This window comes from Vigna unguiculata, chromosome 3, assembly GCF_037176805.1.
Source record: "Vigna unguiculata cultivar grain cowpea cultivar isolate G323 ecotype 2 chromosome 3, ASM3717680v1, whole genome shotgun sequence".
NCBI classification, from domain to species: Eukaryota; Viridiplantae; Streptophyta; class Magnoliopsida; order Fabales; family Fabaceae; genus Vigna; species Vigna unguiculata.
In genome coordinates this window covers 60,162,593-60,306,771 of record NC_140794.1, presented here as the reverse complement: position 1 = coordinate 60,306,771, position 144,179 = coordinate 60,162,593, and the positions used below count along the sequence as shown (strand labels likewise).

General features: G+C 31.9%; 10 protein-coding genes and 1 long non-coding RNA gene across 27 annotated transcripts; 2 read left to right on the top strand and 9 right to left on the bottom strand.

The window, feature by feature from the left end:
• The first annotated feature begins 9,997 nt into the window (after nucleotides 1–9,997).
• Nucleotides 9,998–11,853, top strand: LOC114176406 (uncharacterized). Its single transcript, XR_003603000.2, has 3 exons — nucleotides 9,998–10,126; nucleotides 10,228–10,311; nucleotides 11,627–11,853. It is a non-coding gene; the product is annotated as an uncharacterized LOC114176406 (long non-coding RNA).
• A 7,337-nt stretch (nucleotides 11,854–19,190) lies between these two features.
• On the bottom strand, nucleotides 19,191–41,988 carry GRV2 (DNAJ heat shock N-terminal domain-containing protein). Of its 2 annotated transcripts, XM_028062140.2 has the most exons (22): nucleotides 41,073–41,988; nucleotides 37,104–37,340; nucleotides 36,824–36,911; nucleotides 36,514–36,722; nucleotides 35,836–35,937; nucleotides 35,695–35,757; nucleotides 33,250–35,484; nucleotides 32,550–32,912; nucleotides 32,017–32,157; nucleotides 30,697–31,089; nucleotides 30,061–30,555; nucleotides 29,303–29,526; nucleotides 28,807–29,151; nucleotides 27,511–27,805; nucleotides 25,755–26,258; nucleotides 25,330–25,675; nucleotides 24,887–25,230; nucleotides 24,323–24,787; nucleotides 23,500–23,624; nucleotides 21,395–21,518; nucleotides 19,746–19,814; nucleotides 19,191–19,617 (listed from the first exon to the last, which is right to left on the bottom strand). In XM_028062140.2, exons 1-22 carry the CDS (start codon nucleotides 41,499–41,501, stop codon nucleotides 19,411–19,413), a joined length of 7,803 nt encoding a protein of 2,600 aa, XP_027917941.1. In that variant the 5' UTR covers nucleotides 41,502–41,988; the 3' UTR covers nucleotides 19,191–19,410. The 2 variants fall into 2 exon arrangements, with proteins under 2 accessions (XP_027917941.1, XP_027917942.1); XM_028062141.2 differs by lacking the exons at nucleotides 37,104–37,340; nucleotides 41,073–41,988 and having other exon boundaries at nucleotides 35,836–35,947.
• Nucleotides 41,989–47,638: 5,650 nt separating this feature from the next.
• LOC114178920 (uncharacterized) lies at nucleotides 47,639–50,160 on the bottom strand. The gene is made up of 3 exons (XM_028065068.2): nucleotides 49,600–50,160; nucleotides 48,395–48,650; nucleotides 47,639–48,256 (listed from the first exon to the last, which is right to left on the bottom strand). The coding sequence occupies exons 1-3, from the start codon at nucleotides 49,894–49,896 to the stop codon at nucleotides 47,874–47,876; spliced, it is 936 nt and encodes a 311-aa protein (XP_027920869.1). The 5' UTR covers nucleotides 49,897–50,160; the 3' UTR covers nucleotides 47,639–47,873.
• A 10,798-nt stretch (nucleotides 50,161–60,958) lies between these two features.
• On the bottom strand, nucleotides 60,959–64,326 carry LOC114176481 (serine/arginine repetitive matrix protein, putative (DUF936)). The gene is made up of 4 exons (XM_028061530.2): nucleotides 63,148–64,326; nucleotides 62,779–62,997; nucleotides 62,110–62,201; nucleotides 60,959–61,896 (listed from the first exon to the last, which is right to left on the bottom strand). The coding sequence occupies exons 1-4, from the start codon at nucleotides 64,240–64,242 to the stop codon at nucleotides 61,197–61,199; spliced, it is 2,106 nt and encodes a 701-aa protein (XP_027917331.1). The 5' UTR covers nucleotides 64,243–64,326; the 3' UTR covers nucleotides 60,959–61,196.
• Nucleotides 64,327–73,215: 8,889 nt separating this feature from the next.
• Nucleotides 73,216–75,113, bottom strand: LOC114177121 (glucan endo-1,3-beta-glucosidase 8-like). The gene is made up of 2 exons (XM_028062372.2): nucleotides 74,593–75,113; nucleotides 73,216–74,408 (listed from the first exon to the last, which is right to left on the bottom strand). Exons 1-2 carry the CDS (start codon nucleotides 74,943–74,945, stop codon nucleotides 73,289–73,291), a joined length of 1,473 nt encoding a protein of 490 aa, XP_027918173.1. The 5' UTR covers nucleotides 74,946–75,113; the 3' UTR covers nucleotides 73,216–73,288.
• Nucleotides 75,114–79,820: 4,707 nt separating this feature from the next.
• Nucleotides 79,821–86,132, bottom strand: LOC114178658 (S-adenosyl-L-methionine-dependent methyltransferases superfamily protein). 6 transcript variants are annotated; one of them, XM_085671637.1, is made up of 12 exons: nucleotides 86,000–86,132; nucleotides 84,186–84,447; nucleotides 84,014–84,111; nucleotides 83,833–83,937; nucleotides 83,445–83,505; nucleotides 83,168–83,243; nucleotides 81,825–82,356; nucleotides 81,630–81,734; nucleotides 81,272–81,430; nucleotides 80,574–80,680; nucleotides 80,294–80,368; nucleotides 79,821–80,177 (listed from the first exon to the last, which is right to left on the bottom strand). In XM_085671637.1, exons 2-12 carry the CDS (start codon nucleotides 84,428–84,430, stop codon nucleotides 80,118–80,120), a joined length of 1,623 nt encoding a protein of 540 aa, XP_085527763.1. In that variant the 5' UTR covers nucleotides 84,431–84,447; nucleotides 86,000–86,132; the 3' UTR covers nucleotides 79,821–80,117. The 6 variants fall into 6 exon arrangements, with proteins under 6 accessions (XP_085527763.1, XP_085527762.1, XP_085527764.1 ...); XM_085671636.1 differs by lacking the exon at nucleotides 86,000–86,132 and adding an exon at nucleotides 85,645–85,667; XM_085671638.1 differs by lacking the exons at nucleotides 81,630–81,734; nucleotides 86,000–86,132 and adding an exon at nucleotides 85,645–85,667.
• A 5,203-nt stretch (nucleotides 86,133–91,335) lies between these two features.
• Nucleotides 91,336–99,575, top strand: HDA15 (histone deacetylase 15). Of its 5 annotated transcripts, XM_028064269.2 has the most exons (19): nucleotides 91,336–91,432; nucleotides 91,612–91,628; nucleotides 91,839–92,004; nucleotides 92,111–92,308; nucleotides 92,484–92,595; nucleotides 93,634–93,710; nucleotides 94,965–95,040; nucleotides 95,123–95,187; nucleotides 95,635–95,690; nucleotides 96,126–96,249; nucleotides 96,352–96,477; nucleotides 96,599–96,649; nucleotides 96,813–96,881; nucleotides 97,438–97,546; nucleotides 98,041–98,120; nucleotides 98,372–98,454; nucleotides 98,532–98,577; nucleotides 98,802–98,973; nucleotides 99,229–99,575. In XM_028064269.2, exons 3-19 carry the CDS (start codon nucleotides 91,864–91,866, stop codon nucleotides 99,339–99,341), a joined length of 1,698 nt encoding a protein of 565 aa, XP_027920070.1. In that variant the 5' UTR covers nucleotides 91,336–91,432; nucleotides 91,612–91,628; nucleotides 91,839–91,863; the 3' UTR covers nucleotides 99,342–99,575. The 5 variants fall into 5 exon arrangements, with proteins under 5 accessions (XP_027920070.1, XP_027920069.1, XP_027920072.1 ...); XM_028064268.2 differs by having other exon boundaries at nucleotides 91,424–91,628; XM_028064271.2 differs by lacking the exon at nucleotides 91,336–91,432 and having other exon boundaries at nucleotides 91,449–91,628; nucleotides 91,846–92,004.
• Nucleotides 99,576–102,007: 2,432 nt separating this feature from the next.
• LOC114176836 (transcription factor MYBS1-like) lies at nucleotides 102,008–103,570 on the bottom strand. The gene is made up of 2 exons (XM_028062017.2): nucleotides 102,973–103,570; nucleotides 102,008–102,847 (listed from the first exon to the last, which is right to left on the bottom strand). The coding sequence occupies exons 1-2, from the start codon at nucleotides 103,395–103,397 to the stop codon at nucleotides 102,337–102,339; spliced, it is 936 nt and encodes a 311-aa protein (XP_027917818.1). The 5' UTR covers nucleotides 103,398–103,570; the 3' UTR covers nucleotides 102,008–102,336.
• Nucleotides 103,571–106,104: 2,534 nt separating this feature from the next.
• LOC114178214 (uncharacterized) lies at nucleotides 106,105–110,460 on the bottom strand. Of its 5 annotated transcripts, XM_028063994.2 has the most exons (7): nucleotides 110,362–110,460; nucleotides 110,075–110,284; nucleotides 109,789–109,864; nucleotides 107,984–109,693; nucleotides 107,636–107,828; nucleotides 106,543–106,857; nucleotides 106,105–106,468 (listed from the first exon to the last, which is right to left on the bottom strand). In XM_028063994.2, exons 4-6 carry the CDS (start codon nucleotides 109,579–109,581, stop codon nucleotides 106,699–106,701), a joined length of 1,950 nt encoding a protein of 649 aa, XP_027919795.2. In that variant the 5' UTR covers nucleotides 109,582–109,693; nucleotides 109,789–109,864; nucleotides 110,075–110,284; nucleotides 110,362–110,460; the 3' UTR covers nucleotides 106,105–106,468; nucleotides 106,543–106,698. The 5 variants fall into 5 exon arrangements, with proteins under 5 accessions (XP_027919795.2, XP_027919798.2, XP_027919797.2 ...); XM_028063997.2 differs by lacking the exon at nucleotides 110,362–110,460 and having other exon boundaries at nucleotides 107,636–107,788; nucleotides 110,075–110,355; XM_028063996.2 differs by lacking the exon at nucleotides 110,362–110,460 and having other exon boundaries at nucleotides 106,543–106,851; nucleotides 110,075–110,353.
• A 2,130-nt stretch (nucleotides 110,461–112,590) lies between these two features.
• LOC114177192 (Transmembrane Fragile-X-F-associated protein) lies at nucleotides 112,591–120,328 on the bottom strand. Of its 2 annotated transcripts, none has more exons than XM_028062449.2 (14): nucleotides 119,868–120,328; nucleotides 118,517–118,607; nucleotides 118,199–118,283; nucleotides 117,876–117,960; nucleotides 117,474–117,543; nucleotides 116,386–116,476; nucleotides 116,152–116,197; nucleotides 115,796–116,042; nucleotides 115,513–115,718; nucleotides 114,548–114,622; nucleotides 113,904–113,973; nucleotides 113,599–113,679; nucleotides 113,057–113,136; nucleotides 112,591–112,941 (listed from the first exon to the last, which is right to left on the bottom strand). In XM_028062449.2, exons 1-14 carry the CDS (start codon nucleotides 119,981–119,983, stop codon nucleotides 112,863–112,865), a joined length of 1,422 nt encoding a protein of 473 aa, XP_027918250.1. In that variant the 5' UTR covers nucleotides 119,984–120,328; the 3' UTR covers nucleotides 112,591–112,862. The 2 variants fall into 2 exon arrangements, with proteins under 2 accessions (XP_027918250.1, XP_027918251.1); XM_028062450.2 differs by having other exon boundaries at nucleotides 116,407–116,476; nucleotides 119,868–120,326.
• Nucleotides 120,329–123,230: 2,902 nt separating this feature from the next.
• MSH2 (MUTS homolog 2) lies at nucleotides 123,231–132,409 on the bottom strand. 2 transcript variants are annotated; one of them, XM_028062448.2, is made up of 14 exons: nucleotides 132,132–132,409; nucleotides 131,948–131,997; nucleotides 131,353–131,385; nucleotides 129,645–130,715; nucleotides 128,790–129,344; nucleotides 128,482–128,592; nucleotides 128,256–128,345; nucleotides 128,084–128,155; nucleotides 127,786–127,896; nucleotides 127,235–127,361; nucleotides 125,872–126,071; nucleotides 124,858–125,010; nucleotides 124,085–124,298; nucleotides 123,231–123,563 (listed from the first exon to the last, which is right to left on the bottom strand). In XM_028062448.2, exons 1-13 carry the CDS (start codon nucleotides 132,178–132,180, stop codon nucleotides 124,098–124,100), a joined length of 2,823 nt encoding a protein of 940 aa, XP_027918249.2. In that variant the 5' UTR covers nucleotides 132,181–132,409; the 3' UTR covers nucleotides 123,231–123,563; nucleotides 124,085–124,097. The 2 variants fall into 2 exon arrangements, with proteins under 2 accessions (XP_027918249.2, XP_027918248.2); XM_028062447.2 differs by lacking the exon at nucleotides 123,231–123,563 and having other exon boundaries at nucleotides 123,826–124,298.
• Between the last annotated feature and the right edge of the window lie 11,770 nt (nucleotides 132,410–144,179).

Here is a 144,179-nt window from a genome sequence, read left to right as displayed (position 1 = left end):
AAAATTTAGATTCTTACTAGTTTTTAATGAATGAAATTCTTTAAAAATATGATTAAATTTAGTATTTACTTTGTTAAATGGCTGGAAATTCATATTGCAATTGTAGGTATAGAAACACATAAAATAGATATTGCATTAAGAAATCCAACACATGGCATAAAAAACAGTGATGTATTGAGACTCTCATAGATTGATTATGATTTGAACTTGTGTAGAAGAAGGAATATAACATTAGTTTCAAGTAGTATATGTTTTTGAATATTTGAAGGTTCAACTTATTCTTCTCAGTACAATGATCCGCACTAGTTGTACTTTATTTTTATCAAGTTGATAGCAATATAATAAATGTAATTTTTGTACACAGTCAAATGAACAAAAGTTGCTGAATTTCAAATAATTAATAATTTGGTGAAAGTATAATTTTTGAATTGAGTTTGAAAGGTTTGGGTTGGTAAACGGTAAAGCAACGTGTCCGTGTGTGTGGTGGTGCAGTGTTTGACCTTTTGGGTGTCTAGAATGAACCACCGAAATCACAGGAGAATGAAGGAAATAGTTATAGGCTAAAGCATGTGGGAAGTGGGTACATGTTTTCAAATTTTATCATTATCAGTTTAGTTATTAATTACGCTTCATCAACCACACAAAACAGTTGGAAACCATTCACACCCAAGTATTTTCTTCTCTCCTATCTTTATTTTCTATAACTTCTTTTAATTCATTCAAGATTCCCTCAAATAATAAAATCATATTCTTCTATTATATTATAAGGTTCTTTTGTAGTAATAATAAAAATAAAAAGTGAGACATAATGTTGGAATCCATCCATGAGCGCAAAAATAATTAATAGAATTTTTGAAAATACGAGAGATATGAAACATGTAACATATATATGAAATATATTGTAGGAAAAGATTTATTGTTGTATTTTATTGATATTGATATACCCTATATACAAAAAAAAAAAAAAGATATAACAGAATATCAACTATAAAATACTTCCAATATCTTCATTTTAATCTAAAATAATAATTAATTTTTAAAATTGAAACATATTTCTAAAACTGAAATATTTCCTAAAAATTAACTAAATACAAAAAATTTTGTCAAGTGTGGATTTCATGGTAGTGACATGAGACCCTTATCAATGTTAAAATTTGGACCTTCATCTACTTTCTTTACTTGGACATCAAACTTCTTCCAGAGATATTTTGTTAATCTACATATCTAATGGGTCTTATATCTTATAAGATTTAACTTTGTCTTTTCTAACTAATCTGGGACTTTGACTTATACTTAGATTATTCTCAACATATTGGTAATTAATGTTTATCTATAACTATATATATATATATATATATATATATATATGATATACTTTCTTTGTCCTCTTTCATTTTTTAATTTTATTATCTTAATTATATTTTTTAAATTTAAATAATTATTTAAAATAAATAAAAAAATTATTTTTTCAATTTTATCATCTTAGTAATATTTTAAATTCAAATAATTACGTAATAATTTAAAATATTTATAAAAGAATTATTTAGTCATTTATTATTTTAGTGACTATTTTTTCAAATTTAAATAATTACTCATAATAGTATTTAAATAATATTATTTATAACTTTTTACGTCAATAACTAAAATTTATTTTATTTATATCTATATTTATAATTATATATCTATAACTATATACACTTTTTTTTCGATTTTACTCTTTTAATTACTACTTTTAAAATTAAAATAAATTTAAGATATTTAAAAAATACATAAATGCAGGTGTGATAGTTCATATGTTTACTCTAATAATAATAATAATAATAATAATAATAATAATAATAATAATAATAATAATAATAATAATAATAATAATAATAATAATAATAATCTATACCTATAAAAAGATTTTTAATTTTTTACACAATTGTTTCTTAATTTTACTTTTAAATAACAATTCCTTTAAATTAAAATTTGTCATATATTTATATTTGTACTTTTAAATGACTATTGTGAGTACCTAGAAAATAATATATTTAAGAGTGATATTGTTTTAAAATAATGATATCCTATTATTTTAATAATAAAACGTTTAATTATAAATTGAAATTTTATAGAGGAATCTCATTACTTAAATACATTTCATCTCTCTAAACTATCTTTCTAAAAGTTGTTTCCCCTTCTCGTAAGATATCTAATATAGTGATTATTTGTTTGAAGATCGGAGACCGTCTGTGTGATTCTCACAGTGAGATCTTCAAGTCTATCTGATCAATTTCTCTATTTTAGTAAGTTGATTTTCAGCTCTTCATTTTATGTCATTTTGTTCATCCTTGGATGCGTAACTCTTTAAGGTCGTATGTGTTCTTTAGTCTTCTGTTTGTTTTTTTGTTGATCAATGGTCTTGAGGGTTTGATTTGATCATCTTTGTGGTGTTTTATGTGTAGATAGAGTACTTTGTGGCTTGGGAAAGGTTTTCGTGTTGTTAGAACCATTTGAGCTTTTCATCAAGTAAGGGAAACTAGTCTTAGTCTATGTTGTGTGAGTTTTTATAAAATTGAAGTTTTGCATTGTTGTTGCTCTCTTGCGTTCGGGGATTAAATGTGGATGGTTTTGATGAATTTGATTTGATTGTATGATTGTTGTGATCTTGTATGATTTAGATGATAATTGCATATTCAATGTTTGTGATTTATTTGGTATGTGGATGAGATAATTTTAAATCTAAGTAATTGAGCAATTTGGTACAAGCTATATTTTATGTGAAAATGTTTTGACTCAAAATATTAAAATAGGAGTACCAAATTGATTAATTGGACATGTCAAAACTCCCTTAATCACAATACAAAAATCTTATTTTTCTGATGTAGCACTAAGCCCCATAATGGTGTCGTTGAGCATTGGCCAGGTGGTGCTGAGCGATGGAAACCATTGCATATCAGGGAGTATTTTTGTTCCATGGCATTGCACCCATTTTTACGATGCAAATGGCACAAAGCGCCATATGCTCTATTTTGTCTATTTGCATGTTTATTATTTTTAAATTATTTGTAGTTGGTTACTAAGCATATTTATTGGCTTTGTTATGATTTGAGCTGAAAATGTTTTGGTGGATATATTAAATGATCAATTGGTATGGAATGATGTGTGATAATGTGAAGTTATGATGTTTAAAGAATTTTAAGGAAAATTCTTTGTGATGATATTGTTAGTATATGTCTTAATATAAGAGATGTCTGGAAGGAGGTATCTTAAACTCTAAGAATCATTCACACTCAAATAGAGTATAATGAGTTATATGTTGAGAGTAGTAGAAAATCATAACCTTTGGACTTGTTTTTTTTGTCGTATGCATGAAGGGTATTAACCTTGTGTGGTTGGGTGATAACCCTTGTGCCTTTGAACTATGCAGAGTATAGAGACCATTACAAGTACACACCTCCATTGAATCATATATCAATAACATGTATCCAGATAATTGATTTTAGTGTCAACTGTTATGTGTGTATACGTATTGTATTTGTATTGATGCTAAAGTGATGTGACTTATTTTCTTTTGTATAAATTTCTTTGTATGCTAGTTTATCCTGTGATTTTTTTGTTGTTTGATTTTCTTTTGCAATAATCACTTAATTGTGTGAATAGAGGAGAACACATGTGATGATGCTCCTCATTCAGTGAAGCTGTCTAATAAAGTTATTTGTCTCGATGATGTTTATAAATAGTTTTCTTTTTTGAAACAACTCTTAGAAGATTATGGTATAGTTATATATATATATATATATATATATATATATATATATATATATATATATATATATATATAAATTTTTTATAGTTATTTTGTTTGAATAACTGTATTAATATTTTATATAGTCTTAATTATTTGTTGTGCTTTTTACACTATTAAATGAGATATGTTATGTAAATTTAATTATTTTATAGATTATAATAAGTATTTTATATTTTATTTTTTGATAGTTGTTTTATTTAAATTTAAATAATTATTTATAACTAAAAATTATACAAATTATTTATTTTTATAATTATTTTTAATAGGAATTATTTTATAGCTTAATAAATTTTTATTAGAATTGAAAAAAGATAGATGCCTGTTTGGGATTAAAATATAGATAAAAATAATCATCAAACTAAAATATTTAGAGAAAAGCGAAAGGAAACCCAGGTATCTTTCATCTTTTTTAAAACAAAATATCTGCATATTTTGTTTTATTTTTAATACCTGTTACCGGATTTATAGTCCTTATTTACTATTTTTAAAGTGATAAATAATTGTATTTGTAATTAAATTAATTTATTAGTTCTATATATATTGATTAATAATTAAAATTATCATTAGCATGTATATATCAATTCAAAAGAAATTTATGAATACGATGTATGATTTCCTTACATAAACACTATGTGTTAACATCTTAAAGGTCTCCTTTCAAATAAAAAATGTTAACGTCTCTAGTTCTATAAACGTACTCTTTTTGTTTCTCATCTTAATGATACGATACAATTTTCCGCTTTGACTTCACTATAAAATATGTCTTCTTAATTATTTTTTCTTCTCATTTAATTTAACGTGACAACATAATTTTCCTTTTTAATTTTTCAGAAATATAGAAACTAGTTATTCTTCAATAATTAGTAGTTATCATTATGGTGAAAAAATGTAACAAGAAAGATGATCCATTAGCAGATTTTGAAAACTAAGAAATAGGACTATATAATAAAAAAAATTATGTTAGTCTAAATACTTTTTTCTTATAAACTCGAGAGACTTTTAGTGACATATAAAACTGTTAATATAATTTAATTAAAAGTATTTAGATGGTCTTATGAATATATTATTATCACCAGATTATTTTGCAATATATAAATATATAATACACAACTTGAGACTTGGAAAGATTTAATTTTTAAATTCGACGACTTGCTTAATTTCCAGTTTTAATATTAATAAAAAAAATTATAAATTTGTGTAATTTTAGTTGTATTTCTAATATTTGTTATCGAATATTTAATTTTTTTTTATCTTGTCTGTCATTTTTTTTTCTTTAGTTGAGTGATATATTGTTACACTGTGATTTTTTATTGATATTGTAATTAATATAACATGCAGCTTTTATTATTTTTATTAAAATTGTGTTGAATAATAAAATAGTCTTATCAATGGTGTTGACAGTTAGTTCCTTAATCATTATATGTAAATCATAGATAATATCGTGAAAGGCTTTACCAAGTATTAAACATGCTTTCAACAAGAATAATAAAAATTACTCGTTTTCGCATTAGTCATGATATATCTTTATATTAACCGTATAACTTGACATATCTTAAAATGTAAAAACAACTAAATAAAATAACAAATTAATATTAACAATCACTTTCAAATCTTAAAAAGAAAAATAGAAAAAATATACATTTATTTATATACTTGATAAAAAAACATTAATACTAACTCAATTAAAAATATATCAATGAATAACTTAAATCTTAATCAAGTCTAAAAAATATTTTAACAATTTAACATTTATTTTGGTTGACCTCAACCACTATCTTCCTGTAAATATCTCTTCTACAATGTTTTTCCCACCAAAACATGCTCAAACTGTTTTTGGGCACCACTAGACACTAGTTTTACTAGTTTTCTTCATTATTCGTGTTTATATAGGTTCATAAAAGGAATATATTTAATTAAAATAAAAAATTCTAAAATAATATGTATATATTAAAAGTATAGTTTTAAGAAGTTATAAAAAATGAAAATATAATCAATTCCACTCATTGATAAAGAAAAAAAAAAAAGATGGGAAGATGGGAATAAAATGAAAGAAAAGAGGGAGAGCTGATATTTTGGTAGAAAAAAGACACATTTTCAATATTTGTTGAACCAGATAATTAAAATTGAATTATAGATTCTAATATTAAATTAGTCATTATCTTAGAACCAATTGATATTAAGTGACTAATTTATCTTAAATTAATCATTATCAAGTTTCAATTAATATATAAGTCCCACTTCAAGATTTGAGACTTTTCAACAACCACCAATATAAATTAATAAATGGTAACAAAAAATAAAAATTATAGTATTTATTTAATTTTGACTAAATTAACTAAACGAGAAGTTGACAACAAAATACACTGTGTGTGAAGATAAGTCTGAGTAAAAAGGATGAGTTATTGGTGTGATAATGGATATGATGTTACATCCATCGTTGATGATGATGATGACGAGTACAATGAGTTAGTAAATTCTACAGTTAACAAATTGGTACATTGAGAGATAGATATTTAAAAATCTTTCTAACATAAGGTATTGGTAACTTATGTAAAAAACTATAATTTTACGTGAATCATCCTTTGAAGGATGTAAAATGTTAATTTCTAGATCTAGATTAATTGTTAAACACTTAAAGTAAAAATCTGATTAAACATTATAAATTCGTGACACCACCACTAACACGTTGGTTATGTAAAACTTTAGTTCAAATGGAACAAGGTATTTTGATATCGATGTCATTTAGTACCCACAACATTAATTAGGTTTATGCATGCATGATACCGTTAAATGACAAAAAATCAAATTTAAATATCCGTTAAGAATGTTTATCGTCTTACTGTATAGAAGCATGGTTTTGGAAGAAAAACATATATTAGGCAATATTCCTGTTTAAGATTTTCGTTGCTTACGTTTGTTTCCGTCAGAGTGCAAATAATTGAGAATCTAGGACTATAGATTGACGTAGATATGGTTTTAATATAAAAAAAAAGAAAATTACCCACTTTACTCACATATGACGGATATATGTCAAAATCATACACGTTTGCTTACACGTGCTTAAGAAAGAGATACAATTGACTCAATTACACAAACAATTTTAACACCCAAACTATTATAGTCAAAGTAAAACCAAAACCAAAACCAGAGAAATTGCTACATTGCAAAACCTATTTTAAAATATATACTAGATATTACTTCATTGACCAATCCAAAAAAAGAACCAAAACTTATAAACATGTCTCATAAGTCTCACTCCAAAATTAATCTTAACATTAGTTATCCGAAAAATGTTATGATTGATGGCATCATATTTAGTGTGTACCTAATAACAAATCTGCTTAGTTTATAAATTAATTTTGGTAAGTGGTTGGAATAACCTAACACGCGATTTATAATGTTTATTATGTAGTACCAACATTAAAAGCTTGAAAGGTTAGAGCTCAATTATTTTTAATTATCTCACTGTAATTTAATTTAGAATTTACAAATATTGAAAAGAATCTAACTTAATGCTCATCCTTTTCGCTTTTTCTATGATTTTGTTTTTTTGAATTCTTTGATTGATTTTCATAAAACTAGTAGCTGGTAAATTTTATTTTATATTTTAAATTTAAAATTATAAAACCAAGCAGATATAGTTTTTTTTTTCACAATAGTTATATTTTCGTGGTGGCTAATGATTTGAGTGGAGTGTGAAATGGAATAAACCTTACCTAATTTTTTCTTTGTATATAATATTTAGTTTGGTTTGCTTGGGTGGATATCTTACCCTAATTTGTACATCTAAATATTATTAGCTGTCACACGCAGACAATAAAATAGAATAAAAGGGACATAATAAATGAATAATAAAGCAATATAAAAATAGGTTTGTTCTTGAAAGTTGTACATAACTTGACAAATCAACTTTTCTTCCCCATTACTAAACTAGACAAAACTTTGATGGTGGTGAGAGGCACGCACGTTGTAGAAGCATAGCCCATGAATTTGTGGACAAAATTGAAGACACCTCCACCATTAATGAAATACAGTTGAGAGAATGAGAAAAACCATGGCCACGTAACAAAAGAGAGAGAGAGAGAGAGACTAAATGAAATTAAATTACCATAATAATAATATCCAAGAAAATTGAGTCAAAAACATTAATTATCCTTTTATTCAAAGACATTGATTTTGGTTTGTTTCTTATGGGGCTCCATATAGGGTAGGTTAGTTTGTTGAACCGTATGTAGAGGAAATTATGGAGCCCTTTACGTAGAGTATGTGATGAAAACTACTGTTTTACATATTTTTCGTTTGATTTGACTTTACTTTTATGTGGGTATTCTTGAGGACCATTATCGTGCATGCATGGTATTTTTATGGAATATTGTTAGTGAGAATAATTTAAGTGTGAGTCAAAAGTCATTATATGAGAAAATAACTCATCAGTGGTGTGGTATGAGAGTCGATGATTCGAAGTGACTGACCGCATAACCATAACAAAAAAGGATTACCGAAAGTGACTGACCATATAACCACAATCAAAAAAGGAGTCATCATATACCTAAAGAGAAATATACTATATGAAAAAACACTCTTGAGGGGAGATTGTTGGGAATAATCTAAATGTAAGTCAAAAGTCTCACATTTAATAGAATAGACAAAGTTAAACACTATATAAAATTAAATACCCATAACGCCATTGTCTTAAGATTCTAGGATAAAAGTGGTGTCAAATGTCTTGTAGTATGTATAAGATCAATGTCATATACATAAAATCAAAATCTTTCAATGACTATAACCAAAATATATATATATATATATATATATATATATATATATATATATATATATATATATATATATAACACTGGTATAATACGATAAATGAAATTTACGTACACAGCTATAAACCGATTAACCCCCAACTAACTGCTGCTCTAAATCAATAGTTGAGAGCTAACCGTTTTTGTTTCTTTTGATTTCGACCCTTTTTGGAGCTACGTGCATGTTCAGCGTATGAACCTATAAATCTCATGTATGCTTTTTTTAATTTTAATAAATATTAAAATTAATTGGATCTATATGTTCTAGTATATATATATGGCTCTTAGGAACATGTGTATGGGGACACAAGTTGAATATTGAATTTTTTATTAATTAAATTACTTAAAAATACGTTTGTCTTTGTTAGGAATTTAAGTGTGAGTCTAAGTCCCACATTGACCAGAAATGAGAAAGTAGAGCACTATATAAGAATAAAGACTCATAAATTCATTGCCTTAAGGTTGTGGGTTGAAAGTGATGTTAATGTCTTATGTGGTTAGACTGAGATCTTATTCTTATGATTTTTAATTAATACGTATTTATTCGAACGATTTTTTTAATGGAAATATATGTTTTAAATCTCTCCAACCTAATCGACTTGTCGTATACTGCATGCATTTCATCTAGAAAAAAGTGGTCTCATTAATTTGCTAAAGTGATATATATAATATAAGATATTCACTTTTCTCTATTTTTTTTTTTGTCGTTACCGGCAATTGATTCAGGACATTTACACATATATACAGATGACGATTCTTAAATGCGCTTCTAAAGAAAATAGTAAGTTTTTCGTACAATTCTTTTTATGTAAAATAATGTACTCTTCAATAAAAGTTCACACCTACAAATATTTAACCATTTTTTTGTTTGTACAGCATAATATACGTTGACTGTGATTTATTTCAGTTTAAAAAATACTTTTTTTTTAAATAAATGTAGGATTAAATAACAATGCAAGTATTTCGATAGATGTTCAATGTGACAAAATTGTTTTGAATCATTGAGATACAAGTGATGATTTATGTAATCTTGAATATAAGTAATTCATAAGTAATTTTTTTTAATATTGTTTAGAATGAAAATATGCATGTGATTTATATGATATGGGATGGTTTGTTAATTGTTTTTAATTATTAACTCACTCCTATATACATAATAAAATTATTATAATAATACTTTTGTATACGGGAGTTATGCTAAAAAAATTAATATTTGTGAATGTTAAAATTATATAATAATTAAAAATTCTCAAAGAAAAAAATTGATAATTAGAATAATGGTTAAAAGTGTACATAGTTTAAGCTCCATTTCTTTTCAGCTCTTACGAGTTTGGGTCTGGCCTTTTCGCAGGCCCAAGGCCAGTCCATGGAAAGGACCCCAACCCCTGCCTAGCTCTCACACTCTCACTTTTCACCTTTTCAGAAAAATCAGTTCCTCTTCCATCTCTCTCTGCTGAGACTTGAGAACTCTGCAAGGGCACACTGGACTTTCTCCTTGAGCTAGCTGGAATCCTTTCGTTTTCAAGTAAGTAACTTTTAGGGTCTCCTAGCATTTCCCTCTTATTCCTCACTGTTTGGATACATGGGTTGGCGTAGGGTTTAACTTTATGCCATGTGTTGTCCCAGTTTTTGTGCTGCAACTCGCTACTGTAGTTCCTGAAGCTGTAGTCCTCCTTAGTTGTGGGCTTGTTTCTTTTAGCGTCCAAAAAGGTAAGGGAAGCTAAGGTTTTGTTTCTTTTTAGTATTTTTGCTTATTTCTGGACTGTATTGTGCCGGTAAGGCTTGAATGTTGTTGTTGAGTGTATGGAAATGATTTGTGCGTGTTTATGTTTGGTTGAGCGAGATGTGCATGTGCCAACAGGTGAGAAACCTGTTAATCTCGCCCAAGCGAATGACTCTCGCCTAAGCGAGAGTAGCAGGGTCTCGCCCTGGATTTCATCTCGAGTTGCCGCTTAGACGACCTGTGTTATTTTTGAGCGAGACGCTGTCGCCTGAGCGAGAACTCGCATGAAATCCTATAGTGGCCATTGTTGAACTCTCGCCTAGGCGAGAAGGGGTCGCCTGAGCGAGAGTAACCCTTACGCCTGGGCGAGAACCTTCAGTTTGGGCAAGAATTCGTGACAGGGGTTGTTGTGTTGGCTGATGTGACTCCATACTGTGTTAATTATTTTCTTTGCTCATAGTATGTGGCCATGCTTAGTATGTATGCTTGAATGGGACTGGAATGAAAGTGTTGTTGTGTAATAAGCTATGATTTCATTTGATCGAACATTGGGATGCATGTGATAAGTATGTAATGTGAAACATGATATGCTTGCTGGTGAAATTTCATGAGAATTGGGTGATGGATAGGCATGTGAAATGTATTGGTGAGGGAGTTTCATGGGAAACCCCTAGTGATATGTATGCCTTGATATAGGACCATCAAATGCAGTTACTATGACTCGATATCCGGATCATACACTTGATATAGAATTCTAAAGGAAGTATGCGCCTGTGCTGGTTTCTAAACTCTGCAGAGTCTAGACGCAGGGGTTATCACCCAACCACACACAAGGTTAATCCTCTATTGTATACCTTGATATAGGAGATGTCTAGATAAAGGAGGGTATCCTGAACTCTAATAAGCATTCACGCTCACGTAGAGCAGAATGGGTTATGTGGTGAGAGTGGCAGGAGGTCCTTGTCTTGGGACAGTTTGGGCCCGAGACAATAGAGGATTAATCCTGTGTGTGGTTGGGTGATAACCCCCTGCATCTAGACTTTGCAGAGTTTAGAAACCAACACAGGCGCATACTTCCTTTAGAATTCTATATCAAGTGTATGATCCGGATATCGAGTCATAGTAACTGCATTTGATGTCCTCACATGATTCATAGTGTTTCCTAGTTACATGTTAATAGTTTGCTTTGCTTTGCCTTGTATATGCTTTATAAATTGTTAAAGAATATTTTCACTCTAGCTTACCCTTTTATTTTGTTTATGTTCTTGTTTCTTTTTCTCTTTGCGATGATCACCCTGTTAGTGGGAGCAGATGGGAAGCACGTTGAAGGTGGACCTGATGGTAACAGTGGTGCAGCGTAGAGGGTCCTGTCACCTCTGGCTCTTGGGGAGCATTTTTATGGCATCAGTGCCTATTGTTTTTCCTAGCTCTAGAGGTTTTGTTTTGTGTACTGCTGAACCCCTGTGGTGCATGTTTTGTTAGAGGCATGTGTGATAGATATGCCTCATTTTCTTTAAGTACTTCTTGGATGACTGGTAAATCCTTATGTATACTGTTTCATCTGATAACTCTTCTATTCCATAAATTATGCGATGATGTTTTATTTAGTAGATTATTCTATTTAAATGGGATGTCACACATAGGAAAGAAAAAAACCTAACCGCTAATATTGTTGTTGAAAAAGAAAAACAAAATAATTAACGATCGAAAACTAATAGAAAATTTACTCTTATTTTTTTTTATTTTATGATATTTTATAATATTTTAATAATTAAAAGTTATTAGAAAAATATATTATATTTTATTATTATTTAACAGTTATTGAAGATTTAAAACTGTTAAAAGGTGTTTAACTTTTTAAAAATAAAATAAAATTCCAAAAAGTGTTTATTTATTATTTTTTATTTTATAACCAATACTTTAATTATTAGTTTTATTTCAATTTATTTTCAAAGATAATAACAATAATATTAGTAATTTTATCATATTTAAAAAATTAATATTCTATCTGTATTATACATTAATTTTAAAAAATTAATACTATAATTGTATTATATAAGAAATAATTATCTTAAACATGTTTTTGCTTGTCTCATCTAATAATGTGAACCATAAAGCCTTGACACGATTTCACTCATTCAAACTTAAATTAAGCTTATATTTCTTGCACTGACCATGAATCTTGTTGCTAGAAAAACCCACCTCAAATTTAATTCTCCCTTCTGTTATAAACAAATCATGTCTCTTCACAACCACACATACTATATTATTCAAGGAGAATCCTAACCACTCAAGGATAATTAATTTACGTCCATTTCTTACTTTTATATTAAAAAAATAATTAAATATATTAATTAAGATAGCATAAATATATATAACAAAATTTATAAAGATAAAAATATTTTTTTTAAATTTTAGACAACATATTAATATAAAAAAATGACTTTAAAATTTTTAAAATCTTTATTAAAATATTTTACATAGTTGTTTTTTTCTTATAATTTTTTTATATATTAACAACATTAAAATATAATTATTTTATTATTTAATTATTTTTTAACTTTTATATTTAAACATTAAATAAAATATAAAATACACATACATAATAATTATGAATATTTAAATAAAATAAAATTATATTAATAATGATTAAGTCAGATTTAATTTAATATTATGTTTATTTATGTATCTTTTATAAGATTCACTACAAATTAATTATCTTAATCAGTGTCTTTAGAGTATTTTAGAGTACTGATTAACAATATATATATATATATATATATATATATATATATATATATATATATAATCAAAATACCCTATTCATAAATGTCACATCATAAATGTCACAAATGTATGTAAAATTAATCTATTGAAATATGTTAAACATATGTCACTTACACATTAGTTCAAAACAATAGCTCTTTAATTATGTGTTTAATTGGTGGGTTTTATGGTTACATTAATGTCCCCACAACCCTAGGGTACCTAGTAAGAAGGAGCTCCACGTAAGTCCCCACACATTAAAGTTATTACATCAAGGACATTTCAGCTTTTCTTTTCTTCTAATCTGTGTGGCTTAAAACACTTATAGAATAAAATATTTTTTTTAAAAGAATAGTAGAAATTACGCCATAAATTTTATTATTTTTCTATTTAATTGAGTTTTAAAACTGTGATAAATTTAAGTAAGTTAAATTGAATAGGTAATAAATTTTTGTGATATATTAAATATTAAAAATTTCATTCTTTTTAGATAATTTTATTGTTTATTTTTTTTAATATAATTATCATCTTGTATGTTAACTTACCTAATTTTTAATAAATATTATTTTATAATTTTATAATTTTATTATAATTTATATGACAAATTTCTATTATCAATTTTAACTACTATATTCTTTTCTTATCAATACGATAAATTATTGATCTCTTTACTAAAAAAATCTCAACCTCCACTCCATTGATAGAAAATTAATAAGGAATTTTACACAAAAAGAATGTCTAAACTTTGAAAGTATATTGTTAAAAAATATTATTTGGAGAAGTCTAGAAAATATAAAAAAGCATAAATTATTAGAGATTTTTCTAGTATAGAGATCGCACAAGAGGTTAAAGATTTTTCATAACGAAATTAAAAAATAAAAATTATAATAATTGAAATCGATGATAAAATTATAAAATAAATTATTAAAATTTAATATATATATATATATATATATATATATATATATATATATATATATATATATATATATATATATAAAAGAACAAAGATGATAGTCACCTTACCAATTAAAAAAAGAATTAAACTGTAGAGAACTCGTTAAAAAATATAAAATTATTGAATTCTTAATATATACTGCCAAAATTTAATAGAAGATAGTATAATTTTATTTGAATAGAAAGATGATGAAAAAATGTAAAAAAGTAAATAAATGAGAACAAATATTTTTATTATCATATTATTTTATAAAATGGCATAAACTATGACTCGTCATAATGGATGATGTGACATTTCTAATCAAACATGATATATGGTAAAAAAAGAAAAATTTAATGATTATGTCGGGAACCCAATTAATTATGTTTTACCATATTTTTTTCTTGGAAAAGAACAGATTGCTTTTCTTTTTTTCCCTTCTTTGCATCTCCATTCTTTTAATGCAAACAAGAATATAAACAATAATATTTTAAAAATTAGATTTTCACAACTTCTTTTTCATAATCTGAGATAAAAAAATTTATGGTGTATTAAAATTAAAAAAATATTCAAAAGATATCATTTCAAATTATAAAAAATTATCAAAATTTCATTGTTAAAAAATTATTTTTTTTAAAATTAAAAATAATACTTATTTAATTTTTTAAAAATTACATTACCACTCTCCATGTGTAATTCTCTATAATAACCAGAATAAGGCTAGTTTTTATTTAATACAACATACATTTGCTTGGAGACCTTTAGGTTCCAATGAAAGCTAAGATAGAAATTCATCTTAATTTATATTCTACCTAATTTGTATTCTACTTGATTTAGATGATAACTAAAGAAATATAAAATATAAAATAAAAGTAAAAGAGAAAAAAAAGTAATAATAACAGGTAGTTTAACTGCATGAAATGGATAGTAAGGAGAAATGGTGGTTTGTTTGGATGGATAAAAAGCAACAATAAATAAATAAATACTGATTAAAAACAATTTCTACTTGACATAAAATTATTCATTATATACATATATTTATCTTTTAATGAAAGAAATAACGAATAAAACAAATGTGCACTAATTTCATGAAAGCTTAGGAGAAAAAATTGTATGCATGAAACTCCAAGGTTTCAACTTTTTTTTTTTTTTTCAACCCTAAAAATTTTATACTTTCATCTTATCTCAAGAAAAGCATGATTCCTGATGCATTTTGTTTGACAATAATGTCGCGTTGACTAGGTTATTGACCGTTTATTGAGAATTTAATATGAACATGGTTGTCATTATATCGAAACTCTAATATTAGGTATTATGTAAACAATTTAATATGTATGTGATGTACTGAGAGTATCAAAATGTCAACACTATCTTACAATACATTTTTTAATTATGAATTCAAATTCAGCAATCACTCCTAAAAAAAAAACAAATTTATACTAATGCTTTATATCCAATTATAATTATATGGATCAATTGTATGATATGTAAAGAGAAAAATAGATTAGTGTGCACATAAATTTAAAGGTTCTTGAAAGATATAAGTTGTATACAACAAAGAATATTCGATTTTTGAAAGCATGTTTATTAAAAATAAATAAATCATATTTTAAAATTATTTAAAGAACATAAATATTAAATGTCTCTCTTTGATATTGTGCAGGTTAGATTACAAAGTTGGTTGGAATTGTCAATTTGTCACTCTGAATTTCGCAGTTATCTTCAAACATTTCTACTATTCTTTACTCTGTCTTATATTTTTTACATATTTTATTTAACTAATAATACATAAACACTTAATTTAATATCTAAACCTTAAATCCTAAAACTATTAAATTATTATTAAGTTTTTGAAAGGTGTAGAAAAATTAAAAGATATATAAATAAACTTTTCCTTTTATTTAGAAGTGTGAAAAGAGGCTGTAAATAATGTGTGATTTATAGATTTGGTTTAATTTTGAAATATTTAACTTTAAAGTTATATTAATATTTTTTATTATTAGTATTAGTATTTAAAAACTATATAAATAAGAAGGAAAATGCCTCAATCCATCATAGCTAAATGGAGGCTAAAAACTCACATTTCACTTTTATAATTTGTAACGTAATTACTTAATTATATTCCAGAATATAAGCAATTAAGCAGCATTTTAAAATTTATGTTCTCGTTCATCTCGTGTTTTCTTGAAACAAATATTTGTGATCTCATTTACCTTTTTACTTACGTATAAGAAAAATGATATAATTTTACATTAACTAAAAATATTAATTAAATTTATTTATCGAAAACTACATTCTCTAAATTATTCTCTGTTATATATATAAGAAGCAGTGTTTTAATTTAACCATAAAAACACTTTTAAAAAATAAATTTGAGAAAATTATAATATATATATATATATATATATATATATATATTAACATTACTGCTTTTTTCTTAATATAAGTAATCTGTTTTAACTTCATCATATTTTAACAATCATGATTAAAGTTAAAAAAAGACAATGTTATTATTTCTTTAATCGACAATTTGTTGGAGGGAGATGGATAAATTTGAATAGATTAAATGATGAAATTTGTATTGTTATTTTCAAGAGATTTGAGAGTGAAAGTAAAAAGATTTAAATGTATAATTTTTGTTTATAAATGTTTCTGAGTGATTTAGTTCATGTGATAGATTAAGTTTAATTAAAAGAAAAACAAAATTATCAAATTGTCATTATATTTGGATGAATTAGATTTATTTTATAAAAAATACTTAAATGAATAATTAAAAAATATTTTAATAAAAAATAATAAAAATACAATATATTGACATATTTTTTTATAAAAATTTTAAAATTTTTGGATATCAATTATTGTTATAAGCGTAATTTAAAAATAAATGATGAAAAAAATACAAAATGCACTTATAAATAAGAAATAGAAATGAGTTAACGGTATAATGATATTTTACCATTAATCATCACCAAATTAATCTATGTGAAGAGAAATAGAAAAATAAAAGAATCTCTCATAATATACTTGTTACCCTCAAATCATACTTTCCTAATTTCTTTTAACAATAAATTTTCATGAATGTAAGAAATTTAACTAAAATGAGTAAATTTAAAGATAAAATATGTGGATAATTTTGTCCACATTATTAAATTAATATTATATATATATATATATATATATATTATTTAATCAATAAGGGAAATAAAGCATATTAAAACAAAACAATAATTTATTATATTTTTGAAGAATTTGGAAGTAAAAATAAACGAATTTGAAAGGTATTTGTAAAAGTTTCCGAGTGATTTTCCGAGTGATTTTCCTGTTACAATAAATAAAATTAAAAAAATAAAATTTACTATTTTACTCACATAATTAAAAATAATTATATTCACGCAAATGCACTCCTTCAAATCCTTTTAGTTTCTAGCAATATGGAATCTATATTTGTTTTTCTTACAAAATACACTTCCTATAAAACAAAATCCTAGAATTTGCCCGGTTAAAAAGATGTTAAACTATGTGAAGACAAAAATTATCATCTCACACGCACCTTTTTCTTTTACTTCCATTATAACTCTTCTAATAATAAAATATTATTTAACTAATAAAAGAAATTATAAAGAAAATTAGAAAAAAAAATATGATTGTTAGATAGAAGTATAAGAAAACAGTAGTGTCAAATTATGATGAAGTTATATTCGGAATGGTAACGGTGGCAACTCCATTTCTTGCTCCTCATTTTGAGATTGAAGTGAAATATTCTGCAACACTATGATCGGATTTCATCATAATATCAGCGCTTCATATTCCAGTCACGTGAGGGAATTTATATAATCAAGTTTATAATATCTAGGTGGATAAGCTTCATCATACCAAACTTATTTTCTAAGTTTAGTTAAGTTTAAATTTTATTTTCTAAAAATAATTTGAAATAAATTGAAAAAGAAAAATTATATATTATTATTGCAATCGAAATCACGATGAAACACAAAAATATTTAGAACAAAATAAAGAAATTGCCTGAATAATTTATAATGAAAAATTATGAAAAAATTTTAAATTTTGAAATTCAATTTGGATCGGAAATCAATTACGGAAAGATATTAACATCCTACCAGGTTGATCTTAAATAAGATGTATATTTGGATAATTTTTTTATAAAAATATATAGAAAAGAAAAAAATTAAAAATTAAAATAATTATATACAAGTTAAAAGTAAAATATTTAAAGATATTATGTAAGAGAATCTCTGCAACTTATTTTATATATAAATTAATTTTAATTTATGGAGAAATTTATTTTCTTTTTCATATTTTTTTAATTCTAAAAATCCCAATCAAGAAATTTCTTGAACATACACCTTATTAGATACTATCTTGAAAGAGAACTTGTTTTATTAATTTTCAACTAGGTCCAAATTCTTGAAAGAAGCACTTAACTATTTAGGAATAAGAAGGTGAAGTGGTTTTCTGTTTACAGCCTAACATGTTATGGAATGTTAACTTAGATTTATTCAAGACTTCCTCTAAAGTTAGAAAAAGAAATAGAGCACAATTAAAATTATTTATAAACTAATATGGATCACTGTGCTTTAAGTATTAGATATGCGTTATTTAGTATAATAGTTGGATCATAAAAAATAAAGCGTTTAGTATAATAGTTCATTAAAAGAAAGAAAGAACTTTTTGTTTGTTTTGTTACTTCACTATTCTTTGTTCTGTTCCCTCACATCACAGCATCCCATCCTGCTCTCTCATGGCAACAGATGTTGAAACCGATACACCGATAACCGAATGATTTGCTGTCGTTTAAGATTATTCGGCCAACTTTATCATTTTGTACCTCTTTCATTTCAGGTCTGATCCAATCAGAGATGTTTGCGCCACTTACTTGACGTATTCTCTAACGTTCCAGCTGGTTCCAACCAAGTTTTATATATAAGGGCAAACATAATTGTTCTGACATGCCCTAATTCATAAGCTACACAAATATTACAATAAATCAATAATTAGCGCACATTATTAATCTACTTCAACATAAATTCAGTTATTTTAATAAAAAAATCATTGATTCAAACTTAGCATTCTTAACGCTTAGTAAAAGGAGTTCAGCTTTGCTCTGGCATCTTCAGATTTACCAACCACAATAAAAGTTTCACGAAATGCGAAAAATCACCTCACTATTTTGCAGTAAAATAGTAAATACATAATCCAATTTACAAGGATATAAGGGAGGCCTCAAAACAAACGAATACTCTAGAGAAAATTGCACATGCTTCCTAGTTACTAACCCAGGAGCAAGTATATAAAAAAACTGTACAGTGTACTATACAGGTGAGTTACAAGTATAGGCTCCGTCAAGTAAAAATGTCTTACTGTTCTACTATAGAAACTGATCCTGCTTTCCGTTGAAGTCAGCAGAGGATAACGGAGGAGTTCTGGAAGTAGTGGATGGTGGTGGTGCGGTAAGGGCATAGGTGAGTCTCGACGATGATGAATTTTCAATGAGACCAGCAATGCCAGCAGCTGCAGATTGAGCATTTGAAGGGAGGAATAGGTCATGCTTCTGGTCTTTGTAAGCACTCCAAACCTGGAAAGCAGGAGGGAAAATGATTATACAAGGTAAAAACTAATGCATGGATGGTAGCATACTTGCAACAGGAATCACCAAAATGCAGAAACAATGTTATATTGCTACTAAAAAATGTGGAGACTTACATCGGAATTATTCAATAGTTCTCGCACTTTAGTGCAATGAGCCCCTTCAGTAGCAAAGGCATGCAAGACCTGATTAAGGAGATAAGTAACTTATCAAAAACAATTGTTGAACCATCAACTGAATATTGGGACAAATTAATAACACAATATTTTCTCTAGAAACAACCACAACTTGAAGAAACAGTGTATATGATCCAACCTCATGGATTTGAGGCCTCAGACAAATCTCTGGTCTGCAGACATAATAAAGCATTTATGGCCTAAAACAAGCACCTAAACAGTGGTTTGACCAATTCACCACAAATCTTTTGGAGCTTGGTTTCCGTTCCAGTAAATGTGATCCTTCACTATTTACCTATCAGCATGACTCTCATATGTTCACCTATTGGTACATGTTGATGACATCATTCTCGCTGGCAGCTCTGTATCTATTATTCAGCAGCTCACTAGAAATTGCACTCCAGTTTTTCTCTCAAGCAGCTGGATCATCTTGACTACTTTCTAGGTATTGCAATCAACTATCTTCCAACAAGACTATTGTGATAACTCAAGCAAATATATTAGAGACCCTTTGCATAAAACAAAGATGACAAAAGCTCAACCTATATCATCTGCTATGCACTCATTCTGCAAATTAGTCGTTTTTAATCCTACTCTGTACAGATTAGTAGTTGGAATTTTGCCAAATGCTACTCTTACAAGACATAATATCAGTTATGTTGCAATTCTCAAATTCTCTGGACACTCATTGGACAGCTGTTAAAAGAATCCCAAGACAACTTAAAGGCACTCTTTCTCATGGTTTTCACATACAACCAGCCTATGTAAGTCAACCTTTTTCAAGCACAGCCTTGTGTGATGCTTACTGGGCATCTTATATTGATGATAGAAAGTCTGGTTCTGGATCTGCAATATTTTTGGGACCTAATCTTGTTTCTTGGTGGTCCCGTAAGCGTGTCATTGCTCGATCGAGCACTGAAGTTGAATCTCACAGCTTAGCTCAATCTTTAGAAGAAATTATTTGGATTCAAGCTCTCCAGAAGAACTATATATTTCTTCTTCCACCTGTCATTCTGTGTGACAATAAAAGTGTAGTTGCTATAGCACAAAACCCTATTTTTCACTCTTGAGCAAAGCACATTTCTATGTTTATGAACAAGTGTTATCCAAACAACTTGAAGTTTATTATTTTCCTATGGATATTTTTTCCAAGCCTTTTTCTTCTAACTGTTTTGAACTTCCTAGGGAGCAAACTCAATGTGCAGGACTTTGTCCATAAAAACCCTTCCCCACGAGTTTGATGGGGCTATTGAAATGTAAATAATGTAAACATTCAGTTATTCAACTGGATGTTAGTTAGTTATCTGTTTTTCGTCTATTATTAGTTTGTTACTGTTGTAACCTCTTGTTGAGCCTATATATGCTCAAGCTTGTATCTTCTTTCTCATTCAGTGCAACAATAATCCATTCTCTTTCTATAATATTTTCCCTGTTTTCTCTCATACCTAAAACTCTGATACTGGGGTAAGTAGACTGGAGCATAAAGGAAGACATTTTTTTTCAAGTTAAAGAAAGTACTTGTAAAGAAAAAAAAAATGCGAGAGAGCCTCAAACAAACGAGGAAGAATAAAATTGATTCAGATTCCAACCTCAATTGCAAGCACCCTGCCAATAGATGCTTCAGATTCATTCCACTTCATCTGAGAACAAAAGCCATTCCTTCCACCAGCCCTCCAATCAAGAAGACCAAGAAGAACTTCAACAAGACCAACTCTGCATTGTTTGCAAAATTTATTTTAGCATTGAGTATGTGAATCCACTCCCATAAATATATAAGATAGTATTCAAGCATGCAGTTGTTTCAAAGCAAACTATTGTGTGGCTCCAAAGCCATTCATGACCTTCCTAATATGTAGTAGGCAAATTCATTTTTCTACATTTCTCCAGTTACAGACCATCCAAACATCCTTCAACAGTCTCATTACACGGAAAATTGTAAAAATTCAAAATCACAGACGATTAGGCGTAGTGAGATACAACACCAAAACAAGACTGAATGATAATGACAGAAGTGCATTGCACAATTCTTTCATCTCTGTTTCTCTCTTCTTTCCTTTTATCCTCTCTATTCTGTTTTCTTCTTTCTTCCCCTCTTTATTTCTCTTTCCCTTCTAAATTCTATCATATTTCCACTAATGGATGCAAGGGTAATTGAATAAAATGCATTTATGTTCCTATAAAATGATGTCATACCACAGGTTTTTAAATTCAAATATTCAAGATCAATGTTATAAAATAGAGTAAATACATGGTATAAAAATGCGCTGGTTAAAATTAAAAAAAAAATAGAAAGATATTTTGAGTTATTTATGATCGGCAACCAATTTCAAAAGGCAAGTTGCACATATGGGTATATGCTAATTCTATGGCAGTAAATGTTGAGCTTTAAAGGAATAACAAGAGAAAAAGGTGAGAGAAATAAAAGTGAAGATGAATGTGTATCAACAAAAGAAAGAAAAAGATACAAATTATTGTATTCAAAGTGACGGTTGTACAAACAATTGAAGAAAAAATGCAAAAAGAAGTTTTGACACATTGATAGGAACTTGAATATTAAGCAGTCCCCAAGTCGCACATCGACGTAGTCTGGAATGCTAGATGAAGTACTTAAGTGTTTGGTCTTTCCCCCTTAATAGCTAACTTTTGAGGGTGACTTCCCTAAGTGTTTGGGTACTTTTCAAAGTGTATTGAAAAACGCTACCTAGACTTCGGTTGGCGGTTCTATGATAGCAACTCTGGAATTATATAGTGTCATAGTCCCACATTGAGTACTATGCCATGCTCGAGAAAGTATTAAGTGTTTGGTTCTCTCCACTTAATAGCTAGCTAACTTTTGAAGGTGGGTTCCCCAAGTGCTTGGGTACTTATCACACATACAAAAAACCTTTAGCATTACAATTAATACAATTAGATTGCTTGGTGTTGGAGATTTCACATCGATTATAAATATATCCAACCAAATTATAATATACAAGTGAGGTGTAGATCTCACATACCAAGCCATTTTTTGTAAGATTGAGTAAGTCTTAAAGTTCACTTTCTAAGATGGTATCAAAACCTGTCCTTATAAGGTTTGTTAGGTCTATCTTGTCATTCCCTATCAGACTTCCGTCTATTCTCACACTTGAGATATCCCATCTCAACATAAAGAGATATGTTGAGTAGGATGCAAACCTCACCTTACCGAACTAATTTTGTGAGATTAAGTTAGTCTTAAAATCTACCCTTTAAGGCATGGTTTTTAGTCTTGCCAAAAGGAAGAGGGAGACAAGCAAGAATTCATGATAAATAAAATATCTAACTAATTTGTCTTTAACCTAGAGAGATTGCGGGATTCATGTAGCCAACCTCACTAGTGAGATTATTTGCAATTATATTTCTGTGAAACTAAGGGGGTATTTAGTAACTTTTAATTTCTGATTCAATTTTCAAACTCGTCATCACGCATCACTACCACAACTGAACTTCAATTCTACCAGAAACAAGGAAGTCAACGGACACAACCTATGCTTTGTTAAAAGGAAAGAACAAGGCCTTATAATCGAAATTGATGTGATGAGTTTTCCCTTTCACTAGCATCTTGTTGAAGTTGTCTGCAACTAATGTAATGCTCTATAATGAATTTGGATCTCCATGTCATAAAATATTGAATCAGTTAAAAGTAAATTAATTTTCAATTATACAAGGTACTCACTTAAGGCCTTGTGCAACAAGAGCATCCCTGGCTCGGTTACCAGCAACCACAACACGTTTTAGAGTCTCAAGAGCTAAAATACTTCCACCTTGCCATCCAATAGCTTTCATTAGCAGTGGAACAACCTGGAAGAAGAAATTTAAATTATTTATTTCTTTGGTCAAAGACATTTAAAAAGTAGGGACAGTGCAAATTATATTCACAAATATCGGAAACATCAGCAATAAAAGCATTCAATCATTATCAAGAAGAAACTAGAACCCTCTTTAAAACATGAGACTGAATATGTAAACTTTACAAATACTTTTTTCCATACTCACGAGCTAAGTCATTTAATATGAACTTCAGTTGATTGGTATGTCCTCCCATAGCCAATATTTAACCCATACTCCCAACAGAAACGTTATCTAAACCACAAACCACAACCTAGAAAATAAAATAATAAATAAAGTACAGTTGTCATCAAAACCTGAATTTCTCTATAATAGCATGATTTTCCCCACAATTGCAAGACTGCATCATCAAGTTACTAGGGAAGTTCAAAACTAGGATTAGAAGCTAATAAACTGTTGAAAAAGGTTAATAGTTGCTTCTTTTGTAAACCAGGATAACAATTCACACACTAAATGGAATTTGAAGATGGGCTTTAAAGAATCCAGAGGGATTTTTGGGATACAGGTATTACAGAGGGATGATCCTTGAGATGAATAAAGAAAATTCCATGACAGACAAGAAAGTTTCTTGATAATCACATTATCTTCAGCAGAACATTGCATACGAAGCATAAAAGAACATAAAATTGTATATTAACATATTCATTAACCTGAGGTGTTCCGGCACTCGTTGCAGCCATGGCTTCAGCGCATGTGGTACTAGCTGCAAGTTGATGCAATACACGCAAACAACTAAGGCGCACACGTTCTTGAGGTGTTTGTGTGTTCTCTGCTGAGTCAATATCCGGGTCAAATGTTTGTTCTGCATGTCTCCCACTGTTTACCTCACCAGATGACATTGTTTCTCTCCTTCCTTCAAATGCAACAGCAGCAACTAGTTTTGGTACGTATCCAAGATACCCAACATGATCTGCTAGTGCAGGATGCACACGTAATAAGGAAACTAGGGCGGCAGACAGGAGCAAAGGAAGCTCTGGATCAACAACCTGTGCTTCATAATGTGTGGCAGCAATGGATGACAAATACTGATCTAGTAGACCTTCCAAGAACCTTTTAGGGTTTCTAAGAGGGAATTTGGGATCTTTCAAAAACAGTCGAACATAGATGCCACCAACCTGCATCCACACAAAATTTTAGTTCATTTATGAGAATATAAATTATTCATCATACCATGTATAAAACAACAAATTTAAATATCACATATTACACAATACCTGTGGCTCATCTCTCATTTCCTGCTGTCCAGATGCCTGCTCAGGTACATCCCAATCAACAACACGCCCTTTCATCTGCTCACGGTATAGCTCTGATGACAGAGTGGAAATTTGTGCAGATAAGGAAGCTGCCATTGCTGGTGTCCATACAAGTTCTGGTGTCTCCGTAGTCTGCTCAAGGGCAACTACAACGGCTTCGCCAGGTCCATCCTTAATTACTGATACAAGACCATCAGGGAGAAACCTTGCAAGTGTTATAGCAACTCTTGGTCCATGCATTGGTTGGCCAACAAGCTTTCCCAACAAGGAAGCTGCCATAGCTCTTTGCTGGAGTGGAATTTCTTCTGCATGGAATTGTGAATATTGTCAACACAAAAATTCAGCAAAAAAATCTAGAGGTGAGAACAATAAAAAAGACCAACTAAGGTGAACATATCTCCTACCCTTCAAAGGCAAAAGCAATTCAAGAATGTAGACAACACCACCATGCTTGGCAGCAGCCCAGGCAAGTTCAGGTGTGCTTGCCAATGCATAGAGAACATGGAGGGAACCTTCTCGACAACTTGGGGCTGAGTGAAGCATTTGTAACAAAAGCAGAAGACTAGACCCATCCGCAACCATGGCTTGCAAACAAGGAGCGTGTGCAGTTAAGAGTGACAACACTGCTAAGCAAAGTTGAGGGATAGTATAGACTGATGCTTCAGGCACAGAAAAGCATTCAAAAAGTGGCAGTAACTTGTCTTTGTTTGAAAATATGGATGCCAAATTGGGATTATTCGTCAGAAGGTTCTGCACATAATAAACAAAAATACTCAGATATGTCAAATAAAAAGCATTTCACTACAAAATAAAGCAGTAAGGAATTAACCTGAAGGGAAGTCAATGCAGAATGCAGACTTTTAATCAGCTCAAGCTCTTCCTTTCCCACAGAGTGTTCTTCAGACATTGTGCCAGAATTATCTACAACACGCTGCTCATTCACAGATTCACCAACAGCCTCACTCGTATCCTCAGAAGCCTTGGAGGTATCTTCAACATTATCATTGGCATCTTCAACATTATGATTGGCATTTTCAACATTATGATTGGCATCTTCAACCTTATGACTGGCAACTTCACATAGATTGTGCACAAGATAAGATATAAAATCAATCAGTGCAAGGCAAAAAGTTTCTGGTTCACTAATTTCAAAGTCCGGCTGATCATTGTAGACTCTCAAGTAAACATTTCCAATGAATAATTCTTTGGATAGTGCTTTATAAACAAAATCGTGTGAATCCTTAATATCATATGAGCCATCGGGACCTTGAGCTAAACGTTGCTGATCCACAAATTTCAGCAACTCTGCTCGCGTTGAAGAGTTCCAGATAATCTGCAGAGAATTCAAAGATAGTATCAAAGCAAATACAACAAAGAGACAGCTTAATTTCATTTTCGTAAATTTGAAACATTAATATGCTAAACCAACAAAATGGTCAATAATTTGTGACAAATTCATGGATTATTTCATTGAACATCACAGGCAGTCAGTAGTTAGAATCTATTAAATTTCCAGGAAAACTAGTGACTAAAAGAAACAACAAATGACCATACAAACTAATTTGCAAGACTGTATATACCATACAACAGCCAGGTATACATTTTCCTTTAGTGCCTTTTCTTCTTTTGCGGGAAAGGGGTGCCATTCACAAACCATTTAAGTCTGTAACAATGTGGTACAGGTATTTTAGCAACTTTAGGTTACATAATTACTATTGTGAACTAGCAAAGTAGCAAGATCAAAAATGAGTTGAAGGCTCTAAAAATTTGCTGAATCAGTTTTAAACAAAACTTCATTTATAATGTCCAGGGCTTTGCCAGAAGGCTCAGGTCCTTTTCCCTGTGCCATAGAGCCATTGTTTTCTCTCCAAAAAAATTTCTGCTATCATTTAATCTGAAGATCTTTCTACAAAAATGTCAAGGTTTTTCCTTTTTCCTTTTAGTCTCAGCTAGGTTGCTTGTGGTGGCGACACCTGCAGTTGACCACAGCGGCTATGATTGCTGAACCTGAAAGTTGTGTTGGGTTGCAGCTGGTAGTTTAGGATTTTTACATTTGGGTTGAGTTGTATGATCCTACCCTTTGAAAAAAAAAAAAAACTATTGGGCTTGGATTTGGTCAGTACCCAGAACTGTTTTCAACATAACGAACTAGGGTTGCAAGGGACTCAGGTCAGGTTGAACTGACCCATGACTAACCTGCAGCATGATTTCCACGATACCATTCTGTGATGTCAAAACCAGTCCCGATGCATTGCCACAAAAACCCGATTCAACACAGCCATGCTGTGGTGACCAGTGACAAATTTGCCACCACTTTCTGCCATTGCACCTTCATGGCCTTTTTGAATAACACTGAATAATAATCTTTTGACATTTAGAAAATTAATACAGACCTAGCCACTAGTCCTACTAATGACTCAATATATAACTTCTTGTCAAACAGATTAGTCACTCAGACTACGTTCCAATAATCTGTGCAATGGAATCAGACATTAATCGGGACCTTTACAGAGCAAAACAAGAAATCAAGTGCCATCATGAAACATTTCTTGCTTGCACGATTAAGGATGATGAGAAAAAAATACCTCTGGTGATTCCAGGTTTGCATTTAATTTGGACAGTAAATCTTTGGGCATTTGATCTTTTAACATGCTAGAGAGCTTAGGAGTTAGCAAAACTCTAAGGGCATCAGCAGCGGCCTGATTGTAAGGTGTTGCACTCTCATCACTACACAGACCACTGAGTCTTGACAAGGCCAGAGATGCTCTTATGGCATGCATGTTTTTGGCAATTTGAACACTAGCACCAACACCGTGTGATTCTGTTGCATCAGATTCTTCTGCAGTTGAGTCATACTGAAGCAGTAGTGGCAAAAGGTACCTATCATGGACCATATCAAACAGATGAGTCCAAAATATATTTTCAAGTATAACCAAGTGGGATAAAATTATATTTTTTTGGTTCCATAAATAACTATTGTCAATATATAAAATTTGAGCTCATTAGCAAACAAACAACTAAAGAAGTCAATACTTCAAGGTTTAACTGAGTTTAAATTATAATACTAGGTTAGATTCAGATGGTATTACTATTAGGTAAATTCTGTTTCTGATGCCTACTAAATCAAGAGGTAGAGCTCTCACTAGATGGTGTCAACTTTCACTTAATTCTCAGTGCAGCCCAGTTTTAATGCGGTATTGAATCAACAAAAACCAAAGTCAGACTCCAAATAGATTATCACAGATGGAAATAACTCCCCAATTGAAGGGAGCCTAGTCTTTGAGGAGAAAACTCTATATGCCACGCCTTATTTTCTGACGCAAGTTTCCTGCATTCAGGAGAAGAGTGCTGCTCCCGTGCCTAATCTGGTAAACCTGTTACTGGCAACAATTCTGACTAAGACCAATAACTATGGTTTGGCTAATCATTTAGAGGGAGTATTCATCTTAGTCATTCCTTTCTTTCCCTTGTCAGTAGTTCCCACATCATTGTCCCACCTCATTTGCCTAGTTCAGCATCAAAGTTCAATCTTGTTTGTTCTATTACACGGGAACAACATGAAATATAAGGTATGTCTTTAGAGATGTCACTGTTAAAAAATATAAAAATGAGATACAAACGGGCTACAGTTAGAGAAATTAAGAAATTACTAGTTTCTATAAGGATCTATAAACGGAGAAACTAGTACAAAAATTACTGTTTGAGAAATTTCGGAAAACCAGAGTTGAAAAGCACATACAACAGCCAGCACATGAAACAAACACTACTTAAATATGCACATATTGAAGCTACTTACATTTACTCTCTAGACTAATCCTCCTACAAACTTGAAATTGATGTAAAATAATTTACTCAATAAAACAATAATTGAAGAGGCATACCATAAGACACCAGCCTTCAATAGAGCATCTTGCAATTCAGAGGAGATAGAAACATTGGCAATAGTCTGTATGGCAGCATCAACTGCAGCAGGTACAAGTTCAAATTCAGTGCAGTGCACAATGTCCTCAACTAATCCAGAAAATTCAAGTATCTCAGCTCTGGCAGCCTCAAATTCACTAAGAACTGAAAATGTTCGCATGATGTTCGTAACAATGATCGCAGATGGTTCGTTTCCAGGAGTGGTTGGCTGAACGACACCCATGCAACGGGAAAGAAGAGTTGCAAGAAGATGCACCCCTCCATCTCTTACCAGCTCTTCACCATTCAATTTAGAAGATGCACATCTAACCATATGAAATTCAATGAAAGAGCAAAGGTTACCAGAGTGCTTTTAGATCTAATAGCATTATGGTTCTTACAAAGTGGTACAGGCCTAACTCAACCCCCACTTCGTAAGATGGTGAACCCTAACAAAAAAAAACATGGAACTCTTACGTCAGCCAGACCAGCTCTGATGCAGCCACAAGGAGAGGTGCTCTATCTGAAGAAAGAAAATTGTTATCATCCTTGTCCACAGTAACAGCACTCAGCAACATGGGATAGCCAGCATATTTGAATGGCTCCAAAACGTCTCCATGTCTTCTGTATAAAATACATTGCCCCTTCAACAAAAGTAGCAATCTCCACGGCTGTGGACCTTGCAACCCTTGCATGGTAGCCTATGTTCACAAAATGTATAATTTAACAAATTATAAAAGGCATAAATATAGACCTATTCATTGTGTAATGGAGGGTATTATCATGCACAAAGAAATCAGAGTGAAAATGAATGAGCATTATGATTTGGATGGACAATTTTTGTGCTGTATTTACAGTAAGCTTGATGAATGCATTTTGTAGTGGTGGCTCAATAAAAAAGTAAAATATAAAAGCTAAATAAATATTCACAAGTACATTTTTTCCCTATCAGGATTTTAAGTAAATAACATACCCAAGATAAATCACAATTCCATTGACATCTCTAGATAAAAGGCAAATATACAGATTCCATATTTTATTGAACAAGATACTTGATTTCAGAATTTATCGCTTAAGAGACAGCACTGCTCTCCATAATGCATATGCTGAGATACTTATAGAAGTATGAAAAAAACCTTTACATAGAAAACTAGAAAGAACCATGCTGCTTTAGTGAAACTTGTTGAAACAAGATTCCAAAGAAGCCTGACTATGACATGGAAACATGTAACTACCTGGAGACGTTCATAGGCCTTTTGTATGGCAAGAAACTTGTCCCTCCCTTCTGGATTTTTGTCAGGATGATATTTCATAGCAAGTTTCCGATATTGTCGCTTTAATTTTTCTTCATCAATGTTCTCAATCTGCTTCGATAAGCCAGATGCTTCATCTGCAATATCCAAAGAATTTCTTTTATTTACATTGTCACTAGATATATCCTCAAAGGATATTTCAAGGATCTTGCAAGCTTCTTCTTCAGATAGATCCATAGGCTTTCTAGTCAACTCTTCACGCCACATTACAAGTAATGATTGAAGAAATTCTACATGTTCAACAATTGGCCAATTTGGAAAACGAATGTCATCACATAGATTCCTGAGGTAATAACGGTGACACCACATTTCATCTCTTAGCTCTGGGTATGTCACTGGAGGCATGGGGGCATAGTCATACAAAACATGGCAATGCTGTGACAATTTCTGCGGAAAATCACCTAGATGCTGCAAAACCTGATGAAGAGCAAAGGAGAGTCAAATCAATCACACTATGGAATCTGTATATCTACAAGAGTATATTTACAAGTGAATAAACTCTTATAAATTTTAAGGAAAAAAAAATCACCAAACTGGCTACTACAAAGTTTAGATTACCTGACGAATTAGATTTTCTGCCCTCATTTTGTGAGTCCATATTATCTCTGGGGTGTCAGAATCTGAAACCATTGCAGCAGCAAATGCTGCTGGACCACTACGCTCCAGTACATACAACAAAGATTCAGGGAGAAGCCCACCAAGAACACTACGTTTTGCCAAAGGCAATGAGCTTGAAACTGCAGCTTCTTCCCCACCATGAAATGCTTGATGGACATGGGTGACAGAAAAGAGTTGCCCAATTGAAAGTAGATTAGAACCAGGATATGCCAGTGCAAAGTAAAATGCACCAGTGCTGTACAGACGGATCATAGCTTTGGGATTCCGGGTAACAATGGCCTTAAGCAATGCAGCAGCTGCCTCAACAATACTTGGTTCCCCTGAAAGAATGGCCTATACCCACCCCACCAAATGAAATGAAGAAAATGAAATCATAATATAATACTTAAATTTGCTTAGAAGTGAGAAGTGTAAAACAACAAAGGAAGACAACACAGGCTAGCTTAGCCCGTTTGGGCCCAACATACTGAAAATGAGCAGGGCCAAGTCACCAATTGAAAATGGGCTGATACCCTTGACTGCCCTGCCTAGGTACCGCCAAAAAGGGAAAAAAACTAAAGAAAGACAAAAATAATAATTTTTAAGTATTTATTTTGTAAAATTAATTTAAATAAACTAATTTATTTTAAATTAGCTTGTATATTAATTATTTTAGTAATAGAAAATTAAATTTATAAAACAAACAAACAATAATAAATAAGTCTTTTGAATTTTTAAAACAATAAAAAGTTATTGAAATAAATGGTAAGATTTTTCAACTTGAATTTTTGATATAATTTTCATTTGTTTTAGAAAAAAGTTGAGAAGCTAAGCAGGTTGGGCCACAATAGGTTAAACCACCGAGCCAGCCCATCTTTTTTGACAGGTCTGCCTATCGAGAGCCCAACCCAGCTTGGAACCACTAAGAATAACCTACAATTATCATATCACACAAATATCAAAAAACTAGAATTCAAAATGATAAATGTAAGACAATTAACAACCACAGAATCTACCAAAATTTTGGAAAACTGTTAGGACTTTTAAAAGAAAAATTTATGAAGAAAAGGGTGAAATTGACTTCTCCACAAATTAAATTTAGATTATGCATAAACTAATTTGTAGAAGCTCCCTAATATAGTTTCTCTAAATTTTAATTTTTAACTTGCGCATAAATTAATTTTAACTGTTGGAGAAGGCCCCTTAAAATGATGCAAGTCACAACAAATATCAATATTCTCCAACATGGCTGGTTAACAAAGGTACAGTTCCTAAAATTACCTGTGCAATATGTGGAAGGCAGCGCGGACTTGACAGGATTCGTTTTACTCTAGGAGTTGGAGTAACAATCTCTCCAGCATCATCTAAATCTGAATGTGCCGACACCATGCTATGCAATATGGACAAAGCTGTCTCCCCAACCTGAAAACAATATTCATATTCTATCCATTAAAAGGATACAAGCAAAATAAAAATTAAAGATGTCAAAATCTATTTTTGAAAAGACAACTAATTAGCCATTTAGATAACTATATTATTTTACCTTAGGTTGATTTCCAAATTATCTAAGCTTACAGTTCTTAAAAATTCAACATAACAGAACCTTAAAATTAGTGCCCAATCTCAACAGTTCCCAAAAAAATCAAGCAATTCAAATAAAACAAATAAGCACATGTCTACACTAAAAAAAGAAGGCTGAGAAAAAAATTAGAGACCACTCGGCAAAAAAATGTGAAGAAAAAAAATCTAGCAACAGAAAACATTACAACAGCAATTATTACTGATATTATCTTCCAGCTTAGACAAGATTCTACCTGAGGCGGAGTAAGGACTGGAACTCTAAGTGCAAGTGCCCAACGAAGTTCACGGATATCTCGCAGCTTCTTCCAATCTAGCATCCCAGAAGCCCAAAACCTTGTCGTCCAATCAATAGCCTTCTTCGACCACAACCTTCTAATAGCATCCTTTTCCATAGGTCCAACTTGAGCACCATCTTTGTCAATATACATCCATTCTTTAAGGGGTTCCATAAAAGCAGTAGCAGCAATTAAATTTGATTGCAAGGGAATAGATGTCCTCTCTGAAGTTTCATGGACCACGGTAAGCAGATCAACAGCTAATACGCAGCCTCCAACTAGGACACAAGCCTCCACATTTGATAAAACCTTCACCAATGCCTGAAATTCAATAAATGACAGTTAATTTAAGTTCTTAATCCATATTAATTGAGAAACTGCAATGTTTACGCAAGTTAATTTAAACAAAATTCCATTTAGAATAATCATTAGGCCAATGACCACTGCTCCTGTTACAAATTGCAACCAGCAGCCATGAAGATCAAAATTCAAAATTTGTTTCTTTTTAGATCAACTACTGGCCTAAATTTTGGTACTCTGAAGCAAAAATATTAGGATGAACATCAATAGAACTATGACACAATAGAAAAGCAAATTAACCCTTCCTCCCACTCATAGATAAGACAGAGCTAGGAAAAAGTAATTTAAATTTACAAACCTTCAGAAGTAAAAGAAGTCGGTGCCTCAAAGCTCTGTCATCTGTCCTGTCCAATAGAACAGTGATGTGAGCTGTACCTTCAAAAGGGCCTATGGTCATGTAATGCTGCTCATATACAATTGTCATCGCCCTTGCACAAAGCTCTCTCACCGATGATCCACCACCTCCACCAAAACCATCTAATCTACCCATGTCACACCAATCATCAGACGCACCTAATTCATCAGGAACAGCTCCATCTACAGTAAGTCCGGTGTCTGCATCACATAAGAAACGATGGTAAAGTGCCCTGAAGAAAGCAACAGGATCACGCAATGGGAAGTCTTGTGCCCTGCCAGCACTGCCACTCTCAAGCAGTAATCGCAGATAATATTGACCCACACAAACTTCTTTTGACAAGCTAGGGTAACGAACAGAAAATTCAGGGTAGTTCCAAGATATTTGTGGCACACTCTCAACACCTGATACCATTTCCAAGGCAGTGCCCCCCGGAACAATATCTTCAGTACGCTCTTTCTCAACATCTAGTTTATGAACTTCAGCTTTCAGAGATTCTCTCAACTCTTGCCTGGTACGCTCATTCCAAATCAAGTCTGCACGATTGTGATCAAGATCAAAAGCTCTCCAAAATTCAGGCCAATTACATAGAAGCCGACCAGATCCTACAGGGGTGTTCTCTACAACAACTTGAGCAGGAGCAGGAATGCCTTCATTCTGCAAACCAACTGCATTGCTGTCAGGATCAACTGAATTTTGAAATTCAGATTCTGGTGCTTCATTTGAGTTTGCTGACACCGCATTAGCCGAAGCCAAAAAAGCTGAATGACCATTGTGCACATCTACTGTAGAAGATCCATTGTTCAAATGTTCACTGGTGTGAACTACTGAAGATTGAATATTTGAAGTTTGTCCAGAACTTGGGTCCATACCAGTTTTATGGAAGTTGTCTAAGCCTCTGACAACAGTACCCCCTGTTTGCCTAGCTGAATCAGAAACATCAAAGTTATTAGCTGAAGGGAAAGGTTGTTCTTGAGAAATAAGTCCTCTCCCGATGCGACCTTTCCTATGCTGAAGTAAACGTCTTTTTCTTTTCCCAATTGATGACTCTTCATGATTCGTGTTTTCAGCTAGAACTTCATCAGCACGTGTGTGCAAGTAAGCAACAAGACCAGGAGGCAGAATTCGGGACAATAGCTCCAAAGCTGGTTGATAGGAATCTGCCCAAAGGGCAACAAGCTGTCGACTAACTTCACGCCGCTCACCAGCTGGATGGAAAAATGCATGCAGTAAATGCCTCAACAAAGCACCATCACGCAGAGAAGCATCTCGCATGGACTCTGCAGCTATAGCATCTTCTTCGGCAATTGATCGCATTATCATTGCTACTGTTTCTCTAACACTTTCAGCAGGGTGACCAAACAGTGCAAACAAGCGACGCTTCAACCCTGCAACTTGGCGTAACAATTCAACAAAAACAGAGTATTGGGTGGTCTCACCATGTGGATCACAAATCATAGCCTCAAGCACTTCAACAACAGTCATTGTCAGTAAAGGTGATACTGAGGTTGGCTTTAATCTGTTGACAAGAATGATGATATAATTCTGATTAGCAAACAAAACTGACTTTGTATGCATAATTGTGGCATGCCACTCCCCTTTAGAATCTGTTACATTTGCATCACCAGGCCCACCACCAATGAGTACAGCTACAAGCCCAGCAGCCTCAGAAGCAACACCTTCTGAACCATTTCTGAGTAAACCCATTATCCTTCCAACCGCTGCCGGAAAAGACATCACATGTGATGCTGCACTTCTTGAGGCAAGTAGTCTGCGTAAACATCCAATAAAACCCATCACAGTTGCTGCAGCTTTTGGTGAAGGGGGAGGCAAAGGAGGAGATTCTGGAGGAAGATTTGGGGCAGCAGGAAGCATAGTGATCAAGGCCATCAAAGTAACCTCTGGTACTTCAATGTTTTGAGGTACACCACTATACGGTATAGTGGCATTGAACTCCCTTATTCTACGCCACAGTTTAGCCCTTGATCCAGGAATAGATCCACCTTCAGCAACAGCATCTTTGGCTGCAGCTGCCAAATGCTTCAAATGCATTGATGCACTTTCTACATCAGTAACAGGCTTTTGTTGACCAGATAGCAAAAAAACTCTCCCGCAGGGAGGATCAATCCGATGACCAGGCATTGTCAGTCTTGGCAATACAGGTATGGCACATTGACCCTGTAAATAAACATCAGGTGAAATCAAACATGCACTAGGACACTCCGTTTCACAACATTTCCTTTTTATAATAAGATTAACTTGAATTAGAGAACAGGTCAACATTGATATTATGATATATATAACACAATATTATAGGTCATCAATCATCATATATCAAACATGTCATTATATAACAATTGCCAACCCAGATGAAATACATCTACCTACTTCAGTTTGCAAAGCATCACGAAATGCTGCAAGTAAGCTATCACGAGACGTGCTTGCATAAACCTACAATTCACACAAATATGCATGAGAAAAATAGTAGCATAATAAATCACAAACTAGAATAGCACAACAAAAGCTTACATGGATGGGGCATCCATCACTAAATTCAATTGCAAACATCTGCGGCTCTTCAGCAAACCGAACAAGAGCACTTACTGAAGATAATGGACGAACAGTAACTGCCTGCACACATCTAGTAAAAATTCTCAACATTTGACATACCCAGCATAGAACTATAGATAAAGGGACACATACACATTATATTGAAGATGCATGCATCATTCAAGCTTAATATTTCCTTTTTAATATCTGTTTTACCTCCAACAAAGATGCTACTTGCTTGATTGTTGCTACCATAACATGTTGAGACTGCATTTACCAAAGCCTTCTCTTTGTACGATATATTTTTCTAACTAAAACGAATGTTTCAAACACACACTCACAAAACTATAGGATAATTTTCCGGAAAAAAGAAATAAATCCAAACACTTTTCTCCAAAGAAAATAGTTATACAATAAAAGCACGTTATTTCAAAGTTTATCCAAATGTAACCTGAATATGTAGGTTTATAGAAAACAGAAGACCTTCCACTGTAACCATGTCATTCAAGATTTATTTGAAACAATATCTCAGGAAACAATCGTTTATCAGTGCCTAATGTCACGTGCAAGAAATATATCAATGCCTGTAATATAATAATAGATATGCATCTATAAATGCTACATCCTATTCAAAAGTTGACTTATTACGTCACTTACTTCATAATTCTCAGGGCGCCTTTCAACAAGTGAAACCTTTGTAAGAATGAGCTGACGGGATACAGAATCACCATGCTCACCTAGACCTCCTTTAGGGCCAACTCCTAAGCTCAACCCCGGAACATTTAGAGTTCCATGGGCAGCAGAACGCAACCTTGTTACAGACCAACCCCCCAATGGGGTATCTTCTGCTCCAACTGCCTCCTTTTCTGCATTACATTTATTTGTTCAAGATTAATAAAGAAATTCACAGCAGATAAACAACAAACTTGAAAGTCAAAGTAACATATACAAGGTTGTGATCAGTTACCCCTTTGTTTTATATATTCAGAAATAGAGAGACTTTGAGAACTCTCCACAGACAAGGACACCCCAACCGTGGATTTGGCAGCTTTTGTCTGCAATAAAATTTATGCACTGTTATTATAGTTGATATTAAAAAAGGAAGTACAATAATCCTGTGTTATCCAGAAAGCTTAACCAAAGCAATTTTACAAATGCTGCTTTGATTAAGTTCCACAAGGCATGCTAATTTAAAGTACCAATATCAAGCAGAATAATTACTTAAGCTTAGACAAAGCCACCCATACCAAATTTGAAATAATAGCTGATGTTGTGCATCCAGAAGCAGCTTGAAAAGCTTTAGACTTTCTTCCATATAAGGGGCAAAGAACAAATCCGCTACCATGATCAATGTTTTTCTTCCCAAAAGAATTAGAGAGAAGAATAATTGCAGGGGAATCCATGTCTCTAAAATCCAAGCACCAGCGAAGATCACCCGAATTTGTATCAATAAGCTCAACACCAACATAGGTTACTTTCAATTTCTGTGAAAGCCACCAGTCATAGAAGATAATTAGTTTAACTACTCACCTCCCTCTTTTTTGTATAATTTGTTTTGTTACACAAAGATTTAAATAATAAATAATAATAATCTCCACAATATAAAATGTATTAAGGTAGTGTTTGAATTAAGGATTTCATTGCTATAATGAATTTGGCATTCATGGAAATTGAATTGCTTCAACTAAACTAGGAATGTACAAAATTAAATGATTAATTATACTAATTTTTTTTTCATATGTAAACAATAACTACAAAATCAAATATCTTGGAATTCAAGTTTGAGGTCTAATTGAACCCCAGGAAACCAACTTATGAAGTGCCCAAGCCTTATAAGCACTAGTTTGACATCTCTAGTCTCAATTGCCCAAGAGCCGCATCATGGTGACAACACTCTACATCTGTAGGTAGCCCCGTCCATTCTTGAGGTGATCACAATTGTGACTTTCTAACTAAATATTAAGTACTGGATATTATAATTTCAACATAATCTATGACAATCAAAATACAGTTTAAAAAGGGGAAAAGAGGAAATGTTGATAAGTTTTACTATTGACACAGCAGTTGCAAACTTGTATTTTATGTTGCTATTGGGTAGGGAAAGTAGGTGTAGGAGAGAAAGAGAGGTGCAAAAGAGAGAGAGAAAGAGAGGTGCAAAAGAGAGAGAGAAAGAGACACAAAGCTTTATGGGTGAGAATCTGAGGTAAAACCATAGAAGAGAAAAAGAAATTACTTAAATAATGTGTTTTAAGTATTATTTGAAATCCCTTCATTTCACTTGAAAAAAAAAAGATCCCTTATATAGAATTCTCATCATTCCAAAATTCGTGGGTTTTGAAATCCAATAAAGACAATTTTTAGTGTTGAACAATTTACTTCATCCATATAGTTGTCGTCACTTAAGTTTTAGTCCCTGTGCAAGAAAACTACAAGTTTTAATCTCAGCAATGGTTTTGTGGTGGTTCATCACTGCAAGAAAGTTCTTTAGTGGATTTAGATCAGCAGGAAATTTTCTCCGATGCAAGCAATAAGGACCAAACCTCAACTTTTATGCACATGCCGGGACTAAAACTTACAATTTTCTTGTATATGGATTAAAAACTTAAAAGTGGGGGCTATTACAAGTTTAACCTTTTTTATGGGATCCATCAATTATAAACCGAGGTAAAATATGGAATATCAAATGTCCGTGAAATGCCAACCATCTATAACTATATTACATACACGTATATAACAAATCGTAAATGTGTAAGAATACATTACTATATCCTTCCACGCTTTCAGAAGAGCCAAATACATTTATATGAATGGCATTTTAAAATCAATTATATGTTAAATCCCTCTTTCAAAACTCCCTATCGAAACAAACTTCACACACGTATTTTCTCTTGATCAGCATGAGAGACAAAAGAAAGACACAAATGCGCATACTCACAATCTGTTAGATGTAGTTTGATATTATTAAGATATTGTTAGATATTGATAACCACAATATCAAACAATATCTTCTATTTAATCTTTTTATTTTCAGTTACTCTTTTTACTTGTACCTCTCTCTATTATAAATAGATTACCCTATGTGTGGTTTATACACAAGGGAGATTAATCTCAATCCCTATCTTCTTTATTCTCAACATGGTATCAGAGCCGATGGTTAAAAACCGGCTCAGACGAGTGCAGGTCCCTGTATCGAAAGTCTTCCTGACAAGAGTCCCAGTTAAGGGTTCCAGGTAAGCGTGTCCCGTTAAGATGAACGGCGGTACGAGAAGGGGTACTCGTGGTTGGGAATGCTTCCGCTGGAGGGGGAGTGTACCAATGTGGTTGAAGGGACTCACCCTTGAGGGGACCAGAAATGATTATATTTGTAACAAGCTTGGCACATATTGATATTCCAGAAATGTTTGCTATCAAAGTTGGACCTGATGGTACTATTGATCGCCTCAAAGCTCGTCTTGTAGCCAAAGGTTATACTCAAATTTTTGGGTTGGATTATGGAGATACTTTTCCCCCCTGGCAAAGATGGCTTCTGTTCGTTTATTTATCGCCATGGCCGCTCTTAAACAATGGCCTCTTTATCAACTGGATGTTAAGAATGCTTTCCTCAATGGTGATTTGCAAGAGGAAATTTATATGGAGCAACCTCCTGGGTTTGTTGCTCAGGGGGAGTCTTCTGGGATGGTATGTCGTCTTCGCAAATCACTATATGGCCTAAAACAATCTCCTAGGGCCTGGTTTGGAAAGTTTAGCAATGTTGTTCAACAATTTGGTATGACTCGGTGTGAAACAGATCATTCTGTTTTTTATCAACACTCGAGTGCTGGATGTGTTTACTTGATAGTATATGTTGATGACATCGTTCTTACAGGGAGTAACAACCATGGCATCTCTCAGTTGAAACAACATATCTGTCACCATTTTCAGACCAAAGATCTTGGCAAACTCAGATATTTCTTGGGTATTGAGGTGGCACAGTCCAATGATGGTATTGTTATATCTCAAAGAAAGTATGCCATGGATATTCTGGAGGAAACTGGATTGATGAGTTCAAAGTCTGTTGATACACCCATGGATCCCAATACTAAACTTCTACCAAATCAGGGGGAGCCTATATCTGATCCTGAGCAGTATAGACGATTGGTTGGGAAATTGAATTATCTTACCGTTACTCGTCCTGACATTTCCTTTGCAGTCAGTGTGGTAAGCCAATTTCTTAATTCTCCATGTGAAGATCATTGGAATGCAGTCATTCGCATCTTGAAGTATATTAAAAAATCTCCTGGAAAAGGATTGTTATATGGTTCTAATAACCATACAAGAGTTGTTTGCTATTCAGATGCTGATTGGGCAGGATCTCCTTCTGATAGAAGATCTACATCTGGGTATTGTGTCTCCATTGGTGGTAACTTGATCTCGTGGAAAAGTAAGAAACAGAGTGTTGTAGCAAGATCTAGTGCAGAAGCAGAATATAGAGCTATGGCCTCAGCTGCCTGTGAACTTGTTTGGCTCAAGCAATTGCTTCAAGAGTTACAATTTGGAGATATTACTCAAATGACACTTGTATGTGACAATCAGGCTGCCCTTCATATTAGCTCTAATCCTGTCTTTCATGAGAGGACTAAACACATTGAGATTGATTGTCATTTCGTTCGGGAAAAGGTTATGTCTGGAGACATCAAGACTGAGTTTGTTAACTCAAGTGATCAGTTAGCAGATATTTTTACGAAGTCTTTACGGGGGCCTAGAATTGATTATATTTGTAACAAGCTTGGCACATACGATTTGTATGCTCCAGCTTGAGGGGGAGTGTTAGATATAGTTTGATATTATTAAGATATTGTTAGATATTGATAACCACAATATCAAACAATATCTTCTATTTAATCTTTTTATTTTCAGTTACTCTTTTTACTTGTACCTCTCTCTATTATAAATAGATTACCCTATGTGTGGTTTATACACAAGGGAGATTAATCTCAATCCCTATCTTCTTTATTCTCAACACAATCCATCACACAACAAATTATGAACAACTAAAAAAAAAACAGTGACAAACACACTTAGCCATCGCAATGCAAGCATGAATCCCACAATCAAAATGCATATATGTCCACTCCGCCGTCTTTACTTACATGTCAGATGAAGTTCACAGAAAAGCAATCATCGAAACCATAAAATCAATCACACTAAAAAAGCAATGGTGGAGCCGCCTGACATACCAAAGGAACCCACTGAGACGCCCGTCGCCGAAGATGAAGCACCGGGAACTCAGCCACTGGCGCCAACCGATTCCAGCGTATCCGATGCAACTCCGTCAAAATACTCGCCCTGTACCGCGACGAGAACTTCATGGATTTGAATTTTCCGCGTCCATCGGTCCTCACGCTGAGGTTAAACTCATTCGAATTCTCGTCGCGACCAAGAATAGGCACGGCGCCCTCGAAATCCGTCGCTACATCGTAGGAGTTGGTAACAGATAACGTGGAAGGATCGAGAGTTAGAACGGAAACGCTGGAAATGCAGAGTATCCGCTTGTAGCGGCCGCGCCAGGAGTGCTTGACGACCATGTAGCGCGCCAAGTACTCAGGCTCTTCAAGCGGCGGAGCAGCGGAACTAAGAGCGGCTGAGGCAGCTGCGGCGTTTTCCATGACTGGCGGCGGTCGGAGCTGGACAGGGCGATTGAGATCGGATGCGTAACGGCTCACAGATTCGACCTGGGGAAGATGAGCAAGGGTGTGGACACGCGGCGCATTGTGGAAGCGGAGGAAGAACCAGAGTCCCTGCTGCGACGATGAAGGTGCCGCCGCCGCCGCCGGGCTTCCGAGAGGCCGAGAGTTATTCGCCCCCAGCTCTGAGACTTAAGAGAGGTGTTGATTACATTCAATTTCGGTTGGATCGAATGGAACCCTAACTACCGCGATTTATTCATCCAATGTGATGTTTTGATTGCAGTTTAGATGAAGAAGGGAAGGGTTACGTATGCGGAAATCAGAAACTGGAAAATGGAATCGTGGCAACGCAAGAGATCGATGAAGAGTAGCAGAAATGACGAGAGAAAGAGGGTAGGAAGAAGTGGGACGAAGAATAGGCCAGGACACAACGCACCGTCTCACACTGATCAAGATGACGTGTCCATTTCTTACTCGCGATCACTCCTCCACCTCCTTAATAAAATTAAAACCCTTTCGCTTTTGTAAGTAACTAATAAATACAATTAATGTGCATGACATTGTTTTTTCTCTTAATTTTACCCCGTCTATCGCAACAAAATATAATTTTGTACCCGATCCATTAAATAGATTAATTTTAAAATATTTGAATGCGAAGTTTCTCATCATGTTTTAGAATTATGGAAAATCATATTTGAGTTAACGAATAAATATTAAACGACATTTTAAAAAATGACTTTTTTTTTTATTTTAGTTAGTCTTCTTCACTTTATAACAGATATCAAAGAAGATAAAAATGTTTAACAATAAATGCATTCTGGTTTTAAATTTGTGAAAGGGATCGCTTCAGATAATTCATCAAATTAAAAAATTACTCGGATAATAGTATGTCAAATTTTGATCAACCATGGCAGTTCCAAATCAAAATACTTCAACACCGAACCATCTTCTTAATTTGGAAAACCCCTCACAATTTCAATAACATTCAATTTATAGTATACAAGAATCACACTCGTGGACAATATTAACTATTCTTATACTTAAAGGAATTTTTTTTCACATTTATTTTCTAATTTTATCTTTTAAATAATTTTTTAATTAAGATAATAATTTTATCAATTTACTGTGTCCTTTCGATTTAACCATTTTTTTAAATTTAACTGTTTTGTAACTATAAAACTGCCTACAAAATAACTAAAAACTATTTACAATGAAATTTTAAAAACTATTTATATTTAATTTTATAATAATAGCAATGTATAATAATTATACTTATACTTTTACACCTATACATAAAAGGACATCTCATTTTAATATGTATATTTTTATTTTTAAATTTACCTTTTAATAAATAACCTTTCATTCATTTAATTTTCTTTTAAATTAATATTTTAAAACTAAATTAAGTATCTTTAATACAAAAATTATCTATAAAATAAATAAATAAATACATATTTATAACAAAAATATAAAAAATTATTCATACTTATTTTTAGAGTTAAAATAAGTGAATACACAAGCATGAGTTTTCACCTGTACATATAAAGGGAATTTCTCCGTCTTTTTTCTAATTTTACCATTTAAATGTATTTTTTAAATTAAAAAAAATATATTTAATTCATTTTACTCTTTAAGTGAATAAAATGTTTACTTTCTTTTTTTTTTCTTTAACAATTTATAATTTATAGTAAATCCATTTCGAACCTATATGAAATTATAACCATTTGTTAGATACAAATGAACAAGTAACTTAGTATTAATGGAATATAATCATTGATAAGTAACAAATTGATATGGTATATTAAAATAATAACATATGTATACTGAAAGGTAGTGTTTCATTAAATTTAACTAAGTTTTATAATTTAACCATTTTTTAAACATAATATTTTTTAATCATAGAACCATCTTCAAACTAGATAAAAACTATTTATAATAGAATTACAAAATTTATTTTATTTAATTGTATAATTATAACAATATACAATAACTATAAAAGGAAAATTTTCCTTTTTTGTGTTCATATTTATTTTTTAATTTTACTATTTAAATAAAATTTTAATTAAAATATTTATTTTATAAATTTTATTATTTAATTAATTGTTTCGTTAAATTTAATTGATTTGTCTAAATTGAATGGTTTTAAAACTTAATCATTCTTTAACTATAAAACAACATAAAATAAATAAAATGTATTTACAATAAAGTAATAAAAACTATTTATATTTAATTTATAATTATAACAATATATAATCATCTATACCTATGAATACAGGATTTAATTTATTTTTTTTCACGTTTCTTTTACAATTTAAAATTTTAAATAAAATTCTTTGAAATTAGAATAACTATTTCACTAATTTTATTTTTTAACTATCTGTTTACTTTCATATAACTATTTTTTTTTCAATTTTTGACGGTTTATTTAACCCTAACTACTTTCTAACTATAAAAATACCTATAACTTAAATAAAAATTATTTACAACTAGCGTACACACATCTTTTAAATATACGTGATATTATATTAGTAGGTGATGATAATGTAATGTTATTAAGTTAATATATAAAATAAAATTCTATTTATTAAAAATAAAGTGAAATATATTAGGAAAGATGAGAAAATAACGGTTGATAAATAGAAAAAAAAAAAGACCAGAAATAGACGATTTTAGAAAAAAAGTTTATAAAAGTAACGGTCAATTTTAAAAAATTTAATAAATAATTATATTTTAAAAGGTAAAGTTAGTATTTTAAAATGTGGATACAAAAGAGGAAATCCTCTTTATATATTATTATAGATAAAACTCAACTAAAAAATTATACATTATTTTTCAATCTTTTATAATAATAATAATTATTATTATTATTATTGTATGATTTTCTATTATCATAAAAGAAAATGAATAACGCACATATATTTACTATTGAATAATGATGAATGTAAGGTTATGTTAGACATCACTATTAACTTTGACATCTTATCTATGTTGACATCCAAAAACTAATTAATTATTTGTCATTACAGATAAATTATTAAAAAAACAAAAATAAAATAATACAAAAAGTACAAAAGGGATCACTCGAAAACAAAGTCAAACTATACATATTATGAAAGAAATATAAACAAATACATGGAAAGAACATTAAACCACCATTTATATTGTTCTTTATGAGTCAAAGCTAAATTAGTCAACTTATCAGTATAATGATTTCCTTCACGAAAAAGCATGAATAACTTTGAATTGCATGTGCTTACAAGAATGCATTGATGTCATCCCCTTTTAAGACTCAGAGAAACCACTTGCTGATCTAAAATACCATGACCGACTAAGGAAAAAACCACTTTCCAATCAAAGCTTTTGAAAGCTCTCCCTCCAAACATATTACAAATCATGAATGATCTCCCTCCAAACATATTACAAATCATGAATGACGTTTGTAAACTCACCATAAATAGAAGTTTGTACCCCTAAAAAAGTGGAAAAACTACCTATATATTCACTCCGACTTTATCTATAAAGGCTAGCACATAAAGTTAAAGCAAGACAACTCTTAACTGCACCATCAATATTCACCTCAAGCCAATTGACAGATAAAACTTGTTATATGATATCAAAAAATGAAACCATCCTACCTTTCATAATTTGAATGTTGACAAATTTTAGCACCACAAAATCATATATAGTATTACTTGTACACTTATTAAATTTATTCCTAACCATACACACTAACTATGTATCTCAAATTTCATCAATGGGTCAGTTTATAATCAAGTATGTATATATTTATTTAAAATAACTGCGAGTATTTATTTGATTAATCGTATTTTATATATTATACATTTTATGCATCTATTTGAACACATTTATCTATAAATAACAAGTCTCAACTTCAATTAAATCAATAATATATTATATTATATTTTATATTTTTAAATTCTTAAAAATGGTATAAAATTAATTTTATATCTTATTTGAGACATTGTTTGGTTTGAAATTCATTATACCTGTAACACTTTAGTCTATCAAGTCTATTTATTTGAAATATTGTTGTTCGCAAAGTTTTTTTCTTAATATACATTTCGATAAATCATAGGAATATGAAAATTATCTTTAATTTTAATTTCTAAACTGCCTGAAATTTTGAACATAACATCACAAGTTACTTCATCAAAATTTAGGGACATATTATACTAATATATTGATATTAAGTCCTTTAAAATAACATCTTTACAATTAATTATTACATATAAGATATTTTTCTATTTTTATAATTTTTTTCTTCAAAATATTAGAAATATCCTATATGAAAAACTATTATTGTTGTAATGAATGTCAACATGTCTTACTCGTGTATAGACACAACAAATCCCAAAATACATAAAGATGAACTATAATTACTGAAAAATAAAAACACAAAAATTTAAAGAAGTCCTGTTAATCCTCTCTATGCATAACAAATTTTTCTTCTACTTTTCTCACACCAAGTGTTCAATAAACATACAAGAACCAATAACAAGAAAAAAAAGTTTAAAATCGCATACATCATATATACAAAACTATATTAATCCAGAATTATATACCTTTTTTTTTTATATATTGTTAATACAGAATTATTAACCTACAGAATCAAAGTAGTATACTAAGATTCTAGAAAAGGTTTATAATAATATTTTAAATTATTTTCTAAATATATGCTAACAAGCACTAATTATTTTAGAAGTCATAAATTATTTACTGTGTTAAGTGGTTATAAAAATTCTTGACCGATTTGTTCCTTAAGTTAAAGAATTTGTCATTTTATATTATTTCTTCAAATAAAAATGAGAAATATTATTTAAGATTTGTTACAGCTATTATTTTAAAATTTGTTACTTTTAAAATTTGTTACGCTTACTAATTTATTTTTTTTATTTAATGTATATTTAAAAATAACCTTAATTTTTAGATTTTTTTTCATGATATATTGTTACTTTCAACGTCATCCATTAAAATAATTTATAATCACAAATCACTTAATAAATCTTATAAATATTAAACAACAAAATATAACGATAAATTCAAAACCAAACATAATTTAAATAAAATAAATGAATAATTTTAAGCATTAAATTAACATAAATTATAGATCTGAAGAGAGAATACATAAATGACAATTTAAACAAAAGAATATCAAGACAAGATAGCAATATAAATAGAAAGGTATAAAACAGAAAAAGAATTAAAAAAATAGTAATGAATCCTTTTTAATATAAAAATTATATAAAAAAAATAGAGTCACCCCATTCTCGTGCTTATTTGGGAATAAGGGTAAAATATCTTGATGCTAAACTAGTAGAATGAGGGTAAAATATCTTGATGCTAAAGTAGTAGAATGAGTAATATAATAATTTTTAGAGGAAAAAAAAACAATAAAAGGAGAAAAAAGTTTCATAAAAGAAGAAAAGTGTGCAATAACATAGTTGGTGAATAGTAGTACTTACAAAAAGAAAAAAAAAACTTATTAATTTTCTTCATAAAATACATTAAAGAAATAAATTATGAACTTTTGATTGATAACTTTCGTCTGAGGAAGTCCGTTGACCATGGTCAACAATATTTATTTTATTTGTATAACTATCAAATGGTAGCAAATTAAAAAATTATTAATTATATAAAAAGATTAACTATTAAGTAGTTTTAAATAAAAATAAACTCCATGTATAGGAGCATAAACCCAGATTAAATAGTCAAAATATAAAATGTAAAAATATTTTATTATAAATAAATATAACTATGGAAATCGAATTCCCTGGTGTTCATATTAAGTTTTCAGAGAAAACATAAATAAATTAAACTACACTGGCATTTAAAAATAAAGGAGTAACTCCACAAATTGGAAAGTAACTCCAGAACCACCCGCTCTTGCCAACTCCACTCGATGTCAAAGCTTGACCGAGTTCCAAGAGTGTCTGTCTGTAGACCGTTTGATCTCAAATTTTAACAAATATTTGATCATACGGTTGACCATACACCAACTTTCGTGTGGGTTATGGTCATTTTAACCTATACAGTCACCGGAGGGGATGAAATCTTAAGCCAAGAAAGACAGTAGATAAAACAATAAGATCAAGAAAGAACAAAAACAAAAGTTACACTGATAAAATACTTCTGCTTCCCACCAAAGATAAAATTAGACAAAACTTACTCAAAGTCAAATTAACTAAAGCCGCTCCAATGTTTATTTTGCATTTGCAAATGAACAAAGAGCATGTGCTCATATCTATGATATAGAAAGATAGCAAAATGGAAAGGACCAAAGCAAAATTAAACACCAAAAGAGAAGATACAATAACTTTCACGATCTGTTGTTTACCGCACTGGCTGCTGATTGTAGTGAGCTTTCTCTTTTTTCTTGGCTGCAGCCAGCTTTGCACTCCTTGCAGCAGCCTCATTGGCTGCAGCACGTGCGGCAGCATCCATCTCCTTGCTTGATTTTTTCTTCTTCATTGAAGCAACTTTCTTAAGCCTCTCTTTCACATCAATGGCAGAACTATCCTCAGTCTTCTCTGTTTCAGCAGCAGTTTCAGAAGTTGTATTTCCAGCCTCCACAACATCAGGTTGCTCTTGTGATTCTTTCTGCTCCTTCAAAGATTTGTCCTTCTTCTTCTTCTTTTTAGCATTTTTACTCTCCCCGGCAGCATTCTCCTTCTTTTCCACAGAACCATTAATATCCTCTTCTTTCTTCTCAGCACCTAAATTTTTGAAGGCCAGAAAAAAATCCAAATATGCAGGACTCAGATAGCTACATGGTTTCAGTTGAGATAACTAATATATTTTAAGGATATTTTACTTTCTATACGTGAATACAATTCAAAACACATTAACTTTACCATGGGAATCATCCTGACTAGAGGGTTCCTTTGAAGGGTATCCTAGCTCAGCCAAAACAGCTTCAAGTTCTTCAAGCCCCTTTTTCTTCAACTCCTTCTTTGAAAGTTGCCTTTCAGCTTCCTTTGTAACCACTGGAGGTTCAGCAGGCTTCTGAGGAACAGGCTCGACTTCTTCTGGCACGTCCAAGTCATTTTCATGTTCCTCCTCAGCATCATCATCAGCATCATCGATACCTTCTGACTCACTCTCACTTTCCTGATTCAAGTATTCATCAACTATACAAGTTAGTGGTTGTGTAACCAATGAAACCATCAGAAGAGATAGTGCACACACATGTTAATTGAGAGAATTACAGCGAAGACCAATTTATTAATTGATTTTAAAAAATGCTAACACTCAGGCTTTTTCAAGAAAAACTGTAAGATCATGTACATGTTAGATAATAGTTCCTTATTTCCAGACATAGCTAATGAATGATTGTCTGTTAAGACAGCAAAAGAGTGTGAAGTAACAACCTTGCCTAAGATCCATATTTAAGTTCGACCATGGTTGGAATAAAATTTACATCGTTATACATTGTCCCTTATATCATTTAAATGCGAGAAGACTGTTCCTATAGTTTTGGGGTGCTTGTTTAACACTAATATCACCCTAATATTTCTTTAAAAGTGAAAGCAGAAATAAAAAAGATGACAAAGTATAAAACAATTTTGTTGCTGTAACAGTGTAATAACATTCTAGTCTTGGTTGATCTGCTGATTGAATTAGAGTTGTGCAACCGTTCTTAATAAATCTATATAAATATAACAAAACCTGATTATCCACAACCTAAAACTGGAATGGATAATCAATATCAACACAAACAATACAATATGAAAACAATACCAGAACCTTAATATAAAAAGCCATTCAGTCTGATAAAACACAAACAACATGCAAGAAACTAAAGGATTCACAAAGCATAGAAATTGGGATAAATATAATGTAAAATCCACTAAAAAATAAAAATTGAAACAGTAATTGCAACAAATGTATAAGTAGTCCTTGCAACTCATCCACTCCACAGTCAGTTAAAAACAAACCATATCAATCCAAACAACATACACTTGGGATTATACACTGAAATAATTAACAAACAATAAAAAACAAAAATAGATAAAAAAACTAAAGGCAACACAGGGAAAAACAGGGCAGGAATTAAAACCTCAACAACAACTGCGTCGATATCAGGGACGGTCTCGGAGACAGGGGGAGCAGCCCAACCGGATTCAGGAGGAGCGGTGGTAGCGTAATAATCCTCATCATCTTCGTCATCAACATCAGCCCAGGACTTAGAAGTAAGTGGCGCCGGGGCCCAGAAAACATCCTTCTTCTGAGGGTCTTGGGCCTTGGACGGGCCCTGCTCCTTGTCGGGTTTCTTCTTCTTTTTCTTCAGGCTGCCCAGCGCAGCAAAGACGTTGTTGCTGCTTATGACTGGCACCTCATCTCTCCTGCTTCCCATTCCCAATTCAAGTCAGAATAAATGCCGGGGCAAGATCGGAAACACAGAAAAAAAAAATGAAGAGCCGAAAATTCTAGGGTTTTGCGGCGGTGTGATCTGAGATTAATGGAAAGAAAAGGAAGGGTTTTGGAGTGGGGAAGAAAGAGGATAACGCAGAAGGTGAAACAGTGAGTTTAGGAGGTGGGATCAACAACAAACTATGGATGATGATTTATCTAGAACTGAGACTGTTTGCATAGGATTACCATTACCACTTCCATGCATACATCCACATACACATCTTTGGGATTTTATAGCCCCATTCTGTGTGTGCGTGTTTTTTCGGGTGCGGTAGGGTCTGTGTGGATGTGGTACACTGCTTCTATTGGTACACACGTGTTGTCAACCTTTGACAATGAATCATCACATGATCAACACACGTTTCTTAGATATCTTTTCTAATTAATTTAAAATCTTTCAAAATAAAGTATTATGGTTATCTGATTTTTCAGAAAAAACATAAAAAAATGCCTTTTATGTCAAACTATTGATTTTTTTTCTTTTATCTTCTTCTAATTTGTTGGATTGGAAACTCATCCCAAGAGTTGTTTTTATAAATATTAGGGAAAACTGGTTCAACTGATAAGAAGATATTTGACATTGAATTTTGATAAGATTATTGAATTAATTTTTTATTTTCATATTTTTATGAATGATATAATGTCATCATGTGTTCACTTTATGTAATTTTATATCTAATAATTTTTAATTGAGTAGCAATATATTTTGTGTTATTAATTTATCAAATTTATTTTATGAATAATTAAAAGTCTTCATGTTATTACTTAGAGAGTTGTGGAAATGGTAAAACTCAATTTATACAACACTGGTGGAAAGGAAACATATGGATTATATTCAAATTTATTATAATAAATCAGTATAATTATAAAAGAATATATAATTTCATAAAAATATTTGCAAAAATGTGTAATAAATATTTTTAAATAAAAAAGTTATTTACTCATTCTTGAAGAAAGATTTCATAATGGTTTTCCATTAACAACTAAGATTACCTCATTTATCCTATAAAGCAAAGTTTTAAAAAATCAGATTTTGAGTGCTATTTTGTTCAGACAGCCAAAATTTTTTGGATTCTATGATTGCACCATTCCTTAATTTCCTACAATATCAAAGATGGTGATGAATTGGAATCACAACTGCAATTTTTTTTTTTTCTGAAGTGACAGGATCCAAGAACAGCTAAACGAAGGAGCTACCGATAATAATTAAAATTGACTTCAATTTCAGATGAAAAACATTAATTCTGAGAAATGGGTCATCAAATATCAGCTATTTATTTTTGTATTTATCTTATTGTTTTAATATTTTTATTATACTATATCAACATCTGTGTTTAAGTTCAATTTCCCTTTACATTTTCCCAATATTTATGCTATGCTGCATTTTTATTATTTAATGCATTGTATCAATATTTAAATTGAATTTAAAAAATACAGATTTCTTTTTTTTTTGGTAGATAGAGGATAAAAGTAGCTAAAAATATAAAAAATAAAAAATATACAAATGTAACAAAAAAATCATTAACTGATTATTTTCATAAAATTTAAAACATATGTTAAATGATAATTTAGTAAGAAATAATAGGTCATGATTCTAAGTGATGATTCTCAATTATATCAAGACACAGAAAAGACATATAATATGTCTAATTAATAGCTTTATTTTTTCTGTTTATGACTTGGGGGAGGTGGTCCCAAATAAAAGGTTATTGGAAGATAGGGATAGCAACGGGGCGGGGCGGGTACGGGTATCATGATCTCATCCTCATCCCCATAATAAAAATTCATCCCCATCCCCATCCCCAAACCCAACGGGTATACAACTTTTGACCCATCCCCATCCCCACCGGGTAACGGGTATTTTCTTATACCCATACCCATACCCATACCCATTTTTTTATTGTTCCATATATCAATTAAATATTTTTTATAAAAAAAATTTAAAAATCACACCAACGGAATCATGATACTATCAAAATATTCAATATTAAAATAACATACTCTTTTTGATTTTCATGATGTCAAATATTAAGAAAAATATTATAATAGTATAAATCTCAAATTAAAGTATCAAATAACAACTAAATAAAATTCAAATAATTATATAAAAGCTAAAAAATTACACATTACTAAAATTTTATAATAACCAAAATATTTATTAATTTTACAAATGATCAGTGGTTTCATTTGCATTCGATCCACCTACACATAGAAAAAAAATGAAAAATTAGATATGATATAATAATTGAAATTGAAAATTTTAATTACTAGAATATAATGTACCTTCTTCATCAGATTCATTTTCACTCATGAGAACATCTTTTCCTTTTAATTTTTTAACACCTACAAACACCAAATGTAGAATATTAGATGAGAATTCACAAAAAATACTAACAAAAAATATTAATAAATTTGAGTAACTTACCTAGATGGTTTGAGTTCCATATCCAACTTCTTGTACACATCAAAGCCTCTATAGTAATATGATGAAGTCGACTACGGTGAGAAGTTAATATCTGACCACCAGTACTAAAAGCAGATTCAGAAGCTACAGTTGTTATTGGAATAGCTAAAACATCCCTTGCAATTGCTTGAAGGGTTGGAAACTTTAACCCATTTGTTTTCCACCATGATAGGATATCAAATTCTTGTGTAACCGGCAAATTATCTTCTTCCAAGTAATAATCCAACTCTGTTTTCATAACTGTAGTTCTAGATTTTTTCTTTTTTGCCATAAACTCTAAAAATTCATTCGCATCATTATCAACATCCTTTCCCAACTCCAATGATGTAGCTCTATAAGAAGAAGTTTCATTCTTTTTTGATTGATATTCCAAAACCAAATCATAGCACATTTGACGAATCCTACTAAGTTTCAGATCAAAATCATTACCATACAATTTATAAAAATAATATTCTAACATGTCCATCTTGTACCTTGGATCTAAAACTGAAGCAATTGCCAATATATCATGAATAACACTCCAGTAACTTTCAAATTTCTTTAACATTTGTATTGCCATATTTTGAATGGTTATCTCAGGAGATTTAACCCAATCATTTATTGCAATCTTGATCTCACAAATCTTTGGGAAAAAGATGTTGGCAGTTGGGTATTTGGAGCCAGAAATGATTTCTGTGATGTCATTAAATAATTTTAGCCTTCGACAAACATCCTTTGCAAATTCCCACTGCATATCAGTTGGCAAAGAAGTGTATTGAGCTTCACGTTGCTTTAACCTAAAAAACACATCCTTATAACATATGGCAATATCAAGCATCTTGTAAGTAGAATTCCATCTAGTTGGGCAATCCAAACTTAACTTTTTAGTGAAAGAAATTCGCAATTGTCTAGCTGTTTCCTCAAATTTTTCCATTCTTTTAGGAGTTGCTGTCAAATATGCTACACTTTCTCGAATTTTTTCCACCCCTTCTTTTAGGACGGCTAACCCTTCTTTCACAATCAAATTAAGGATATGTGCTGAACAACGCATATGAAGCAAAGACCCTTTCTTAATGAGTGTGTCCAACTTCAACTTATCCTTAATTTTTTCAATCATGCTATCATTTGTGCTGCAGTTGTCTAAAGTGATAGTAGACAATTTTGTATCAATATTCCAATCGAACAAACAATCAACTAATACATTGCAAAGTCGATCAGCTGTGTGAGGTGCGGGAACATAAATGAACCTATAAATTAAGCAATATTTTGTAAGACATATAATCTTTCTAGAGGTGCATAAAAAAAATTACTGGAAAATTTATAAATTAAAAAAGGTGTACCTCAAAATTATATTTTGCAATGTCCAATTGTCATCAATATAGTGAGCTGTGATAGACATATACCCTTTCTTTTGATTGCTTGCAGTCCACATATCCGATGTAATTGCTATTCTTCCTTTATTTGTATCTATCAACTTCATAACAACTTGTTTTTCATGTTCATAGATGCCGAGTATCTCTTTCTTTATCGTATTTCGTGAAGGAAGTTGAAATAATGGTTGAATTGTTGTCACGAATCTAATAAAACCAATATGGTCCACTATTGACAATGGATATTCATGCAATATAATCATTGTTGCAAGTTCCCTCTTGGCATTTTCTTCATTATAAGCTCCACAAGCCAATTCCTTTTTGCCACTTGAAATCTTAGAAAAAAGTGTTTTTTGTCCCCCTTTTCCTTTTGCTAAAGCCTTCTTTTGAATACATATGTTTGTATGATGGTGCAAGTGCTTTGTTCCATTCTTTGTTTCTCCACCAAGCAGTTTCTTGCAATAGTTACATTTAGCTTTGTATTTTCCATCAACTTTTATCTTTTCAAAGTGTTCCCACACAACACTTTTCAATTTCCCTTTCTCAGGCTCTACTTGTGTTGTTGAATGTATTTCATCATGAACTTCTGAAGGTGTTTGCGTATATGGATTCAATGGAGATTGACAATCATTATTGGAACTTTGAAAGGGAGTTGGTTGTTGTGAACACTGTGGTGGACTTGGTACCTGCAAATCTTGATCTCCTGTGCTCATTTTCTCTAGAAACTAACATACGTAACAAAAAAAAATCAAACAAAGTAAAAAGGTTAATTTCTTTTTTAACAAAATATAAAAGGAAAACCAATAATCAAGTTTAAAAATATTTCAAATATTTTTTATACTATTAAAAATTTATATTATACCACTTAAACGAAATAGCACAAATAACAAAATTAAATTAATAATAATTCAAATTTAAACATAGATTCTTCATCTTTTGATCTTGAATTAAATTAAGGATTTATGCAATTGAGCACTTAAAATTGAGAATTAAACATTATCATGAAACAAAAAATAAATAATAAATAAAATTATCATAAAGGAGTAAAGATAATTAAATGTGTGACCCAAATTTGAGAATATCCATTTGAACATAACATAACGGAAAAAAAAATGTATAATTAAAATTATGATAAAAGGAAAAGTACCTTGAAGATCTGCTTAAACCTTAAAGAACAAGCCAAACAATTAAAAGAGAGTAAAAAAGTGTATAACCAAAGTAACAAAAAGAAGAGCTACAAAATAAGAGTCAAACATTTTCATGAAAATAAATAAATAAATAAAGATAATCAAATGTGTAACCTAAAAATTATTTCATAGAATGAGATTGAGGAACACCTATTTGAACATAACCATGTACAGAGAGTAAAAATTATGTAATAAGAAGAAGAAAAATTACCTTCAAAATTAAATCTTGAAAAACAAACCAGACAATTGAGAGAGTAAACAAAGTGTATAACATAAAACAAAGAGAATGAGAAATATGTTATATATATATATATATATATATATATATATATTATATTATATTATATTATATTATATTATATTATATATTATATTATATTACTATGTATATATATATTATATGTGTGGATATCTTATGTTTATATATATATATATAATTATTTATATATATTATATTATATTATATATTATATTATTATTACTATGTATATATATTATATGTGTGGATATCTTATGTTTATATATATATATATATATATATATATATATATATATATATTTTATATAGATATATATTTATTTTAAGTATATATTATATTATATTATATAATAATATAAATATAATAATATATATTATATTATTATGTATATATATTATATGTATATGCGTAGATATTTTATGCTTTTATATATATATATATATATATATATATATATATATATATATATATATATATATATTTCTTTTAAATTTTTATAAATTTGTAATGTTATAAATTTGTTTATAAAAGATCTCACTAGTTAAATGATTAATTTGTTTTATACGTATATATTATATATATTATATTATATTATTATGTATATATATTATATGTATATTATATTATATTATATTATATTATATTATATTACATGTATATGTGTAAATATATATATATATATATATATATATATATATATATATATATATAAGTATATTTTATTTATATGTATATATACTATATTATATTATATTATATTATATTATATTATATTATATTATATTTTATGTGTAAATATATTATTTATTTATATATATTTTTTAGATTATTTAATAAATTATAAATAGTTTAGTAATTTAAACGGGGACGGGTATTTGGGCGGGTATATATATATCCCCATCCCCATCCCCATCCCCAGTTGAAAATTTCGGGTATTATCCATATCCATACCCATACCCAGTCAAAGCGGGGATTTTCCGTCAAAACGGGGACGGGTTCGGGTGATACCCACGGGCACGGGTTTATTTGCCATCTCTACTGGAAGAGAAGTTTTCGCATAAATGTCAACTAATTCTAGTTTTATGATATTAGTTTTGTAATATAACTAAGAATAAAATTTATTATCACTATAGTGATTTGTAAATAAATTGAATTAGAAATAGAAAAAAATAAAACTTTATAATAATAACAATATTATTAATTAATTATAATATTTTCTTAAAATTGTTTAAAAAAAATACAGTAAAAAGAAGTTAAAATAAAAAATAAAATTATTAAATTCATTAGAAGTTTTAGAGAGATACTAAAGACAGCTCTATTTGATAGTTTTCCACAGATATAACTAAAATTACATTATAAAATAAGAGTATTTATTTATACTTATATATAAAAGGATTTTTTATTTTGGTGTCTATATTTCTATTTTCAATTTTAACTTTCAATAATAATTATTTATTTAAATTAAAATAATTTTTTTATCATTTTGGTATTCACAACTGTTTTCATCTCACATTTATTTTTTTTTTAAATTAATCAATTTCAGACTAAAATAAGTATTTTTAATAAAAAATTATTTATAAAATAAAATATATTTATAATAAAATTTAAAATTATTTATATTTTTTAAATTAAAAAAAGTGAACACACATATAAATAAAAATGTGTTTTTTTCTAATATTATATGATGATGACAAATAAGTTTATCTTAAAATGTTCTCAAGTTACAATTTTAATGACTATTAATATTTTTTTATTTTAAAGGTAGTTTGCTGCGTAAATATATTTATAATTTTTTATAAATTCAAGAAAATTAAATATAAATTATATAAATTCGTTTATAATTATTATATGAGATAACATGAGTTAGGTTTAGAAAGAATGTTTATTTGCAATTTGATGTGTAACCGACTAAGTAATTCATTTGTTATTCATTCGTTTATCCGTCTAATATTGATAAATATTTACAAATATTTTTAAATAAATATATTATAATTTTTTAAATATAAAATCAATTAAATATCAATTAAAAATAAAGTTAATATAATAAAATATAATTTTAATTTTAATTAAATTTAACTTAATAAAACATGAAAAAAATAATAATATTTTGTAAGTGACATATATCTGGGGATACGAATAATGTGATACTCGCATTCAATTCATTTTATAAATAGATATTAAAATACATGTGTATCCGCTATATGTGGATAATAAATACCTGTAGATAATAACTATCCATTAAGAAATTTATCAAAAAATACTCGAGATGACAAGTCTTTTTATGGATGGTATAATAAACTAACATGTCATCTATCATCAATTTATTAAAATGAGTATTGTTTTTAATCAATTGGTTTGTCATATGTAATAACTCCAAAATATAATAATTATTTTTATAGCATATACAATATAGGAAGTTTTTTTGGGAAAATTATTAAACTTGCGCCTTAGAGGTAGAACTAGCGCCCAAAGTCCAAAGACTCTTTGGAATTTAAATTTTAAATTGGCGGTCAACCACTTAAACAACATTCAATGGTAGAAACATTAGGAGTCCTTGTCAAATGAACCCTAAATAACATGAACATTATGCCTAACGCTCTGGTGCCCAATGCTCTGCATCACTGTCTAGCCGTCTCTGAGTGATGTCCAGTGCTAAGGCCACTGAAACTAACTGACTTGGATTTCCAAATAGGGTCTGCAGTACCCTTTCAGTGCCAACGTCATAATAGACAATTATGCATGTGCAATTGGCTTGTAATACATTTTTCTCTCTTTGCTAACTTGAAATTGGTACCAAATCAATAGAAAATACCTCCTTATAAGTCAATTGTTCAAACTCAATTGTCAATTTTCGTCCACTCAAATTCAAGTATAAAGGCAATACAAAAAGTAGGAAACAAATCACAAAAACCCCGAATACACACGGTCCAGAGGGAAGCCGAGATGTACTCGGCCCAGTTGCATGTAGGAATGGCCAAGGGAGCAAAAATGGATGAAAGGGCTGACACAAGGAGGGGTCGAGAGTATCTCGTCCAGGGAGGCCGCCGAGTACTTCCCAACCCATGAGGTCGAATACAACGCGGCCTAATTAGGGCAGACCAAGTCTTGGTCATGTGGGGTAACAAACAAGGGAGTCTCATTTAGGATGCGAATGTATAACGGTGCACTCATATTTTGAACAGTTACAATAGGACACATTCATGATAGGATATTCATTGGTGTTTATTATTATTTGTGAAAGAAGAAAAGTGTTCGTGAGAGTAACGAAGTCAGGATCGAGACCAAGTAATATAAACTAAGGTCTATTATTCGAAGGTAAGTACGACTAACTCAACTGAATTTGAATATATACGCTCTATTGAATTATTACTAGCTTAAGCGTAAAAGTGACTGCAAGTACCTGACTTCCAGATGTGCAATTCAAAAGTTATTCAGAGACAAGTTCCAAGAGATAGAGGCAGCAAAGAACAAAAGGCTTTTGAGATAGTTTGATTCCGATCAAAAACATTCACAATTATAATTAGATCATAATTAAGCGCAAAATACAATTTCACCCAATTTATTAAAATTCCATATTGATTATAAGTATAGAGCTTGGTAATCAATATAAAAGATGATAAATAACATTAACTTCCTTTACGTTGATTAAATAACCTTTAATCTCATAATTACTTTTAAAAACTCTACTTCTCCCTGTATGACTAAACTATACACATATAACCCTAATTAGAAATCTATGCATATCATCATAATTTAGACTAATACAAACTCACTTTTGATTACATTTGAGTGACATGGTCACAACATTATATTACAACCCACGTACAATTGTTGAAAGAGTTCAACAACCTTAAAAATGAATAAAAAGTAAATTTATTTTATTCTCTACTTTGATGGAATAAATGTGTAGAGTTTCTCTACTTAAATTACTTTTATGATTATTGATCTTAAAAAAGACGAAGATTGTGGTCAAAAGAAAAAGTTTAAGAGTTTAAAAAGAAAATATAGAGACAATGATTTTTATAAAATAATTTTTAATTAATACAAAGTCTATTTTTAATTTTAACTTTTTATTACTAAAATATTATATTGCTATTTTTTTTAATTCTTAGACCATTATCACACCATGTAAGTAGATATTAAAATCAATTTATTGAAATAATAATGAAAAACTATAATTAAAAGAATTTATATATTTATTTTATGTAATTTGAGAAATATATAATTACCAATAGTTGTCAATTAGCTTCTAATTATCTATTATGATTAAGTAATATGATAACGTAAGTGAGAGAAAATGCACAAAAGGAAATTTTATAACGCAAATTATTTAGATGCAAACGGTTACAAATAACATGTTTTTTTTTTTTGCCTTACTTTTCTTTCAGTTGAGAGGAAATATTATTTTCTTTTGGGCCAGGAGCTATAGAACACCGAGATTAAATAAAACATTTGAAATTTTAACATTTGTTAGGAAGATGAATATAATAAAAGAGAAAAACAAATTTCCCAATAATTGGAAAGAAATGAAAGAAAAAATTGTTTTTTATTAAATTATAAATTTGTAGTCTATGATGCACGAATACGATACGTATCGACGTACGTGATAGATACGAGATATATGAATATTGAAAAAATGTACAATAATTCTTAAAAAATAATAAATATATGATTGTTATTGTGTGAATCCAAATTAAAACTATATTTACTAAAGTTATCAACATAAAAAAATAAAAATTATTGTCATTGTAAAATACCACTATAAGAAAACTTTCAAATAATGACAAATTTTAGTAACAAAAAATATATAATAAACCAATTATGTTAATAGTCAAAATCTTGGTAGCTAATATTAGGGACCGATTTAGAAATCAATTCATAATAAAAACTAATTTAATTATCAATTTAGACACCAATTATAATTTTTTTGAACTATTTTAGTTACAAATAATTTTTAATTTTTAAATTGGTACTTAAAATTGCCACTATATAATGATTAATTTTTTTTGTCACTAAAATTTATTATTATTCAAATATTTTCTTATACCACTATATAATAATTAATTTTTTTTGTCACTAAAATTTGTTGTTATTCAAATATTTTCTTATATTGTACTGTCATAGTTTATAGTCATTGAAATTTGTGGTAAATATATTTTGTCACGCAAATGAATATGAATTACGTTATTTTTACATCATCAAATAAAAAAATCCACTTTACAACCAAAAAAATTAAATTTTTTTAATTAAATTTATTTAGTTTTTTAATATCAAATTTTAACATATATTATTGAAGTAGATTTTAAGAAAAGTGTATTTTTTTTAAGAATGCTAAAGTATTATTTTTGTATATAATATGAAAAATTTTACTATACAAAAACAGATATCTATTTAGGAATTGTTCCTATAATCAGAAACTCATTAAAAACAATATTTACGACTCATAGATAAACTGTTTGCAAAAAATACAACTTCAATCAAATTCATTAAAGTATGTCATAATTTAAAAGGATATTACTAAATATATTTATTATACAAATAACATTTACTATATTATTAATTATAATTTAGATTTTCTTAAAATGATTAAATTTTCATTTAATTTATTGGTACTTATATTCTTTAAGACTATATATTTTTAAAAGTCTTCCGGTGTCCTATGTGATTTAGCATTTCTATAACAATTGGTTTTCTATCATATTACTTTAAAAAATACCTAATTTTAGCATTTGAAAAATATATATAACAAACAATAATCAAGCTATATGACCTGTTCAATCCTTTTGTAAATACATTCAGTCCATTATCTCAGCCACACTGAAATAGAATTAAATAATAATAATAATAATAATAATAATAATAATAATAATAATTATTCCCTGAGCATTTGAGAACATTCTTATCCGATGAGGGAAGAAGCACTTCCCGTTCATCGATTTGAATGAATTTTTGAAGTAAAATGGGAAATAAAACTCAGAAATTCATGATGAAGCAGAACTATCAAAAGTCGTTCCCACATGCTGAATGACAAATCCGTAGATCTTTCTCTTCAACTTCTCAATCTTCTCTGTAAGTGAGTCATCCCCTTTGGAAACCACACGGTCCAGCCATGCATTCACACGCTTCAAGTGCGACAAAACAACAGCAATGGAGCCACCGTCCAGGGGCAATGTTTTTTTCCCATCAGCTGCACACTCTCCAAACACTTTAAATCCTGCATCAAGGGACTCCTCAACAAACCGTAGAAACCACATCTGCATTTCAGATAGCAAATTTGCTCCAAGCTCTACTGTCTCTTTCGTTCCACTACCTCTTGTCCACACACTACCACTCTGACGGGATGGTGGTGATGAAGGAACCTTCACATGGCTCTTAGCTGCACCGAGAGAGTGTCTTTTTGATAAACTTTTCTGCAATGTTGATGGTGGATCAGCGGCGGTGCCAGTAAGAAGGGATACTATCTGGAGATCAGTGGCCAAGGCAGCTTCAACCCAGAGAGTGAGGGACTTTGACTGTTCTGTCGGAATGCTGTTGTCTTCAGGTGTCTCTGAATAATATCTGTTGGCAACGGCTTCAGCCATCGCAGTTGATTTCAAAACATCATCGTAGATAGTGAAAAATCTGTCTATGGTTGGCAAAGGATTTGTAGCTTGGCACACTGAGCACAGGTCTGAAAACATGCTGATATGTCGAAGGAACAAAAACAAATACATTCATGTTAGCCACTACGGAGGAAGCCAAAATATGTGAAAAGAAAGATATGAATTGAAACCCTTGAAAATAAAATGGAATTTTCGTTGTAGGTTTAAATAGTGAAACTTCTGATACAATTCAAAAGTGTAGAATATTTAGGCTCTTTCCAGTACCAAATTAAGGTAAAAGTCGAATTGTTACCTTAAACTTCTTATAATACATTCAGTAGCATTGGCCTCCTCTAATGCTTCCGCAGCAGCAGCAGAGGCAAGAACCTTTCTTTGCATTGCTTCCTGCATTGGGTTGATAAAAAGGGACTTGGACTTGTTAAATCAAATCAACCGAGTCTCTTCATCAAAAAAAAAAAAATGAAAATTTACTGACTCTGTTCTAGCCCCTTCGTTTCATCAGAATGATATAGACCTATCTATTATTTGGCTTGTTTTTGTTGGATTAAAATCTCCTATTGTTGTGGACTAAAAATTATGTTAAGAAACCTGTAGTCAGGATGCTAACACTTGTGGAACAAATCATAGTATGAGAAAAGCATAACTCCCTATATTAGCATGCATTGTGAAAAGGCCCTTGTTTTTTTCTCGTACATTCACTGTCACCACACTGCATTTTACTTTAGAAGGGTGCAAAATCTATTACTTCTTGAGACAAGATTTAGTTGCATTTACCTAGACATCTTCAAGACTGTTATCCAATTGGTAATTAAGGGTAATCAGTTCAATAGAGTGTTAACCGATTACCAATGGAAGCTCAGAACTGCGGCAAAAAGCATAAGAGTTTTCTCCTTATTATGTTTAATTCTAGCTTATATCATACGATAACGACAAAGGAGTAGTAAATTGTCAAAACACATACCTTTCCAAGTCTTGCAAGGTTCCCAGACACAGCATCGAATGGAACACTTCCATCGGTCCATTTCTTTTCATGAATGGTGATACCCATAGCTGCAAAATTGGATTTCTCTTCAAGGACACAACTCTGAGGAGATAAAGCTTTAGTTTTCTCATTGCTGGAAGAATAATTGCTCCCCGGTTTTTGACCACTCACGTCACTCAAACGTCTTGACATCGCAGCCTGCAAAATTGTATCAGCATAAGGGACAAACCAAACATATACCAAGTAAGGTGCATTGCATTGTTTCTAAAACAAGAACAACAATTGCAACTCGTCACTTCATGCTCGATCACACACTTTCTACTTTTGGTTCATCTCAATTTCATTTACCTGAGTACGCAAAATTGCCTGCGCGTCAATCTTGTTCTTAGAACCACCCTTTTCTTTGTGTTCACTTTCAACAGGCGTGGCCGGCGGTTGCTCATCCCAATTCTTCCTCGCACTCTTGGACCCAACCAGCGCATCGGAGACCTTCGAGATCCCGGCGACAATGGTGGCCATCTTCTTCTTCGCGGCGGAGTCCACGACCACCGGCGATACCTTAAGCCCGCCGGACAACCTCCTCCCGGGAGAAAGCGACGCCCGCCGAGGACTAGGTGACGGCTGCTTCCTCCCGTTCGGAGAAGCCTGCCGGTACCTCGACGGCACAATAATCGCGGGCTCCCTGGACACCTTCCGAGTATCCTCACGCGCCGAAACGAGGCTGGGAACCACGCACTTGGACGGCACGGGAGACGCGGACCTCTTCCCCTTTCCGGCGGGAGAGGGATCCCGCTCCGCCGCAACAACGATCTTGTTCCTGGACGCAGAATGCGACCTCTTGGCAGTGGCCGGGGAGGAGAATCTCTGCGGAGGCAAGTTGTCGCGAGGCGCGAGAGGCTCTCGGGAGACGCGTTCTTTGTCTTTAGGTTTCTGTTCTTTGGGTTTAAGTTCTTCGGGGCTGGGGCTGGGGTTAGGATTTCGAGGTTGGGTGGGATCAGAGTTGGAAAGGTAGAGGGAGAGTGGGTCGAGGTCGGAGTCGGGGAGGGGTTGGATGAGAAAGTGACGCGTGGAGGGGGAGATGCGAGCGACGAGGGGCTCGGGGGTGCCTAGGAAGGGGTGGCGGCCGGCGAGGGGGCGGATGGCGGAGACAGAAGGGAGGGGAGAATCGAATTGGAAACGGTCGACGTGAACGAACTGGCCCAGCTGGAGGCGGTTGGAGAGGATGAGGTCAGTGTCGGGGTGGGAGAGAAGGACGTAGGTGGAGTTGAGGGAGTCGGAGAGGTTGAGGTAGAAGCCCTGGTTGGACCAGAGATCGGAGCCTGCGAGAGCGGGGACGATTCCGATGACCTGGAGGAGCGGCGAACGGTGGTCGCCGGTGACGCGGGTGTTGGTGTTCATGGCCTGCAGCATTTTGAGGAGAATGCCTGGGGTGAGGGAAGCCATTGCTATTGCTTGCTCTCTTGCTCTGAGACTGATTGAGATGAAGCCGTTACAATGTGGTGGTTTTGTATGCGCTGTGTGGTGTGTGTCTTTGAATTCAAATATTTGTCCCGTTACTCTTGTGATTCTCTTCTCTCTTCTACTTACTATTATCACGCCATTTATTTATTTATTTTAATTAGGCTGCACTACCCCACACCCTACTCACGTTTCAACGTTTCTTTCACTTTTCAAAATTATTTTCTCTAACTTTTTTATGTATATCGCGCCATTATTATATTTTATATTTTGCTTGTATAAATTATAATCAAAATAAACTAGCAGTGTAAATCTAAAACTCTTTCGGTTAATGTGGTTGGTTGGATGGACTAGAAAGAGGAGATTGTCCATATGTGAAATGCTTCTTCAAGCAGGCCCAACAACTGATTATTGGATATACTATCAACACTACACATAATAACTCGTAACATAAATGAGAAATTCAGCATAATTATAAATTAAACTCAAAATTTTAATATAATCATTAAAAAAATATCTAAAATGACTTGTAATTTCTATAAATAAACATAAAATAAAATATTAAACATATGAGTAGGGATGTCAAAAAAATCTATACCCGTGGGTATCCGCGGATAAAACTCGCAACGGGTAGGAAACGAATATTAAGAATGGATACCCACTACCCGCAGGTACGAGTGTTTTTGATATCCACATGTTAACGGGACGAGTACGAGTATTATAGTATCCATACCCGTGGATATCCATAACCGACTAAACTTTAATTTACAAAGATACCCTCATATATATATATATATATATATATATATATATATATTAGTAAAAAACATTCTCACCTCGTTTCTTTTAAGCTGCACATCTTGTTTTGTCTTCTGTCTTCATTCTTCCAGTTTTGGTATGTTGTCTTCTTCTAAGTACACCCCCTTGACATTCTTCTCTTTTCCTTCTTTGAAATTGGGCATATACATCAAACTCTATATAGACAGTGACATTTATGGTATGCTTGTTGTCAAATGATGGAATCAAAAATTAAGAATAGGCACGTGACAGTTTAAGTTTATTTTTTGTTAATTTTTTTAATTTTGCAGGGATCGATCGGAGAAAGTGGACTTGTTGATCAAAACACTAATTAAAGAACTTCCATTACGTTGAACATCATTTTATATTTATTTGGACTTGTATGAACTTGAGTTTATTTGAACTTTATTTAAAATTTATGATAGTGATGTATTTTATTTGAAATTATGATTAAATATTTGTTTTTTAAATAATTTTGTAAATACCTGTGAATATGAAAAAATAGGCGGGTACCCGCATAATGGATACTCGACAGATATGAGTATGGGTATGAGACGAATATTTATGCAGCGGGTAGAGTATAGGGGAGCTACTACCCGTACCCTACCCGCCCCATTGACATCCCTGCATATGAGTAGGGATGTCAACGGGGCGGGTAGGTACGGGTAGTAGCTCCCCCATACCCTACCCGCTGGATAAATATTCGTCCCGTACCCGTATCCATATCTGTCGGGTATCCGCATAACGGATATCCGTATAACGGATATCCGTCTATTTTTTTCATATCCGCGGGTACCCACGAGTACCCGCGGGTATCCACGAGTATTTACAAAAATATTTAAAAAAATAAATGTTTAACCATAATTAGTGCTTGGATCAACAAGTCCCCTTTCTCTGTGAAAAATAAACAAATAAAAAATCACTACCAATTTATATTGCAGTTTATTTTTGAATAAAATATTAAAAAAATTACTAACTTCATCAATGTCCACCTGTTGCAACATTGTATAAAGTTTCATGTTGTCTAATTTTAATTTAGAAGAGCCTGAAAACATAAGAAGTTCATTAAAAATTTCTAATAATCACTTAATTAAAATATCTAAGTAAAAGTGTTAATTTCATTACCTTTCATGTTGATCTATATCCAATCTTAGAGACACATCAATGCCTCCACACAGTATCCGGAAGTAATTTATTCCGTTGTTAGGTAAGAATCTGACCACATCATTGAATGTGTCAATTTGGCCCCTAGCCCATGAGCCAGCCCTGACCCACTCTTCATAAAGCCCCCTTTTAGGGGGCCCCCAAATGAGGGGGCCAAAAAAAATCCCCAACCCCCAAAGCCCCCTCTCTAGTGGGTTAGGGCTAGGACTAAGGTGGGTTATCCCCCCCCCAAATAATACTACATTAAGCCAAAGTCAAAGATCAAGTCGAGCGACCTAGAGGAGTCCAAAGACCCAAACAGGCCCGACGAGCCAAACATGTCCAATCACCCGGACAAGTCCGAAGCCCCAAACAGGCTCGACGACCAAGACGGGCCCTAAGGTCCGAAGACCCAAATCGGCCCAACAAACTGGACGGGTTTGAAGACCTAGACGTTCCTGATGACACCGAGAGGCCTGAGGACCCAGACAGGCTTGAAAATCTGGACAAGCACGATGACCTCGACGGGCGCAACGATCCAAAAGACCTAGACGATCCGGACAGGACCAACAAAACAAATGAGCTCGAAAACAAAAACGGACCCGACGACCCAAATGGGCCAGATGATTTGGAGCGACACGACGACTTGAACGGGTCATTGGGCCCGTCCAGGTCATCAGGCTCGTTTGGATTGTCGGGCCCGTCCATGGTGTCGTGCTCGTCCGGGTCGTCGGGATGGTCTGGATCATCGAGTCCGTCTGAGTCGTCAGGCCCCTCCGCATCGTTTGGCCCGTTTGGGTTGTTGGGCTCATCCGGGTCGTCAGGTTTGTCCGGGTTGTCGGGTCCGTTCAGGTCGTTGGGGTCGTCAAGCCCGTCTGGGTCATTGGACAAGTCTGGGTCGTCAGGCCCGCCTAAATCGTCGGGCCCATTTAGATTGTCGCGCTTGTCCGGGTCGTTGAGCTCGTTCAGATCGTCGGAATTATCGAGTCTTCAGGCCCATTCGAGTCGTCAGACCCGTTTGGTTCGTTGGACCCGTTTTGTCATCGAGGCTGTCTAGGTCGTTGTGATTGTTCGGGTCGTCGTTCTTGTCCGGGTCGTTGGGCCTGTCCCACAGATAATAATGTATTTGAAAAAATAATATGTTTTTCATGTTGAAGTTAAAAGTCCATGGGTTGGCCCTGACCCACATGGCTTTTGTAGGGTTTTTGGCCTTGTGGACTTCTTTGATGTGGGTTTTTTTTTAATGTGAGCTGTTTTTGACCTAGCCGACATGGACCAGGGCCAAGCCCTGTGGGCTGGGCGAAATTGACACCTCTAGGAATACTATATTCTTCTAAATACATTTCTTGACTTTAATAGTTATGATGGATGCTATCAGCTTAATTTCGATCCATTTCGTAAAATATTCGACTGCTACGATGAGGAACTTCATCTGCCAAGCAGCCAGGGGAAATGGGTCGGATATGTCTATCCCCCATGTGTGGAACGACCAAGGGATATTAATGGAATGTAAGATCTCGGGAGGAGCCTGGTGCCAATCTCCCTGCCTTTGACACTGGTCATACTTTTTTACATGATGTAGACAATCTTTTTTCATAATGGGCCAAAAGTACCCTACTCTAATTACTCTCAACATGAGTGTTTGCTCTCTTACGTGACTGTCGCAAATTTCTTCATGAAGCTCAAACATGGCCTTCTTCGATTATTCATGGTCTATACATGTTAGTATCAGGCGTGAATAGCCGAAACAAAATAAGTGGCCATCTAGCAGCGTATAATGAGAAGAACTCCTCTTCACACGTTGAGCCTCGCTTTGATTTACTGGTAATATCCCATCTGCTAGGTACGATTTTATGGGCATCATCCAGGAATTCTTATCTAGCTCTTTTCCCCGGGGTTGTCACTCCCAATACCCAGACGCTTCTACTCGTGGAGCAGTTAATGTTTCTTTGATGACTGACCTTTGTTGGTCGGGCTTTGTGCAACTGGCCAATTTCGATAGGAGGTCTGCCCTGTTATTCTTTTGTTGGGGTACATGAGTTAGCTTAAAACTCTGAAAAAGTCCAGCTAGCTTCTTCACGTATTCGAGATATCGAGCGAATTGGGATCTTTGACCACGTACTCGCTGTTGACTTGCCCGGTTATCAATGATGAGTCACTCCTAGCTGTTAGGTGAGCAATTTCCATCTATTTAGCTAGTAACATTCTTGCAATTAGGGCTTCGTACTCGGCTTAATTATTGCTTGCTTTGAATGCAAATTTTATTGATTGCTCGATGAGGATGCCTCCAGGACCTTCTAGAACTATTCCCGCGCCACTTTCGTGTTGGTTGGAGGCTTCATCGACGGAGAGTACCCATTCAACGACTTCCTGACTTAGTGAGGCAGACTTGTTGATGGGTTCAGAGGGTGTCAGCTCCGCTATAAAGTCAGCCAATATTTGGGCTTTGATCGGACCTTGAGGTTTGTACCTAATGTCATCTTTTTTAAGACTTGTTTTACTAGAAGGTCAATTTTTTCTTCAATGGTAAAACTTTTAAAATATGACCGAAGTTTCCTGGCTGAGATGACAATCACTAAAGCGACCTTTTCCAATGTGGGGTATCTCTGTTCAGCGCCATGTTATAGCTGACTTACAAAATAAACGGGTCATTGAACTCCTTCTTTTTCTTGTACGAGGGTTTAGCTGATGGCGTGTTTTGTAACTATCAGATATAGTTGTAATGGATATCCTGGTTTTGGTCGGTTGAGCACAGGTGGCCTACTTAAGTATTCCTTTAGTTGGATGAATGCCTGCTCACACTTAGATAACCATTGGAACTTCTCATTTTTTCATAAGCATTGAAAGCATGGGCGACCTTTGTCACCACTTTTCACCACTTTTGCCACAATTCTTCCTGTAAGTTGTTGAACTTCCTTCATTGAGCTCAGACTTCTCATGTTAATGATGGCGGCACACTTCTCTGGATTCGCTTCTATTCCTCTTTCGATTAACATGAAACATACGAATTTGCCTGTTTTTACCCTGAATGCGCACTTCTCCGGATTTAGCTTTAGTTGATACTTGTTAATAGTGTCGAATAATTCTTGCAAATCTTTGGCGTGTCCTTCATTGCTGGTCAAGGTGACGACCATGTCATCTACATAGGCTTCTACGTTCCGTTTAAGCATAGATTGGAGAATTTTGTCCATCATTCTCTGATATGTTGCTCCCGCATTTTTTAAACCAAAGGGCATCACTTTGTAGCATAAATTTGATTTTATTCCCATGAAGGTTGTCTTCTCTTTGTCCTCGGGGTGCATCCTTCTTTTGTTATAGACTGAGTATGCATCCATGAAACTTAGTAAGCTGCATCCAGAAACACGATCTACCATGGTGTCTATATTTGGTAACATATATGAGTCTTTGGGGCACACTATATTCAAATCGGTAAAGTCGACACACATTCTCCATTTTCCATTAGCTTTCCTGACCATTACCACATCGGCTAGCCACTCAGGATATTAGATTTCTCTGATGTGACCCGCCTTATTTAGCTTTTGTATCTCCTTTGTAGCTGCCTTTGCTTTTTCGTCATTCAACCTCCGGCGCCTTTGGATTTTAGCCTTTATTTGCGAGTTGACGTTTAGACGATGACAAATTATGTCTAGATCGATTCCCGACATATCCTTAGCAGTCCATGCGAATGATGCAAGATTAGCTCGCAATACTTGGTGTAGCTCGGACTCTGTTCGGCAATCTAGGTCAACTCTGATCTGAACAGTTTTCCCACGACCGATCTCTACTATTCGGAGCTCCCCTACAGGTTTTGGGCCACAAAGGTCCTCGAGCATCCTTGGATCTAGCTCCGTTGGTTCTTCCTCACTTATTGGTGTAGGTACTTGTGCTATACTGTAGGTACTCCTTCGCGTTCGCATGCTGTTTTCATAGCATTTGCGAGCGACCTCTTGATCCACTTTCATGGTTACGACCTTGCCTTCTGTCAGAAATTTAGGTTTGAGATGCGTAGTAGAGACTACTGCTCCTAATTTGTAAGACCAAGGGGCGTTCAACATCATGTATCTAATCACAATTGTTTTAGTCGCATGCTCGTTTGTGAACGTAGTCCGTAGGTCGACGTATCCCCTGACTTCGACTTGGTCACCTGAAAATCCCACCAGAATCTCGTCAAATGGTTGAATTTGATCTCTGGAAATTTGTAAACCCACAAACGCATCCCGAAATATGACGTCGGCTGAGCTTCCTTGGTCAACCAAGACTTGTTATACCTTCCTACCGACCATGATTACAGAAAGAACCACTGGGTCATCCTCGTGTGGTGCCACGTATTGAAAATCTTTTTCGGTGAAGGTTAAGCTCGGAGTGGGCGAGGTACCCATTGAGACTGAGGTCATCATGACACTGCGAGCGTAGCGCTTCCTAGCGGATTTGCTTGCTCCTCCTCCCGAGAAACCTTCTGTGATTGTATTAAACTCTCCCAAGATGGGAGTTTCATGGGGGTCGTCTGATGTGTCAGAATGTGTGGATTGATGCGTCTTTTTTACCTCATGTTGCTCGACCTTTACATATTTCTTGAGTATGCCTCTGCAGGCTAGATTGGTCAACTAATCGATCAAAGAGAAACAACTTTCAGTGTCGTGACCGTGAGTTCTATGGAATTCACACCATGCTGATGCCCATTTGGCGAGGTGCCTGTTACTTTCCTCGGGGAATTTTAAGTGTCGTGCTACCTCCTCGTCTTTCATTATCTAAGCCTTTGTTTCATTGAATTGAGGGCAGGCGAGTCTTCCGATCTTTCTTTCTCATGTTCGCTGAGTAGAGTACGGGGAAAACTTATGCTCGGCTCGTTTTCGTGGAGAGAATACTTCCATTACCTATCGTCTCTGTTCTCGACCCTTCTGCTCGGCCTGTGGTCGCCTTTCCTATGCCATCTTCCATTGCATTGCTTCTTCGGTGTCTATATGGACATCGGCTCATCCTCTGATTTCTACTAGAGAGGTCGCATGTAATCTTATCAATGATTCGCTAAAAGGGTTTGCACATAGGCCTTTTACAAATGTCACTACCAGCATTTCTTCATTGGGGTTTACCAGACCCAGGCTCACGTCGCAAAATCTGTTCAAAAAATGTTTCAAGGTTTCATCTAGGCCTTGTCTTACGTCGAACATGTCAACGAGTTGTAACTGTTTTGGTCGGTTTACCGCGAATCGTTCGAGGAACACTTGAGAAAATTCAATTAATGATGAAATAGTGACGTTTGGGATCTTGCTGAACCATTTTAAGGCTATTCCAGTGAATGTTCTGACGAACATTTTACAGTATATGGCGTCGCTTCCTCCCGAAATTAGCATTTGTGCTCGGAAATCTTTGAGGTGATTTTTCGGATCGCCATCTTCTCTGAAAATGTCACTTTGGGAATCAAAAAATGGGGTGGGATTTGTTCCCCCATAATCTGCCTAGTCAAAGGATGCCCCTTGTCCAGGTTCAGGTTTCGTCTTGAAACCCCTCGATCTCGGTAGGTGTCATGCTCCCTCATCCATCCCCGGAGTTCAGCATTTGACCTCTGCAACTGTTCTTGTTTGCGCAATGCTTCTTTGAGTTGTCGTCGAGATTCTATCGATTCTCTTCGTAATCTTTCTTGTTCGACATTCGTCTCGAGTCAGCGTCTTTCCTCGTCTTGCTGCCACCGAGCGCGTTCCTCGTCGACTCTCTTTCGAATAGCTTCGTTCTCTCATCTTAAGTCTTCGATATGCTGCATGATTTGCTCAACAGTGGGTGGATCACTGTCATTATTTCTTGTGCCAGTCGTCATGGTTTTACTCCATTATAAGTGGACTGCTAGTTAGTTTTACCGGACGCTAATGTTCTGGTCTCGAATCTCAAAGATAGGAAACAAGAACAAATTACTCTCTACCTCAAAAAATCTTATCTCAAAAAAATCTCTCGTTTCTATGTCACCGTTTCCTCTTTATATAGACTTTAAGTCAGTTAGTGGATGTGGGAACGTGACCATTTCGTGATTTTTTTTGCTGATATTTAGTCCTTCATTTTAGGGTTATATTAACCCCCCATTTTTGCCTAATTGTAACTGCACCTAACGGATATATTTGTAACTGCATTTCAGTGGGGTTTTCCAGAGTATTTTGTTATAGGTTTGATAGCTAACTCGGATGGGTCAGACCCAATACTAGAGGTCAGAATCCGACTGTCATCTTGACTTGCTAAAGCAAATCGGACACCGAGCATAGTGCCAGGGATAGTACATATGTTTTTTTCTTTTCTAAGAATTATGAAAAGATGTCAAAAAAAAAAAACACAGATCAAACAAGTTGACCACCATTTCATATGCTAGCCAAATTTGCAGAAATAACATGTAACCGAAAAAAAAATGATATATGGTCATGTTACAAAAATAAAGGCACAATTTTTATAAACTAAGTCTCATCGCTATTGATTGTACCCTATGTTCGGAAATCCAACAAAAACGTTTGACGCTACATATGTTTGCTGAAAGATATAAAAAAAGAAAAAACAATATCAACTCCATTTAATTCAAAATGTAAAAAACTATGCCAACATGATATATAAACATGGTAGTAAAACTTGACTCTCCTTTTTCAACTCAAAATTCACTTACACTTTTTACTGCCCAAGTAGAAATCGCTTCAAATGTTCTCTGAAGTTAACATTTTTTTATCATCCAACATAAATTTGTTCAAGCTGAAAGAGAGAGAGAGAGATTAGGGTCTGCAACTTTTATTAAAAGTTACTTTAACGAGCCTTTTTAAAAGCAATTTTTCTTATTTATTTTTTATCAAATTGAAGTTCTTTAATTCCTTTAAAGTTTTTTTTTTTTTCGGGTAACCCCATTTCTCTTTTTGAGAAGAAAAATAAGAAGAATTGATCCAACACTAACTGCATACACTTGATAAAAAAATCGTGTGTTTCTTTCTGATATAACCATATCAGAGGTGGTTAACAGTGGCCAAAGTTATCTTACAACCAGATAAACAAATGTAACTCTTTCAAGAATATATATAGTAAAAACAAAAACTGTAGGAACACATTCTTCAAGTGCTCCTTGGCTTCTTCAGTGAGAAAACCATAGCAAAATTACAAATAAATATATGCTCAAAGCTTTCATGAGAATGTTTGTGAGGTTTCCATGTAAAGAAGAGGCACAAGAGATCATTATAGGGAACTGACAACCCTTATCTGATGGATCCTCATCTGTTACTGTGGCCAAACCAGTGAAATCACAGTCCCAATCCTTTTGGCTATTTACTTGATAATACATATTAAAGGCATAAGAAGCATTCCCTAGGAGAGTTAGAGTGTTACAAGAAGAACCATAACCCAAAGCAGTGCAATCTGATTGGCTACAAGCATAGTCAATGCTTGCAGCCAATAAGTGCAGATCCTTAACTTTTGGATCAAAAACACACCAACGTTTTTCCATGTATTTTACACCCTCCACAGGGACCAAACCCTTGTTCTGTCCAAGTCCTGCCAAGTCCAATTCATACTTTGGTTTACCATCAAACTCAAAAATCCCCCAATGCCTCTCAAAGTTACCAGGAAGAATACTTTTGGCATTCTCATCAATAAGGCTGAATAGATAAATGTCAATAATACCTTTCCTTTTAGGAGTACCATTTCCACTCAGTGCATGCTTAAGCAAACCCATATTGAACCTTTTTGCATTCTGAACATTGGCATTCTTATCACCATCTGTTGGCCACCCCACTTCTCCAACTATGATTTCCATGTCTGGAAACCCTGCCTTCTCTAAGGCCCAGACAAGAGTGTCCAAATTTGCATCAAACACATTGGTGTAAACCGAATTACCATCTATAAGAGGCCTGTTATTTCCGTCAAAAAATGCAAAATCAAAAGGGAAATGATCATTTCCATAAAGACTCAGAAAAGGGTAGATATTGACAGTGAAAGGTGCATTGTTTGCATATAAGAATTGGACTATTTCAATGGTCTGGTCTCGTACTTCTGGCCTGAAGTCACCAGCTGATGGCACTTGGTTTGAGTCTGGGGAATAGTAAGCATCAGCATTGAAGGGCACAGTGACTTTGATCTGTGAACCAAAACCCCAACTATTGAGTGCTGTTTGTATGTTCTTAAGAGCAGGCAGAGTTGTCTGTAGATAGGAGCCATTATATTCCTTAAGGAAAGGTTCATTACCCACTGCAATATACCTGCATCACAACCATATCCAGAGTAGTGTTAAATTTTGACTCAAATATACCCTCAAGCATCTTGAACGAAAGAACAAAACTTTGATAAACAGAACAAAAAGAAATGAAAGATTCCATGGAAGAATGCAAGAAACACAAAAGAACGTGATCATGAATGGTGTATATACTCATGGGAGTACTTAACTTGATGTTTAGTCCACCAGGGTACATGTAAGTAGTGACATTTTCATAAACCCAAGAATCTGCAACCTGAGGATTCTCACTCATAATCTCCAACATGTTGTTGGGAATTGCCAGCATTACTTCAATATCAGTTCCCATCAGAGCTGCCATAATCCACTCTTCAGCATCAAACAGCTTCAGTTTATCAACACCGTTTTCTTGAAGCATCTTGACCACCATACTCGGTGGAAGCTTGTGAGTAGCCATGGTTCCCCAGTTGACTCCAACCCCTGAGCCACACGACACCATGGTTAAGAACACAACAAGAACAAATGCCACCAAGTACCAAACACATGGTGGTTTTTCTTGTGTCATTTTATGGCTTTTTTTTTTCTTTTTTTTTTTTTTTTTTTGCTTTTCTATATTCTGGTCTTGAAACTGGCAAAGATTCAAGAAAAGTGACAGAACAGAACCCAAACAAATGGGAGAAAAAGAAAGGGGAAGGTATAAGTCTTGGCTCGGGAATTTATAGACTAAAAGATGTTTCTTTGTGAGTGCGTGTGGTTCAGTGCCTTCAGAGAGAAGGTAAAAGAATGAGTAGATTATGGAGTTTTTTACAATATCATAAAATGGAACAAAGATTCGTTCCTTAATTCAGTAATAATGCCAGCATGTGTTGCATTAGTGTTAAGCTCTTACCTCATCGTCGTAATCATAATCATATAATAGTAAAAGACTAAAAGGAGTTTTGTTAAGCCCAATCAAGTGGCTCTCATACCACCATGCATACGAAATCACACACATCACAGGGCATTTCGGCCATTACATAATTAATCATCAATTAAATGCTGTTTAGAGGGACAATAATAATATTCTATTAGCTTTACTCTTTCTTTCTACGAAGAAAACCCAATCATTGATTACAAAAATCAATCAAATCCTACAAGGTGCATGTGATTTTCCACGTGCACCGGACCGGTATTTTGACATTACTTTTTTTTATTATTATTATTTGAAACTACCCCTTATTACTTATTTTTTTTTTAAATATAAAAATTAATTTTTGTTAATGTTATTTTACCTTTATACAAGTTGTCAAATGGTATTAAACAATATTTTTCCTTTTCAGATAGATACTGTTATTTTGACATCACTCTTTTTCTTTATTACCATTTGAAACTATCCCTCATTACTATTTATTTTCTCTTTTTGTTAATACTATTTTACCCTTATACAAGTTGTCAAATGGTGTCAAACATCATTTTTCCTTTTTAGATAGCTATTATAAAAAATAATAAACACTCATCGTATATCTTTATGTATAACTTCTTTTCTCATTGATATTTTATGAATATGAATATATACAATAAATTATGTGAATATTAAAATTAATCATTTTTTCATTTAGTATAAAATTAGGTTGACTTAATCAAGGAATTGGACACGGGTGATCAATGTATTGAAACTTAATTCAAGTCATACAAACATAGTTTGGGTTTGATTCTTCAGAGAACTTATATGATTCTCAAGTGAAATCTCAAGACACTAATGATCACATATTCTCAAATAGTAATTTTTTTATCCTCTTATAAGCATTAAAGATACATAAACATCAAGGTTGTGTTCTTTTGGGTGGATGTATTATTCATAAGGAATGGAAAAGAAGATTAGGAGGTGAGTAGTCTCTTCTTTTGAAGGTGAAACAAGGTGATGGGAGGAGATGATTAGAAGGATTGACTGAAAATTCAATCTCACCATCTATAGTGAAATTAGAGGGTGACACAGATGGGTTTACCAAATTATCCTTCATTATTTAATTTTTGTTACATATAATTTAGCGGTTAAAATCAATGCATGTGGTTTTAGTTCACTTTCTTAATTCTATGTTAACAATAATAATAATTTATTATGGTTATAACAAAAAATTATTACTTCTAAAATTACTATTAAAAAAAGTTTTCATTAAATTAATTATTTTCCACCTTATATATTAAAGATATTTTTATACAAAATTATTGTATCATTCATTTTTTATAAATATTTTTTGTATATTTTCAATCATTCAATAAAATTTATAAAATAATTTTAAATTATTTATATATAATTTTATATTACCTATAACAATAGCGATATTTTGGTAATCTAACTTTTTTTTCTATTAAAGTTTTTTTTTAATATATCACATAAGTTAATTCAGTCACAAACTTTAACAAATTTCACTATCTAATCCACTCTATAATCACCTCTGAATCACTTAAAAGAAACAATATCAACTTTACCCTCTAATCATTTCGATCTCTTCCTCTTCCTGTGATTCTTCCTCTCAAAAAAGCATAGACTAAAAATACACCGATGTTGTTAGTATATTAAAATTCCTTTTTTAACATATTTTAAAACATTAAAATCAATGTTCATCGTTATATATCAACAAGGAACAAAAAAAAAAAACTCAAAGAATTCAAATTCCAATTTCTCCCTTTGCTTTCCTAAAAGAATGAATCATACTATATGCAAGTATGGTCTCTACCCAACCAAATTACCAATGCATATAAAATATAAAGCTAATGAACACATGTGTTGGAAATTTTAGCTTTAAGAGAAGTGCATACATTCAAATCTCCATATTCTCAAACTATAAGAAATATAAAGAATCATTTAAACGGCCAAGTTCTGATGCTCTAAAGAAAAGGCAATCGTGTAGTATTCTCTTTGCCATAAAGTTATATACAGAATACTCACCACACACCTATTTTCTTATAATTTAGGAACTGATTGTGTGCAGAATATTCACAGAGCTACTTTCCTACATAGTTTGTAAATATTCTAAGAGGTTCTCAATATTCTCTCTCGTTCATGCTCAAGAAACTAATCATAACACATGTGGGTTTGTACAGTTCAATATTCATTGATATAAAATGAATTTCATAAAAATAATAAGGAACAAAAAGATGCTTTTCTCTATTTTTTTAAACAGTTTTCTATTCACACAGTTGGAACACAAAACCTTGTGGAATTTAGGAAGTGGGAGAGTAGAGTGAGTGAGAAATTTGGTGGTGTCATTACTTGATTCAAGTTTGTGGTAGCGTAAGGGTACGAGAATGATGGATAAGGATAATGATATTTTGACTCATTTTTAACTCATCACTCAATTATTATTATTTTTAGATCATTATATCACACTACTAAAAAAATAAAAATAGATAATAAGGGTTTTTAGAATGGTGGGTTAAAAACGAATCAAAATATCATTATCTAGATGATAAAGTTAGAAATAACGGTAGGAGAAATTATGGGTTCAACTTCTCCGTTAACAATTTAAAAATGGATAATGATATTTTAATCTATTTTTCTACCCACTTTTAATCCACTACTTCAATCATCATTAAATCATCTATTTTGATTCTTTTTAATGATGTAATATGATGATCTAATGGTGGGTTAAAAATGGGTAAAAAAAATGATTTAAAGTATCATTTCAAAATATAAGATTTTTTGTTTTGGATTTAGAAAATATGGTGGAAGAGATCATGAGTTCAATTATCTGTATAAACAAAAAACTAATAACTAACATCGTCGATAAAAAAGATTCTGGTAGCGTACTGAAGACACTTTTGGTTGCTGCTCATGCAAAATGGGCACAGAAGAAAACACTTTGGTTGTGGACAACGCATTGACTCGTAATTGACTAGAATAGAAGAGAGACAGGGTCGTCAATTCTGTAACTTTCCACCTTCAATTTACGTGTACTCTTAATCCTATTATCCTTTCTGTGTATCTTTTTGGTAAAGCATTCATATCCTTTTGCTTTAACAAAAGGAGAGTACGTCTAAGGACTCCATTTTGTATTACAAAGAGCAACACCACTTCCCAAATCTAGAAAATTAAATACTCTAAAGTTAACTTCCCATGACTCATTCTAGTTTCCCAGTTATTGTTTTATGATTAAGACCTTCAAAATGATGGACAAAGACTCTTCTTTCTTCTTCTTTTTTTTTTTTTTATGATAAAGACCTTCTTTCAAAATGAGTTATGTGATCAAACAGAGTTTAATTCAAAATCTACCACTCCTTCATTAACCGAAGTGCATATGCATCTCTTGTTCTGTCATCAGATAATGACATGAATATGAATCTTAATCATTGCGCATTAATGGTTTTCACATCACTTAATAGTGTTGTAATGTTACTATTTTCAGATTATCTTGATGCAACAATAACTGGTTTCGTAATATTAAAATAATTTGACTTTCAATATAATACTAAGGAAATTGATAATGTACAGTTACGAGTGAATACTAATATATATCAGACTTCATTAGGAAAACAAAAACAAATTGTTAATGTTTTCAAACTCTTTATGATGTGACATTGAACAACTTCAAAATTATACCATTTTGATAATTTTGAAAACAAAATTGCTGCATTTAAGTGTTTTTGCCTGTTTATTCTTGTTGGCTAAATGGAAAGCTAATAAGCAAAAGCATGGATTTGACGGAAATGTAGGGAAGACAATGGTACATACTATTTGACAAAAAGTTTTCATACCATTAAGGATTTTACTCTTAATATATTTGTTAATGCTAGGCTAAGATGTTACTTCTTGTCAATGTGACGCAGTATTTGTCAGTTCCAACTTTCAACGAATGAACGATTGTTTGCAGAGGAAGCACCAAATTTGTATTGGTGCTTCATATTAAACAAAATAAGCAGATAAACCGGTCACAAACTTGTCCACTTGTCCATTGTAATAATCCACTAACTTCTGTCACCTTTTTTTCTTTCCTTTCTTTTTATCACTTTACTTACCAACCAATCAAAAACCACCATTTTCAGGAAACTCTTGACCTTGTTCAAAATCTAATCCTTTGAAGAGATTACGATTGAACGATTGATTGCATAGGTTTTTTTTTGGAGTTTACTAAAGGATTTCCCTAATCAGTAACAGATAAGGAAATATGGGTATTACAAAGTAAATTGCCTCTCCAAAATATTTTCTATACAGATAATTAGTAATCAAAGTGACTGTACCTGAGGGACCCAGATATATATACCATCGTCGTATTTAATAATATATATTCCTTTCTGCCGAAAGAAGGGGACATGATATCATTCAAGATTGCACACCCTGTTACTCATCCCCCTTTTTCCGGTTTTCTGATAAAAAGTAATATTAAACTTAAATTATCAAATATTTCTTATGTGATGAAGACACCCCAAGATCTAGATGGATTGAAACAGTGGCGTTATTAGATGAATACAATTTAGCAAACTGTTATATTTGCATAGATTTGTATAGTAGTTATTGGTAGATTAATCCACACAGTGCAAGGTACAATAGTATTACTGTTCATTGTGTATAATTCCAAAGAAAGTATACCAAACGCAGCTTTAAAATCATTCTATAGTTTCAATAAATATGGCCTATTCCTTCCTGTTAAATTTGTCATATTTCACTATCCTTGCTTTTGAGTCAGATAGAAGGTCGCACTGAATCCATCAATGCAACTTATGTAAAGCTATCCTTTCTTCAGCATCACCAAGGACTATGTTATTGAACATCTTCTTTAACGCATCCTTCTGGCAACCTGAAGCTTAAACAAAACATTGCCTGCAAAGTAAATAAAAAGAAAAAGTCATGAGTACGTAACTATACAAGTTCTGGTAACAAGAAGAACGAGTTTGAGTTACCGAACAATCAAGAACGTGAAATAGAAGTATTCATACCTTGTTTGGAGCCACATCCCTAACCCTATGAAATTTTGAATCATGTATAGGAGCGTTTAAAGCAGATTCTGCCACCTGAAAGATATAGTTCAATTAGCTATCAGAGAAAATAAAATACATGCACTCTATCATTATTGTCCATATCCGAGTAGCTAATGATACGTAAACCATCAGGATGTGGAGGATCTTAAATACAACAAAACAGTAAAGTCGTTTATATTCTAACTTTAACATAGAAAAAAGAGGAAAACATGAAATGCTTTTAGCACAATGAACTCACAGCTATGATAGTCTCTGGAGTCTCAGTCGCTCTAATGAAGCAATAGCAGTGAATCCATGGTAAACATCCTTTCCAATATTTCTTCTGGATTAATCCCCTGAATGAATCTGGAAGGCCATTATCTTAAGTCAGATATCTGTCTATAATTCTTAAAATGGTAATAAATTATATATATATATATATATATATATATATATAAGTCTTGCAAGAGAATCTGCATACATTCAATCTTGGTTAAAAAAAAATCTGCATACATTCAATCTTGGATAATAAAAAAAAACTGCATGCATTCAATCACATAGTAGAGCACAAACAAAAGGCTAATAATAATGTCACTAATGAATCTTGGTTTAGATTATGATAGCTCATCAAAAGAAATAAGTTAAGCGTCAACCAGATATAGTCAATGGATCTCCCACACAAAAAAAGAAATGAAGATAAGAAAAACTCACTAAAATTGATTGTAAACATATGCATGTCAAAACATATATCAATCTACATCCACCCAAAACAGTAGAGCTGCTCACCAGCAAAGGGGGTAGAAGACAAATTGCCTGCAATTTCAATGTACTAAGCAAAGGAACATGTTTGAATACTCCTAATTCTATTACATGGAGAAAAATAAGTCTCACCTAAGGGAGTAAGGCAAAATGATTTGTACAAAAGAAAAGACCATATTATATGAAATGATGCTATACCTAGAAACTGAACAGCAGATGCAGGCAGATTCATTATTATGTGATCAATATGTTCCCAAGTTTTTGTGACGGACATTTCAGAGCTTCTCATTCTCTTGTTTGTGCTTCCTTTTCTCTTAACACCTTCAAGGATGCCAGTTTCATGAGCCTCCACATCCCCTGTCAAACGAAAACAACTGTAATTTTATTTAAAAACCTACACGGATTATTGTTATCAATATTGTAATTGTTTCCTTAGAGGATGGGGACTATTAACAAAACAGGTTGTCTTTTAAATCTTTTACAAGCTAGAAGACAATCAAGTAACAGCTACTACATCTAGTGACAGCCTGATTTGATATTGCAGTTCGTGGAATACCTTCATGATAACTAGAGGATCTTTTACCAGCAATTACAGATGTAGCACTGTGCCTGGTTGAACCCTTGACATCCCCTAAACCACTATTATTGTCTTTTGTATGAACTACAATGGGAATATTAGTATTAACTACTACGCAACATGTTTCCATATCATAATTAAGATACTTTCAGTAATTTACCATAAAGATATTACCAGTTAGCAACTCATTTTCAGAATTTGATTCAGCATTGTCTTGTATCCTGCATGTGTGACAAGTATCCAAAATGGGAACTTCGGATGAGAGTTGAGATGTAGCCTCAGTATTTGGCACTTCCATCAACTGGGACACAAATTTTCTAGCATCCATGTTGTATGCATAAATACGATCATCAACCTTATTGATTTTGGCATTAATCCTCAGATAGTGAATGCTATCTGGATTTAAATCATTTGCATAGACTGTGCATCCTTTTTGCGCTGCAGGAATGGCAAAAGGACCTATCCCTGCAAACATGTCACAAATGGTCTCCCCAGCTTGGAACATTGACACTAACCTTTTGTGTTCATGTTCCAATCTCGAATTCCAATAAACCAAACTGTAATCCAGCCTAAAAGTGGCACCATATTGCTTCACTTCTGTTATCATACTATGCTCTCCTGCTAAAATTTCAAACTCTGGAACGCGAAACTCATTTGTAATGGTTCCAACTTTGTTGACAATAGTTTTGATTCTAGGATAATTTTTCTGCACAAACAGCGAAAACGTGAAAATAATAGGAAGAACAAGTATAATACAACATGCTTGACAGTTTAAAGATAGAATTCGTGAATGGATATTTAAATGGACATATTTGTAAAAATTGCAAAGGGCATGCTATTGAAACACATACAGACATCAATGCAATATGTTAGTCTGTAGAATAACATCGTTCATTTTTGCTTCAAACATACATGAACCAACACAGAAATATGCATATAGTACTAAAATGAGGAAGCAGCATCAAATAGATCCAACAGGAACTCATACTTAGAGCACAAAATTGGGAGACCAAACTCCTTAAAGTAGAGCTAGTCCCCTTTGTTAAGACTGAAAGGGGGACAATAAAAAAATAGCAAGGGAATTCTAGAGATGCATAGAATAACCTAACCCACCCAAAGCCTCTCCATTCACTTCAATCTAGCCTACCTCTCCTAGATCCTTCCCTCCCCAGTTCTCTTTACGCTAACCAGTCACCACCTTTTGCCATAATACACCTTGCCAAGTAGGCAAGGTTGTTATATCACTTTACAGTCCAAATTCCTCTCTGCTCCTTCTGACATTACCCTACAAGTAGCAGTGATATGAAGCCACATATGCTGCAGCAATAGCTATGTTATATACCAAAACAGGGAATGGTCAAATGTTGACTATTCTGACCCAAAATCAATTAAAAGAACAGAGTTCAGTGAAGACAATCATCGCATGTTCATATCTGACAAATAAACAAGACTATTTAAATATACATATATTGAAACCAAGACTTGGAAGTCTTAAACCTTAGTGTAGTCACACATACATCATAAATAACCTTTGCAATAACATCTTTGTAGGGAAGTAATTCATCGTGTAGGTTTAAATGAGCAATTTGACCTGTATAGGTAGAACAGGTGTTAGTTTACCTGATATCAGTGGCTGACCCAAATAAATTCAATTGTAAAATAAAATGAACACCGCTCCCCTCAGAAACATGATTAAAGAATTAACAAAGAATGTGAGCTGAGCTGAGCTGATAAAAAATTTAAATAAATTATATTTGTAGCAGTTAAAAAGGTCAAAAAACTAAATACTTAACTATTGTTTCAAAGGATGAAGGCACCTCCACTCCAGTAGGCAATATCTGCTTCAGCACATGATCTACAAACACAAAATTTGTTGTACGATTGTAAATGATTTAGGATGGATGGGGAAAGCATACTGTAGGAAACAATAGAATCATTGAAAAAATGTTTCTAACTAATGTAATACCAACATAGCATAGCAACATCACTTCATTAAATAACAAGATACTTATATGTTTCCACTTATTGTAATTCTATAAGAATAAAATGTAAATTTTTCATCAGTTATTATGATACTCCTGAGTAAAGAGGTACTTTGAAGCAACTACTCCATCAATATGAAAAATTCAACATGAAAGGCAGCCTCTACAGTATGGTTTAACAGCACATTGCACTCACTCACCTGCACTCCAATAAGAATACCCTAGTGTCAATGAATAGGGCACAACTTCAATCTTACACAAGCCATTGAGCTCATCAACCTTTTGTTTTGGAATATCAGATAAATCTGCCCCACAACATTCAAAACAAATTATAGATAAGAATTTCTGTGCAAGAATATTGAAGAAAAAGTTCACACACACCTTGATTCTGAACTTTGTCAGAGAGTATAAGGTAACGGGTTTTGTCACATGTAGGGTCTTCAATGATGGGTTTGACTCGAGGCTTGTCGAACATGTAACTACACATTCAATAAAGCAGAAATTAAAAGCAAATGATAATGAATCGAAAGAATAGATAGAGCAAGGTACCGACCCATTGAGGATTCGAGTGGCAACCTTGCAATGTTGACAAGGGATTTGTAGAGCCCATAATTTGAATTGCACGTCAAACTTGCTCTCATCAAGATGTGGTTTTGGTAGCTTTTCACGGTCAGCAACTGCATCATTGTCAACACAAAGCAAGTTGTCGAGTGCATGAGCTTGAGAAGCTAACTTGTTAGGACTGTTCTCAGATTCCCCATTCTTTACACAATTCATTTCAAGAGCTTCACTTTCCATTACTCTATTTGCAAAACCTAGATATAACATTCATCAGAATAAGACATCACCACAAAAATTACACTCTTTTGTGGGTATCACTTATTATTTAATGAGCCACATTCGGGATTTTGTAGTTTCCAATAAATTTAACCAATAGTAGATGGTGTTAGCATTATAGAAATATGCATCAACATCAAAAGGAAAAAATGAAGGGACAATATATTCATTTGAGAAATGATGAGAGATTAACACATCTAAAAATTGATCTAGTTGCAACTTTCACACATTCAATGTGCTCCAAAGAATGAATTCAATTCCAAAATGGTAAAGGATTGATGAGGTAAATACTGATAGTCAAGAAAAATGAATGATTGCAGCAAATATTTACAAATAGATAAATATCAGCTCTAGAAGACTAGCAGCAATGGCTCAAAGACAATCTGACCTCTCAGGAAATATATTATGATATAAAAAAAGGTATGCAATTCCCAGTAAAAAGCCACATTGCAATCAACCTATCGCATGTATAAGGGTCACCAAAGTCACCAAAGTGTAGCAAAAAAACAATGCCACTGTTAAAACTGTTCTGGGGGTATTGTAGAGAATCAATTGAGTAATAAAGCTTTTTCCAACTTAAAATAGAGGCAAAAAATACAGGGACAAAGTGGATAAAGGAAGTTCCAAGGAATAGATTTCGAGAAGGCTCGGGTCAACAGCAGGTCAAATGATGGAAAAAAGAAAAATGACAGCCTTCAACACTGCCTACCTAAAAGTTAAGCTGCACCTATCTGCATACTGATCATTTAAACTCAACAAGACTACCTCGTGAAAATGAAATTGAAAGATTTGCAGCACACTCCAAGTGGTTTATACATGCCGATTAACTTAAACACTAACAGATTCATCCCACTTCCTGTATTCTTGTTTAACCAAACTGAATGTCACCCCAAAGTAATTGCCAAACAAACGAATGCTATGCCAAGGATCTTTTTCAGTTTCAACGCAAGTCGACTTGGTTAAACAATAATCCTATAAAAAATTATTCATTGGTTTAAAAATGATTGTACACACACACTACTAGCGCCAACAAATGTGAAGACATCGTTCACTTCTTGTTCTTGAAATGGATAACAAACCACTTTATTTAATTTAACATTAAACTCAAAATATACTTTGGTGGATGGTAAGACAGTTTTCATTCAATAAGACATATTGGTAAATATTAAATCAACCCATTTATTGCATCTCCTCTCTATCAATCTGAGTCACTGATTCATTCTTTGGCCAGTACCCATAAACAGTACCCTGCAGGTTTTCCTCCATAAAGCAGCAACTAAGCAAAAAAACAGTGCCAGACCTTACTCAGGGCCATTACCAATGCAGTCTTGAAATGGACGGTAAATCCCAACAAAATTTTCGAAAACATAACAGCTACACAATTCCTTTGGTGAGACAGCGACACCACCAAATTTACACAACAACAAAGACAATGGTTCTAACTTAATAGACACATTATAGAAAAAATAAATAAAAATACATGTACTTGTGTTGTTGTTGGAATAGGTGGAGTGAAGAAGGGAGAAGTACCTTGGCAAAGGAAGCAGTTGAGAACAGGAATTGAAAGACCAAAAACTGAACAAAAAGGTAGGGTTTTTTATAATAAGATCTCAAAGGGGTAAAAATGTAAATAAAAAATATTTTAAGAATCTGGATCCACTTCAGCAGTGTTTTCCTCCCAACACAAATTTTCCCCTTTCTTCTATTTGCTTAAATTAAATGTTATTATATTAATTTAATAAAATAGTGTTTATGTCTCATACTTAATATTTGTCTCCTTTATAATAGTTTTACTCATTGTTTACATGAAAAATGTTTGAATCTCAATTTTTGCGTTGGTTATTCTGAGCTAACATAAAATATATCTTCTTTAATGTTTTATATCTTTAATTTTTAATTCATTTGAATAACTATTATTTTACTAAATATTTGTCATTATCTTTCACCATTTGTCTAGTCCATAATTTTTTCCTTAAAATTTATCAATGTATAGAAAAACATTTCACTTTAAATTAGAGAAAATAAATAAAAAGACATCTGAAATGTTTTCAAATTATATTGTATAAGTCCAAGGCATTACTCGATCTTACAGAGTACACAGTAAGTATGAAAACATGTCAGTCCTCTAAAACGACATGTATCCAACTTACATTAGCTAGTGGAGACAAAGTCATTATCATTCATTAGGATAAACACAAGGTTAATCACAATAATTCAAAACTATCATTTAATTAGTGTCTTAAATCAAAGTCCACATAGGTAAGGTCCATGAACAATAGTACAAGTAACACGTTTTACAAAATACATTGATGACGTATTTATGTTAATATTTATTATCCTTTGACACGTTTTACAACGTACATTACTAACGTATTTACGTTAACATTTATTATATTCTGACACATCAGATTCAGATCGACTTTAGCACCAAGGTGTATCCTGCAAGCACATTTCTCTTGTGAAATTCAAATACTTAGAGTTTGAGGATGGATATTATTTGAAGATGTGATATTTGAAGTACTCTAAAATATTTTACAAGATATACCTCATTTTTATAAGAATACAAACTTCAATATTTTTTCTTTTATTTATTTTTTAAAACTTTATCACATTCTTTCATTGACATTGGTGTAAATTAATAAAGTGTCATATAATTTTATTTGTGTAAAATTGTACAATAGTTCATGTACTTATTTCACTTTTGTCTTATTGTTTTATTATACTTTGATTATAAATTTATATAATAACACATTTTTTAATTGACATTAAAGAAAAAAACACATTATTTTTTGACATGTCATAAACAAATCAGACATAACATTTACTCATAAAAAAATATAAAAAAGTTGTATTAAGAAAATTATATTTAATTATTTTTAAATGAATACACATTTGAAATTGAAACGAATCTCAATTTTAGTTAAAATTTAAATATCAAAAATATATTTAACTATTTTGAATTTTAACTTATATTATTTTAATTTAACCAACATATTAAACTAACTTAATCAAAATATTGTGTTGTTGAAAGAATACAGGATATCCTTTGTTTTCATAATAATCAAATGATGATGAATTTTCCATGTTATAAAATTGATGATAGTTATGAATATTTAAAAATATATTTAAAAATTATGTGTCTGAATATCTTCCGATCAACATATGGAGTTATATATAAAATTAATTACTAATTATACTAATGTTTAATTATTCTTTAGGTATCTATTTTCCTCAAAATATGTGAAGTTGGTTAATCATGCTTATTAATGGTTAATATGCTTTAATGGTATAGGACAACTATTTTGTACACTAATTTACCCTTTTGTGTTTTTTGTGTAGTTATTTATTTATTTGTTTGTGATAATCACCTATTGGATGAAAGCACATTAGAAGATAATGAACTATCAGTCAAAGTAGTGAAATGTTAAAGAATTTTAGTTTTGGTCAATTTTTTTATAGAGTTTGTTGGTTTAGTTCGAGTGTATATATGATATACTTTTATAGTCCTATATTTTTTTTCTTTTATAAGACTATATTAATATATTAATATATTTTATACACGTTGAATTACCTGTTTTGAATATCATGATGAAGTGTCCTGTTTTATTTGTTGTAATATGCTAAGATGAGATGTTACGATTTGAATATAAGTTAAAAGTTTTAATATAAAGGTGAAAAAATGTGTGAATTAAGATCGAATTGCCAAATTAAATATAGAAAAGAGATGCTAACAATATTTAAAGATAATGAAAAACTAATTAAAATATTAAAAAAATATTGGAAGTATAAAATTACGAAGACATAAAAATGAAATATGAAAAAAAAAGCTAAAAATGTTTAAAATAGTGAATACTCAATGAAGTTATTATGAAAAGAAAAGTTCAGAGTTACAAAATTATGAACACATGCCATTACATGTAAATTGTACTTGGATATCTTTTGTAAATAGTTTTGTACCTATTTAAATATGAGTTAATGTCGTGGATTGTACAATTGTCCGATGACAAATGTTAGTGGGTCAAGTCACAATTCAAGTGAGATTCCTAGTAGGACAATGATTGAGGAGGAGATTGTTGCATGTGACATCAATTGTCCTGTGAATCCAAGTGGACTGAGTCTAATTGAATCATGGCGTTTGAGGAATGTTACAGTCTTAAGTAAAAAAAGTTGCACATTGACTAATGAGCTAAGTAAAAGGAGTTGCGCCCTGACTAATGGGTATAATTTTTGGCCTAGTGGTAAGCGCTCGATCCTAACCGTTAAAAGTTTTAATTTAGTAGAAGTGATTAACTTATAAAGGTGAAAAAATGTGTGAGTTAGAGTAGTATTATGAAATACAAGTTAAATAATTTTAAGTGACAACTTTTAATTTGAATTTTAAAGTATAATAAACTCTAATGCTTTTCTCTTCTTTTTTTTAATTGTCTTTTAAGTTTTGACTATTCATCTTATGTGATTCCTTCCTAGTGAGATGAGATGTGTTGAGAACATATGCTAAAAATGTTTAACAAGAATGAATAATTAATGAAATTATCAAGGGAACTTTTCAAATTTTGGGAGCTACACAAAATTATGAATCCATAAAATTAGATATAAGCATTCATTTTTTCTTTATGTAAACCAATCAAACATGATGAAGATTCCAATATTCATAGTAGTGGGAAATGTCTCGAAAATTTTAAAAAAGAAAAGAAAATCGGAAGTAGCAGTAATAAGTACCTTAATGTTACAAATACCAAAAAATTAGAGAAAAACAAATGAAACTTGTGGCAATTTTATTAAAAAGTTTTCAAAATAACGTTACTCTTAAAAGGTTACTTAACAATGATTATAGGATAAATCGTTTCATTAGTCCTCATTTTTTTAACGGAAATTTCAAGTTGATTTCCTTCATCTTTTTGTCTCAATTAGATTTTTATTTTGAAAAATTAGTTGCAATTAGGTCATTTATGTTAATAGTACACTAACATAGTTATCTAAATGTCACGTGTTAGTACGTGATTGTTTTTTTTTTTTATTTTTTAATTTATATATATTTTTGTAATTGAAAAAATTTGTCACGTGCCAAATTGACATTGTACAACGTGACAATGACAGTGTGATGTGACAATATCAGTGCCACATGTAATTATTGGATGTGAAAAATATTAATGTAGTATTTGTATTTGTTATTTTATCTCAATTTTGTTACAATTTTTTAAAACTAAATCAATTTCATCCCTATGCCAAAATTAATTTTTATATACATTTTACAATGATATTTTTATTTAATTGATATTTTTAACAAAATTAAGTTTATTTAAATGTATATTTTGCATTGAACTTTGTTTACATTTTATTTTAAATATTTATATATCTATAGTTTATAGATAAATGTTTTTAAAAATAACAACTTTACAAATTCAAATATAAAATTTCAAAACAATTTAAAATAAATATTTATTTAAAATTTTACAATTCAATTTATAAAGTTTTTATTTTTACAGCAACTCTAACATTTGTCTATTAATTGTTGATATATAAATATTTGAAGCAATATTTAAATAAAATTCAATGTAAACTAAAAACTTAATCTTGTTAAAAAGATCACAGTGACATTTATATAAAGGTTAAATTTTGTCTCAATCTGAGTAGAGATGAAATTACTTTAGTTTTTAAAAAATTGGTACGAAATTGAGACAAAATAACAAAATACATATATTAAATTGAGAATTGTCACATTTAATAGTGACATGTGGCACTGCGACTGCCACATCATACTGTCTCTGTCACGTGATACAATGACAGTTTAACACGTGAAATTCTTTTAAATTGTAAACAAAGAAAATAAAAAAAAGTTAAAAATATTAAAAAAACTACCTGGTGAAGATATAATTACAATACAAAATTTTCGAAATAGAGACCTAATTGTGACAAAAAAGAAGAAGATGATCTCTTTAAAATTTCCTTACGGTGTAACCATTATATTAAGAAAATAAACTCATAATATGAATTGTGTAAACAAGGAGAGAAATATCCGTTATACGTAAGATTATATGAATAATTATTGAAATTATTAGGGACAACGATTCAAATTTCAGGAGCCATACAAAATTATTAACAAATAAATTTAAATACAAGCACTATTTTTTGATTGATATAAACCAATCAAATTCTCATAAATCACCAAACATAATAAAATCTCAATACTTAAAGTAATGAATAATATTTAGATGAATTGAGAAAAGAAGAAAGAGTTCCGCAGTAGTTTTAAGAAATACATCAATGTTACAAATATAACAAGAAAAACAAAATGAAACTTGTGGTAGATTTATTAAGAAAATTTCAAAATAATGGATATATTTAACAAAATAAGTTAACAATTATATTATAAAGAGTAAATCCGAATTTGTATAAAAATATATTTCTATTTATATATAAGTATAGATAAAAAATATCACATATTTATATAATTAATTAAGTTAAAAAATATTTACAAAAGCTTAAAAAACAAAATAATAAAATATAATATATTGATAAAAGATTAAATTGGTAAAGAATGATGTAAACATAATAGTGAATTAAAAAAATATTGACAAAAACTTAAAAAGAAAAATAAATATATTAATAAAAAAGTAAAACTATTTAAAAATTATGCACATCGAAACAGCTGTCACACAAATAAATTCTTTTATATACGGTTATAAATAAAAATATGTACATATAAATATTAAACTTGAAAGTAGTATAGACAATAAAATGTTAAATAATAATAATTATTATAACAATTAAATTTCAACTCAATAAAATAATAAAAATTCAAACTAGCAGAAGCTAATGTGACATGTTTTGTAGTATAAATAAACAGAGACAACAAATATATTTATAACAGTGTTGTTACATTCTTGCCCTGTCCAAATCGTCAAAGAAAGAGTGAATCTTGGACAGACGCAGGTTCTTCTCCAAAGTCCAAACCCATTACTGGTAACACTTACCGCCCTCTATTTCTATGTGCTCTTCTTCCCTCGGTTTCATCTTTTTTTCTTTTTCTCTTCTTATTCTTTTTTTTTTTCTTTTTATCTTTTTACCCATTTGGATCTCGTTGTCAATCCTACCCTTTTCACAAACCCCTATTTTTGTGTTCTCCCACTTTCAATCCATAGTCACTTCCATAGCAAAGGTACTTCTCTCTCTCTCTCTTATCTTTTTATTTTCTTTTTGTGTTTTTATTTTCTTGTTAAATTTTCCCACTATTTATAGCCCCATTTTAGTAAGAAATGAAAAAAAAAGTATTTTTTTACTAATTTGTCTGTCAAGTTATAGGACCATTGTCTTTGTTGTTGTGTAATTTTTGGTGGTGACTCTGTCTTACTGTAAGGAAATGTGGTAGCTGCTAGGTTTTCGAATAAATTGTAATGGGTGGCGGAGGTCTTGAAACGAATCGTTTAACAAATGGGGAAGCTGAGAACGGTCTTCACAAACAGGTTTCTCCAGCTTCTGCTGCACTCGCCAACTCGCTTTCTGATGCCAATGATGCAGTTGCTGACCCTCATGTTGTATGTGTCTGTTGTATTTGTGAAGTTTTTGTTGTTGCTTCTTAGGACAGTGTATTTTACACTGAACATGTTGTGTTTTATCTGTGACTGACTGTCGTCTGTTTAGCCTGCCAAGAGGGCCAGGCTGCAGAAGGACTTGACGTTTCAGGATATGTATCAAAATGAGGGCGTGTTTGATGAGGATGACGAGGAGGACAGTGATTGGGAGCCGTTTCAGTTACACAAGTGTGTTGATTTTGAAATCAAAAAGTGGTGCTGCAGAAATTGTACTATGATTAACTTGGATTGCAATGACTGTTGCTATGTATGTTTACAATTTACCTTTCTGTTGTATTTTATGCCATTCCCTTTGTTATGAGTTTCTTTCTGATGTATAGGAATGTGTTTGGTTTGGTGATAAACTATAAACTAGTCAACCTATCAATGTTACGGATCACTCTGTTTTTGGTGAATAATTTAGTGCTATCTTCTTCCTGTAGATATGTGGGGAGCACAGGGAGTCTAAAATCCTCAGCCATGGGTTTTTTGCATCTCCTTTAGCTCAAGACGAGGATCTGATTGAAGTCCAGGGAGATGTAAAAGGACTGAAAGGTGTATATGCATGCTTGGTTAATAATTCTGTGATGATTATACTTGAATCCAAATGTTGTTTGTTCTATATGCTGTTTTGGTACTATATATAATGTTGGTTTGGCAAGGAATCTTTCAATTTCGATTAATGGTTTTCTGTATGGCTGGTCATTTTAAGCTGTCATAGCCAAGGTTGTATTGTTATTACTTTCAAAACTGCATCTGCTGTATTACTTATAATTATTTAGCTGTTGCATGTGGAATGGAAAGGGGCGATGTAGGATTGGAACCTTGGGTGATATCAACAAGACTCACAAAAAATATATCTAATTTAGAAAATACTGACTTAATTCAATATTTTAAAAAAAACCTTTATATAAGATGAAACTATGGATAAAAACATATTTTCGCCCTTAGCTATACTCGGCCCTACCTGTTTATGGTAATGTGAAGAAAAGGATGCTGAAAGGCATAAAAATAAAATTAACATAAGTCACTGACTGAATTCAAAGTCATATAGCCTTTTCTTAGTATTATTGTCGCCCTTAGCTATACTTGGCCCTACCTGTTTAAGTTAATGTGAAGAAAAGTATGCTGAAAGGCATAAAGTAAAATTAACACCAGGCACTAATTGAATTTAAAGTCATATAGCCTTTTTTTAGTATTATTGAATAACAAAATTGTAATTTATCAAAATCTGCAAATCAGTTTTCTAGTTTAATTCTTTATCTTTTTTGTAGGTTTTAAAAATATAGATGTGTGTAGGAAACCCAAAATCCTAGGGAGCTTGGTGTACGAATGGAGTGTCTATGGCAAAAAGAAATTTATCCAGGGCTGGGTATCAGTATTATAAACTCAAAATAAGGGTGATATTTCAAACTAGAAGAGTTGTTTCTGTAGATTTACCTAATGGCAGGTAGGGGTAGTCTGCCATGCTAATTTATAAGTCCATATTTTGGTTCTTGTGATTTGATTATTTTTATATGGTTGCACGTATTTTCCCTGTCTAATGTGATATTAAGCTCCAAACTTATTTAAGTTTGATCTATATCTTTGTAGATGTTGGCTCACAGAAATCAGTGGCAAACAGTTCTACAGCGATTGGCTTTGATGAGAGAATGTTGTTGCATGCAGAAGTATGGTTCCGCTTATATTTTGTTTCCTTTTTTACCTCATTTCAAAATGGATGCTATGCTTTATTTGTAACCTACTATCTCATAAGACAGTATCAATTTGGTTTATTGTCCAATAAAAAAAGGTATACAAATTCTTTTATTTTCGACAAACACCAGTGCTGTGTCTTGTGTTCTCTGAATATCAAACTGGAATAGAGGATTTTCAGTGCTCATCCTACTCTAGGAGTGTTATAGACAAGTGTATTTGTGACAATGCAAACTTATGATGATAAATGTTGAAGTAAGGCCTTTTCTTTCCAAGGATCTACTTTAATATTTTGAAAAGTACTTAGTTCCAGTTAATATGTATTTTTAATTGTGTGTAGTATTATTTGTGTCCTTTTTAATGCTGTCTACTGTTTTCCAATTTAGTTAAAAACTTCCAGTATACTCAAATGTGCTTCTCATATTACAATCTTTTAAATTTACATATGATCTGTTTCTAGTAAGCTTTTACATGTTTCAAGATTGCACTTCCATTTCAGTTTTAATCATTTTGAATTGCTTTGAAAATGGCTCTATTTCCATTTCTGTTGAAGTGGTATATTATACTCATATTTATACCTTTTGGGTTTGTCTGGACGAGGTTCTCCCTTAGTCCTTCTAGGAGAGAAAAATAAGAAAAAAACTTGAAATTAACTTCTCTATAAGCTAAAATTAGTTTGTGCACAAGTTAAAAAAATAAATAAAAGTTTAGATAAACTAAATGAGAGAGTTTCTACAAATTAGCTTATGTATAAGCTAATTTAGCTTATGATTATGAAAATGTTAATTTCAATTTTTTCCTCTTATTTTTCACTCTTAAAAAAAGCTAATGGAGAAGTTCGTCCAAACAAGTTCATAGAAAACATTGATTCCAGTGGATAAGGGTAGGGGAAGCTAGAGGAAAAAAAAATGTGGGTAAATATACTCCTATCAGACAAGATTTTTTGTTGCTCAGTGTTGATTATATACCCTTGAATGAAGGTTTCATACATCTGATATTTAAACAATTATCTGAAATCTTTATCATGGTAATTGTCATACTAAAATCTATGGTCTACAGAGTACAGTACAGCTTGCAATGGTTTCAGCACAGTAGGATTAGATTTTGGCAACACTATTGTGTGTCTTGTAAATGCAATGATTGCAGCTTTTTTTTTTTTTTTTTTTACTTAGTGATGCATGTCTGTTTGTATGATGATACTTTGTTTGGTGGTTTTTGGGTTATCATAGGTTGATAAGAAATCATCTCCACATCCTGAGAGGCCAGATCGTCTTCAAGCCATTGCTGCTAGTCTTGCTAGAGCTGGTATTTATCTATTCTAAATATTTACTCCTGCTGATGCCCTTTCTATTTATATTCATATTTGATAGTGTTGTTGATCAAACAGGCATATTTCCCGGAAAATGCTATGCAATTCCTGCTAGGGAAATCACACCAGAAGAACTTATTGCGGTAATTGATTTCTATGTAACTTTAATGAGTATGTGCATGGGCACATACATGAGTCTATTTCCTATGACATTCCTTTTTCAACAAAGAATATGTAAGATACACTAGGGCTACAAACAAATGTTGTTCAATTTCTAGACCTAACTTAATGGTATATGCTTAATATTGTTTGATAGGGTGTATTAATGGATAAATTTTGTATTCAAATATAATACATGATATATGTCATCCGTGACACGTGTATAATAGTTTTCAGTAAGTTCAAATTCAAAAATAAATATAGAATAACTTGTTGTAATAGTTGCCTTTTTATATTCTCTGATTATACTAATAGGATAACTTGTTTTTAATTTCTTGCTTTCCCCCTCCCCCCTTTCCTTTATCAGTTTGTCTAAGAAGTAACTCTTGCATCCTTAACCAATCTTATCATTTTCGATATTGGAATTGAAGGTTCATTCTTTGGAGCATATTGAGTCTGTGGAAGTTACAACTGAATCACTGTCTAGGTGCATTAATCTCTCTGTTTATCTCTAATGCATATTTTGTTTCTTTATTTTATGTTTTGATGTCGGTGTCATTTTAGAGTGCTAATACTCCCTATACTCTTGGTTAAAATTTATTGTCAACTATAAAATCGTGAGTGAGACTCATTAAATAAGTAGGACCCACATCATTGTGGTCTCTAGAAAATTTCAGTGAATAATTGTATGTTAAAAGACTTTGTTATCATTTCTCTCTTTTAATACAACCTGTACTCCTCTTTGGTGATTTTATCCCTGGGCAGAAGTCTCCACTATCGTGTAGCAATCCTTGGACCCTGATCTTCTAATTGGATAATAAATAATTTATGATTCAGTCAATTCTTCAGTGTAAATATGCTTAATGCTTTTTGAACTATGTTGACAGGATTCATTTTGATTAATGTCTCTATGTGATTACAGTTATTTCACTCCAGACACATATGCCAATCAGCATTCAGCACTTGCTGCTAGGTTGGCTGCTGGGTTATGTGCTGATCTGGCATCTGCAATTGTTTCCGGACGTGCAAAAAATGGATTCGCTTTGGTGGGAATCATTGAGTTGCCCCTGATAACTATCGTCATTAGTTGCAATTGAAGGTTGGTATACGTTAATTATTAAGTGTAACTTTGTTCTTCTACAAATCAGGTTAGGCCTCCTGGTCATCATGCTGGTGTAAGACAGGCAATGGGGTTCTGCCTTCACAATAATGCTGCTGTGGCAGCATTGGCTGCTCAAGCTGCAGGGGCTAGGAAAGTGCTAATTTTAGATTGGGTAATGTTGCCACTCATGCCTTTGTGAAATTATTTGTTTTTGTCCAAAAGTGTTTTGAATGGGGTCTAATTGTTGTTAAATTAAGAGTTGATTGAGCTTCATGATTATTAATTTATTACAGGATGTTCATCATGGAAACGGGACCCAAGAAATATTTGAACAGAACAAATCAGTGAGCTGTTTGATATTAAATGCTGTTTTCTTTTTCCACCTCTTGTGTGGATGAAATTTAGCTATGTGCTACTCCTGCTCTTTTTTTGGATCTTTTAAAGGAACTAAGCCAATAACTTTTTTCATGATTTTACTGGTGCTAACTAGTTTTTTCTTACCTGTAGGTCTTGTATATATCATTGCATAGACACGAGGGTGGACAATTTTATCCTGGTACTGGAGCTGCTGAAGAGGTACTTGACTGCAGACAAATTTTCAAATTAAACTGATGCTGCTGGCCAACTTAGCCAGGTGCTTTTTGGTCTGGTAGTGGGAGTATTATTATTTATTTGGTAAAATTTTTTTAATAGTAAACCAAAAGGGATGAAGACAAGTATTGCATTGAGTGATATAACTTGGGTAATCTCAATGACAATTAGAATCTAGACTGTGTATTTTGACTTTGTCCTGCTCCTGCAGATTGTGTGTGTGTGTGTATATATATATATATATATATATATATATATATATATATATATATATATATATGAATTGGTTTTATTGAGTTCAATGTGTTTTCCGTTGTAAAATTCTGGAAGATCATCTGGTGAATGTGCTTTTTCTTTAGAAGCTCAATGTTGAAATTATATGGATGTTATTGCTGTGTGCTTTGATCAAGTGATTTTTAGTGTGGTGCTGGTTGCTGCATATTTCCATTTGGGTGTAAAATGCCTATACATCTTTAAAATACTTATTTTAAATGCATTTGAATTTTGAGAAGTGATTTTAAGTCCTTTTTCATCTTTTCAGGTTGGTAGTATGGGCGCTGAAGGGTACTGTGTGAATATTCCATGGAGTCGAGGAGGAGTTGGTGACAATGACTACAATTTTGCATTTCAGCATGTTGTCCTTCCTATAGGTTAGCGTATATTGTGGACTACTGGAATTTATTTAATTTGATTTTTGGGAGATTGATTGATCAATAATTTCAGAACAGTGTCTTTTAGAATATCTTGTGAAATGGTGGATGAAATCAAGTATTAGTTGACGCCTTTTTATGATCTCAGTAATGGTAATATAATCATAATAATAATTAATGCACTGGAACCTATTTGGTAATCGTGATATCAATGTTTGAACTTTTTGTCAATTGGTTAATGTGATCAATAATATGCTTTTGGTAATTGATCTAATTTGCCTGGCGTGCTGCTTTGGAAGATTGATTGTTGTTGGTAGCTGGCAAGGATTTTAAAATTACCAAGGAATGAGAATAATATTAGATTGTGGCATGCATGCATCTTAAGAAGTGGCATTGTAGAATATGATATTTTATTCTTCCCATCCTCTGGGTTGTATCTCTTAAAATGTACAATAATCTCTAAAACATTAATAATGAACTGCATTCCTTTTCAGCTTCTGAGTTTAATCCAGATTTTATCATAGTATCCGCTGGATTTGATGCTGCAAGAGGCGATCCCCTAGGATGTTGCGATGTAAGAGTTTTACCAACACACTCTTTATGTTCTTCCTTTTTTAAAATTTAATGAATTGATTAATTGGATTAAGTCACTTGCTGGACTGTGCAATAAATTACATAAAATTGCTGTATAAAAAACTTTAACCTGTTTTACAGTTTATTCAAGTGTTAAAAACATTCAATATACTTTAACTAAAGTTTCCAATTTTGACTATAATAAATCAGTATATTACGAGTTATATAATGAAATTTTCATCAATGATGCAGATAACTCCCTCTGGCTATGCACACATGACGCGTATGTTGAATACCCTCTCTGGTGGAAAATTGCTTGTTATTCTTGAGGGGGGGTATGCCACTCACCTTTCATACTTATTGTGTTAGACGCTATTTGATTTCTATTTGATTTACATTCACTTCACTGCAGCTATAATCTTCGATCTATATCATCTTCCGCAACTGCAGTAATCAAGGTGAATTCTCTTGCCCTTTTCATTATATGTAGTGATATCCCTGTTTGGGTTGTGTCTCGTCTTTCATTTATTTTATTGCCCCTTTCAGGATGAAGGATTTATTTGGTTGGTCATTTTTAATTTCTAATGTGTGTATTCAATCTTTTGCATGGTGAGATCGATATATCAGAGTTTCTTGCTCCTTGATATATTTTTGATTTGTTACTTGGGTTCTACTGGAACAGGTATTACTGGGTGAGAGTCCTGGATGTGAACTGGAAAATAGTTTCCCTTCCAAAGCTGGCCTTCTAACCGTTCTGGAAGTCCTCAAAATTCAGATGAAATTTTGGCTTTCCTTGGGTTCGATTTTTGTGAATTTGGAGTCTCAGTGGAGGATGTACTGTTTCGAAAAAAAAAGTAAGGAACTGCCTTTGGTTTATTTATTGAATTTTACAACCTTATTTCTTTTGGATATTGTTTTATTTTTTACATCTTTGGACTAATTGTGAGATATATTTGTGGGGAAGGGGGAGTATCTATCTCATTCTCTGCTCTACTAACATACTGTGTGCTCTGCTAGAGTTTAGAATTTAGTATTTTTAGAGAAGCATCAATTCTAAATTGGTGATTATTATTATTATTATTATTATTATTGTTATTAATGTTTTGTAGGAAAACAGATTAAGAAACGACGCCGAATTCTGATTCCAATGTGGTGGAGGTGGGGACGAAGAAGTTCATTGTTCTATTTTATGAACGGCCATCTTCATAAAAAATCAAAGTGATTGCGTTGAGCTGATGAATTTTGTAAGCACAGGAAATACGTAGTAGTTATCAGCATGTTTTGTATATTCTATCTTCAATGACATGATTTTTCTTTGATCGTGCAAAGTGCCGAAGGGTGAGATGAATCGGAGAAAAAAGAGGGGGAGGACAAGTGTAGAGGATGAAATTTCCCAGCTCCTTATTTGAACATTGAATTTTGATAGTTACCAAATGGGAAAAATGAGAAATTAACACTTTTTGCTCCAACTAAAAAACGATAAAAACTGAAATATGTGTGGTCTTATCCTTTATTTTCCTGTTCTGTTTTAAATCTTCAAACTTTTGTATTTGCTATTTGCCATGATTTCGTCCTATGTTTTGGCGGCATTAATAGAAGCAGAGTTGAAAACATGATTTCTTTTAACTTGGCTTAAGGCTTCAGTCTTGAGGCCTTATTTTTTTGGTTATTAATATAGCCATATCAGTAAACAGATCTTATATAGTCATGAGAAGCATAACCTTCACTTTGAACGTTTCATTATTGAACGTTTCAACTGGGTTTTGGCTTGAAAATGGTCTGATTGAAATTTTGGGTTTGGTTCAATTCATCTCTTGCAACACTAGGTTCCGGTAGTTGTGGCCTAATCTTAGGTGGTATATTGCATTGGATCGTTGTGGAGTTGATACTGTTTCTGAACAGATGACAATGGAAGCAAACAAATTGCTGTCTATATTGTTTGACAGGCATTAGATGAAGTGAACTTTATTAAGCTGTATATGTGGATCTTGTCCGAAATAATTTAGGGTTCCAGTTCAGGCTTCTTTGTCTAATTTGCATTGAGCAAGAAGATGGAGATGGAATGGAAGTGATACCAAACATAGACGTAGACATTGCAGTAAACATAAAGCCATTAATTCCTCCCTCTCACCTATAAAATTAGGATACCTTATGCTTCAGTTATTATGAATTTAAATGCTTTTGAAGAAGATCAACTCACTTATTATTTACTTTTATTCAGTTTTATCCTGTCAAAGATGTTTTTTTCTTCAAATTTGCTAATTCTGTTTGTTTGTGATATTAGAACTGTTGTCAAAGATTTTTCTTATATTTAGTTATTATACACAAGGAATTCACTTGGAATAAGTGATAGATTGCATGGTTTTATTAGAAGTGGAAGAGTTGTTTAAAGACAAGAAAAAGCAAATCAAATCAATTTGAACATACATGAAAATCTCAAATCAATTTTCTGATAAAGTCAGAACTATCGTAATCCTCATCCTAAAAAAAATCATAACAAACAAGAGCTTTTTAAGTCTTATCTACGAAGAAAACTTTCACTAAATTAGTTAGTCTAACCATATTTGAAATGTCTCTAGTTTTAATAAGATTGTCTTTTATACCATGATCAATAATAAATAACAACTATCACAGTTCTTATAATGTTTGCAGTTAAATAAGAAAAAAAAGAAGATATGATAAATAAAGATTTCATTAAACGAATTGATGAGGAGAAGATGATATGAAATGATGTATTTAATCGTTGTTCAAAAATTTAATTTTTGGTTTCTATATATCTTTAAATAAATATCACTAATTATATTTTATTTTTCTATAAAAATAGTCTTCAAATTAGGGTAGTTTTAAAATTTTTAACACTTTTACTATTTTTTGTAAATAAAAATAGATAGTATGAATGGTTTACGTTGTAATTTCGATGAATTTTGTGCAAAGAAACGATGCTTGATGAGAGCGAAAAAAAAATGTATAAGGGGTCCATAATAGAATGAATTTTAATAAAATGGTGGTGAGTTTGTAAAAAAATATAAACTTAATAACTTAAAAGCTCAAATGCAATCTAAGTAACCATTTCATAAAAAAATGTTATAAGTTAATAGAACAAATTACTTTATCAAATAATTATATTGGTATAGCAAACTTTTAACTTAAACAGGTTAAAAATTAGCTTATTTTACAAAAAATTTACGGCGCTTCAAATATAATCTATTTAAGGAAAATATTTTTAATATATTGCAAAGATACAAAATAAATTATTAGTAACACTAAAAATAAAAACCCAAACTAAAATAAATCTAGTTTATTAACACTTAATTAAATAACGAATTTAGTTAGATTGAATATGTCATTTCTATGTTGTGAGGGGTAAATTTATGAATTTTGTTAGTAGTTAGTTTAAAAGTGAAAGTGAGATGATATATAGTTAAGTCATACAATTTTTTTTAATTACTTTCGGACTGTGTTAGTAAACTGCATATTCCTATCACAACAATCACACTTTGCTCTTTTCTGATTTTTGTTTTCAGAGGAAAGGTTTATCCGAAGAAATTATATATATTCACACCACTTAATCTAAAATCTAAAAAAGTTCGAGTATTTTATCATAATATGATGAGTTTATGAGTATTTTTTTTTTATATATATGTTTAATTTTGTTATTTTTACCTCAATATTTCTAACATTTTCCAAAACAAAATTCCCTGTTACTGTTCCATTCTCATTTATTTTCCTGCGTCTCTACCTTCTCCTGTTCCCTTTCTTTCAAGTAAAAGTCACCCAAAAACTTGAATGATATGAAAAATGGCCAGAAACAAGTATTTCAAGGTCACAGAAATCTGTATAAAAGCATTTGCAGCTCAGTGAACAATGGTGAAGCAAAGACAAACTAAATAATAACAAAGAGAAGTTGATTTACTTCAAGTCTTTGCCTTGGTATTATATATAAATCCACTTCTATCACCATATACACCACAAGGCAAAATTCTGAGCATTACATCCACCACCTCACAGTTTCAGTGGCAAGAACAACAGCTAACTCTATACTGAGATATAAACTAAGTAGCAGTAAGTAACAGCATTGGATTGATTGAACCATTTTTCCTTTTGCTTAAACTGGAGCAGAATTTGACACACCATATTTATGACTTTCCACATACAGATACTAAAAAGAGAAAAAGAAACTAACTACAAGTAAGAAAAGAAAAAGGGTTGTCATTGAATCATTGATGCATTGTAGGAGGTGCCATAGGGTAAGCAAGAGGAAGAACATAAGGTGGATGAGGATGAGGATGAGGATGAGGATGAGCATGAGCATGAGCATGAGGGTGGGGTCCAGGTGGAAGCATGACAGGAGTGCCAACTGCAGAGGCCATGTGCCCTGGAGGAGCAGCAACAGGGTGTCCAACTGGTGTTCCATACATGCCTAAACCAGGTGGTATATGACCCTGCACTCTGTGTTTCAGTGATTGTCCTACACCCATTGTACTTGAAGAAACTGTGCTACTATGTTGCCCTGTAATTGGTGCTTGATTACTAGCCACATCTCCATTGTTCACACTAGTTATGTCATGGATACTAGATCTTCTTCTGTCCCTATTCATGGAATTCAACCTTATGAAGTACTTCTGTGCATGGCTTGCCACTTGTGTGGGAGTCCTAGATATCACAAAGTTTCTTGAAATGCTTCTCCAATCTCCTTTTCCAAACTTGTCTAGACCAAGCAAAAATAACCTGAAAAACAACACCTCTTAACTTTGTGGAGTTAATTATGCTTGAATTGAATCAGATAGAATTGATATGAGTGAGTATGTATGAAGCATATTATATCAAGCAAAATAAATGTATTTGGAAAGTACCTGTGTTCCTCCTCAGTCCATGGAATTCCTTTTCTCCTTTCTTGTTCTGATGACCTTGACAAGGCTCCTTTACCACTACTGTGAGTGGTGGAGTCATGGCCTAAACCAGAAAAACCAGTTCCAAAGTTACAATTTGATCTTTTATCTGAATTTGTGGCCTTGGAAGAGGCATGGAAGTCCTTATTTGAAGAGGTGGTTTCCTCAGAAGCATAGTTGGGGAAGGGTATGTGACCTGCTTCTATTGCACTTACATCTTCCACTAGAACCTGGTAATGCTGCTTCACTTCTTCCATGCTTTTGGTGGGAACTGCTGAAGCAATTTTCTCCCATTGCTCTTTTGAGGCTTCTTCAATCCAATGCATAGCTATGGCATTCTCAAATGCCTTTTCTTCCTCATAGCTCCAAAGGGTTCCACTTGATGACATGGTGGCTCTTGGTTGGATTTGCAATTATGGTTCAGCTTTGGAGGATGAGAATGGTGGAAGTGGTAGTAGATGGGTGTGTAAGTCATTTTTTTGGTGTGTGGATTTTGTCTCTATTGAACAAAGTAGCAGAAGGGGTGCGTAGGATAAGGAGAAGAATCATAATGTGTGTAGGATAACAAGTAAAGTGGTATCAAACAATCCATTTCAAGAGGACCACACTCTGTAATTGAAGGGATGTGTTATTTGTCATCTTCATTCACACATATATATTTTTTTTCCTGTTTGCATATTACTGCAGAAAAACTCTCCCTCACAGTTACACTCACCACAAAACGTTAATCAGTATGAGTAAATATTACAATTATTTTTTATATGTTTTTGTTTAGGGGTGCATAGACAGAAAAAAGAAAAAAGAAAAACCTCTGCTAAAAAAGAATGTTGAATGATTTTTAATTTTCTATGAACAAAATAGCAAAAAAATGGTGTAAATTTTTGGATGTGTAAGTACATATTTTTCTGAATGAGTATATAGTAGGTCCAATAGAATTTTTCGCAATACAACCATAATAAAATGGAATCTCGACCATGCCAATGAATAGACATCTGGGCATAAAGACAAGTTCATTAAGGTATGGCTTCTTCTTTTTCCCTTGTTATTCAATCATTTAAGTATAGCTTGTGATTTTTCAACACGTCTAAAATTTTCTTGCACTTCTTCCTATTTAATTACCGTTTTGAATTAAATTAAAAGTGATTTTGTTTGGTTTATCTGATACCACTGAACATAGTAAAACAATTATAGGAGACAGAAGCATACGTTTCAACCTAAAATTCTCCATCAAAAAGGTTTTTTTTTTTTTTTTTATGAAATTGAAATCAAATGTGATAGATATCATGGTGCCCTAATGGAAGGTTCACAAATACATGACACATGCTAGTACACGCAGCAGAATTATAGTATTTGTCTTATTGAAAGAGAGAAAAGAAGAGACGTGGCGAATTTTCAACGTCTGCTCTGGGATAATATGAACCACATTTGTTTAGTTTCCCTTTTCTCAAAGAGGAACCTATTCATTCACTCATTCATTCAAATTATGAAAACTAGAACAATACTATCCACATCCACGCACTCATTTTATAAAAGTGATCACTTTTCACATCAAAATATATTATGTAGAGTTTCAAGTTGCAGCTGGGAATAGTACTGTACAACGTCAAGTTGCACCATATCAACCCAAACTTCTACAACACTATTCTCCCCTTACCCCCACTTTTCCATAACGGGGATTTTTAATTTTTAAATTTTAAAAGATCCACCTTCATCTTCTATGTGTTTGATTCAAGTTGCCGTTCTATCAATTGATTATCTTGCAATTTTATACATCAAATTTGAGGAATTTATGCCCATAGGAAAAAAAATAAAAATCAGAGATTTTAGTTTGTAATTTCCCTTTAGCGTATGTAAGTCAGAAGTGACATCCTTCAGATACGTCTAAAAGGACTACAATTTTATGGCAAGCAGCAACAAAACATTTGCTTATGATTAAGACATGCTGATGTTACCATATAACTACTTCACTTCTCATTTACTAATGATATAAGTATCTCACTTCTCTTGTAAAATAAAACTGCTACCACACATTGTTTCCTGAGGCAGAACTCACTTATCTATGATACTGTCCCAAAAGATTGGTCTTGCGTATATTTATTAGGTCCCATGTTCAAACTTCTACTTCTTTTCTTCAAATAAGATAGATGTAGGTATATCTATATGAAATTGATTCTGGGTATTATCCATAGAGAAAATTCTTACTGGATATGTGCTGTGTATGAAAACTTGTACTAATTACAGTCATGATATCACAGATGAAATTGACTTTTAACAATATGAACCGTAGGACAAACAAAATTAGTCGAGTCAAATAGTATGTATCTGTTTGAAATTTAGATTTTTACTCACTTTTTGTTTGGACTGAGGTAAACATATTATTTTTTTACTTCTATTGGAAGCACCATTCCCTCTCTAAAAATGGTAGGTTCCACTGAGTTGCGTTGTAGGATGGTTTTGATTTTGGTTGGAGCCAGTGACCCTGAAATGGTAAGCATAAACTAAATGCGGTGCAACCAACCTTGACTGATGGACAAAGTGTCCACATCCTAAAACTTTCATGTACCACTGAGCTTCATCTTTCTTTTCATCAACATATGAATCAGAGTCCTAATCCTTAGTCACGCCATAAAATTACAATAGGATGTAGCAAATCGAGCATTGAAATGACAAGTAGATGCAATGGTTGACACATGTCAGAACAATCATTGTGATAATTATGATTATAATAATGATCATAATAATCCATTCTCATCATAATCACTCTATACTGGACTAAAAACTCTGATTGGTTCACATTATTTTTTGGACAATCTTTTGATGTATAAAATAAAAACAAAGTCAAGTATTTGTAATCATTAAAAACAGAAAAAGTGCTATCAGATTAAACAGGTCATCAACTTCCAAGTCTAGCTTCAACTCAGTTTTTTTATGCTACACAGTCCTTGTTCTAATTTTATCTAATATTACTTGATAATCTGAACCGTTTATACTTGATAATCTGTCTAAGTATGACCCAATGGTTAAAATTTTCAAAGGGGGAGAGTTAGACAGATTCCACCTTCATAAGCTTTTGAAAGTTCCAAAGCCTCTCAGAAGTGATTAATCAAACATAAATTCTGCACATTATACTTGCCCCCGTATTATTAATATCATTGTATCAATATTTTTGTTGCTAAGAAAATGGATGTTGCAGAGGGACTTGCAAATAGCAATTTGAAACTGCCAGTGTAAGATACAATCCCTGTAAATGAATCTTTCCTTGAGAGACAATCTACTGCATAGATTTGAGAGTTTTAGAATTGAAGAGAGCTTGTGGAATAGAGATCATAACCAAAGGCTAAAACGAACATACAACCTGGCAAGTTTCAAATAAATCAATTTCCACAGTTTGTTGAGAGCCAATTTCATATGTCTGCTTCTTGAAGGGGATTTGATCAATCAAATTGCGGTTACCGCACAACTGTTTATTGAAGAAAAATAATAATCAGCAAACATGTTCTATTGAAACGAATTGCATGCAAAAAAAAATCTTACCCCTTGATGTGTCAGGTTACAGAAGTTCCCTCAGACAGAGGAAATGACTTCAAGGGTGTCTTTGAGGACCATAAGAAGACCACTTGTTTCATGCTTTTTCCATTAACTTGGGCGATGCAGAAGACATGTCCCCAGTTTGTTCACTGGGATGCACTGTCAATTCACAATACGTTGCAGAAGGGATGCCCTTTCTGGATTTGAAAGCATGATTTGTTGCAGATCTTTTGTAAGCGCATTGAAAACTGCTTGAAGATCTCTCATTAGTTTCTCACAAGTTGCAGTATAATTGATACCTCCGTTTCCAGGTTGCTGCAGCTGATAATTGCATTTGATTGAGAAATAAAAGCACTGTGTAAGCTTAAACAATCCTATGTTTTACACATACAATAATATCCTGCATCACAATATGCAATAAATAATAATCTGCTAGAGGCTTGTGCTTAGCAATGGCGTGCCTAACCTATGAAGAAACAAATGATAAGTTTTATTGGGTTCTTCGAAGGAAAACTCAGGAGAGATCTTTGTCAATAAGTCAACTACAGAACTGAATTTGGCAACATACTCAATCCAAAACTTTAAAGACAATAAGTATTTGACGCATAATATTTTGTTCAACTTGCCTGTTTCTATACAAATGTTAGACTCCAAACTCACACTTAAACTCTAACAGTCTCTCCCTCAAATATGAGTTTTTTTACATTACGTGGAACTCCAAACTCATACTTTAAAGACAACAGTATTTGACGCATAATATTTTCTCGAGGATGATTGTTTCCCAACAATCTCCAAGATAAAATAAGACATATTTAGTTTTCATAACTTCTGTGTCGAGAACCGGTCCTGGTATATTCAATTTGAACATTTACCTCGTTGGATCCAAACTACAAATAAGTTGCTAGTAGAAAAATGGTTCAAGTTCTAATAATACACTACCAAAACTTGTATTGTGACATCATACATTAGATTAGATACTTACTTCTTAGCAAATGAAAATAATCACTAATTAAAATAAATGTAGACATCTATTCATGTGGAGAAAGTACCAAAAGACATAAAATAAAAACTTGAGGACCATAAGAGGGTAGGTTACCACCTGCAATTCTCTATGTAGAAGTTTCTCTATAACGTTGAAGGAATCCACAATTTCTAACTCAGACATTTTAGATACAAGCTGTTGCATATCAGTTTTCATTCTTGCATGCCTCCACAATCTATCTTGTTCCCGTTCAGCTACAGCACGCCTCCTCTGAAACCAAGGCATGAAGTTGGGTCCATTCAGGAACCGCCTGATAAGAACATTCATGCGAACCATAGACCAAAATTCTAATAAGTGAAGTCTGAGGAACTAAAATTCTAGAGGAAGATCGCTCTGTAAAATACAATACTGAGAGGTAGGTAGCAAAAGTTAATATAAAAAACTATAGCAAATAAAATTCATTACCTGTAGAAGTTGAGCCAGTTAGACTTCATTCTCTTCAAAATGAACTTCCCTGGGCCTCTGGTTGATAAACTTGAAAGAAATTCATCAGCACTAAATGGAGGCAAAGAAGGAGGATCAACATAAGGAGAAGATCCTTCCAATGGAGCTATAATCCTAAAATATGGACCAAAAGGGGCCAGAAAATTAGTTGTGAGCTCCAAGAAATGTCGCCGTAATATCTCATTGTTAACAACTGACATTGATTCCTCAACTCTTGGTGACATGCCAGCATCTACAAGCCTATTTAAAATAGAGGTGTCGGGCTTAGTTATGGCAGAATATGTAGACCAAATGGCTTCCTTATGTTCTGTCATGAGACAAAGAGGACCATCTCTCCGCAGCTTAATTGCATTCAATAAACTTGAAGGAGAAAACTTCTGTAGGTTCTGTAGGGAAAGTTGCTGAAGCCCACCATCAGGTCTACCAGAAACTTTGCCAGCAGAAGACCTAGTTGAAAGGGCAACCCTATTTGAACTGGTATGGAGACTTCCAACAGAAACAATGTGGGGGATTTTCCGAAGAGCCTTAAGGAAGAAAAGATTTGTCACCCCTAAAACCATTGGAGGGAAGGTTTCCCCTTCCCGGATTGAGTTCAAGTGTGAAAACTCAGGATCATGAATGGTAAAATAAGGCCGGAAGTCAACACTACATAGTAATGGTGCAATCAAACTCACAAGACTGGCAACGGCCTCACAACACTGGGAAGGGGTTGGTGCAATGATCAGAATTGGTTCACCAATGACTAACAACTCCCATAACAACCAAAGCTGCAATAAAATGCCACGGAAAGCACCAAAAATGTCTGCATCATGAAAAAGACCCTGTGGAATAGACTGATTACTAGGAAGTAAAGGTGCCACAGGAGAAGCAGACTCATCAAAAGATAATCCATTTTCCATGGGCAAGCAGTGAACAGGTGGCAAGTTCACTTTAAGGGTTTCATTCCCAATAGGAAGATCCATTAGCTTTCCAGGAACAGGAGCAGGCCATGCTGAAACATAAGCTGCAATATGCTCCAGTGCTACCTTACCAATGTCAAAATATAAGGGACCTATAATCTGTAATAAAGGTCTAAACACACTTGAATAAGGACTGTGGGACAAAACGACCACAGACTTCTGCTCCCCTCCTCGCTTTAGCCTCTCATCATGTATCTGTCTATTAAAGACAAAACCATACATGTATTTAGAAACATCAGCACTGCTTGTACTGGATAATTCTTCACCAACATTACTTTTATCTATGGATTTTGGAGAAAAGTCCTTGTCAAGTTCAGTGGATTGAGATTTGAGGTGCCTACGAAATCGGAAAAAGAAGATAGAATCATGAATGCTTGAGCGGTTTTGCTGCTGGGAAATGGAATCCGGAAACGAACTATATGCAATCTCCAGTTCCTCATCATTCGTAAGACAGCCAGGAGGATAACATAGTTCTACAAGCTGGCCTTGTTCAAGATCAAACCTTATAGCACAAAAACCAACTATCCATCTCTGTAAAGACTCAGGATCAAGACTGGGAAGAAGTTCTTCTCTGACTTTAAAGGAAGGAGACCTACTCATATCCGATAAAAACACTAATAATGCATACTTTCATTGATCAATATGCTAGAAAACCAGCAGCATCTTCATTGGTCAAAGAAGTTCAACTCAACTTTACAGATAACTCATAAGCCTGTGAAACAAATACAAAGACACGTATTAAATTTGCTCATATATATGATTCTGTTAGGGGAATCACTAACAACAAAGAAGAAGGATAAAGTGTACCTCATCGCATAGAAGAAACAGAGAAAGAAAGATAGCAAATAGCAACTATTACACTTGAAAGCTCTCCTCTGGAACACTGCAAAATCAGTAAGTCTAGTTCAAACAACCATGCTCAACTACTTGTGCTACTTTGACTAAGAACCAAACAAGTTTTCAGAACAAAAGCTTATGCAAGATCTAGAATTATACATAGTTCCCTTCATTTCCGCGGCAATCAAAGCTAGTAACCAAAATCATCGTATGAATGTCGCAACTTCAATTTCAACAAGATCCATCAAATGGGTACCTGAATATAGGAGTCAGGAACCAAGACACAGTTCCTAGCAGGAAACCATCTGGATCAGCAACAAAAGAAAACCAAATTGATCGAAAATCTCCCAGAAAATCAAACAAAGTTGGGAGCTTTAAGCCTCGTACTTGGTCCCAGTAACTGTGGTTCCAAATTCAACAACTTTTTGTGCTCACGGCAATGGGTATCCAAATCAATAATGAGTTCCTGAAGAGAAAAGACATATCTGTAACAAATTTTTCATTCGTAGTTAAATAAATGGAAATAGTTTGCAAGTTGTGTACATATTTGAAATTGAAATTACTGCCCCTTCATCCAAATAAATGGTTTTAATATTAAATTAAGTTGGGCTGTGAGGAGAGGTTTCCCTGTTTATGCGGAACCAACATAATCATTTGAAAAGTTTTTACTATGTCTTTTTATAATTTATAAGTTACAACAGTATCTCTGAAATAATGAGTTAAATTATTCAATTAATCTTATAATCATTCCATTTTTCTAATAGTTCTCTTGTCTAGTATTTTCTTTTAATCGAGTTCTTGGATATGCAATTTTGTTAAGAGTTTTTGAAATCCTTAAAATTGTCACATTATATTTTTAATGATTTCAAACTGCTACAAATTAATCACTCACGTTTATGTCTAAAAATCTAACTTGAAAAATGATTTAAAAATAATTTACTAATTTAAATTTGTTCCGGTTAAAAAGTCTCGTCTAAGATTTAAGAAAACCTAATAATAAGAACATTCATGCGAAAAATTAAATATCACATTCATCTTAACATAGGTATTTGAACCAACAATTTCTTTATGCACCCCACAATTTCTTTGTACACACCTCAAATTTTTGAAATGACTATTTTACCTTTTTGAAAAGTACTTTCAGATTATATAAATTTTGTAAGTTTTGCGGAACAACTTTCTAGAATTCTAAAACAATATTTTCAGAACAAAATTTCAAAATGTGATCTGAAATAAAATTTCTGGAACGTATAAAATGTGTCTTGGAATAAATTTTTCGGAATGAAATTTCGAAAAAAATCTTTCTGAAACTCAAAATGCTTTTTGGAATGAGTTTTCTAAAATATTCATATGTGAAATATGTTCGAGAAAAAATTTCTCAAAGCAAAACTTTTTGAAATATTTTTTTTTCTGCATTTTTTCTTTTCTTCTTCTTGTGGTGGTGGTGGAAATAGTAACAGTGCTGGTGTGATGTGGTATAATAATGAAGAATTTTTTGAATCTTTTCCTAATATTATAAGGGTGCAGTTAGTAAGTTAGTAATTGTAGAGTGCAGGAAGCAATAACCGTATTTGTATGTCTATTTAGATGATAAAAAGAGGCTTTCTTCCTGCACCTCCAAGTATTTTTACAATTGGTGGAGGAATGAGTATTGGACTCAACATGTTCATGGCTGATTCAAGATGGTAATGGTATAGCACTTGTAAACACTTGTAGAAAAGTTAAACTAATATAAGCTAAATCAACTGGTTCTAATAAAAGTAAATAAAAATCAACTGGTTCTAATGCCTTCTAATATGCACACTATAGTTTTTCTTTTTTACAGAAAATAAAAAATTGGAATTGGTTAATAACGAAGACCATGGGTAGCTAGAAGTTGAAATTGTTCAAATAACATATCAAGAAGAGCCTCTGAAAATAAATGGTGTCACTGCATGGGATCCTGTGGGTTAAATTTTTAAACACTGACAAATTTAAAACAAATACCCTTAAGTACCTCTAAAAGTGAAAATAAAAATAAAAATAAACTTATATAGCATTAAAAATCAAATTTTGAATGAACTGAAAGAATAACTATCGCAAATTCGTGTATATCTAAATTAATTTTAATTTATGAAACAATTAACTTTGTTTTCTTTTGTTTTAAAAGCGTTTATGGGGAAATTTCTCCAAACTAAACTTTAATGATTTTAAATAATTATTGGCAAAAACAATTATGATAATGAAACATGGTTGCTGGTAAAAAAAAATACTAACAATACTCCTTTTAGACTTTTTTATAAAACCTAAATAACGAGGTTAGAGAAATTAATTTAATAAGAAACATTACTTTTCTTCAAAATTTATACTTAAAAAGTATATTTAACATTATGGTTATATTCCTTTTCAAATATTTTATTAGCTTTAATTTTTTAGTTTGTCTCATTGTGAATATATTTATTCTTTAATTACTATTATGCGAATAGTCAATATAAGATTCTCAATGTTTTTTATTGAAGACAAATCCAAACTACACTTACTTTGGTTCTGATAAACAGAACCGGAAGATTCTCAATGTTTTTTCTGATTGAAACAACTAGAAAAGAAGATTGGTGATCAAAATATAAAACTTTTTCTACATCATTACAATTCAACATCATGTTTCACAATCATTTCGAGATATCAACACATTGTTTCATAATAGGTATTAAATTACCTCTATTTTCAAGCGTTTTCAGGCACGCATTTAACCTTAGAAAATGATTGAAAAGGAAAGAATAGGTGCTCAGCTACTATAATTCAACACTCATCACACTCATTTGTAAAGCCTGTAAAAAGCTAGAGAGTATATATATACAAATTACAGAAGGGAGTGAACGCAAAACAAATCAAATTCAAAAGTGGGATGCTCTATTCTTCTTCCTATCATTTTGATGTTGTATTAGACAGTGAACAAGTTGGCGTCGAATATTATCATCGCCAAAACTCTGTTAAAACATCTTCTCTAGCCCCTTTCGCTATGGTCTCTTAACAACGAAAAAAAAAAAACTGGACCAAGTTAACATCTAAACATCATATACAGGCAAACGCTCAGCAATAGAGTCACGGCAAATCGGGCACTTCTTACACTTCTCTGAGCAAGTGCTGCAATACATGCAAATCAAGCATAAGGCCATAACTATTTTGACCAAGAAAATAGTACAAAAATAAAATATGATGCATTAAGTGGCCTTATTGATCATCACATATTTGATCTCACCTGCAAAGGACGCGATGCCTACATGGGAGCAATACAACATTAATCTCTCCCTCAAAACAAATCCTGCACAACACTTTCTCCTGTTGCACACAACATAAAATTGGTCAAATGAAATTTCAATTGATCTAACCATGCCAGTGATGACAGCAATCGGAAACTTCCTTTTAACCAGTTGAATGGGCTAGGACTCATTGATAATTTTTGTCACCAAATCAAAACAATATGCGACTAACACAACCACGTAATTGCTGCTTCACTTTTATGACATAGCAGTGACAGTATATTGGATTATTACATGCACAGGCTATTTATAGTTCCACTGCAGATGTTGTTAATCAATGTCTGTTAGTCTATTGAATACAGGGGAGCTATGAATAGCCTGTAAACATAATAATCCAATAGACTAACAGACATTGATTAACACATCAGAAGTCAGAACAGAACAGGGTCCATGCATAAATGCATCATATAAGGAACTTTGGAAAATACACAGGATAGACACATCACTAACTATATTACTCATTTAAGGTTAGCCGATTTACATTTTGAAGTCTTTCATACTCCTGTTGGCTGAATTTTGTAATTTCAGTCTGTTCTCCAAGAGCTGCCTGGAGTCTCCAAACCTGTCATTCGAAAACTATAAGCATCCTATTGAAGGAAATCAGAGTTACAGACTTATTGAGAATTTGTATGCCTAATATTGAGCAACGAACATAACATAAGGAAGTAAGACCTAAGCAGATTATTTTAATCATACTACACAAGGTCATATTCATCTATACACGTGGTGTAGACCTGAACATACTTCACTATAAATTTATATCTATATTATAAGAATTGTCATCACCTCCTCAGCGAGTTCCTTTTTCGGCATTTTCTTAACAATCTCAGGAGGATAACCACAGAACGTATTATACCTGTTTCAGTACGAAGCCAAATGTACAAAGATCATTAGAAACAACTACGAGATTAACGTATAGCAAAAAAATGGAAATAGCTTAACGTATCTTAATTCACGAGAGAAGAGGTAAAAAGGATGTCTTCATATAGTACTTGTGTTGTAAACAAGCTCAAATGTCAAACAGAAAAAGAATAAGAAAAAACAGGAACCTACTATTTTGGTACTTAAAGATAAAACATCAGCTCAATTTGATTATCTTATGTTAAGAGAATCACTTGAGAACTTAATTGATTCATTTCTTAAAATTTGGTTTTTACATTAGAATTCCATGCACCCTGAAAATGAAGGACAGAACTCAAAAAATAGAATAACAACTCTGTCCATTAAAAGAATACTTCAATGGAAATTGAGAAAATGGGTAAGTGCGTCTCTTTGAAGGACCAAAATCGCACCTTTCTGAAATTAAACATTCACAAGCAAGGCACATGAATTATCAAGAGACATTGCAGTGATTATGTATGAGACAACACATAACATTCTTTGATGGTATGGTACACACCAAGGTTTGTAATAAAATGAATGATGCTTACCCAGATGCTCCCTCATGGTATATTCGTGCTTGTTCTTCCCGACTCCCTTCATCAATTGACCACCAACCCAACAATCTGATTGCATCAATTTTCAGAATTTAGATGCAGTGCCAGTACAATACACGCAAATGGTAATTCAACAAGATCACAACTTCCCTTTTAAAAAACTAACCCCAAATTAGATGTATTACCTCCGATAAAAATAGAGGTAAAAATAATGATAAGTATTCAGATTACTCCCTTGAGGTTTGTGCACTGAATTAACCAGAGCATCTTTATGAAATATTTGACCCCAATTTATATTAGATTTGCATCTAATTGTGGTAAAAATAATAATAGATGAAAGGCATACATTCAACTGTGACCAACCGATAAGAACATCTAGTTTACCAAATTCCACATAAAATGTCCCAAATTAAGAAGTGTAGAACAATCTGTTGCTTCTATTGGTTCAGTGCATGCCATATTTTATCTACTAATTAGAGTATTTTTACTCTATCTTATGTATTTTTTACTGTTTCTACCACGTCCAGCGGCAGTGTAGCTTTATCCTTTTATTGTTATAACAGATGGTTTAAAGTGGTTCTTATCTGGTGACAGTCGTACTTAACAACTAATTTTATGGTATCACTTTGCACACCCCTAGACTCAAGGTGCTTAAAGAATCACTCTATCTTTGAATTTCGTATTCTTAACATGTAACTAAGCTTTTTTTATCCAAATTTAACTGAAAATAGCTCATAAATAGAACGTGGTAATCAAGGATTTATTTGATTTGAGAAAACGCAGGGGAAAGGGATTTTATATCACATGTCCCACTCATACGTTGATTGTTAAGATTAGTTATAAATCGGAAAGAGCCAGAATTAAAGCTCAGGGGAACAGAATGACAAAAATGAAGTCAGACCAAACAACAGATTTTAATCTAAAGTTTCCCTAACAAGCAATAAAAGAAAATCAATTACCTGGAACCATGATGCAAGAACCCCAAGCAATCATGAACTCTTGAAGAAAATCTAAAATAAATTCCTGCAGCAGCTCCACTTCGTAGGAGAAGCACAAGTTTCTCCGCTAATTTAGATGCAGATAAAAGTACTCCAGCTCCTTGAAGTACAAAAAGCGGAGAGAAAATAACTGGAAGTGGTATATTTACAGCAGAAGCAGGTGTTCCCTGAAATGAAAAACATCTCAGATCTCCAAAAACAATATTCCTAAGGCTGACCAAGCACACAATTCTGTGTCATATACCTCTAGATGCATACAGAGAAGAACCTGGAATACAATAATTGGTACTTTCATGAAATGCCCCCCTATGTCTTGTAGGCTACAGATTCTCCCCTGTGGTCGATTTTCATCTGTAGAAACTACTAAACCACTGTTCCAGTCAAGATATCTAATAGTAGTTGAAGATGAACTACTGGCTTCTCTTGAATTTCTATGAATTACAGGATTGGACCACTTTGTACATACAAGGAAAGAAAAGCATTCGGCGATACTGCAAAATAATAGATCATAAAACCTTAAAAACTTTCACAGCAGCATTCCAACAAACACAAGCTTAATTATCAAAATGCATGTTAGCACTAAAGACAAAAGAAACTTACGCAAAGTTAATAAAAAGGTCCCACCAGCCGAGAGCACCTACATCACCTGTATTAGACAAGAAAAATGAAGCCATATTATTTATTTGTATAACTAAAGTCCATATTGCAAGGGAAAGTATTGAAGAAGAATATAACAAAACATACTGTACACTATACGGCAGAATAAGACAAATTCCAAAAGAATAATGACAGAATTTATAAAGAATAAATGAAAGGGGGCTGGTACATACTAACATTTAGGGGGGAAATAGTTACCGCTCAGTTTTAGGAGTGTGAAGACTGTAGCAGCAATGAAGAACACCATAGAAATTGCAACCCAGAAGTGCTGCCAAAACAATAACAAAAGCGTAACAAGGCTTTAGCAATTTCAAGTTATAAAATACTTTAATGATAAAAGAGATAGTTAAAGATCATACTTGAAGAGACATAACAAACATTACAAGATTTCAACTTGACTGGAGCATAAATTGCAATCACAAGATTTCCTAATTTTAGTATTCTTTAACTATTTGGTGCATGTTCCAATTAGAGTAATCCAATGAATTTTTGTGGCATGACAAAGATATCCACACATGTAAACTAATGCAAAACATAACCCTTTCTGTTAAACAATTTAGAGTGCTAAAAAGTAGGATACCTGCAACAATTTATAACACTCAACTACAATTAAGAAGTTTTTTCAAAAAGGCAATAGCAGTTTCTCCACAGCACAATAAAATCAAATATTAATAGGGAAGAGCGTGGATACAGGGTTAATTGGTGATGGAATTGATGCTAAATTCACCACAATTTAACTCTTCAAAAGATAATTTGGAAACCCGCAACTTTCACACATTGTTTCCTGAATCCTTTCCTTATGCATTTTTACTGTGGCATGTATACTTAAATAAATCAGAAATACTTTTTCACTTTCCCCCACATAATTTATGACATAGACAGTTACAAAACTGTTGTTGAAGACTTGAGCAGCATTAAGTAGGAACCTCAAAGGCCTGAGCACCATTAAGTAGGAGAGTTTGTGTTTCCTATTTTTTGAAAAAAAAATCTGTTTTTTTATTAAAAAAATTGCTTAGCAAGAGTAGTTGTTGAAAATTCTTTTTACAAAAAATATAACTCCTTTCAGTTATCTATTTCTCGTATTCTTCTTCCCCCGCTCAAACACAACTTAAAGTTCCTTTGATTTGTATATTTTAATTAGTTAGTTATATTAGAGAACCCAACAAAGCACATGAAAAATATACTGATATTTTGGTCATTCAGAAGAAGAAAACACTGCAGCTTATGCCTATTTTTTCAACAAAAAAATTGATATAAATCCTTACAGGAAGAGTTTCCCATATTGCCTCGTCACTCAAGTTTTCTTCATCCCCTGGCATCAGAGCCTTACACATCCTGCACATAAAATACAGCATAGTTGGTTACAAATGACAGATAAATAATTGATGAATATGAGATCCTAAAATGAACGAATCATGCTGAAGGGGTGCACATTAATCTCTCCAGAACAAAGCATACCACATCATAGCAAACACAAATGTGCACATTAATGATTAAGATTTAAAAATTCCAAAGAAGTAAAATATGATAAAGAAATTCACTTAAGTAACTGGTCTACCAGATGTAAAAAATTCAGAAAAGTATTCATGTGACCATTGATTACTCTAACATTAGAGAACAACCCAAAAATAAACTATGGTCTATTGGAGCTATTCAAAAGAAGTTACCTGAAATTGTCAATGAGAATAATGATTTCAAATGTTAGTAAGGGAAGAAACACTATCTTTAGATCAACTGCTGCATAGCCGAGATCTGTGTAAGAACAAATACGTTAGTATAATTGGAGATTTTGCATCAAGGTCACCACAGAAATTTAAGTCCTCTATTGCAACAAAATTCTTTCATTTACAGATGGCAAAATGCCCACGTTCTTATGGTTAGAACTTGTGAAATCCAAGCTAACCATATGAACAAATTGTAATTGAAATAAATATTTATTGAATATATGAAAATTATTGGAAATTCTAGGTATGCAACAATGAAAGCATACCATATATGCTCTCAAGATATATACAAAGGAGCAATTCAAACGCAATAAGCAACGGCGTAGCAACGACGGCATGACATGGTGCCCACTGTCACAATATAAAAATTCAGTATCGTATTTAGTCATGTCAACATTGTCATGGAAAAAAAAAAAGTATAATAGTTAGTTAGACAAGAAAAGGAAAACAAGGAGCACCTTAGTTTGAGTTTATATCCTTGATAGCAAAAGAATAATACTCATATTCATGGTTTCGAAGTCAAATGGCTCAAAACTGAAAATAGAAACTGGCTTAAATTTCAGTTAAGAATGACGATGGCATACATTTCGATTACGTGGAGCAGATGGTGCAGGTAATGAAAACCTTCCTCGAGCCACAACACCATGGAACATCCAAAGAGGTAAAAATACTACCCTGTATGTATATTAAAGGTGAATCAGTCATCAACAGTGACCATCTTCTCAGAACCTTATATACACCACATCTTTCCACACATCATTACGATCATAAAATTTCCATATTGATAAACTTGCCAGCACACCATGGCATACATTTCAGGACACCTTAACCATTTTTTTTATTTATTTATAATTTTGACAAAATATTATGAGTTTTAATGGATTTGCACCAAATCAACAACATAATATGTCCTTACACTGCATTTAATAATTTTAGTATTACAAAACAATCATTTTAATTGAATACCATAATAACTTCTAGATACTATTAATTTTTTGAAGCACAACATAACCTGATTATATGAAGCCACTTTACAGTTCACCACCTATGGAGTCTTTCTAACCTCTCAACCTAAAGGTGGGCACCACTTTCATATGTTAGGCACTCATTTTCGTAGCTTACTAACTAACACGCAGGCATCATCCCAACTCCAATTGAACCAGAAGCTTGCACACTCCCTGATTATCTTGGTCTACCAATTGTTATTTCACAATACTGAAGAGTACTTATTTTCATTCTAGGTCATTACTTTAGTTCACAATCATCTTCACCCCAATCTCCAATTTCCATTCTACCGGCTCAAACACATCCTACACCAAAATAGAGATAGAGAAAGGGAACAAACTAACACTGCCAATAACCCCCAAGCACCACCTCTCAGGTAGCAATTATACCATTACAAAAATGGGTTCTACAGCGTCTTATCCTAAGCATAACTCTTGCAAACAAATTCAATAGTTAAAAGATCTGGAAAAAAAAAAAAAAACTTAAAATTGCAGAACTTCCTCCCATGTGAAAAATCACCAACATTATCACTCTGTACTCTGCACGTGTTTCCAGGAATAGAAACACGTCTTTTTCAAAAATCAGTTAATAGTAATAGTACTACCACCCTATATTCTTAACAAAAAATTCAACCACGCAAAATTTAGGTCAATCATCAGAAGGCAGAACCACAATCCAGTAATAATTATCAGAAAACAAAGCAGACAAGGCATTTCATGAGGTCCCAAACCCAAATCTCCAAAGGAATAATAATAATCATCATAACAGTAATCATAACAACAACAACAATGATAATACCAGTAATCATAATAATAGTAATAATACCAATAATAAGAATAATATAATAATAAAAAAAAGTAGGCAAATCAAAATTGAAGCAAGGATTGAGAGGGTAGAAGAGAATTAAGGAGTGAGGGGAGAAAAACTAACCACCAAGAACAAGAGAGATCGTGATCAAGCTTGAGAACGAGGAAGAGAGTGAAGCACAACAGGAAGGTGTGCGCGGCCAGGGCCTGTGCTGAGTTCAACACCCTGCGCCAGCTCATCTTCCCAACCTCCTTCCCTTTCTTGATCGATTGATAACTTAGAACAAACACCTCACAGAAACCAAATCTCAATCCCAAAACCACAAAAAAACAAATAACCCTCACAGAATTTATGCAAGCACTTGGTGACACAACAACCCAACAAGAAACGAAAAAGCCCTAGCTTTGTTCGTCGATGAAAGGAATTTTGTGAGTGAGGCACAGTCAGTAGTGGGCTGAATTTCTAAGTTGGAAGATGAAAAAGAAAAACCAAACCTTTCTTTGGGTCAGGATTACAAGGGTGTCATCTCAAAGAGGAAAGCAAACCTTCATCTTCATTTCAACATAATTAATTCATTATAACAATTTTTCTTATGTCTGCACAAATTATATACTTTATATAATATATATTTTTTTATGCTAACTTTAATTTCATTTTTTGTTTTCACATATCAACTACATAGAAAAAAATGTTGTTTTTAGTTTTAGAGCATTTAACAGTAATGTTAGGATAACATTTACCTAATTTAAATAAATTTCAAAATAAAAACGTTCATTAATATTATATGATGACTAAATAGAATTAATGGATATAAAGCCAAATCCACTCTTTGTCACTATGTTCTTTTCATTTCGCCGCTTCCTTTCCTCCATTCATGTTTCCTGATATTTTTAGACTCTTCACCAGATTTTTTTACATTATAACCTTTCCTGTATTTTTTTTCAATTATGTTAGATAAAATATAAGAGATATTTTCTATAATGAAAGTTAAAATATGATGGGAATGTGAAGTAATAGATGATCTGAATCCGCAAGCACGTGCTAAGCAAAGTATATTATTATAATAAATGCTTAGGTTTAGGGTTTGTTGACCTTATATTTTTAATAATTACCAAATAAAAGACATAAAAGACATAAGCGCTCCTACAGTATCCATCAGAAGCATGATCACATATGATATCTGATAGAGTGGTTGGAGATGCAAAATAAGAGACCAAATGAGACAAAAAATCCATGATATCAACAATGTCACAATTTCATGACCCACACAACCTTCCCTTCTGATGTTCATCTTTCTTGTCTTTTTTTTCTTAATTAATCCATTAAAAATCATTATTGAGATACTTCTAAGATCACTGTCATAAAAAACAATAGAAATAGGGAATTTTTCCATGATTGATGAGGAATGAATAGAAATTTGTTCACCCTGTTTCAAATGGTTTCAGTTTTTAATTTTGTATGTTGTGTGTTATTTTTATTTTAAAAAATATATTTTTCAACTCTTTTTGTAGAAAGGTATTTTATTTTATTATTCTTTTGGGGCTTCTAAGTTTTGTTGTAGTTACTTTACACATAACATATTATTATTATTTTATATTGTGGGAATGGCGAATAAAGATGCCCTCTAACTAACATGAATGGAAATAGGAATTTCCTTTTGGTGAGGGAGTGACCCTTCATTTGTTGTAAGGGATTTGAGTGAATTTGTAATGATAGATTCAAGGGAAGGAGGATCTTTAAATATGAAAATGATCATTCTTTGTTATTTTTTTATAATAATTAATTAATTCTATTAATTTTTGTATTTTAAAAAATATTGTCCAGATTTTAATTTAAATTAATTTAAATTAATTAAATTTTATTTTCTATTAATTTTATCATATGATGTAATCTTACATCTATTAAAATATTTTTTTATTTATCATATATATTAAATAATTCCCAAATTTTAATAATTTTTTTTCAAATTTCTTTCATTTTTACATTTTCATCCTCAAACATACAATCCAACAATTCCCTCAAATCATCTGAGCAAATCCATTTAAAGTAATATGTAAATCGGTTGTCATAAATACTTAAGAATGTACTCATCCTAAGGCTTAAAATAGGGAAAAGAATGTGAAATAACATTAGATATAATCATTTATTCTCATAAATATCTTGTAATTTTCTTTTATTATAGTAATTTATATTTCAAAATTTGGTTTAAAATATGTTTTAGAAAATATTTATTTTTGTATTACTTTTTTTTTTAATCATAAGATGTTTTTTTCTTACAAAAATTGATGAAATAGGCAACACAAGAATACTTTTATAATGGTAAAGGGAAAAAAAAGTAAGGAAGTGCAAGACAAAAGTATAGGCATTAATAATTGTTAAATTGGGAATGAACTTTTGATTGAAGGTGTAATATTAACTAAAAAAATATTAGTTGAATTATTTAAGAAAGCTTTGTTCAGATAGAGTCATTAAAATTCTATTATTAGTAAGTGAGCACGCACACACACGTATATATATATATATATATATATATATATATATATATATATATATATTAAATTTAATACTATCTTCTACAAAAAGTAAACCATCATTAATTTTAAATATCCAACGATTGATATATTATAAAACAATTATTAAAGTATAACATATTTTTGACCATTTTTTTTGTTAAAAGTAACAGATTCTATATAGATAAAAGAAAAAGGAGAAAGAACAACAGTAAAGAGAGGAGACAGAAAAAATAGTGAAAGAAAAATGAAAAAGACATTTAGAGAAAAAAAAAAGGAGAGAACAGGAAATTGTCAGAGAAAACGAAAAAGGAAAAAACGAGAGTAAAAAGTAAATAAGAGAAGACATCTAATAAAATAATTAAAGTCTTACTATTTTTAAGAAAGAGTTTGAAATTACATAATGTCAAATAATTAAAATATATAAATTGAAAAGTATTTTAAAGTTTAAAAGTTTTATATGCAAACAATGCCACAGTTTTAATTTTCTAAAAATATAAATTAATTCATCAAATGGTAGTCAAACCTAGACACTTACTACTTTTATATTCGTAATACATAATACGCGGACTCCCTATTACCTAATAAAAATTAACATTCATCTATTTTAATAAATGACATGCATCTTTTTAATAAAATGATATTTATTTAACTTCTTGTATAAAAATTAATTTTTATTCTACTTATAAGAAAAGCTCTTTACTTTTTATATTTTAAAACCTAACTTTTAATTTTTATAATTTTTATTTAACTTTTTGTAGTAAAATTTAAAGAACAGAGTGTGGATATTATTATTAAAATCGAGAGTGATTATAATTTATTAAAAATATGTTTATTTTGAAATCAAACAAGACGCCAGTATGATGCAATAAAATAACAATCGGGGAGGATTTAGTCCCTCAAGGGGAAACTAAACTGATTCTATATTAACAACTATATTTGACAGTTGATGAGTGGCGAAAACTTATTGGTTTAGAACAATAAACAACAACCTAAATGATTGTTGCGCTTAATCATGTAATGAGGGAGATCAAGATTTATTATTGTTGATGAAAATTAAGAAATCGCAATCACTACCCTGTCCCTTTGCACAACCAAGAATAGTGACAAGTGACTAATGATTTGAGTCTGGATATGGATAAGAAGCACTTCAATGGAATATGACAAATAAGTATCCACCACGTCTTACCCCAATGGCATATTAAGTACGAAAACATATTATTATGCCACAATGAAGAGACATACCTGCTCAAAAGCTTTTATCTCCAGCCACATTTTCTTTCGCTATTTTTTCTTCCAAAATGAATATCTTCACAACAAAAAAGCAGATATTTATATTAATATCTTGTTCAGCTGTTATACCCTTTCATTGTTTGCTTTCAAAATCAGTATAATATCTCGACAACAAGTGGCAGATTTTTTTGGGCCGGAGAAGAGATATTCTTGTTTCAAATTGGAACTGTAAGAGCTGCCCTCACCTTATTTCTGACAATTTTTTGCGTTAATTATCCAGTCTTACAATGACCTGTTTCTTTTCTCAAACGGTGAAATTTGTGACATCAGTAAACATATTTTAATAAGATCAAAATAGCTTTTAAATATATTATCCATAGGCTCTCGGGAAGCAAGTCCAAATGGTCTTCTAAAATTTTGAAAAATAACATTAAAGCAAACTAAGATTAGAATACACATTTCTCCTTAACCCCCCTATAGCTCGTATATAAATTTACAAAACACCCTGGCACTACTCTGTTTTTTACCTAACCCATTGAACACATCATGTACACAGCAAGAAGCTCTTCAAAATTCACAACATGCATGGGTACTAACCACTTTTTTCGATTTACAAGAATTGCTTCAGCCAATTACAGTTTTCGGCGTCCTTCTCCAAATTTTCTGTTAACTTCCTTACTTCTTGCAATGCTTGCATTTTGTCCATGGTCACCAGTGGCAAATCAACAAATGTTTCGAGAAATTGCCGTGCCCTTGCAGTCCCTTGAGACACGTCATCGGATTCAAAAACTCTCTTACGTTTAGAACCCACCTGCAAATTATAATCGCAAATTTTTAATAATTCATTTCAATGCCGTAGATTCGCTGTTGCCAATACCATGGCTATTATTTCTGTTTTTTTTTTTTTTCAAATTCAGACAAGTGAAGAAAACGTTTCCAACATGTCAAATAAAATACAACAGTAAGAAATTAAAAGTGGCTCTCAGCAAACAGGCACGCACGAGACAGTGAAATCCTCTGAAGCTCGAAGAGGAGAGGGTTAAAGTTAAGTGCATGTGCATGTGATATTTTCCCTCCATGGAATATTCACACGGAACCAGTTTTACATAGAAGATTCTCTCCTTGATGAATAAACTAGAGTATTACAAGAATAGTCATATATTAACCAAACATCATTTCACTTACTGATGTTTTCAAATTAGACCTGGGTACTTCAATCGCCAGAATTAAGGAAACACATAGGTTCCTCATAACATAAGCCAAATTTTTTTTAAGAGAAATCCTTATTTTCCAATTTGTTTATTCTGAGAAATGATGTTTTTTAATATCACATATCAATGAGAGAAACAAAAAATTGCAATTAGCAATACCTCCTGTGTAGTATCAGTTAGGGATGCTGCAGGGGGAGAAAAGTCTTCTAATTCTGCCGCCTTTTCTCTAGCTAGGGTAACAACACTTTCAGGGAAGTTAGCAAACTCCGCAACATGAATACCAAAACTCTGATCACATGCTCCGGGTTCAACCTAAAATGTAGAAAAGTGTGAAAAAAGAGTTGATGTAAATGCAGATTCCTATTTGACTACATTACTATAGTTTTCGAACATGATGGCCAGACTTGTTGAGAAGGACTGTTGTAAGCTCATTGCCAAAAAATGTAATCCAAAAATTGGTTAATAATCAACAATAACAAGAATCCTGGAAGATTTATGAGTGGATGATGCATTTACGACAGACTTCTGTAATCAACAGTAACAAGGCGTTTACTGGTAACAGGACACATAAGTATATGGCGAGTCATTCAATCTCTTCACACTACTTTTGAGAAAACTGGGTAGGTCTTTTTTTTCCTTTCCGGAAGTGCTAGGCTAACAAAAACATGACTCTGACCGGTTGTTGATTGATTGTTCTGATTTCAGAATAATGGTCAATTGTTTGTGCGAAGAAATGTATCACCGGAAAGGGATAAGAGGATTTTTTTTTTTTTCAATATAAACGTAAGTCTAATATTATAGTTTAATGTTCAAGCCAAATATAACTACCTTATTTCATTGTCTGCCCCCTTTAAAGCTTCTCATATCCTTAAATTTCTTAGCAATATCACCTTCTAGTAAACCAAGGTATAAATGAAACATCATGAAAGGATTGACGAAATCTAGAAAATCAAAACTTATTGAAGGGTACGGGTGACAATCTGCCAAAAATTTTGCTGGCATGTGATGCGGAGGTACAAAGTAAAAATTGTAGAATTCTTGAATTAACTTTCAATAGAGTAAAAACAGGTTAAGTTCATCACTTCTGGGGAGAAAAAAGTTCCAAATAGGCTTTCATAAAAGTGCTTTCCCCTAATGAGGAACATTAGTCATAAATGTTTGGAATGTATTTACCTTATATAGCATAGTTAGCTTTCGAGTTGATGAGTCAATATGCGCACTAACATGATAGTTTGCCACGCCAACAATTTGCTTCTGTGGATCGTTGCTTACATTTTCAAGGGCTAAAGCAGTCAGCTCGTGAAAGTGGGTGGCAAACAAAGTAGGTGCTTTGATAACTTCAACAATATGCTCACAAATGGCCCAAGCTAGACCTGCATATAATAAAAACATGTTTTAAGTTTAAATGTACTGAAAAGTGTAAGGGCTTTCGATTACCAACCTGGGTTAAACCAACTGTTTATTACACCAATGCACACCACTGAATAATCTTTTTGCAGAATGAAATTCTTATCAATCCAACCATTACGGTACAAGTAATCACAAATTTACCTTGCATGCTAAATTTAAGAAAATAGGATATCAATAAACTTGTACTGACAACTATTTTTGCTCGTTATATTTAACAAGCAATATTATCAATGTACGAATTGGTTTCAAATCCACATGAAATGTTGAGGAGAGGATACTTCATTTGATAGAAGCTTTAAATGCAACACTGTATTCTATGAAGACATTTTATAAAAAAAAATTACAAATTGGCATTTGTACAGTGCTTTTCCAGTAAAATAAAAAGAATGACCGAATCTAAAAAAACTGATTCTGATACCCCAAATTTTAAAAAGTCTATTTTTAGTTCAAATTTTAAAAATATAGTTTTATTCCGTAAACACTAAATTTGATAGACTAAAATGACTAATTAGAAATTGTTTTAAGTCCTTTAAATTTAGAATTTAGGACTAAAATCATATTTTCAAAAATTAAGGAATTAAGATGTTGTCCATAATTAATATCTTAGATCATCGCATTCATAAAGGGTGTAGTCCCTTAATATAGACGCAACTCTGAGAATCCTAGAGAAAACAAAGTTGCAATCTTGCTTATCAAGTATACTTTTTGGCCTAGTGAAGGTTGAGCTAACAAGTTGTATCAGAGTATCCTTGCCATCAGCTATAGCTATTAACTTAGTAGTAAACACTAGACAAGCACGTGAAATACAAAGACTCTAGCAGCAGAGAATTCCAAGGCCATAAAATTTCCAAAAATGGTTCAATTATATAAATTAATAAGTGACTGAAGACAGGAAAAAGCAATAGAACAAAATTTTAAGACATACGTTTTCACATTCAGAATTAAGATAGAAGATGAGATTTACTACTTTTTTAATTTTATGTTTTATCTCAGGTAGAAGAAGCCATTGTACCGGTCAGTAAGAGAGCACAACATGAGTAAGTTATTTGTTCAACATATATTTGAAAACAATTATTCAGATTTAAGATATTGCAACATGACACAAATAAGGAAGAGTAAGACAAACCAAATCCATCATAAGTTGATGTCCCACGCCCCAACTCATCAATGATTATCAAAGACTTTTCAGTTGCTCCTTTTAATATTGATGCAGTTTCAAGCATTTCTTGCATGAAGGTAGAAACACCACGTAGCTGGGGAGATTAAAAAAAAGAAATCAGAATTTGAATTAGGGAGACCACAATAGATTTACTGAGCATCAAACAGTAACTTAAAAATTGCAGTTTTAAATATAAGCCTAAAAAATAACAGAATGCCATTCTAGATGGGCACTGAAAAAATGGACTTTTTGCAGTTGGTAATACCCTTACAGACATACAATTTTACCATATTTAAGCAACTAAAAATCCCATTAATGATGTCATTTATTCTAACAGAAATAAAATTAAAGTAACATAAGAGCGAAAGAAGTTTAATTTCATGCATCCAAATAGTCTAAAAGCAACAAAAAAAACAATTATACAAGTAGTTTTTTTCTTATTATAAGCCTCAAACAGTTTCAGAGATAAGGGTGGGGATTTGCAACTAACAAGGGCAAATAATGCGCAATAGACTCACTTGGCAGTCACCAGCACCCACACGGGCAAAAATACAATCACGAACAGATATGCTGGCTTTGTCACAAGGAACAAATGAACCAACTTGTGCCATCAAAATATTCACACCCACCTATATAGAGAACAAACTCTGTTAACCGTGGGTAGCAAGAATGCTCATATCTGAATTACGAGGTATAAAATGTCTACAAAAACACCAGTGCAAAAGTAGAAGGTGGAGGTCAGCTCCGACAATAAAATTCACAAGCCAATTAAATAGTGATTAATTTTTCCACTAAAATGGTATAGAAGATACACACCTGCCGAATGAATGTTGATTTACCACCCATGTTAGGCCCCGTTATTATTTGAAACCAAGTTTTTTCTCTGACCTGGTTTGTTACAAAAAGAAAAATAAAAAGAATCAACTTATAAGTTCCTAATTTAAATCAACATTTGGTATAAAATTCCATGGATCTCGTTAACACTTACAAGCTTACAATCATTTGGTATAAAATTCACCCAATCTTGGGCTTCCACGCAAGGGTGTCTGCAGCCTTCTAAGATAATATCTCCTTCATCCTATTAAAATAAAAATGAAAACATTAAACATCATTCTGAAAAAGACAACTCCAACCAAAAGAAGGGATAAATAGAAAAGGGAGATAAATGCAAGATGAAAAGAATCTGGTTATTTTGAAAACAGCAAACTATGTACCGATGAAGTGATATCAGGCCTTGTGTAGGGCGTCGGGCAACTAGAAGCTAAATCAGCAAAGCTCAGTAATACATCCAATTCAGAGATTATTTCAGCTAAAGATTCAAACACCTGCAAAACAAAAATTTCTTCAATTTAGAGCAGAAGAAAAAGTAATCTTAAGACATAACAAGTGTGTTTGGATTAGCTTAAATTGTACTTAATACAGCTTGACTGAAAGCATGTTGAAGCAGTATCAGAAACACAAAACAAAACAATTTTTTTCTATGCATTAATTGAATCTAAACTTGCTTTACATATATACTCACCTCAGAAAAAGTTGTCGCTGTTTGAACTACCTTATCAACTAACTTCTTTTGACAATTTTTGTACTCCTCAAGAATTTGTTGATACTGATCCCCTAGTTTTTTGAGCTTCGTGTTGGTAAATTTCACTCCATCTTTACGGGTTTCCAGTACAATAAACTGGGTATTGAGCTTCTTCCTTATCTTTGGCTCTTCCTTCTTTGTGATTCTGAAAACGTGTCCAAATTGTGTGCCTTTGTCTAACTTTAATGCCTTATCTATAGGCAGATCAAGATCATCAGCAGTTTGTCTATGCAAGTTATGTATTTGGCTCTCTAGTAATTCTCGCTGTTCCTTTAGGTTAGCAAGTGTAGAGTCATAGCTTGGAGAAATCATGTATTCCCTGTTCTCCAGTTGGTCAAGGTCAACAGAAGCTTCTACAAGCCCAATGAATTTGTTCAGGTGCTCATCATCAGTCCATAAATGAAGAGGTTCCAAATACCTACTTCTCATCACTGAGGAAAATTGCCCATCATATATTTCCAAAGCACTTTTAATGAAAGGTAGTCGAATACTAGACTGCAACCAAAAGATGGTAGTGGAGTTAACAGCATGCTGTATCATTGGCCATGTAAACAGTTACATATAATCAGCAATATGGTTCTTTTATCAGCGATCAACAATATGGTTAGGTGGATGCAATTTCTATGTAGTTAAATGACAACAAAATTGATAAAAATAATAATAAACTTAACAAAAACTAAGAACCAAAAATATTGAGTCACAAAATAAGTACAAGTCCAATTGTAAGATATCCATACCGTAGGTAAAATTCCATACCTTATCAAAACCTAAATGTAAGTACAGACAAGACTCTACCTGGTAAAGTTTAACAATATGTTGCAGACCAGCTCGTCGCTTCTGCAGATTGTGCACCAGTCGCTCAATGTCTGATATTCTTTTCAGATGCTGCCTCAGATCTTGGCGAAGCACAGTGTCCTCTACAAATGCTTGTACTATGTCCAATCTAGAATTAATTTCTGCCACATCTACTAATGGCTGTTTAAGCCAGATGTGCAATAACCGTTTTCCCATTCCAGCAGTACAAGTCCTATTCATGAGACCAAACAAACTGAAATTTTTGTTTGCATCAGTTTTGCTTTCCAGGACATTAAGTGCTCTCATGGCTGCAGAATCTAACCTCATGTAGCTGTCAAGATTGTACCTACGAAGGGTATAGTTTTCATAATTGCTTTCATCTGCCAGTAACTCTGCATAAGATAGTAATGCCCCCAGAGCACCAGGTGCATATTCAAATCCAGACACAAAATCTCGAACTGGTTCGATAGGACCTTTAACAAGCCTACCAAGATCCTGCACCAGATCTCTGGCTTTAAATTCATATTTCTTTTTCTCAGTTAACATCACACCACATTTAGTCAACACATCACACAACATTCTGTATTCAGTAGATTTGACAGACTCAATGGGCAGAAGACACTCTTTGCAGCCGAGTGCAACCAATGCTGATTCCACATTTGTGAAGTGATTGTCAAGGAATTCAGCCATCCCAAGCACTCTCTTAGTTAGATCAACAAATCCTAACCCAATGGTGCAACCATTTTCACGGAAGTTAAGTGACAAAGCAACAATAACAGGAGAATCTTGCATTTCACTGTTAGCAAACAGAACATCTTCAAAACTACCAAGATTACCAGGCGTTCCAGTTTTGACCAGTCTCCAATTAGAACCACTACCTTCGTAGAGCTCAAGAGAATGATCTGTTCTATCCAAAAGGAGATCACGAGCAATTGTTTCAAACATGTTTCTGCTGACAGTAACACTGGAAAGAGCGTTTGATCCATTGCCCAGTTGTCGCATGGCAGTCGTAGTGTGGTAGTAGGTCTTTGCAATGAAAGTTGCATTGTCGCCATGGGCAGTATAATAGTCCTGAATAATTTTAAAAGGGCATTTAATCCAGTTATGATCATCATAATGCATAAAAAGGAGGAAATAAAGCTAAAGAAACTTGTTGATATAATATAAGAAAATTCAATTTAACAATAATACATTGTGAAAATTTATAATAAAAATTTTGAAGAAACTCTTCAAAAGATGAAAATAAGTTGCAGCAAGATGGTTTGTAAACCAGAACAATTGGATAATATTTTTTCTAGAAGTACTTTCAGGTTACTGAGCTTTAAGCATTTTATTTTACACAATCCACAAATAATACCTAACCAAGATATTTTTATGTTCTAGCACATATTAAAGAACAATTAACTGGACTATGTCAGTCTTAAATTTTGGGCCCTATTTCTATACAAAGTACTTCAGGATTACATTCTAATAAATATTGCTGAGATGAACAAAGTCATTTTATATAAAATTATTCCTCTTTAAGAAACCCATATAATATAAGACAAAATGTGAAAAGTAAAGAGATTGTCACATTTCAGAGATCATAAGCTACTTCTCAAGATATCTAGGGGGCATGCCTGTACGGAATTTGAACCACTTGACATCCATTGAACAGAGTAATTCAAAACTAAACATCGAAAAAGACCAATTTCATCTATAAACTTACCCTACGATCAAAAAGTCGTATAGCCCTTGGATCCTGTTACAGAAAAGAAAATAGTGAATAAAAGTAAAAAAGGAAAAGTAACCACACCAATTTACAAGGTGTCATAACCATTAAACCAGCATCAATTAAAGAGGCAAAAAATGGATTGCATGGATATGAACCCATATAACCTGTTTTAATAAAGAGGAAACCAACAAAGTAACCAAAAAAACATGTCAAGAAAATAGTGGTTTAAATCAACAAAATGTTAAATTTTCACTACTAAGCAATATGTAAGGAAAGCATTGACACCAGTATACAATTTCATGTATAGATGACTTGGTGTAGAGAATTATTACGATGGGTCTAAACATGTTACCACCAGATACTGCTCACTAAATTTAGAAAGTGTAAACAACAATAAGTATACAACTAAGTACTTGATCTTTAGCCTCTTTCTGAAGTGTATAAATCATGCGCTAAATTTGTAGTATCTTTAATGACGAAAACAAAAAAACAACAATTAATGACGCAAGTAATGCTAACAACAATCTCGCAACAGAACCAAGTCCGATTCCAATACGAAACAAGAAAGGAGAAATATTATAAGACTTACATCAGGTAGGGTTTTGAAAAATGATAGAAACCCTTGTGCTTGCTTAGAATCTAATAACAGCCATAAAAGAAAACAAGGAAAACCGTTAGCAAACTTCAAATAACCAACCATAACAAAACAAAGTACTAACACATAAATAATGTCAACATATTATCAATTTTCTCTTCTTTAAAATGATAATTACCTAATTTGAGCTCAGGGAGCTTATTGGTTAGATCGACATTTTCAGCCATTGCTGAAAGTAGGGTTTAGTTTCAGAGCAAAACTGTATTTGAACCTGTGCCTGAGATTTATGAAATGGTGGTACGAACTGTGAGAAGGCTTGCATTTGTTCATACATATGAGTGATATGGTGGGAGTGGGAGGTTTTCCACTTTCTGTGGTGTTGGTGGCGGGAAATACTCGCGGGCTTTTCAGAGGCCCGTCGCGGAAACGAAGTCCGTGACTTCAAACCTGGGTAACTGTAACTAAACCCGGTCCAAAATATCTCTATATTTGAGGTTTTTCACATTTTTCAATTTGTCATTTTTTTAGAAAATTTAGTATTTTTATTTAAAATAATTTTTTATTTTGATGAGTCTATTTCTTAATTGTCTATTTAAACTAATTCCAATGTTTTTCACCTCACTTCTGTTTTGAAATTAAGAAGTCAGGTATTATATAGAGTAAAGATGATAAAATGGTCAATTAATTCATCTTATTTGTTCTGCCTTCTCTCTGATCCACCTATATTCAAGACAGTCAGAGATGAATTTTTCTTTTAATTTTAAAAATATATATTATAAAAATACATTATGTAAATATTTTTGTCAATTTTTTAATTAATTAATTAATATTTTCAATAAATTACTAGCTTATATTTGAAATTAATTTATAAATGATCATAATTTAAATAACAATAATAAATTTTTTATACTTTTAAATAATACAATATAAAGATTGTATTTTTTTCATTATAATAAGTTTTAAAAAAATATTAACTTATCATCCATTATAACCCACCATATTAGCAAATTAAAAATATCAATTCATTTTGATATGGAGTATAAATCACATCAAATTTATTATAAAGAAAGGAGGATTTGGCATTTTTTATTCTTCATTCAAATATTAAAATTTATTTGCACATACAGACTTTAGTTTATTTTCTTTTAAAAGTATAAGAGATTTAATAATAAGTGACAATATTAAGGATTCTGGTTGAACTAAAATAATTATAATTTGCAATACTTATGTATCTTTTTAAGATATTTTGATTTCAATCATTTTGAAAATAATTATCTTTTCTATAATAAAAAGTTGTACAAAGAGTACGTTTAACACAGGATAAATGTCTTTACGTTTCCCATGTCTCCTTATTATTATTTTTTGTTTAATGTAGGTTTATTGATTTATAATTAGGATGACAGATAATTATTATTGTTTAAATTTGCACAAATATAAATTTATGCAATTAGATATGAGATCTTAATTTTAATTTTTATGTAATTATAATTTACTTCTTGTTAGTTCACATCAAATTGAATTATTTGATATAAATTTTTTAACAATATTAGGATATTTTATTGTAATTCTTTTATAAATAATAAAACAATACAATAAAATATTTAAAAACAAAATATAATTAATTATTATGTTGATGAATTTATAAATTAAAAGTTATTGATAATTTACATTCATAAAATACATAAGATAGTAATAGTAATACATATGAATGTAAAAACGTGAAATTTCCATGTCACAAAGTGACTTTAAACTGCTTAGTATTTAAAAACAACGTTCTTTTAATGGATTTACTCTTTTAATATTTGTTTTCTTCTTTTCTTGATTCTTGCATTCACATTTCCTCAAACACATAATGAGATAAACTTCTCCCATTATAGTCATTTTAATAAATCATTCACTTTGAAAGGTTTATGTGAATTATCTACCATAATATCTATTTGGTACGTACATTTTTTTTCCCAAATTTTATTTACTTTTCATGTGTTTTTATATTTTATAATTGTTCATATTTTTAGTCAATTCATCTCATCCTAATAATATGTTATTTTGTGAAAATGAAAATTAAACACAAATTTTTTATTAGTTAAATATTAAATAAAACAATAATCATAAATATTTTTACATAAAAAAATATAAATATGATCAAACATACATTTATAGCTACCATTAGTAGTAATACAAATTTATTGGTAGATTGTGTCTATCGATAAATTACTTACTAACAAAAATATATCGAGTTAAACTTTATTGATGGATACAAGTTTTATCTTATTTTTCCTTTATTATTTATCGTCTTTTATCTCCTTGTTGTCAACCAGCTACCATCTCCATTGCAGGTTATTTTTAACCTTTGGGATCTCATCCTCTTCCTATTTGTCATTCTCTCTTATTTTTATCTTCTTCTTCTTCTTCCACCTTCACTTTCACCACTGTCATCATTGTCATTGTACGTGCTCTATCTACGTATCATTGACAATCATCAATGTCACTGACACGCGTTACTTATATGTGTGTCACTCCTCTCCTCTTCCTCTCATTTTATTTTTCTCGACCATCGTCCAATATATAAAAAGATAAACTTCATCAAATTGGACAAAATAGTTACCAATAAAAATATTTGTTGGTAACTATGATTATCAATAAAAATATTTGTCAATAAATGAAAATTGTGATTTATTGACTAATAAATTTGATGGCTTTGACAAATTGCTGCCCAAAGTCTTTATTCATTCTTTTTACCAGTTATGTATTAATAGTTTCTTTTTTGGACAATTTTTATATATAAGTTGGCAATGACGGATCTTGGTTCTAAAATTTGGAGGGACTAAAATAATATATTTAAAATTCATATATCTTCCAAATAGTTTATACGAAACTCTTCTTTTACAACTATAATTCTTTGAATTTTAGAAAAGGTTTTCTCTAATTCAAAATTAAAATTCATATATCTCTCAAAGGGTTAATATGCAACTCTTATTTTATAACTATAATTATTTGAATTCTAGAGAAGGCTTTTCCTAATTCAAAAATTGAATTCTTAGTATTATCTTTTAAAGAATGTGAAGAATTAAAATTATGTGAAGTAAAATTCATCTTTCTCTACGAGTATATTCTCTTATCATTCCTAAACAATAATCTATTATTTTATTGTTCATCTATATACATATTTAAAATAAATAAAAAATAATTTATCAAAATTTAATACAAAATTGAGATATGTAATTGTTAAAAGAAAATTTTATGATAATTATATAAAAAAAATTATGAGATAAAAAAAAATACTATTTATTGAACTAATATTTCCTTATCAATAGACAAAAGAGAGTTACATTTTCTATTATAACATATGAGAAATCATAATACAAAAGATGAGTTTGTATCTGTCTAACTTTTTTTTTCATAAACAAAAAAACATACGAAAGTAGGAGATAAATACAATATATGATGAGATCATAATAAGAGAGAACATACAAAATATTTTAATAAATATGTTTATTCTTTATTGCTTAATTTTATATTTTATTATTTATTAACATTAAATATTATAATTTATAAAAGAAATAAAAATATATAATTTAATTTTCATAAATAAAATATATTGCATATAATTTAAAAAAAATAATTTTTTTGGGGGACATGGTCTGGATCAACTAAGATCTGCCTTAGTGAGTTCAGATATAAATAAAGTACAAATGAAAAAAATTAAACATCATATAGGAATGAATAAAGACCATAAACTTATTGTCTTAAAATTTTTGTTGAGAATAATATAAATTCCAAACGTTGAACTTATTTTTAATCGGTTTTTTGAAATATTCAATACATGTTTACTTGCTTAAAAAAGAAGACAGGGTTTGATTTTATCCTTTCCTTTCAATGATGCCTTGTACGAATTTGTTTTAGTTATGAAGAAATATTAAACATAAATATTATTTTAGTAAATTGTTAATTATATATGTTGGTGGTGAATCTTTATTTAAATTGTAACTAAGAATTAAGTAAATTGTGATATTTTTTTTTTGAAAGCATGACATTTAAGTGGAAAGTTCATGCATGTGACACAATTTGGAGAGAATTGAGAGTGGTACTTACGATATGGCATTTGAAGGTGAAAGATGATGTATATGTGGCAGTAAATAGTCCACGATGTTATATGTGTGATGCAGATGGAGGACAAAGTTTTGATAATTTGGGGTGATGATGACAATGATGGGTATAACTACACAGGACTCACGAATCATAAGGCGACAGTGTTTAAGATCTGCTTACATTAATTTGAATCCATGCATGTCTGAAAAAGGAATTGAGGTGTCTTCTTTTTAGCAGCTTTGGAGGCTAAAAAAAGTATCATTGCTTAAACATACACATACATATTCCACCAGATATATAGCCTTGTACTAACCTTTGTCTCAGTTAGCTCAGCACACACACAGCTACTATCCATAGCTCATTCATTCACATCATATATATATATATATAACTAAAGCAATGTCAAAGGTCAAAAAGAACAACAGTACATCCATTAAGAACCCTACTAGTTAGGGACACAAACATACCCTCAAGCATTACAGTGTGCATGATAGGAAGAAAAGGTTAGAATGGGAGAAGATTTCAAATAGAAATTACTGTATCATTTTTATATATATTTTATTTATCTATGTATATATATATTTTTTATTTCTTTTGGATCAATTACTTTTTACTGTCACTTTTTTTTTCATACATTTTCTACTTCTTATTTTTATTTCTATTTTTTTTTATATACCTACCAAGACCTACTTGTTAGACAAAAGGAAATGTCTGTACGCAATTGGGTAGGAAAAAAAGACGCTGCCGTTGTAAAAATTGAAAAACTATATGCCTAGTTTTGCTTTTTTAATCAGTAATAAATATTGAATAAATAAAAAGTGTTTGAAGTAATTTAATTTTTTTGCATATATATATATATATAATATATAATTACATATTTATTACTTTAAATTTGATATTACCCATATTTCTTTTACAAAAAATATTATTATCTAATTTGATAAATATTTTCTATATATATGAATTATAAAATAGAATAATATATATGTCCAATTTTGTTATTATGGAAAACGAATCTTTTATACGTTTTCAGCTATGAGTTGCTTCAAGGAAAAATTAAACAATCCATATCCACGATTGGCGTGAAAAGTATGCAATTATGTGTAAAAAGGTGTTTAATAATTATAAATTTGTGCCAAAGTGAGAAGAAAGGATTAAGCTAAAGAACCCTATTATTTTCATAGGCATTGTATGCTTATTAGCTCTCTAATTCACTTTTTGATATGATCAGATTAACATTGTAAACATTTAGATTTTTAAAGTTATCTATGCTTTTTCGACTGTGTTATTAACTTCCACCATATATTTTCTGTTTTCTTTTACTAAGCATATATATACAAACATTTTTTGTCCTTTTGCTAAATTGTACATCATAGCTTTTAAGTTATTTACACATAAGATATAACAAGGAAAAAATTTAAATATCCACCTCAGATGCAAGAAAAAACTTGTAAAATAAATAAAAGTAAAGGTAAAAATGATAAAATGACCAATAATGATAAAAGTTATTAAAAGAAAGGCATAAATGGAAAAAATGTATGCTTATAGTTACTAATGTTCCTAATTTTTTGTCTTTAGTAAGTGGAGAGATATGAATGATGTGTAGTAATTATTATTAATATCAATACGAAGCACTGTTACTGATCTCAATTGAAGTGAGTGTTGAAAGGGACTTCTCTATGAGATAAAGCCATAACAGCCCACGAAAATCTTTCAGTTTTAGCAGCAGAGTACAAATAGGTCGTCATAAGAGGAATAAACAAATATATTAATTAAAAAAAACTATTGGATACCACAAGAAGCTTTGTTTTTTTAGTTAGATTCTCTTAATCTATGTCAATCGACAACACAGATTCTTTGTTTCACTGTTGTGGTTTTGGCATACTTTTGAATATCTTCATTTCTTAGAAGCAATTCAGCTACTTCTGCATAACACATAATAAAAACATACATTTAAAATATTACGAGAGATCCATATATAACAGAAACAAAGATTGTTATGTTTTACTTCAGATGGCGCAGCAGAAACAACAAAAGAAGTGTAGGTGAAACAAAAACAATATGAATTATGGTTTGAAACATGAGACAGTGAAAACAGATATGGGAAATTGGTAATGTTAAAGTGTAGATGCTACGAGTAGACCTGTGACTATATATAGCTAGCACACTTTCCCTCAATTAGCAAGTTTCTGAAGCTGTTCAGCTTAACTTACGCTTAAACGAAAAAGGGTAACAAAAGATATATATGAAGGTGATTGATTAGCCAGCTACCCTATTGTTACAGACCTATAAACACAAAACCCTTATACACACCACACAAATCAAGGTAATTTCATACCACTATAAGATGGAGTAGGACTCTCCATTCTAGTAAATGTGATTCTCAACACTGCACATAACACACTGTTGCAAACTCTGTTAGTTGCAGTTGTGTGTACACACTAGAGACTAGAGAGCTCACTGTTCCTTTACGTGCCAACCATGGTTTAGATTCTAATACTACTTATAAACCCTATTGTTTATTACATAATAGTGATTAGATAACAACGTAACAAAATCGAACAAGTATCACCTTTCATCATCATGCCTATAAATGAAATCTTTCTTCTGACAGATTTGTTCCATTCTTTTTTGAATTTGCTCCCTTCCTTCACTATCTCAATCTGTAGCCATTATCAATGCTTTCAAATACTTGTTTGTATACATATATATCTTCAACTGATATGATCGACCATTTTATCTTTGCTGCTGGTCTGAGATAAAATTTTCCATGGCTCCCTCGACTCAGGTTAGTTATCTTTCAAAATCTATTTATTCGCCAATGAAGGAAAAGATTTATGTTTGTTGAAGGATGATTTTATTGCAATATGAATTTTTTTTCCAGACTGCAAAACTATTTACATTCTTGAGAACAGAAAGACCTTCATTTTTCGAGGTGAGTTGCAACTGCACTTTCCTCAGCAGTTTTATATTGTTCTTGTGTTTACATTTTTTCTTTTTCTGCTCTTGTGGTTTTATTATAGTTTGAACTTTAATGTTTTGTATTCATTCTCTCTACTTGGTAGAAACTTTAGTTTTTTCCCTTTACTGGTGTTTCGGGTGTTAGAACTTTGTCATCTTTTTGTAATAAAAAAAATATATAGCAGCAGTCTTCATATGTTTTTGATGATAAATCCTAATTTTACAGTGAAAATATCATTTTTATCTTAATAATCTCATATATATATATATATATATATATATATATATATATATATTTATGACTAGTGACTGACATAGACATAAAGAATGGAATCATATTTTTAGAACTTCTAGAGTTCTCTGGTTGTTTTGTTGACAAAAATACCTTTAACATAAAAACAATATACCTGATACGTAAAATCAATGTATATAGATTATAATTTATGAAGGACTAACAGATTAATAAATGTCTGTAAATACTTTATTCTGGAAATAAGTCCTATCTCCTTTTTTTATCTTTAGCAAAGGGAATAATAAAGGTACTTCCCAATGTCCAAATTAATAATAGGGTTTAGGTAAATGAGCAGAAAAGATAGCATGTGAATAGTGTGCATTTATTAGTGTGGTTTATGAATTTATAGGGGCTAGTCAGAAAAAAAAAAAGTAGTCAAAAATGGCGATAAGATAAGCCCTTTTTACTTGTCTGGTGTGAATAAGTCTGAATCTGAAACAATGCAATCTGTGTCAAGAGTTCTCAGTTACTTAATCTGGTAATGATATGGTTTGGTATTCTTACAATATGTTTGGTCGGGGTGCAATTCTGTTGGAAAGATGAAATTTACAATTTTAAAAAAATTATTTCAGAATTTAAATAGTGCTTTTATATATATATATATATATATATATATATATATATATATATATATATATATATATATGATTTATACTTGGTTATATTTGTCAAAAAAATTTAAAGAATGTCATTCGTATTTCTTATACCCCCAGACTAACTAGGTTACTTTTATGTAATGTAATGTAATTTAATCCATTTTGCAATATAAATTTATTTGATATGTATGTGATAACTATGTGTGGTTGATTTTTACGAATAATAAGATACAAGAATTCCACAAAAACTGCAGTGTGATGGTAGCTATTTTCTAAAAAACAACATTTATAAATGTATATTTCTGATTCAGAATCATGTAATGATATTAGAGAAAAAAAAACCGTAAGAAAATTGACGGAAAGCAGTTGTACGGTTTTGACCAACAGCCATAAGAAACAAATAAAAATTTGAGAATTTATTTTTTTTATTATGTAATATAGAGGAGCACGATTATATGATCCACTTTCGTACAAATAATGACTATTCGATGATGTTGAAAAAAATAAATAAATCGTACAAACCCATCAATTGGAAAAATTAAACTTCATTGATCGCTTTTGTTAAAAAAACACATACTTTGGCACTAGATTTGTTTAATCGTAGGGAAGGGTTTTGCAGAGTTTTTTTGTTTTTTTTTTGTTTTTGGTTTTTAAATTGTATATGAATTGAAGCACTCATGTGATTTTTATATCTTAATTATTATTGCAGATATAAAAAAAGAGCAAAACTATTTTTATATTTTCCTGTTCTTATAGTTAAAAATTTTACACGTTAAAATAAGTAGATATATAAATTAAAATTAATTTTATAAATTAATTTATACATAAATCTTTTTTTTTCTTCTGTAGAAATAGATATAGAGATGAACAAATCCCTAATATCTAAACTTTTATTTTACAACTAAGCGTATCTTTGTATATATCTATTTACAAATATAAATTCTAAAATAATTCTAAAATAGTTTTATGATCGTGTTTTTTTTGGGGTCACTCAGCATATCGTGCTGAAACTTATCTCATAAGATATTTTTAATTATTTTGTTTTTATCTTGTTTTATTCACGTATTGTAAATATAATTTTTATTGGCTGAATCCAGAATATATTTTGGGTCCGGAACTAAAAAGTGGTTCACGTCCATAAATTTCTTAAATAAATATTTTGTATCATAAAAAAACATAACTTTTTTTGTTTATCAGCAAGGCATTTCATATAAAATGGTATGAAAGGTACCAAAATTATATACAACTATACTAAAAAAAAAAGAGAAGAAGAAATGATGCATTAATAATGATTATGTTATATATAGGAATAAGTTCCACGTTACCAACACTAAACTAGACAAAAACAGGTCAAAATATTATACTTTACTGTTAAAAGAATAAATTTTAATGTAACTTAAACCTAAGTTATTTTATTATTATCTCCTGAATCTCCTGAATGCACTGGTGCATCATTTGAATATGCATCATGTGCATTTTGTATTTGGTTTTCAAGACTGAGAAGGCATATATCAATAATAATGGAAAAATATTTTTAGATTAATAAATTTTGACAACTTTCTGTGTTATATTTTAAGTGATTTTTCATTTTTCTATTTTTTCATTCTCAATATTCTAAAATCATTTAGAAGATGACATCCTCATATTGTAAAAGAAAGTTATCAAAATTTAGTAGTCAAAATATCATTGTCATAATGATATAACAGATCCAGAACATTTTTCTTATACCTATTGTTACACTAATGATTTGATTTTTAAACCTTTCCAAATGTAGTTCTCAAACTAACTAATACTGAACTGATAAACCTTTATATGAGCGTCAATTATAATGCAACATACAATAAGTATACACAAACGAAAAACAACAAAATTCAATTGAATGTTTTATTACAAAAATCAAGCATATTCTGAAAAATCATGTATTATTAAATACGTATTGTCATACCAACATGTTTATTCTAAAAAGTGTCTTATGTGCTGAATTGAAAATATAATCAAATGTTGAAGTGTTTTAAGATTGTTTAATTTCACTTTAAATTAAATGAGTAAGTTGCTAAAAAGCATACACGAGGGGAAAATAAAATAAGAACATCCTAAACCTTTAAAATATTTCAAAGGCCCTATGAAGCATAAAATATTAAACAGTGTCAGCGGTCGAATTTTAAACATGTTACTGTGCTAATTATTCTTGATATTGATCATGTAGAGCAACAATTAACTTTATGAATAATTTCTTCCATAAATTTCTACCCGATTATTTAATTAAATATTTTATTTCAATCTCATGTTTTCTACAAAAAAACTTGAACTCTAGGTGTTTTGATGGCATTTGAATATATTATTTTCCTAGAGTGCCCCGATATTTAACAGTCAAAGTCTAATACGTTTTAAATAAATTTTTTTCCATATTTTGAGGTGTTTTATATAGATAGATCTTTAACGGAGTAAAATGAAAATTTTCAACTTTTTCATATGTATATATTATGAAGGTAAAAAAACGTGTGTGTATATATATATATATATATATATATATATATATATATATATATATATATATATATATATATATATATATATATATATATATATATATATATATATAATTCAATAATTGAAAGGCTATGCGGTTGAAAAAAGAAGTGGCAGAAAATGTTGTTACGTGTGTGTGCTTAAAATATAGTGAGACGACAGGTTTCACATGGGTGGTAAAAGAAATTGTTCCATGAGTGAAAATAAGAAATGAATGGAAGAAAGGAATGAGTAGGGTTTGAATCACTTTTTGTGAAAAAATGAAGGGATCTCTCTCTCAATGGAATGTCTATTCAGTGGTTCCTGGTGCAGCAATGGAATCACAGTGCATTACTTTGCATTTCTTTCACTTTAATTATGACTACAAAGAGGGAAATTTATTAGAAAATGAGAGTAGTGAGAGTGTGAGTTTCTTCAGTCCCCTTTAGGGTGCTTCTTCCCTTGATTTGAAGGTATAGGTATCTTAAGAAGGGCACAAACCAAAAGATGACAGAAAGAGAGTGAGAGTTAGATAAGTTGCAGAAAATAAAGGCACACTTGTCTGGGACTTGGTGCAATTATTTTGTTGCCCTAATAATAACCTTTAAGCCTAAAAGAAAATGTCATTTTCTGTCATACAAGGACGCACTCTCCCTGTTGCTATTTGAGCCCTTATTTGGTGTTTTCTCTTTGGGCAATCATTCCATTTTCCATAGCCATTAGGGTTTCTCAGCTCTCTTCAATTTCCCTACCTACCTAGGGTTTCTCATCACACTTCCTACCACAACACTCTCTTCTGCCTAACCATATCTGCAATCTTTAGGGATTTGCTATTGCTATTGCTTTTATACCTCATTTCTGGATCCGGGTATATTCCTTTTTCCTTAATTTAGTTATCTTCTTTCTCTCTTCTTTCTTCCTCCCCTTTAACAAATTTCCTAGAAAGGGTTTCAAGGATGCGTATATGGAGTTGGAAAACATGGTACAAAACAAGACAACAACATTTTCAACGTTTCAGTGATTTCTGTTCTGTGAGATTTTTGCACTATTTTTTCTGCTAAAAAAAGATGGATCTGGCAAGAAAGTTTCTGGTTTACCATTTCTGGAGTTTCTTCATCTGTTATCCCGCTTCTAGGGTTTTCCACAGGCTTCCTTTCTCTTGCTCCTGTGAATCTGTTCTTGCTATTCTTCTTTTTGACGAAAACAAAACAAAAAATGCTCTCATGGTATTCATGGTTATTAAGCTCTTGATCGATTTTCATGGACAGAAAATTTTAAGAAAATTATCAGAGAAAATAGATTAGGTTGGGATTTCTGTCTTCTGATAAGTTTGTCCCTGTCTTCAGATACTGTATCCACTCTCCACCATGTTGAGACCTGATAACAGGAAAAAATGGAAAAATTAAATGTGTAATATTTTGTTTGGCCTAATTTATTTTTCCAAGTGAAAAAAACTTACTTTTTTCTCAATTTTCCATGTGAAAATTTGAATCAAAATCTTATTAAATTAAAATAATTATTTCCTAGATTTTTATGTTAGAGATAAATTTGTTATCCGTTTTATATGTTTCAGAGTTATCAGTATTTCAAGGGCTGAAACTCCAGTAAACTCAGTACATATATGATTTTTTTTTTTAATTTTTAATTAATATTGAGAAATAATACTGTTTTGTTTGTTTGCGCGTGCGTAGGTTACATCTTTTATAGAGAAGAAAAAACACTACTCATTTAAAAAGTGTATGTTCTTCTGTTTGTTTGGTCTTTTTGTTGCGATTGCATT

Coding starts and splice junctions, on each gene's coding strand:
- LOC114178658 (XM_085671636.1), bottom strand. Junction 83,506..83,832: donor GTATTCTTATTGGAGTGCAG/GTGAGTGAGTGC, acceptor TTGTGTTTGTAG/ATCATGTGCTGAAGCAGATA. Junction 82,357..83,167: donor TTGCAAAGGTTATTTATGAT/GTATGTGTGACT, acceptor CTGTTTGTGCAG/AAAAATTATCCTAGAATCAA.
- LOC114176836 (XM_028062017.2), bottom strand. CDS start 103,397: ATGTCATCAAGTGGAACCCTTTGGAGCTATGAGGAAGAAAAGGCATTT. Junction 102,848..102,972: donor TGGACTGAGGAGGAACACAG/GTACTTTCCAAA, acceptor GTTGTTTTTCAG/GTTATTTTTGCTTGGTCTAG.
- LOC114178214 (XM_028063994.2), bottom strand. CDS start 109,581: ATGAGTAGGTCTCCTTCCTTTAAAGTCAGAGAAGAACTTCTTCCCAGT. Junction 107,829..107,983: donor AACTGGCTCAACTTCTACAG/GTAATGAATTTT, acceptor TGTTCTTATCAG/GCGGTTCCTGAATGGACCCA. Junction 106,858..107,635: donor TTCTACATAGAGAATTGCAG/GTGGTAACCTAC, acceptor TGCAATTATCAG/CTGCAGCAACCTGGAAACGG.
- LOC114177192 (XM_028062449.2), bottom strand. CDS start 119,983: ATGAGCTGGCGCAGGGTGTTGAACTCAGCACAGGCCCTGGCCGCGCAC. Junction 116,477..117,473: donor CAATATGGGAAACTCTTCCT/GTAAGGATTTAT, acceptor TTGTTTTGGCAG/CACTTCTGGGTTGCAATTTC. Junction 113,137..113,598: donor AGTATGAAAGACTTCAAAAT/GTAAATCGGCTA, acceptor TGTGTGCAACAG/GAGAAAGTGTTGTGCAGGAT.
- LOC114177121 (XM_028062372.2), bottom strand. CDS start 74,945: ATGACACAAGAAAAACCACCATGTGTTTGGTACTTGGTGGCATTTGTT. Junction 74,409..74,592: donor CCTGGTGGACTAAACATCAA/GTTAAGTACTCC, acceptor GTTGTGATGCAG/GTATATTGCAGTGGGTAATG.
- LOC114178920 (XM_028065068.2), bottom strand. CDS start 49,896: ATGGGAAGCAGGAGAGATGAGGTGCCAGTCATAAGCAGCAACAACGTC. Junction 48,651..49,599: donor TCGACGCAGTTGTTGTTGAG/GTTTTAATTCCT, acceptor TACTTGAATCAG/GAAAGTGAGAGTGAGTCAGA. Junction 48,257..48,394: donor TAGTCAGGATGATTCCCATG/GTAAAGTTAATG, acceptor TCAAAAATTTAG/GTGCTGAGAAGAAAGAAGAG.
- GRV2 (XM_028062140.2), bottom strand. CDS start 41,501: ATGGAAAACGCCGCAGCTGCCTCAGCCGCTCTTAGTTCCGCTGCTCCG. Junction 35,938..36,513: donor GGCGCCCTGAGAATTATGAA/GTAAGTGACGTA, acceptor AGATGTGTGCAG/GCAGTTACTGTTCGTCCATT. Junction 29,152..29,302: donor TCAGAGCTGGTCTGGCTGAC/GTAAGAGTTCCA, acceptor TCATATGGTTAG/ATGTGCATCTTCTAAATTGA.
- HDA15 (XM_028064269.2), top strand. CDS start 91,864: ATGGGTGGCGGAGGTCTTGAAACGAATCGTTTAACAAATGGGGAAGCT. Junction 95,691..96,125: donor ACAACTGAATCACTGTCTAG/GTGCATTAATCT, acceptor ATGTGATTACAG/TTATTTCACTCCAGACACAT. Junction 98,121..98,371: donor ATCCCCTAGGATGTTGCGAT/GTAAGAGTTTTA, acceptor TCAATGATGCAG/ATAACTCCCTCTGGCTATGC.
- LOC114176481 (XM_028061530.2), bottom strand. CDS start 64,242: ATGGCTTCCCTCACCCCAGGCATTCTCCTCAAAATGCTGCAGGCCATG. Junction 62,998..63,147: donor AGGCAATTTTGCGTACTCAG/GTAAATGAAATT, acceptor ACAATTTTGCAG/GCTGCGATGTCAAGACGTTT. Junction 61,897..62,109: donor TGTATTATAAGAAGTTTAAG/GTAACAATTCGA, acceptor TCGACATATCAG/CATGTTTTCAGACCTGTGCT.
- MSH2 (XM_028062448.2), bottom strand. CDS start 132,180: ATGGCTGAAAATGTCGATCTAACCAATAAGCTCCCTGAGCTCAAATTA. Junction 130,716..131,352: donor TACGACTTTTTGATCGTAGG/GTAAGTTTATAG, acceptor AAAATTATTCAG/GACTATTATACTGCCCATGG. Junction 128,156..128,255: donor TACCAAATGATTGTAAGCTT/GTAAGTGTTAAC, acceptor GTAACAAACCAG/GTCAGAGAAAAAACTTGGTT.